The sequence below is a fragment of the Phocoena phocoena genome, chromosome 15, assembly GCF_963924675.1.
Source record: "Phocoena phocoena chromosome 15, mPhoPho1.1, whole genome shotgun sequence".
Taxonomy (NCBI): domain Eukaryota; kingdom Metazoa; phylum Chordata; class Mammalia; order Artiodactyla; family Phocoenidae; genus Phocoena; species Phocoena phocoena.
The window spans coordinates 65,317,949-65,443,419 of NC_089233.1; the positions used below are offsets into that span (position 1 = coordinate 65,317,949).

At 49.3% G+C, this 125,471-nt stretch overlaps 3 protein-coding genes across 4 annotated transcripts in view; all 3 read right to left on the reverse strand.

Moving 5' to 3' along the window:
• The window catches only part of NDRG3 (NDRG family member 3), an 83,335-nt gene extending 64,800 nt beyond the window's left edge, over window positions 1-18,535 (reverse strand). The window contains exon 1 of one of the 2 annotated variants that reach the window (XM_065892814.1): window positions 18,477-18,535. The gene's annotated coding sequence lies outside the window, so the exon portion shown is untranslated. The remainder of the gene's footprint in view (window positions 1-18,476) is intronic. The other variant, XM_065892815.1, reaches the window with a different exon arrangement.
• A 7,165-nt stretch (window positions 18,536-25,700) lies between these two features.
• Window positions 25,701-39,725, reverse strand: DSN1 (DSN1 component of MIS12 kinetochore complex). Its single transcript, XM_065892724.1, has 10 exons — window positions 39,689-39,725; window positions 39,137-39,463; window positions 36,749-36,822; window positions 36,027-36,099; window positions 34,101-34,188; window positions 29,876-29,935; window positions 29,400-29,474; window positions 27,733-27,880; window positions 26,779-26,866; window positions 25,701-26,197 (listed from the first exon to the last, which is right to left on the reverse strand). Exons 1-10 carry the CDS (start codon window positions 39,714-39,716, stop codon window positions 26,094-26,096), a joined length of 1,065 nt encoding a protein of 354 aa, XP_065748796.1. The 5' UTR covers window positions 39,717-39,725; the 3' UTR covers window positions 25,701-26,093.
• Window positions 39,726-52,238: 12,513 nt separating this feature from the next.
• MTCL2 (microtubule crosslinking factor 2) lies at window positions 52,239-117,201 on the reverse strand. Its single transcript, XM_065892871.1, has 15 exons — window positions 116,527-117,201; window positions 95,963-96,187; window positions 88,893-89,051; window positions 78,376-78,438; window positions 76,526-77,716; window positions 74,248-74,388; window positions 71,363-71,488; window positions 69,910-70,140; window positions 64,491-64,595; window positions 63,337-63,504; window positions 61,517-61,768; window positions 59,858-59,929; window positions 58,820-58,890; window positions 55,906-57,256; window positions 52,239-52,391 (listed from the first exon to the last, which is right to left on the reverse strand). Exons 1-15 carry the CDS (start codon window positions 117,199-117,201, stop codon window positions 52,239-52,241), a joined length of 4,983 nt encoding a protein of 1,660 aa, XP_065748943.1.
• Window positions 117,202-125,471: the final 8,270 nt, after the last annotated feature.

The window sequence follows — 125,471 nt, forward strand, 5'->3', positions numbered from 1 at the left end:
ACTAAAGAGTAGAGACGACAGCTATCTATAAAGCTAACTACAAAATGAGAAGTAAGAAGAGCCAGAGGAGTTCAAAGGAGGAGCAATTACTTCTGATTGGTGGGAATCCTTCACAAGATACTACTTTATTATATTAATCCACTTTTCTGTTCTTCCCTCCAGAGGTAGGATGTATGGCTTTGACTTGGTTAGCTATGGAGAGGGTATGTGTTCCAGGCAAACTCTTAACTATTAATGACCAATACACCAAAATAAATCCTGCTCTCAACTATGACCACATTAAGGCTGGCTAACAAAACCTCTTCTACCATTACTCTGAAGAACCCAGAGGGTGCCAACAGGGACCACTGCTCAAACTATGGACCCTACATGCCAACATGAGGACCCCAAACATTTGTGCCAGTTAGACAGCACAAGCCCGATATTAAACCTCCCTATAGGATGTGGTTCTTTTCTCAGATCCCAGGTATTCTATAAACTTGATTGAGCTACTGAATGCCCAGAAACTGAATTTTTATTTTATTTTATTTTCATATCAGTCACACTTCAAAACGGGATGAGATGGCTTGAACTTTTTATCACCAATTTCAGCCAGCATCTAAAATTTCTCTTTTATAGTCCCCACTTCAACCCAGTTAACTCCCAAAATATTGGCCTAACTGGGATCTACTCACTGTGTTTATTAATCACACTATAAATTGTGGCTACTTTTCATTTGGATTTCACTACTTATCAGTAATTTAAAATGGCAATTTCAAACTTCTCCTTCCTATTTAAAAGTAATGTGTGCTCACTTTAGAAAATGCAGAAACCATGGAATAATGAAAAGATGTTTTACTCACAGCCCTTCCTTCTAAAAACCACCACTGTTAACATTTTAGTCTATTTCCATTTTCCCCTCATGTAAAATGGTGATTTCCTGAAACTGTTTTTCCAACCCACCTCTTTATTCCTTACTTTAATTCACTCATTTGAAAGCAGGGCACTGCAAGATGTTAATTTTTCAAATGTGACTCCACGGGGGGAGGCCTGTCAAGGAGCCTCAGGGACAGAGGGAAGCCTGCGGCGCCTCCAAAGTGACGCATTCACCTAGTGTTCCCATGCATTATTTAAAGATGAAGAAATACGCAGTTTGTGCCAGGACAAACACTTAAACAAGGGCACAAATTAAGTGAGAAGGCTGTCCCTGTCATCCAGGCCCAATGCAGTCAAGGCAGGACACTGTGACTTAGGAACTGGCAACAAGACAGTAGATGTTCACCTTCCACATCACAGGGGACCCAACATGTTCTTCCGGAGACTCAGAGGAGACTCAATTTTTGCTCAGTTCTCACTGCCCTTGAACCCTTGCCAATGAGCTGTTTTATAACACCTATAAGAAAACTAAGCTCACATGGTGGAAAACTCCATCTCCAGATCCCTCAGCTCCACAGACTGGCTCCCTCCTGGGGATCTAAGGCCTGCAGTGCCCTCATCTGCACAAATGATATGGCTGCCAGTTCCCATCCTGGAACTAAGAGCTATTAATATTTTTAAGAGGCTAGTAGGGATTTCATAAACTGAAGTAGATAAGAACTCTTTTCCAGTTTTATGAGATAGAGGGGAGAGTGACAAGTAAAAAACAGCCATCCTCAAACTGAGGAAGCAAACCCTGTATCAAAAGGCTAGAAAGGGAAAGAGGAAAAGTATACTCTGTGCCAGAAATTATAATCTAAAGACCTTATGTTTAATTCTCCTCCTCCCAGAAGTTATGTTTAACACTCCTCCCAAGTAGATATATTCATTTCTTACTTTATAAGCAAAAAACTTAGGCTTAGAGAAGTTAAGTGACTTTTCCAATATCCACATCTAGGTAAGTAACAAGGCAAGGATTTAAAAACCTTTGCTTTTCCCACTATACCATAATGTCTATGCCAGACCCCCATCTACTGGTTGTAGGACCCTGGGCAGGTTTCCTCCACTCTCCCCACACAGGCACCTCCTTGAAATAAAGGTGACAGAAACTCAGAGCAATCCTACACCACCCATGACTCAGATGCCTCAGACTGAAGGTTTGAGTCACCACACCAGGACAAGAACTCTCATTATCTCAGTAGTTAGCTGAGGACAAGGAGAACAAGAAATGAGTAGGGAAAAGTGAAGCAAAATCCCAGCTATTACTTGGTACCCAGTTTCTGAAAAGAGGGCTATTTCTTGCTTGTTTCCAGTATTATGAGCCTCAAACTTTAACGTACAATCAATCACCTGGGGATCTTGTTTAGGATCTCAGATATAATCAGTTTTGAGCAATGACAGTCCAATATATGACCTCATCAGCTGAGGAGAAGTGGGTATCATCTGAGGTGAAGGTGAAGAAATGAAAGGCTTGATTATTAGCAACAATCCCTAATAGAGATGATGAGGGCGGGGTAGAGATAGACTCTGTTAATCTAATTTCATCCTGCCTTCAACCAAAAATGATTGCAATAAATTAGATGGGGTTTTAAAAATATTCAACAGGCCAGACCAACTAGAGGGGGAATACATTGGAGAAAGAGAGAAGATTGCTGCAGAAATCGAGCTGAAAGATGACAAGAGTCTGACCATGCTATTGGAATCACAGAGATAAAGAAAAAGGGAGATAGCCTCATTCACCAGAGGGCAGAGAGCAGAAGCGAGAAGAACTAAAATTCTGCACCCAGTGGAAGGAAAACCACATTCACAGAAAGATAGACAAGATGAAAAGGCAGAGGACTTTGTACCAGATGAAGGGATAAGATAAAACCCCAGAAAAACAACCAAATGAAGTGGAGACAGGCAACTTTCCAGAAAAAGAATTCAGAATAATGATAGTGAAGATGATCCAGGACCTCGGAAAAACAATGGAGGCAAAGATCGAGAAGATGCAAGAAATGTTTAACAAAGACCTAGAAGAATTAAAGAACAAAAACCTAGAAGAGTTAAAGAACAAACAAACAGAGATGAACAATACAATAACTGAAATGAAAAATACACTAGAAGGAATCAATAGCAGCATAACTGAGGCAAAAGAACGGATAAGCAACCTGGAAGACAGAATGGTGGAATTCACTGCTGCAGAACAGAATAAAGAAAAAAGAATGAAAAGAAATGAAGACAGACTATGAGACCTCTGGGACAACATTAAATGCAACAACATTTGCATTACAGGGGCCCCAGAGGAGAAGAAAGAGAGAAAGGACCCAAGAAAATATTTGAAGAGATTATAGTCGAAAACGTCCCTAACACGGGAAAGGAAACAGCCACCCAGGTCCAGGAAGCACAGAGAGTCCCATACAGGATAAACCCAAGGAGAAACATGTTGAGACACATAGTAATCAAATTGGCAAAAATTAAAGGCAAAGAAAAATTATTGAAAGCAGCAAGGGAAAAACGACAAATAACATTACAAGGGAACTCCCATAAGGTTAACAGCTGATTTCTCAGCAGAAACTCTACAAGCCAGAAGGGAGTGCCATGATATACTTCAAGTGATGAAAGGGAAGAACCTACAACCAAGATTACTCTACCCGGCAAGGATCTCATTCAGATTCGATGGAGAAATCAGAAGCTTTACAGACAAGCAAAAGCTAAGAGAATTCAGCACCACCAAACTAGCTCTACAACAAATGCTAAAGGAACTTCCCTAAGTGGGAAACACAAGAGAAGAAAAGGACCTACAAAAACAAACCCAAAACAATTAAGAAAATGGTCATAGGAACATACATATCGATAATTACCTTAAACGTGAATGGATTAAATGCTCCAACCAAAAGACACAGGCTAGCTGAATGGATACAAACACAAGACCCATATATATGCTGTCTACAAGAGACCCACTTCAGACCTAGGGACACATACAGACTGAAAGTGAGGGGATGGAAAAAGATATTCCATGCAAATGGAAATCAAAAGAAAGCTGGAGTAGCAATACTCATATGAGATAAAATAGACTTTAAAATAAAGAATGTTACAAGAGACAAGGAAGGACACTACATAATGATCAAGGGATCAATCCAAGAAGAAGATATAACAATTATAAATATATATGCACTCAACATAGGAGCACCTCAATACGTAAGGCAACTGCTAACAGCTATAAAAGAGGAAATCGACAGTAACACAGTAATAGTGGGGGACTTCAACACTTCACTTACACCAATGGACAGGTCATTCAAACAGAAAATTAATAAGGAAACACAAGCTTTAAATGACACAATAGACCAGGTAGATTTAATTGATATTTTTGGGACATTCTACCCAAAAACAGCAGATTACACTTTCTTCTCAAGTGCACAGGGAACATTCTCCAGGATAGATCACATCTTGGATCACAAATCAAGCCTCAGTAAACTTAAGAAAATTGAAATCATATCAAGCATCTTTTCTGACCACAATGCTATGAGATTAGAAATCAATTACAGGGAAAAAAATGTAAAAAACACAAACACATGGAGGCTGAACAATACGTTACTAAATAACCAAGAGATCACTGAAGAAATCAAAGAGGAAATCAAAAAATACCTAGAGACAAATAACAATGAAAACACGACCATCCAAAACCTATGGGATGCAACAAAAGCAGTTCTAAGAGGGAAGTTTATAGCTGTACAAACCTACCTCAAGAAACAAGAAGAATCTCAAATAAACAATCTAACGTTACACGTAAAGGAACTAGAGAAAGAAGAACAAACAAAACCCAAAGTTAGCAGAAGGAAAGAAATCATAAAGATCAGAGCAGAAATAAATGAAATAGAAACAAAGAAAACAATAGCAAAGAACAATAAAACTAAAAGCTGGTTCTTTGAGAAGATAAACAAAATTGATAAACCATTAGCCAGACTCATCAAGAAAAAGAGGGAGAGGACTCAAATCAATAAAATTAGAAATGAAAAAGGAGAAGTTACAACAGACACCGCTGAAATACAAAGCATCCTAAGAGACTACTACAAGCAACTCTATGCCGATAAAATGTACAGCCTGGAAGAAATGGACAAATTCTTAGAAAGGTATAACCTTCTAAGACTGAACCAGGAAGAAACAGAAAATATGAAAAGACCAATCACAAGTAATGAATTGAAACTGTGATGAAAAATCTTCCAACAAACAAAAGTCCAGGACCAGATGGTTTCACAGGTGAATTCTATCATATATTTAGAGAAGAGCTAACACCCACCCTTCTCAAACTCTTCCAAAAACCTGCAGAGGAAAGAAAACTCCCAAACTCACTCTATGAGGCCACCATCCCCCTGATACCAAAACCAGACAAAGATACTACAAAAAAAGAAAATTACAGAACAATATCACTGATGAATATAGATGCAGAAATCCTCAACAAAATAGTAGCAAACAGAATCCAACAACACATTAAAAGGATCATACACCATGGTCAAGTGCAAATTATCCCAGGGATGCAAGGATTTTTCAATATACGTAAATCAATCAATGTGATCAATCATATTAACAAATTGAAGAATAAAAACCATATGATCATCTCAATAGATGCAGAAAAAGCTTTTGACAACATTCAACACCCACTTATGATAAAAACTCTCCAGAAAGTGGGCATAGAGGGAAACTACCTCAATATAATAAAGGCCATATACGACAAACCCACAGCAAACATCATTCTCAATGGTGAAAAACTGAAAGCATTTTCTCTAAGATCAGGAATGAGACAAGGATGTCCACTCTCACCACTAGTATTCAACATAGTTTTGGAAGTCCCAGCCACAGCAATCAGAGAAGAAAAAGAAATAGAAGGAATACAAATTGGAAAAGAAGAAGTAAAACTGTCACTGTTTGCAGATGACATGATATTATGCATAGAGAATCCTAAAGATGCCACCAGAAAACTACGAGAGCTCATCAATGAATTTGGTAAAGTTGCAGGATACAAAATTAATGCACAGAAATCTCTTGCATCCCTATACACTAACAATGAAAGATCAGAAAGAGAAATTAAGGAAACTATCCCATTCACCATTGCAACAAAAAGAATAAAATACCTAGGAATAAACACCTAAGGAGGTAAAAGACTTGAACTCAAAAAACTATAAGACACTGATGAAAGAAATCAAAGATGACACAAACAGATGGAGAGATATACCATGTTCTAGGATTGGAAGAATCAATATTGTGAAAATGACTATACTACCCAAAGCAATCTACAGATTCAGTGTAATCCCTATCAAATTACCAGTGGCGTTTTTTACAGAACTAGAACAAAAAGTCTTAAAATTTGTATGGAGAGACAAAAGACTGCAAGTAGCCAACGCAGTCTTGAGGGGAAAAAATGGAGCTGGAGGAATCAGACTCCCTGACTTCAGACTATACTACAAAGCTACAGTAATCAAGACAATATGGTACTGGCACAAAAACAGAAATATAGATCAATGTAACAGGATAGAAAGCCCAGAGATAAACCCATGTACCTATGGTCAACTAATCTATGACAAAGGAGGCAAGGATATACAATGGAGAAAAGACAGTCTCTTCAATAAGTGGTGCTGGGAAAACTGGACTGCTACATGTAAAAGAATGAAATTAGATCACTCCCTAACACCATACACAAAAATAAACTCAAAATGGATTAAAGACCTAAATGTAAGACTGGACACTATAAAACTCTTAGAGGAAAACATAGGATGAACACTCTTTGACATAAATCACAGCAAGCTCTTTTTTGATCTGCTTCCTAGAGTTATGGAAATAAAAACAAAAATAAACAAATGGGACCTAATGAAACTTAAAAGGTTTTGCAAAGCAAAGGAAACTACAAACAAGACGAAAAGACAACCCTCAGAATGGGAGAAAATATTGGCAAACAAATCAACGGACAAAGGATGAATCTCCAAAATATATAAACAGCTCATGCAGCTCAATATTAAAAAAAAAACAACCCAATCCAAAAATGGGCAGAAGATCTAAATAGACATTTCTCCAAAGAAGACATACAGATGGCCAAGAAGCACATGAAAAGCTGCTCAACATCACTAATTATTAGAGAAATGCAAATCAAAACTACAGTGATGTAGCACCTCACAGCAGTCAGAATGGCCATCATCAAAAAATCTACAAACAATAAATGCTGCAGAGGGTGTGGAGAAGAGGGAACCCTCTTGCACTGTTGGTGGGAATGTAAATTGATACAGCCACTATGGAGAACAGTATGGAGGTTCCTTAAAACTAAAAATAGAACTACCATATGACCCAGCAATCCCACTCCTGGGCATATACCCAGAGAAAACCATAATTCAAAAAGACACATGCACCCCAATATTCACTGCAGCAGTATTTACAACAGCCAGGTCATGGAAGCAGCCTAAATGCCCATCGACAGGCGAATGGATAAAGAAGATGTGGTACATATATACAATGGAATATTACTCAGTCATAAAAAGGAACGAAACTGGGTCATTTGTAGAGACGTGGATAGATCTAGAAACTGTCATACAGAGTGAACTAAGTCAGAAAGAGAAAAACAAATATCGCATATTAACATATATATGTGGAACCTAGAGAAATGGTACAGATGAACCGGTTTGCAGCACAGAAATAGAGACACAGATATAGAGAACAAACGTGTGGACACCAAGGGGGGAAAGCGGTAGGGGTGGTGGTGGTGGTGTGATGAATTTGGAGATTGGGAGATTCTTATTCTAATAAGAACCTGCTGTATAAAAAATAAAGAAAATTCAAAAAAAAAAGAAAGAAAAAGGGAGATCTGGGGTATATGGTTGGTAAAAAATAGCCTGAGATCAGAGAAGAGCCAGATTTTGCCACGGTTTCTAGGGATAAAAAAATGATGGCACTGTTAACTGGAATGGGGGAACTGAGACACAATACCAGAGAAATTGGTGAAAAAACCACTTTTGAACCAGAGCTGAAATTTGGCCTTCCAAGAGATACACAGGTAGGAGTCAGAATTAGTGAGGAAAATCTGTAGGCGCTCACCAAACCAGAGACAAGGAGGAGCTGCAGGCCCTGGGTTCTTCTGAAAGACAGCTCAGTGACGGAAAAGAAACAAAGAAAAAGAAAACTCAGAGGGACTTCCCTGATGGCCTAGTGGATAAGACTACGTGCTCCCAATGCAGGGGTCCTGGGCTCGATCCCTGGTCAGGGAACTAGATCTCACGTGCCTGCCACAACTAAGAGTTTGCATGCCACAACTAAGGAGCCCGCGTGCCGCAACTAAGGCCTGGCACAACCAAAAAAAAAGCTCAGAGATGCAAGAGGAAAAGCAGAAATACAACGTCAAAGAAGCCAAGGAAGAAGACCAAGTTACATGGAAGGGGAGGGAAACTGCCAAATGCTGAAGCAGAAAAGAGGAGGAGGACTAAGAAAGGGCCATTAGCGGGAATTCCCTGGCAGGTCAGTAATTAGGACTCCACGCTCTCACTGCTGGGGGCCTGGGTTCAATCCGTGGTTCAGGAACTAAGATCTCACAAGCTGTGCGGCATGGCCAACGAAAAAAAAAGGGGGTGGCGCAGTGGTTGAGAGTCCGCCTGCCGATGCAGGGGACACCGGTTCGTGCCCTGGTCTGGGAAGATCCCACATGCCGCGGAGCGGCTGGGCCCATGAGCCATGGCCGCTGAGCCTGCGCGTCCGGAGCCTGTGCTCCGCAACGGGAGAGGCCACAGCAGTGGGAGGCCCGCGTACCACCCCCCCCAAGAAAAAAATACAGTGTATGGTTTAGAAAGCCAATACTATGTATAGTTCCTTATTGTCTTTTTAAAGTAGCAAAACAATGTTTTTAAGCACTGGAAATCTCAGTGAGCTTTTCTGACTAAATAAACAGTGTAGAGTAAGATAAAAGCCTGAGACCCTCATGTCCCTGGAATCGGGCCAAGTGCAGCCTCCCACTGACTTGCTGAGTGACCTTCAGCTCATCGCTGAACCTCATTAGACTGATAACTGGGTGACCTCTTAGGATTATAGTAAGAGCCCTATGAAGCAGAGGATAGAGGAGTGCTTACCCTGGGGAATATGTAAAGTACTACATTTACAGGGAGCTTTTGGGTCACAGAGTGTCAGTCCTATCAGGGGCCTAAAATGTCATCCTGCCCAGCCTTTTCTCTTGACAGATGGGGAAACTGAGGTCTAGAAAGAAGAAATGCTTTGCTTAGTGCCACTCAGCTAGGTAGGGGCCCACCTAGGTCTAGAGTCCACATCTGATGCGCTCTTTCCATGACTAGAAGAATCAGGGTTTTGGTGCAATAATTAAAAGTCAGTAATCTTGATGATCTTTAAAGGCCCTCTCAGTGCTGACTCTGAGTATCAAAGAACACTGGTGCCTCTCTTGGTCATTTTTGCTTGCACTTAAATTCAGAAATGTCATTTTCTAGATGTTTAATAAGTCATAGTCATGGGCTTTTTAGCATGGAGTACTGAATCTTATTTTTTCTAGATTTTAATGCCATTGACTTTCCCTGTCAAAAGACAATGGCCTGGACTTCCCTGGTGGCACAGTGGTTAAGAATCCTCCTGCCAATGCAGGGGACGCGGGTTTGATCCCTGGTCCGGGAAGATCCCACATGCTGCGGAGCAACTAAGCCCATGCACCACAACTGCTGAGCCTGCGCTCTAGAGCCTGTGAGCCACAACTACTGAGCCTGCGTGCCACAACTACTGAAACCCGCGTGCGTAGAGCCCGTGTTCCGCAGCAAGAGAAGCCACCACGATGAGAAGCCCGCGCATTGCGAAGAAGAGTAGCCCCCGCTCGCCGCAACTAGAGAAAGCCTGTGTGCATCAGTGAAAACCCAACCCAGCCAAAGATTTAAAAAATAATAATAAAATAAATAAATTTATTTTTTTAAAAAAAGATAATGCCCCCCCCTTACTTTTTTTTTGGCGGTACGCGGGCCTCTCACTGCTGTGGCCTCTCCCGCTGCGGAACACAGGCTCCGGACGCGCAGGCTCAGTGGCCATGGCTCACGGGCCCAGCCGCTCCGTGGCATGTGGGATCCTCCCGGACCGGGGCACAAACCTGTGTCCCCTGCATCGGCAGGCGGACTCTCAACCACTGCGCCACCAGGGAAGCCCTACACTGTCTTATTTTGTCGCTTTTCCCTGTGACCCAGGTAATTTGTTTGGCCTTCATCATGCTTTGCCAGAATGTCCTGACACCCGGCCACTAGCTTGTATTCTAAGGGCAGAATCAGTCACTTTTGGTTTTGGCAAGATTGCAGGCAGATAACCAAACCAAAATGAAGGCAGCAAATGAGGGAGGCACACTAAGGAGACTGACCTGGAAGGGGTCAGCTGGAGCTGGTGCTGAAGCAGTTACGACTGGAAAGCTGCAGGAAGTGGCCAGAGGACTGGCTGGGAAAGTGGACAGTGGTGTTCCTACAGCAAGCTGACTCACGTCCTCTCTTTTTACCTATAAACCCCTGGCTAAATGATTATTACAGCACTTTACAATTTAGGTTAAAGACCTACCATCTCACTGGATTATCACGATGGCACTGAGGTAAAACACTGGGGCACTGCATCATTTCTATTGCAGAGATGAGGAAACTGAGGCTTAAAGAGGTGAAATGGACTGACCAAAAAACACAACTAATAAATGCAATGGCTCGAACCAAAATCCAATTTTCTTCTGATCCCAAATGCTTACTACTCTACGCCCTGGACCACAGCTCCTCCCAGGTTATCACACGTGGAAAGACCTGGAGGTAAAAAGGAGAGAAATTCAGCTGATTGCCTCGCTGTGCCCATCCCACACTAAGGACCTCTTTATCTCTGGTCCTCAGTTACACTGTGCAGTTAGGATCTGGCCACAGGCTCTAGGATTAAACCTTAATATGAAGTTAATAACAAGAAAGCCCAGATTTGGAACTGGAGTCTGCCTTCACGCATTAATTCAATTGAGTGGGGGAGATTAAGTCTATAAACAAATCACTACAGTTCGAGGCAGGATAAACATGAGCCTGTGAATTGGACAAACTCTAAGGCATTTTCTCAACCTCAGCACCACCGATACTTTAGGCCAGATAATTCTTTGTTGTGGGGCTGTCCTGGGTAGCATGTTTAGTAGCATCCCTGGCCTCCACCCACTGAATGCTAGCAGCACCCTCCTCCCACAGTTGTGACAACGAAACATATCTCCAGGTATTGCCAAATGTCCTCTGGGCGGGCAAAGTCACCCCCAGCTGAGAACCACTGCTCTAAGGGTTACAGGGGCTTACAGCAAAGGTCACTCAATGCAGGTTGTGGTGCTGAGAAAAAGTTTCATGGAGGAGGTAATATTTGAACTGGACCTTGAAGAACAGATACCATTCCTATAGGTCAGGATGAGAGAATAAACGAAGGAATACCAGAAAGGGAGGAGAACGAAAATGCAAGATGATGAGAAAGCACCGCTGGAAAACGTTCCAGTTTGGCAAGAGCAGAAGCGTGCTGTTGGTAATAGGTGATAAAGCTAAAAATGTCCACTGGAGTCAGGTCACAGAGAGCCATCCATCAACTGACAGTTACAAGATACACCCCATAATGAAACAGTCAACAATACAAGATACTACACAGATGTTTAACAGTATTAAATACAAACCAGGGGGCACGAACCCGCGTCCCCTGCATCGGCAGGCGGACTCGCAACCACTGAGCCACCAGGGAAGCCCCAGACCCTCATTTTAACAGTAAGTCTCTCTACAGTCCTCAGCCCTGGATAAGGGCTGTCCACACACCTTGTGTTTTTCTAAAAGGAAAAGAGCAGCACCCCTCACAATAGGCCCACCTTCCTGTCGTGTCACTCCTGGATTCTGGCAGCAGGTGGTAAACGGGAGGTCTGCAGAGACTGCCAAGCTGGGGATCTGAGTCTGCTTGTATAACCATTCTATTCATCCCAGGGTACTGGTACAGATAGCTATTAGAACAAAGCAACACACATCTAGGGGAGTTCTTGTTAATCCCAGACACCCATCAACCAGCTGAAGCTCTAACAAGGGGGCCATACTAAAGTCACTTTAGAAGCAGAACCGCTACCCTCTGTCTCCAACTCTTGACACCAGGAAAGCTACTGCTGGCAAGGCTCTCGTACGTGCTCTTGGGATGGGTTCCAAGCTCCCACCAGCTATAAGATAGAATCCCTGAACACAATCTGTTCTTTAAGACAACGTGAGTGGAGGTAAAGGACAAATAAGAGCCCTAAGAGGCAATACTTAATACTCATACTAACTTGATGCTCATAAGATACTGTATGATCACTGACTCTATGCCAGATACCAGAATAAGCAGTTTCATCCATTATTCCATTTTATTTTCCCACACACTTATAAGATAGTACTGTAATCTCCCCATTTTACAGATGAAGAAACTGAGGCTTGGAGAGGTTCTGTAATCTGCCAAAGGTCACACAGCTAGCAAGGGGCAGAATAAGGATTTGCACCTGAGCAGCCTGCAGCTAGAGCTTGGGCAGACCTCTATAAACGACTTTTCCACTTGATGCCAACTGACCATTAATTCTTCTACTTATTTTTTTCAGCTTTGGCTACTGGAGTCTACCAGGATCTTAATGATCAAAGAATTTTGAAAACTGAGAAGCACCAAACAAAGTTTAGGTATTATTATTATCATCATTATTACTTCAATGAATAGGAGAGACCTGCACCAATCTGGAAGTATTTGAAAAGCAATTACCCTGTGGACTGTCTAATCACCCTAAGTTACACTTTAGTCAACATCCTGGTTAAAAACCTGGGTCCCAGAAAGCCTGGTCCCCAGAGCTTTCTCAACTACGGGGATAAAGAGATAATAGCCTGATTCCTCTCTTCTCCTTTCTCTGCCAATTATTAGGTTTCAAATTAAATGGTTTTAGAGCTAAGAAATCTCACAATTTCAAAAAGCATTCATTTTTATCCTCAAGTTGAAAGTTCAGGCTTAAAAGTATAGAAGCACTATAAGGATAAAACTGTCATTTTTAATAAACAACTGTGTCTCTTTTGAAAGCAAATGGTGGTTCTGGAAAGATTATCATATGACAACTACCAATTAAATGAAAAGCTGACATGACTTCTCCTCTTAAGTTATCATTAGAAAAGAGAAGCAAGTATTTATGAGCTAAATTTTCCTTATCCTGATATATGAGTTTTTGGGCCATCACACTCACAAACATAACTGGCTCCAAACCTGAAACAGCATTACCTTTAAAAAGATACTGCAAAATTTATAACAACCAAAAAAACCTTAAAATAATTAGTAATAAAATCAAGTATGAAGAGTGGCTGTATCAGAAATTTATATTTGGTCAATTGAAAACTCAAACTGTAGACTGTGGGCATTTTTAGGTGGTAAAGGGATTACAATCAAATGATATAGCTAAACTCCTCTATTAGGGAAATTAATTTTAATTTCCTATATTGAATCTCTGAAGAATATAAAAAGTAGCACCTCCAAACAAAAAGTGGGGGAGGGTTTCCCTGGTGGCGCAGTGGTTGAGAGTCCGCCTGCCGATGCAGGGGACACAGGTTTGCACCCCAGTCCGGGAAGATCCCACATGCCACAGAGCAGCTGGGCCCGTGAGCCATGGCCGCTGAGCCTGCACATCCAGAGCCTGTGCTCCACAACAGGAGAGGCCACAACAGGGAGAGGCCCGCGTATCACCAAAAAAAAAAAGTGGGAGAGAAGGGACTTCCCTGGTGGTCCAGTGGTTAAAACTCTGTGCTCCCGATGCAGGGGGCCTGGATTCCATCTCTGGTCAGGGAACTAGATCTTGCATGCATGCCGCAACTAAGAGCCCGCATGCCTCAACTAAAAAGATCCCGCATGTCACAACTAAGACCCAGTGCAGCTAAATAGATAGATAGATAAATATTTATAAATACATTAGAATTAGCACTGTGATTAAAGAAAAAATGTTTCATTTACCAAAGAAAGCCCTGGTAAATACTCATACTAAATCTAGTTAAGTTTTTGCGTGCTATTTTCAAGCAGTCTCTTAAAAAAAGAAAAAAGTGGGACTGGGGGGGATGGTTTAAAAAGGTCTTTCAGAATAGATGACTGGACATCCAGTTCTGCAGTAAACCCAAATGTTATCAATCTTTGGACTTGAAAGTCCTTGATACACCCTTTCTTTTCATCATCTCTATTCAGGTTTGTCAATTTTTCTTCCAGAATCTCCCATTTGCCCTTTCCTTTTCTTTCTGACTGTCCTCACTTCTTGCCTGGATTTGCTCATTCATTCATCATTTACCAAGTGCTTATTATCTGCACAGAGCTAGACCCTTGTCCTTGAGCTTAGGAAGCTCACGTGATACTCAGCAGAGCTGCAATCTACCCATCTCGATCACCAGACTACAAGCTTTACCAAAGGCTTTGTATTTCCAGAACCAGCAGCAACTGGCATAGAGCAGACACTCTAAAAATGTTTGTTGTATGACACTAGATTACTTTAGCAAGCTCTTTTTTAAATCCATAAATATTTTAGTGCATATCTTCAAAAAGGACTCTTACTTTTCTTCCCTTTTTAAAATACAAAAGCTATATGTGCACAATGCAAAAATAGTATCGAAAGGTATGGAGTGAAAGTGAATTCTCCAACCTCCTAAATCCCACTCCCAGAAATGACTACTATTACAATCTGGAATGTATCTTTCCAGAACTTTCCTATGCTGGTATATAACACACACACACACACACACTCTTACACTTTTTTGGAACAAGTTGACAGTTTCTAACTCTAGCTTCTCAACTTTTTTTTTCTTTTTTTAAAAATAAATATATTTATTTATTCATTTTTGGCTCTGTTGGGTCTTTGTTGCTACGCACGGGCTTTCTCTAGTTGTGGCAAGCGGGGGCTACTCTTCGTTTTGGTGTGTGGGCTTCTCATTGTCGTGGCTTCTCTTGTTGCAGAGCACGGGCCCTAGGCACGCGGGCTTCAGTAGTTGTGGCACGCGGGCTCAGTAGGTGTGGCTCACGGGCTCTAGAGCGCAGGCTCAGTAGTTGTGGCACACAGGTTCAGTTGCTCCGTGGCATGTGGGATCTTCCTGAACCAGGGCTCGAACCCATGTCTCCTGCATTGGCAGGCGGATTCTTAACCACTGCACCACCAGGGAAGCCCCGCTTCTCAACTTTCTAATCCAGCTCAAGTTCTCAAAGTGCTGTCCCTGGATCAGAAGCATCGGCATCATCTGGGAACTTGTTAGCAATACAAATTCTCAGGCCCCACTCCAGACCTACTGAATCAGAATCTCTGGAGGTGGGGACCCCACAATCTGTGTTTTAATTAACTCTCCAGGTAATTCAGATGCACACTAATGGTTGAGAACCACTCCTCTAACAGTCAAGCCACCTTGGTCAAGCTGGGTTTTTTTTTGGCTGCATTGGGTCTTCGTGTGCGGGCTTTCTCTAGTTGTGGTGAGTGGGGGCTACTCTTCATCGTGGTGCGCAGGCTTCTTATTGCGGTGGCTCCTCTTGTTGCAGAGCGTGGGCTCTGGGCACATGGGCTTCAGTGGCTGTGGCTCGCGGGCTCAGTAGTTGTGGCTCACAGGCTCTAGAGCGCAAGCTCAGTAGCTGTGGCACATGGTCTTAGTTGCTCCCCGGCACGCGGGATCTTCCCGGACCAGGGCTCGAACCCGCGTCCCCTGCATTGGCAGGCGGATTCTTAACCACTGTGCCACCAGGGAAGCCCCAAGCCGGTTTTTTATTTTCATTGTCCCTTAAACATTATATTGTCAGGCATTGTAACCTTGCTTTGGTTTTACCACCCTATTTCAAAATGCATTTCTTGTCCTTTTGATTAATTCTGATCATACCAATCTGTTAAAGCCCAGAAAGTCCTCGATCCTCCCCAAAGTGCTCTCAGTACCACAGCTCTTACTGATCCCTCTTGCTCCTCCCCCTCCTATGACATACCTAGTTCCTCTACCATACAATTTCACAATTAGGTACGACTTTTCCACTTGATGCCAATGATAGAGAACAGTTCTTTACTCTTCCCTTGAAGACATGAATCATATTTTTGTCACCTCTTCCTCACCCCTGTTCTAAGCACAAATTTTAATAAAGTTGCCGGTCTTTAAGGATAAATTCACCGAGAGAAATACTGATAAACTTTTGATGGATAAAAAGTCTATATTCAAGTTGTAGCACCACTTCTGCGACCTTGGACAAGCTCACTTCTCAGGATGAAGGCCGTAAAAGCAAGACAGCTGGACTCAATGACCTAACACTTCCTTTCAGCCTTGAGCGACGTATGACTTTATGAAACGTCTCACATTGGAATATCTTATCCCATTATACTTGAGTATACCATCATATCGCTTTGCTAGTGAGCTCTTTGAACAAGAACTAAGAGACTCTTCCACCATACCCAGCACCATGCCTTATGCATAACAGCTCAATCTATTTGCAGAAGATCATTTGGAAAAATTATTTTAGAAGTTTCCTTTATGTAGAGAACCTATGTACTTTGGCAGGCCTACTGCCTCCCAAAGGGCCCTTTCAAATATTTATTGTTATAAATACTATGAAATGATTTATGGTAAAAATTGCGATTACTCTGATAACACTGGGGCAGTCAGCCACGTAAGGCGAAAGAATGTAAAAATGAATCTTACATGTATTTAGGAATAGACTAAAAAGCTATAAGCCTCAGGCTACCTTAGCGTAACATGCAAATAAAAACAGTCCTGTACACTTAGGTGACATATACCAACTCCACCCTTGGGCATAAACAGGCTTCCTGACATAGGACCTTTTTCTGCAAATTTTCAGACACAACAGGGTGGACTAGAGACCTCTGAGTGGCCAGTGATGACCAGAAGTTGAAACTAAAGAGAAGGACAGCTAATAGAAATTGAAGGGCAAGAAGGAGGAACAGAAGGGCAGGAAAACATCACCTTTAAGTAATGAAAAGGAGCAACGGAAATTCACTGAGTCTTTACCAAGGGCCTACTATGAGCCAGTCACTTGGGGCTGCAAAGATGGCCCCTGACCTCAAGGGGCTAACAGTCCAAAGGGTAAGACTGAAGCTTCTACCCTATCTACCTACCTACCTACCTACACACACACACATATACACATGTATGTGTGTGTAATTCTAATTGGGAAAGTGAAGCAAGGAAGGCTTCACAGAAAAGGTGGTAAGTTAATGGAGTTTTGAAGTGTGTAGGAGGGTTTGCTAAGGAAGAAAAAAAAAAGTTTGAGCTAGTTGTTTTGGGGAAGAAACATTCGCATATTTTTACAGCCATTCCTTTGGGACTTTAAATCGGTGAGGCTTCTCAGATGCAACACTACCTTGTCAATGCTCTCCTTCTCTTTTTACTTCATCTTAAGTGAGATGTTCAAGCCCAGCACTGGAATAGAGCCAGAAAGCCCCAGGATAAGGGGAATGCTCGCCAGATTCGCTCTGTCACCTCCAAATTCAACCAGCCCAGCTATCCCAGTCTTGCACTCCTAGCAGCCAGAAAAGGAAGGCTAATAATATCCTCTGGGGACAGAATCTGGACTCACGCAGACAAGGCTTACCCCTGCTCTGCCAGTAAGCCACCTTGAGAGCGTCCCTGCCTCCTAAGCCTAGTTTATCTGTGACAGGGAGGCCAGCTCTGCAGAAAAAAAGCTGCATGAAAAGGAAGGAGGACGCATCCGATGGCAAAGCGCTGAGATACTGAGATAACCTTAAAATGTTTGGCAGGAGCCCTGGCACACAGCAAGCGTTGGATGAACGTGAGCCCTTAATTAATAACATTACTATTACCATTATTACAGTAACACCTCAATTGTACTCCAACAACAAGAAAATGCTGTTTTTGCAGCCTACTTTTATGACGTCGAAGAAGCAACTCCAGAGATGAAAGTGCATTTCAGATTTTTTTTAAAGGGACAAGATCGAATTCCAACCGCACTAGCCTGACAGCCCCAGACCCTGAATTCAAGAGCCATTCCTGCCTCTCGTCTGGCGCGTGACCTTGGGCAGGGCACTTCAGCGCTCTGTGCCTCAGTTTCCTCATCTGTAACGTGGGGCTAAGAAACCCCTCCCTCGCATGGTCGTCACCGGGTCCAGCCAGAGGGTACTCTTTGCGGCACCGGCACCCCACGGGTGCAAGGCGAGTTCCCGGCCCATTTTCCAGGCCCCCCGCCGGGCGGACGGGGCACACGAATGCCCGACCCCGAGGCCCACCGAGCTCCGCCGCCTGCAGAGCAGGAGCGGGAAAGGGGGTCGCGCCTGCGGTGGGTCCCTGAGGCTGAGCTGTTGGGCACCCAGAGGCTCGGTCGCTGCCGCCTGCACGCTGTCGCTGGCGGGTTCGCCCTGGGCCCCGCCGCCCAGGTGGGGAGCGGCCGAGGGAGGCCGGGCTGCCCCCGGGGCCCCAGGAGAGGAGGGCGGAGGGCGCCCGGACACCTAGACGAGGCTGGCAGCGCTGACCCGGTGCCCGGCCGCACTGGGGTGATGAGGCGGGGAAGGAGAAGGCAAGAGGAGGGACGACCCCGCATGCAGTATGGCGCGCCCCCCCCGCCAGCCGGGCTGAGGCGCTCACACTCACCCGAAGCTCCGGCACTCGCCGTCAGCACAGCAGCCGCGGCGGCGGGAGTAGGGCGGGGGGGGTGGGAGGAGGCTCTGCGCCCGCGCAGGCGCGCTGAGGACGCCAGGCGGCGCATATGCGCTGTGCCCGCCCGCCCGGGGACCTACGGAGAAGATGGTGGCTGAGCTGGCGCCATTTTCCGTGTACAGGAGTTTGCCTGATTTTTCGTGGTTTCAGTTCCGCTTGGCCGACTCTGGCCTGAAACTACTGAATGGAAAATAAGTAAATAATTCGTACGTTTTTAATTGCTGTGCTGTCCGGAGCAGTGTGTCGAAATCTCTTGTCCTGCTCCCTCCCCCGGGGAAGTGAATCATTCCTTTGTCCAGCATATCCACGCTGTATATGCTACCTGCCCCCTTAATCATTTAGTGACGGTCTCTCATCAGATGGATTGTCTGCATATGGCAGTGTTTGTGTTCAAGTAACTCTTACTTTACTTAATAATGGCCCCAAAGTGCAAGAATAGTATGGCTAGTGATGTGGATAAGCGGAAGAGAAGCTGTGAGGGGCTTCCTTTAGGTGAACAGGTGAAAGTTCTCAATAAGGAAAAAAAACAACGGTATGCTGAGGTTGCTAAGATCTACAGCAAGAATGAATTTTCTGTGAAACTGCAGGAAAAAAATCTGTGCCATCTTTGATGTCGCACCTCAAACTGCAAAAGTTAGGGCCGCAGTGCATAAAAAGTGCTTGAGAGTGAAAAGGCGTTAAATTTGTGGAAGACACGAACAAAATACATATTGTGTTGACAACAACGTGTTGCCCCAGAAAGCACTGAGCCTGTTGTCAAAGCCAAGTTCATGTGTCTGACACCCAGTGAAGCCAAACCAACCAAAACGTTGGAGTTCGGAGCAAAGATCCATTGCAGGGCCAAGCGAGGAACAATGGTCTGGTGCTCAAAAGACCCAAACTCTTTCAAGGAAGAAATTTTAAAGGCAACATTTGGGGTGAGGGCTGCAGGGTGCATAACTTTCTTCTGATTGGTTGGTGGTGAGGTAACAGGGTGATGTTTCAGGAATCTTAATCATGGACTTTCTGGTTCCAACCAGTCTGGGATCTAGTGCTTGTGGTCAGCATGCAGTCACCATCCTCCACCTGTGCCTAGGAGACCAAAGCCTCTTTCCACAGACAAGAAACGGGGACATGGAGGGGCTTTTGTACCCAGGAGGGCCCCACTGGGTCCTGCTCAGTTTCGAGCCTATATAAAGACTTCAGCAAGGGCTCCTCTGAAGGGAGTGACACCAAGCCATTTACTGCAAATAAGGGATTGTTACACAGACTCAGGAGTATTTTGGACAGAAAAATAGAAAAATTGCCAGAGAGACTGAGTCTGCCAGTGAAGAAGTGATACTGAGCAGGACCCTGTGGGGGTCCTGGGCACAAGAGCCTTTCTGTGTCCCCTATTTCTTTTCTTTTTTCCTTTTTTTGGCCACACTGCTCGGCTTGCAGGGATCTTAGTTCCCCAACCAGGGATTGAACCCTGGCTCTGGCAGTGAAAGCACGGAGTCCTAACCACGGGACGGCCAGGGAATTCCCCCACCCACTCACGCCATTTCTTGGTTACAGGAAATAGGCTTCTTTCGGCCTCCAGGACCTTCCTGAGTTGCAAAAGCAGATTCAAACAGTTGCTAATTAGGGAAGGGATGGGATGCTGAGACAAGGTAGGGACAGTCAAAACCAACAATAATGCAGCCTTGGGGCAGGGTCCTGTTTCCCACTCAAGGGATATATGTGACAATATCTTGTTATCTGCTATCTTGCAGATACTGAAACCCCCGCCAGGTGGGAGAAATCAACTGTATGCTGCCCACAAGCGCGCAGATCCCAGACTGGTTGGAACCAGAAGGTTGATGATGCTGACTCCCACTTACCTCACCACCAACTACTTAGAAGATTGTCCACGAGCTGATCACGCCCTCCTTGAACCATTACTATAAAACTTCTCACTACCCCCTCCAGGTTGAGATACACAGTTTTGAGGGCATTAGCCCACTGTGGCCCTTTGCCTGGAAAAGCAATAAAGCTATTTTCTACTTCACCCAAAACTCTGTCTCTGAGAATTAATTTGGCGTCAGGGTACGGAGGCTGGATTCAGCTTCAGAAGCTGTTGCCACATTTCCAGCAGAGTTGAAGAATTTGATGGAAGAGAAAGGATACCATCCAAAGCAAGTCTTCATGTGACGAAACTGGGCTTTTCTGGAAGAAGGTGCCCAATAGAACCAAAAACCATCTGGGAGTTCTGTTTTTTTTTTTTTAAGTATGAGCCACCCATTCTCCTTGCTTGGCCCTTGCAATAAAACTTTCTCTGCTCCAAACTTGGACGTTTGGGTTTGTTTGGCCTTATTGTGTGTCAGGCACACAAACTTGCATTCGGCAACAAACCTACCTTCATAGAAGTGCAAAGGAGGCACCAGGTCATAAAACGTGGAAGAACAGATTAACTCTTACTATTGGCAATGCTGCAGGGCAGATGTTAAAGGGAGGAGTTGTGTACAGAATGAAGCATCCACAATCTCTCAGAAACAAAACCAGGAATTATCGGCCCATATTCTGACAACATAATTAGGTGAAAATTATCTTGTTTATGAAATGGTTCCACCAATGCTTCTTTCCAGAAGTGAAAAACATTTGGAAAAGGAAGGGTTGGAATTTAAAATCCTATTACTAATAGACAATGCACCTGGCCATCCTGAATCTGCTATGAAAATGAAAATGTCAAAGTTGTATTTTTACCTCAAATACAACCTCATTGCTTCAGCCACTTGACAAGGCGTCACTTGGTTTGTCAAGGCCACATACACCTGCCTGATATTTGATCACATTTAGTCAGCAATGAATGCAGACTTTCATCTGGACATAAAGCAGTGCTGGAAATCATTCGCTATTGCCAACGCAATACATTCATCAAAGCTGCTGTGAAGGAATTAAAACCAGAAACTGTAAATGCCTGCTGGTAGAACTTATGAAGTCGTGAATGATTTTAAAGTTTACTGAGGCTCGATGGAGAAGTTAGGAAACTCATTCACGTAGCAAGACAAGTTGATGGAGAAGAATTTGCCGACATGCTTGATGAAGAAGTGGAAGAACATACTGAAGGCCACCGAGAAGTGTTAACAAGCGAGTTATTGGAAGAACTTGTGGAGTCATCTACAGAGGAAGAGGAAGGTGAAGAACCTGAAGCAGAATCAGCGATGTGGACATTACTGAAACTTGCCAAAGTGTTTCGAATTTCACAATCAATTTCAAAATTATGGAATATGATCCTCAGATGAAAAGAAACACTGTAGCCATTCATGATCACCAAAGGGTTACAAACTCTGCAGCAACACTGTGATGAGTTAAAGAGACAGCAACTCCAATGACAACGTTCTTCCAAAAGCTTTCAGCAAAAAACCCTTCAACTATCTATCGTGGATCCCCAACCATCAACGTCATCTGCTCCTGACGTCCAACCATTGACATCATCATGGCTTGATGATCCTCCTTCTGATGTATGGTCAGGTCAATAGTAGCCTAATGCTGTCACTTCATCACATAGGGATTGTATCATCTCGTATCATCTGTGAGAAGGGTGAGTACAAGACAATACATTTTGAGAGTGAGACCACATTCACTTAAATTTTATTACAGGGGACTTCCCTGGCAGTCCAGTGGTTAAGAATCCACACTTTCAATGCAGGGGGTACAGGTTCGATCCCTGGTTGGGGAACTAGGAGCCCACATGCCGCATGGTGCAGTCAAAAATTTTTTTGAATTAAAAAAAAATTTTATTATAGTATATTGTTATGATCGTTCTGTTTTGTTATTGTTGCCGTTAATCTCTTAATGTGCCTAATTTATAAATTAACTTTATTGTAGGTGTGTATATATAGGAAAAAACTTAGCACATGTCGGGTTTGGTACTATCTTGCAGTTTCAGGCATCCACTGGGGTCCTGGAACGTATCCCCCTTGGTTAAGGGGGGAGTACTGTAGTCTGTAGTTTTCTTGCTGTGGAGTCTCCCTGGAGAACCTTAAACTAGAACTGCTCAGAGGGAGGGGAGTTGAGTGCTGTGTCTGGCTGGCTTCTCCCATTCTGCCGAGTTGCATCCTTAGGAAGCCCCTAAGAGCTCTTTACAGCAGCAGGCCCCAACCTTTTAGGTACCAGGGACTGGTTTCATTGAAGACAATTTTTTCCGTGGACGGTGCGGGGCTGGGGGGTGAGGATGGTTCAGGCGGTACTGGTCCACAGCCTGTGGGTTAGGGACCCCTGCTTTACAAGGCACAGCATCCTCCTTTGACGTGGGCCCTGAGAGGTACCCAAGGTCACATGGCACCTAGCACAGGGTTTGGCATGAGGAAAGGGCTTAGTAAGTTTTTAGTGAATGAACCAGTAACTTAAGAACTAGATATAGGACAGGGAACTCTATGCAATACTCTGTAATGACCTATATAGGAAAAGAATCTAAAAAAGTGTATATATGTACGTGTGTAACTGATTCACTGTGCTGTACAGCAGAAACTAACACAACATTGTAAATCAACTCTACTCCAATAAAAGTTAAAAAAAACCAAACCAGAATCCAAGACAGGGCTCCTAATTCCTAGTTCTCCACTGTATCACCTCTACTACAGCCACCAGCCACACCATCTCCTTTTCAGAGTGCAACATGAGAAATGGAATTTTTCCCCCAGAATGATTACAATAAGCTTAATTACACCCAAATTTAAAAAACACCAAAATGTACAGGACATACTCCCTTCCTTGAAAGAGCTTATAATTTGATCTATTATTTCTTTAGTGTTAAGTATCACTGACTAAAAGCAAGATATTCTCTTAACTAAAGTAGGGCAAACGGAAGAATATTACCAAACATCTAAAGGGCTGCAACTGTCTATCGTATTCATCAAGTGCAATTCCTGAACCCAATTTGGGGAGAGGGAAAACTAATACTGAGCACAGGCTTTTATTATGATTTGTGTTTATTTGTTAACATTTACTGAGTGCCACATGGGGTCTAGTTGACCCTCCACTCCTATATATATGTTCTTGGTTAGATTATTAAGCCCCTCCATCCCTGAGTTTCTCATCTATAATGACAGAAATACAAGTTATCTCATAAAGTTGTGGTCTGTATGTGTATAGAATACTCAGAGCTTATTAAATATTCTTTTTCTGTGCTCTATCTTGCATAGCTGTTGAAGACACAAAAACATACTTCCTATCCTTGGGCTTAAACAAATTCTTATCAACAAAAGATGTAATACAATGCAGTAGATAAAATGGGGCTGGGGAGGTACAGGGCTCCTAATTCCTAGTTCTCCACTGTATCACCTCTACTACAGCCACCAGCCACACCATCTCCTTTTCAGAGTGCAACATGAGAAATGGAATTTTTTCCCCAGAATGATTACATTAAGCTTAATTACACCCAAATTTAAAAAACACCAAAATGTACAGGACATACTCTCACCATTTGGAGAGAGGTGATCTCTCCCCATTTCACAGAAAGGAAATTGAGGATAAGGATGAAGATTCACTCCAAATTCTACACTCTTTCCACTATACTGTTCTGCTTCTGAGAGTAGGCAATTAACACCACTCCTCTGATTCTTAAAAGCTTTCCTCGGGTCTGTCCAGTTTCCCTTCTTGCTCTACTCTGGAAAATATTATCTACTCTTAAGGCTTTAATAACTGGGTATCAGTAACTTCCAAATTTTATTTCTAGTCCAGGTTTTCCTACCCAGTTTTCCACCTGTATATCCAACAGTTCTAGTTGACACGTTTGGCATCCCAAACTGAACCGCAAGCTTTCCCATCTCATTATCTGCTCTATTACCCACCCCCTCCATCATATTCATACCACTGTTCTAAACTTACATTATTTAATCTAACCCTTATAGCATCCCTGTGATACAGATTCTATCATTCCCCCAATCTTACAAATAAGAGGTTAATTAACTTTTTCTCGGTCAGTTAAGCGTTTGTAACACGTAGGTGACATGCCTGCTATGTTCCGGACACTGTGGACGACTCCCCACACTCATCCATTGCCAACTCTCAGCACAGGTTGTCATTCCCCACCTGATGACTACAATGGCCCAACTGGTCTCTCACACCCACACATACTTGCTTCTGTCTGTTCTCCAAACAGCAACCGGAGTGATTTTTTTTGGCTGCTGCCGTGTGGCATGCAAAATCTTAATTCCCTGACCAGGGACTGAACCCACGCCCCCTGCAGTGGAAGTGCAGAGTCTTAACCACTGGACCACCAGGGAAGTCCCTGATCTCTTAAAAATAAAGCTCTGACCCTTTCTCTCTCTCAAAACCTTCCAATGACTTTCGATTATCTTTGTCTCACGTGGCTCTTACACCTTTCTCTCTCCCCTCAGACCTTTGTAAATGCTGCTTTTACCTCAAATAACTGCCCTATTTAACTTTCTCCTTCCCAACTAAAACATCACTTCTGTGGAAAAGGGCTCTCTTCTTGTTCCGTGTCTTCTTGTTCCCTTGTCCCCACTAGACTGTGAGCATCATGAAAGGAGGTCCCAGGTCTGTTTTTGTTCTTTGCTCTCTTCCCAGTTCCTGCAACTGTGTGTGGCATACAGCAGGGGCTCTGCAAATCTATGAAAGAATAAGGAATGTAGGTCAAAGCAAGGAGATATCACCTCTCACTAACTGGTGCTTAGGCGAAGGCTTAAGACTTAGGATAATGACTGGGTATTTAAGTGAAATGGATTTTGCCCTAATAGGAGGATCAGAGAATAAGAGACACTAACAATAAATTAGTGGGTGTTTTACTGGTAGTTAATGCTGAGGTGTATCTCCACACTACTGTTCACTTCCAGATCCTGGCAAAGAATCCTATTTTCTGCTGAGCCTTCCCTGCCTTTTCATTTTTTTATACACTCAGAATATACACAGAGACAAGGGAAAGCTTTTAGGTATGCGCAATCTTATACTGCATATTAACAAATATGGAGAACAATGAAAAGAGGTACTTAACCCCTTCTTGCCATGAACCCAGGATTTAGGATGTCGACTCAATATTAAAAGCTAAAGCACACTACAGACATCAGGATATAGAGAATGAGTGGAACCTCCTTCGATCTGGACACGTTGTGATGTGATTTATGTATCCACACGATGCTCACAACTCCTCTACCTAAAATCACCTTTGAAGCCACACTAGGCATCAGTCTCATTCCCTTTACAACCAGAACGACCCCTAAAATGTTTGTTGGATTCGGCCCTGAATGACTTCGCGTTGTTTCAAAACCTGAAAAACATCTTCACGAGAGGAAGGTTTCTGATCACAAAGGACGTTTAAAAGAATGGGCCACTAGTTCTGAAGGTCATTCCAAAGCAGAAGTCTCAAGCATTTTGCACATTCGTGGAAAAAGTTTCTATATGACATTCTTTCGGATGCATAAATTCCATCGTTTTAAGAAAAAAATCGAAGTGCTTTATAGTCAGCCAGTTATCTTCAAAGGCAACAGGGCAGGTGTTACAGCTTAGCCCGTTGTGCAGCTGCCGTGCACTGGGGGCACTCTTCCTGTTTCTCTCCTCTGGACCATCCTGTGGCAGAAAAGCTGCATAAGGTCACTGACAAGATTTAGAGCAACGTGTGCTAGGTTGCTTCCGTAGCTGAAGCTTGAGCAGTTTTCGAGCTGGTGAAGGATCTAATTGTTGCGTGCTTCTCTTTCCTGCAGAGAAAAGGAGCCACAAAATAAACTTCAATTGAATTCAAATACCATTTATTGAAAACTTACTGTGTGGACACTGTGCCAGACACACAGAAGGGCATTCCAACAACAAATGAGAGCATGTGCTCTCTACGAGATGGCAGTCTGGTAGGAAAGCCAGCTGCAACTACAACCACAATACCATCCAATGAATAATGAAATGAAGGTGTGTATAGCACATAATTTAGGGCTGGAGGTGGTCAGGAAAAGTGACGGATAAGTAATGTCAGTGTCACTTAGTGGATTCTTGAAGAATGAAAAGGGAAAAAAGGAATGGGTATTTCGTAAGTCTTGAATTTACCCAAACAACACAGTTTGTGGAGATTTAATTCTCAGTCTCCTGTGCTTCTGTGGAATTTACATCTACAAATTTCCCATCAACTTTGAGTACCCACAACGTAATAGTTATTGTGAGGGGAAAAGAAACCCCACCAGATATAGGCCTTACCCTCTGAGACCATATGTTTTGAAGGGCAGTGTGTATCCGAAGGGCTATGAGACATAACACAGTACAAGCTCTGGTCCCCTTAAGACAGGCTTACCGAGCTGTACTGACACCTTCTGGAGGCACTGGGTACTTTCCTCCATAAAGGCGTGCAGCTGCTTCATGGATCCTTGCAGTTCGTCCATCTGCAGACAAAAGACAGCTGTCAGTTGTAAGGGTCCAGGCGTCTCTGAGGCTCCTCAAACATGTCAGGCGAGCTCCTGCTCAGCTTTGCTTTTGCTGTTCTTTCAACCTGGAATGCTTATGCCAGACTTCCCCACTCCACTCTTCTCCACACTGCTCCGTGCCCCAGCAGGCTGACCTGTACAACCTCCAACAAGATCCCATGTCCTCTGGTTTCTGGGTGGGCTTGGCCAAGAGGGAGCCAAGTGCGAGGGAGAGGAATGAGGTCAGGGTATTTTACCCAGGCCTGCTTCCAGAAGGGTCATCTCGAGTTAGCTGTGTGTCCCAACTGAACGTCATGGCTCTCTCAGAGCATCCCACTCACTATATGACTCCCTGCCAGGTGCCACAGTGACTGTTCCTCCCTCCAGCCGACAGGTAATAGCTCAGCTGCCTCTAAGCCCCAGATTACTTTTGGTTTCCTGAAACCCACACTTTTGTACTTAGCCCCTCTGTAAACAGACTCTCCTTGAATTATCCTATATCAAATGCCATGTGCTTCCTGTTAATACTTGGGGTGATACACTACTATTCTCCAAAATGTCATGGATCATTCCTCATTTCTTTCAAGTCTTATTAAAGTAGAACCTTAGCAGGACCTTCAACCCCTCTATATAGCAACCTACAGCCCTCCTTCCACCTGATTTATTAACACTTATCACCATTTATTCGTTTCTTTTCTTCCATTGTCTCTCCATGTTTCCCCAAGGTAGAACTGAATATACTCTTATCTCATCTAACTACGCATATTCCCCACGTCTTTTAATTTCCAAGGATGACAAGGTAGCAAAGCTGGATAACTCAACAAAAGAAACATGACCCAACTTACCACCAACTCCATACAATCAAAGACTTTATTCTGGTTCTGTAATATTTTCTGGTAGTCAGGCTTTGTATTAAGGACTTCACTCTGGGAAGACCCAAGATATGCTGTAGGTTCCACTTCAACTTCAGTATTTTTGGTTTCAGTTGATCCTCTAAACACAAAACAAAAGAGCTTTCAAATAATTTTACGGGGAAAACAGATAAGATTACCTAGGGAAAAAACCTCCTAGAAGGCTTTATTAACCTGAATCAATATTCTTACACCCTGTACTGAAAGTACAGGCTCTCTAACTAACAGGAGACTCTGAGATCATTATCCAATATTAATATTTTTATACCCCTGGACTCCAGGAAATGCTAGAAGGTTAGCTGACTCCACCTAACAATAAGGTCCATTTACAAAAAGGACTACACTTGGGGTAAAGCCAAAGCCTGCTATCCTGAAGTCAACGTCTATAATCTTTTACCAAAGAGATGCTGGCCCACTTCAATTATCTAAAGTAACTGAATATAGGGAATTCCCTCGAGGTCCAGTGGTTAGGACTCCGAGCTTTCATGGCCGAGGGTGTGGGTTTGATCCCTGGCTGGGGAACTAAGATCTTGCACGCTGCACGGTGTGTGGCCAAAAAACCCCAACCACAAACTGAATATAATGGACAGTTCATGGAAACTGATGATGACTCTTTAGTAACAGCTACTACAAGTCACTGAGCGCTTACTGGGTGCCAGACACAGCTAAGCACTTTCCATTTAACCTTATTTGACCCTCATAATAACCCAACGAGGTATGAACTAATATTATCCCCATTTTCAAATGAGGCACTTCAGATTGCCCAAGGTCACAGAAGTGAGGAGTAGTTAGGATTTGAATAGAGACAGTCTGCTTCCAGAAGCATTCCTCTTAACTATTAAGCTATGCCCCATCAAAAGTTTTTATTCTGAAACTGCCATCTTATGCATTATCTATCTTCATAAATAGAACATTTAAAGGGTGAAGAAAGTAGCTAATAACCATCAATGCTTAGATTGGGGGCGTTTCTCAAACTGTGTTCCTCAAAGCACGTCTCTAAGAGGCCACTTCTGCAATTACTATTTTGGCTAATGTTTTATAGTTACATTTCTAGCTAAGATTCTGTTTGGGAAAAAAAGCTTAAAATCACTGGTTTGGATGGTAAAATGAAATCAAAATCTAGCACTTACCCGTTTTCTTATGCCTTCAAGACCCAGACAAAGATCCTCTCTCTCCTACACCTCATCTTCCATTACCCATTTCATGTCTGTATCTCCATGAAGGCCCTGGCCAGGGTTCTCTCCCATACCTGCAGCTCAAAGGCCATGTGCTCACTGAAGTCCCTTGATACTGTTCTTGGCCCAGCCCCAGGTTGCCAGGTACAGGCCAGAAATGTGCCTGTCTCCCCCAGGATGTGGAATGGCAGCCAAGGACACAGAACAGAGGCAATTCTGTTCTTTGACTGAAAATAGTGACAACTCTTCCTTCCCTTCCCCCTCACTCTCCATTTACAAAGTGCTACTATACACGTTACAGAGATCTGATGAGTTGATTGGCCTCTAAGAACGGATTCATTGTTCAATTTGTGCTAAGAGAACTGAAATCAATTCACATCAAATTCCACAAGGTAAAAGCTTCCTATTTCCTGTCACAGATCTAACCTGGATATGATCTCTTCAGCCTCCTCCTGGTAGCGCAGCAAGAGCTGATCCCAACTCTGACGTTCTAAAGAAAACCTATAGGAACAGAAAATAATTCAGTTAATTTTTGATCATCTCACTCTGAATCACTCAGGGCAACAATAAGTGTTATTAGGTGTCTACTCTGGTTCTAAGATATGAATAAAAACGTCATAAAAGGATGAGAAAGCATGACCAATTCAGAGGCTATTAATTTAATCAAATCAAACATGAGTTCTTAATAGCAAATCCACATCTTTAGTCTCTAGACTCCATTCTATGAAACTGGCCATTAGTACAGCCCATAAAATCCCAGTGTGCAGCTGTGTAACTTCCAGTGGGGATACACTAGTACTGACACACTGAACAGGATGTTTACTCTTCCTTTTTCCCAGGTTTAGTTATTTTCCCCGGATGGATTTAGATTTTCCAACAAAGGTTCACTCATTTTCACTTACTTTGTTATATATTCCTTCATCTCAGCCACTGATGTTTCCAGAGACAAATCTGGTGCTCTTCTAGAATACAGACAGGATGATGAGATTAACACAAACCTTCCAAGAGCACTTGCTATGGACACCTTACATAATTTTAATGGCAATAAAACATGTTCAGAATTTATCTTTCTTCAAATAAAAAAAAACTTTTCTGAAGATTTAAATTTATTTATTTATTTAAAAAGTTTTCTTTAATTTATTTGCTTTTGGCTGCATTGGGTCTTCCTTGCTGCATGCAGGCTTTCTCTAGTAGCGCTGAGCAAGGGCTTTGTTGTGGTGTGCGGGCTTCTCATTGCGGTGGCTTCTCTTGCTGCACAGCATGGGCTCTAGGCGCATGGGCTCAGTAGTTGTGGCACACGGGCTCTAGAGCACAGGCTCAGTAGTTGTGGTGCACGGGCTTAGTTGCTCCGCGGCGTGTGGGATCTTCCTGGACCAGGGCTCGAACCCGTGTCCCCTGCATTGGCAGGCGGATTCTTTTTTTTTTTTTCGGTACGGAGGCCTCTCACTGTTGTGGCCTCTCCCGTTGCGGAGCACAGGCTCCAGATGCGCAGGCTCAGCGGCCATGGCTCACAGGCCCAGCCGCTCCGCAGCGTGTGGGATCTTCCTGGACCAGGGCACGAACCCGTGTCCCCTGCATCGGCAGGAGGACTCTCAACCACTGCGCCACCAGGGAAGCCCGGAAGGCGGATTCTTAACCACTGTGCCACTAGGGAAGTCCCAGAATTTATCTTTCAACAAATTTTTATTCTTGGGCTCTATTTCACTTTTGCACCAGGTAACAGCTTTCTCAGTGGGTCTCTTCATCATCTATTTCTCTCACCAATTCTAATTCGCACACAGCCAGATTAACCTTTCTTAAAGTATTCCTTTAATTTTTTTCCTTGCTTAAAAATTCTGTGACCCTCCACTGCATTCAGAAGAAAAGCCAAAACTCCTTAACCTGGCACTTAAGGTTCACTTAAGGTTCTGGCTCTGTCCAGCTCATTAACTTTGATTGCTATTACCCTTTATCTATTCTGTCTCATATAATGCCATTCAGCATCAAACGTCTGAGGGTTTCAGGGCTTCCCTGGTGCGCAGTGGTTGGGAGTCCGCCTGCCGATGCAGGGGGCGCGGGTTCGTGCCCCGGTCCGGGAGGATCCCACGAGCCGCGGAGCGGCTGGGCCCGTGAGCCATGGCCGCTGAGCCTGCGCGTCCGGAGCCTGTGCTCCGCAACGGGAGAGGCCGCGGCGGTGGGAGGCCCGCGTACCACAAAAAATAAAAAAAATAAAAAAATAAAAATCTGAGGGTTTCAATCTCCAAAGTTTTGTTCACGCCGTTGTTTAGCCTCTTCCCTTCCCACTAATCAAAACCTTAATGTCTTTTAAGAACCAACAATACTTTTCCATATAACCATCTTGTCTTCCCACTTAAACTGAAGCTACTGGTTGGATATGTTTTACTTAAACCAATGCCTCGGCTCTGTAGGGCCATTAATCCTAAAGGAAAAGCAGGAGGCATTGAAAATGCCAACATTTTGCAGATGTACTTGGTACTCTACCTGGCAAAAGCAAATCAGTTGTGTCACCGTTCGTGTTTTCCTACCAAGGCCTGTGAGAAACAGCCTCTATCACCTCTGGCTGACATGCAGCAGCCTGTGGCTTAAATATACTGCATTAAGTTATGGGGATATAAACCTTATTGCTGTTTCATTACCACGCAGAGGCCGAATATGAGCTAAAGAATAGCATCCTATATTAATCTTCCAAAGACTGGTTCTGGGCAACCCCAGCGATTGTATTATAGTTTAATTAATGGAATAAGAAGGGAATAAATAGCTTCAGTGCTGCCTGACGGATGTAATTCTCTCGCGGTAAGATACGCACAGTGAAAAACAATGAAGGAGTGCTGATGGAAAAAATATATATATACTGCATTAGAAGAGAAGCTACGCTGAACTAAAATATTTTTCATTTCCTGAATAGTAATGTTAATTCTAAGGATCCACGGAAAGGTAGACCTTTGTGAAGTCAAAAGTGTAAGCCCAAGTTACACGATTTGTTACAGGCAGTGGGGAGAGGGGTGGGTGCTGCCCCTGAAGAGGAACGACCAGTTTGGGGGTACGACTGCAAAATTTCTCCTAATAGTCCTGCTTGCCAACAGCTAAAGAACATAAATTTATCTCCAACTTGCATGGCTAGTGAAGATCTGAAGAGCACTTTTCCTCTCAGCTTTCCATGGCTGGTTCCTTCTCACCATCCAGGTCTTACAGGTCTCAGTGCAAAGGTCAAATCACTAGAGGACCTCTCTGAACACTCTAGCTAAAGATGCCCACCCCTCAAGTCACTCTCATATTTACTGACTTCATAGATTATCACTATCTGAAATCATTATTTTCTATGTATTTGTTTGACTGTCTCTCCTATTACAATGTATATGAAGAGAGATCTTGTTTGATTATTTACCACTATTTATCTCCAGCTTCTAGAAGAGCCTGGTACATAGGAGATGATGGATGAATGTTTGTTGAGTGCATGAACAACTGTCTAATTAAAATAAAAAGTTTTATTTCTCCAGAGAAGACATACAGATGGCCAACAGGCACATGAAAAGATGCTCAACATCGCTAATTATTAGAGAAATGCAAATCAAAACTACAATGAAGTATCACCTCTTATCCATCAGAATGGCCATCATTAAAAAGTCTACAGGGAGTTCCCTGGTCTCCTAGTGGTTAGGATTCCAGATTTTCACTGCCGTGGCCTGGGTTCAATCCCTGGTTGGGGAACTGAGATCTCACAAGCCGCGTGGTGAGAAAAAAAAGTCTACAAATAATAAATGCTGTGGAAAAAGGGGAACCCTCCTAACACTGTTGGTGGGAATGTAAGTTGGTGCAGCTACTATGCAAAACAGTATGGAGGTTCCTTAGAAAACTAAAAATAGAATTACCATATGATCCACCAACCCCACTCCTGGGCATATGTCCAGAAAAGATGAAAACTCTAATTCAAATAGATACATGCATCCCAATGTTCATAGCAGCATTATACAATAGCCAAGTCATGGAACCAACCTAAGTGTCCATCGACAAATGAATAAAGATGTGGCGTATGTGTGTATACACACACACACACACACACACACACACACACACACACACACACACAATGGAGTATTACTCAGCCATAAAAAATAATGAAATAATGCTATTTGCAGCAACATGGATAGACCCAGAGATTATCATACTAAGTAAGTCAGACAAAGAAAGACAAATTCCATATGATATCACTTACATATGGAATCTAAAATACAACACAAATGACTTATTTACAAAACAGAAACAGACTCACAGACATAGAAAACAAACTTATGGGGGACTCCCCTGGTGGTCCATTGGTAAAGAAACCGCCTTACAATGCAGGGGACGCGGGTTTGATCCCTGTCAGGGAACTAAGATTCCACATGCCGCAGGGCAACTAAGCCCACGCACCGCAACTACTGAGCCTGCACGCCCCGGAGCCTGTGCACCACAGCTAGAGAAGAGAAAACCTGCACAACTAGAGAGAAACCCACGTGCTGCAATGAAAGATCCTGCATGCCTCAACAAAGATCCTGCGTGCTGCAACTAAGACCCAACGCAGCCAAAATTAAATAAAAATAAATAAATAATAAATGTAAAAATCTTTAAAAAAGAAAAAACAAACTTATGGTTACCAAAGGGGAAAGGGGGTGGGGAGAGATAAATTAGGAGTTTGGGATTAGCAGATACAAACTAGTGTATATAAAATAGATAAACAACAAGGTCCTACTGTATAGTACAGGGAACTACATTCAATATCCTGTAATAAACCATAATGGAAAAGAATATATGTATATGTAACTGAATCACTTTGCTGTACACCAGAAATTAATACAACATTGTAAATCAACTATACTTTAATTAAAAATTTTTTAGGGACTTCCCTGGTGGTCCAGTGGCTAAGACTCTGCAACCCCAATGAAGGGGGCCCGGGTTCGATCCCTGGTCAGGGAACTAGATCCCGCATGCCGCAACGAAGATCCACACGTGGCAACAAAGATCCCGCGTGCCGCAACTAAGACCCAGTGTGGCCAAATAAATAAATATTTAAAAAAAAATTTTTTTAAATAAATAAATAGAAAGTCCTAATTCAATTATAATTTTGGACAGAAGGGGAATTGCTCTTACCCTTCTGAATCTTCAAAACATTTTTGTAGAGTTCCATCACTTTCCAGTCTGTCTGCAAAATGTTTCAATTCTTCAGAAAGAGAAGATGCTAGAGAGAATAGAATAAAATTTTATGTTATAAAATAAAGAGAATACAAATTTTCACAGTGAGCTGCTGACAAAGATATAACGTACTTAATGTGGTCCCAGCTCTACGGTCCCCTGTTACATTCTCACCCATTTAAAAAAGTGGTATAAATATGCAGGAAGATTTTATCTTTTTTCTTTGGATAGGTATAGATAAAATGAAAGACAACTCCTCTTTATAACATTTATAATAGTGTTTTTTACACTTGACTGGTGAAAAAGCAGTTAAAAAGATGTATCTGGGGCTTCCCTGGTGGCGCAGTGGTTGAGAGTCCGCCTGCCGATGCAGGGGACACGGGTTTGTGCCCCAGTCCAGGAAGATCCCACATGCTGTGGAGCGGCTGGGCCCGTGAGCCATGGCCGCTGGGCCTGCGCGTCCGGAGCCTGTGCTCCGCAACGGGAGAGGCCACAACAGTGAGAGGCCCGTGTACCGCAAAAAAAAAAAAAAAAAAAAAAAAAAAAAGATGTATCTGCATGGACATTTCATTCTTTTCAAGCGATTTGATCTGTTGGCACTGGGTGGAAGAACATTACAGAAGTCAGGCAATGGGCAAGAGTGTAATGAGAAATGCTGGAGACAAAGAATTACGGGCATAAGGTAAAAACAGGTCTCTGCTTAAATTTGGAAGAGTTCACAATTAAATTCAGGTGAGGAATGCAGAGGGGAAAAGATATGTTAAAACAGCTATCAAAATAACCTGGGCATATCTACTCTAATTATGGTGATAGTGCAATTCTGAGATAAACAGCTTTAACTGGCAAGTAAGTCTGAGTTCATGTATTTTCTAGGTCTTTTAAGTGGGTAACACTGAGTATTTCTGACCTGGATGATTGTGTAATGACACTGTAAGGAGAATAGCTACTTTCTGGAAAGCTGAAAACTGATTCCTGGGAAAGAATATTTGTAACTTACATCACAAACAGCTAATTTCCTTAATATATAAAGAGTTCCTACAAAATCAATATAAAAGAACCAATATCCCAATTTTTAAAAGTGAACAAAGGATATGGACAGACAATACACAGAAAATAAAGCACAAATGGCTCTCCTCTAAAAATATGAAAAAATTATTATCCTCTTCAAAAGAAAAAGAAACAGATTAAAAGTACAAAAAAATACCTTTTATCACCAATTAAATAGTAAAAAATCTAAACTTTTAGTTACAGTATAATTACACTAGTTAATTTCCAATCTAGAAATTTATCTTACTTTTACTTGAATATGTGCCAAAAGGCTTGTATAAAAAGGTATTCATTATCCATTCATTGCAACAGTAGAAGACTGAAAACAACTCTAAAAGTCCATCAGTAAAAAACTGGTTAAATCAAATATGGTACATTTATAAAATGGAGTATCATGGAGCTACTAAAATGTCAAGATGGCTCTATAAGTGTGATATAGAATTATCTGCAAGATAAATTAAGTTAAAAAAAAACACAAGGTAAAGAACAGTGTAGAGTGGTTTACTCATTTGATTTCAATGGATAAATGTTTAGAAATGCAATAAATCTTTCTGCAAGGATACACAAGAAGCTGGTGACTGCGGTTGCCTCTGGGAGGAAAGAACTGTGATTGGGGTCACGGTGGAAGAGAGGCTCACTTTCTTCACTTTTGGACCTTCTGAACTTCATAAACATATACTCTTATTTTTTTAATGCAACTCCCCAAAAAAGGAGGGGAGCTGGTTTTGTGAGGCAGCAGTTCCTGTAAATGGGGATCCTGAGAATGGGGCTTCAATTGACCTTCATAGAAGGTACAGACCAAGGTCAAAGCTCACTTGTCTAGTCTTAGTAACTTACCTTTGGCTCTAAAATTTTCAAGACTGAAGCCCTCAGTGCCCCTTAGGAAAGGTTCAAGTTTCTGAACAGAGAACTAAATAAAGAAAAGCATTTTCAGTACAACCAAGATTTCCCAGGCCAGTCCCGAGTACATGTAATTTTATGATGTTTCATAAATGTGAGTAAACATGATTTAATTCTACACCTAAGATTTTTCATATAAACAAAACAAAATGAGAAAATCAAAAGGTAAGGGAAAAACTCTTTGTTGCCTAGACTATATGATTTGATTTTTGATTCAGGAAAAACAATGGTCATTTAATTCACACAAATGACTTGCTTATCTAAACTGATGTGATCACCAGTCAGCCATGTAACACCAACTTAGAATGTAGTCAGACCTCAAATGACTGCTTAAACTTAGATTTGACCTCCACTCACTGCAAATTCCCATCATTTGCTGCCAGTGAGCAAAATATACTACATCGGGGAAATCTGACTGTTAAGTGCTCAGCGACAGCAGCACTGATGGGACTGGTAGAGCCTAGTCCAGAGACAGATCAGCTCGTGGGATTAAAGCTGGCTTTTAAATTAATTCCACTAGAGAGAAATATCTTTTACCCTTTACCGATAAATCACACAGTATTTGACCTCTCTTTGGGGATGTCACAGTTAACAGTTTAAAAAAAAAAAAAAAGAAAAGAAAAGAAAAAGAAAGCATTTCCCAATCGTGAGACTCTCACCTGGAAACTGGAAAGCAGGAGACAGCCCAGCCGTTTGCTTTCTGCTATGTTGACACTGATGGATCTGCAGAGCTCTAACATAAAGTATCACCGCATTGAAGGAGATGGATACTTAGACAGTTAGCAAAGTAAAAAAAACTGAAAACTTCCCTCCCCCTTGATGCAGTCCAACTTAAGAAAACCCAAGCAGCCTTCTCTAATTAAAGGGAGAATTCATATATAGTCACATCTAATTTGTTCAAGATCACCAAAGAATGACATTTACCCATCTGTGCGACCTAACTTTGAAAAGTTATAAGAACCTTTTATGTACTACATTAAAATCTTGTCTTGATAAACAACGTAGATTAAAAAAAAATTTAACTCCTTTTATGTTTTATATTCACCATTTGAAGAAAGGAGGTGGGATTATTGCAGTATTTCTATGACAGGCACTGCAGTGTGCTTTAAATACTGTCTTGGGACTTCCCTGGCAGTCCAGTGGCGAAAGACTCCGTGCTCCCAGTGAAGGGGGCGCGGGTTTGATCCCTGGTCGGGGAAGTAAGATCCCACGTGCTGTGTGGAGCAGCCATGAATGAATGAATGAATGAATGAATACATACATACATACACTGTCTTAAGAATCTTCTTATAAACTATGAGCTCCATTTTACGGATGCGGAAATTGAAGCTCAGAGGGGATATAACTTGTCTGAAGCCAGAGACTGGTGGAGCCAGAATTCAACCCCAAGTCCATCACCAAAACCTGTTTTCCCACTAATACCATGCTGCCTCTCCTTAATGACCTAATGATACATTAATAGTAATTTGTTGAACACCTGCTATCTAAAAGGCATTTTATTAAACGCTATACACACCTCATTAAAACTTGAGGCAAGTATCTTATCTGGGTGAATCTTTTTTTATTTTTTTCCCCACACTGCCTGGCATGTGGGATCTTCCAAGACCAGGGATCAAACCACTGCCCCCTGCAGTGGAAGCACGAAGTCTTAACCACTGGACCACCAGGGAAGTCCCAAGTATCTTATCAACTCCATTTGACAAAGGTTAGGTAATAGGTAACTTGCCCAAGGTCGCACAGTGAGTCAGCCAGAACTGAACGGGCATTTTACATAATTATGCCACTGAATCCTCAAACAACTAGAAGAGATAGATACTGTTTTTTCGATTATGTTCATTTAAAAACATCAACTATTATACAGCAAAGGAAATTTGCTTTGAGAATTGGGAGAGATACATGTCTTTTTGCCCTCCAGCTTCAGCTGGCTGTGTTTTTAAAGTTCTTTTGTGCCCTCTCTTGATTACTTCTCCTTGCTTTTAGTCATGAAAAACTGGATACCTTCTGCCTATAACAAAAGAAACTTGGCAAGTGGCTGGTAGTGACCAGGAGATAACAAATCTTATTATGCATCAGTAATTTTCTATTACACAGAACATTAGGCCCACATGCTCTGGAACAGAGATGCAGGTTAGGGCAATCTTAGGAAACTGAAGTTTCTTGGCACGTCCACGGAGTAAAGTGCATGAGCCTAATTGTGGTGGCAATTTTCTGATATGCTACATGGCTGTTTTTACCCAGAATTCCTTCTAAACATGAGACCATCTGGAAGTGAGGTGATGTCTTTAAAATAATCACCACAGCTTAACACTTGAACTATTTCTTTACCATGTGCCAAGTACTGTACTATATATCAACTCATTTAATTCTCACACAACCCCATAAAATAGGTATTATTTCATCCCTTTTACTGATGAGGACCGTAAGGCAAAGGAGGTTACGGGACCTGCTCAAGGTCACACAGCTAGTAAGGTCTTCCTGAAATGTGTTACTTTCCATATTAAATCTTGTACTTCCATGCTTACTGAGATGCTATTATTATAAATTCATACAAAATCACATTCAAATACAGCATGTCTAAAAAACTAGGTTTTTACACTAGATATTTTTATGTGTCCTTCCCTCTGAGATATTTTCAGTTATAAAGCCTAAAAATCAGGTAGCGACCCATCCACCTTCTGTTCTGCTTAAGGATATGAGGCCGAAAGCCACAGGAAGAAATCTTTACTTCTAGCAAAGGCGAATGTTGAACATTCACTTAGCAGAGGTGAGAGTTGAACAACCATAAATCAGATTTTCTGTTCATGGTACAGATTACGGTGGGTAGCTAATAACATGATATAAATAGCAATGATACTGAATACTTACTAGGTGTTTGACATCAGTACTTATAATCTTAGGATACTCCTACAGATGAGGAAACTGAAGCTCAGAGAGATTTGCTCAGTCACATAGCTAGTAAGCAGCAAAGTCAAGTCTATCTGTCTCCCATACCTCACTGCCTCTTATCTGAGCTGGAACTCCATTGTCTTATGTACATCGCACCCCACCTGTGATGCCCTGATGAAAGGGAGGCAGTGACTTCCGCCGGTTCGTTTCTTTCATACTTGCTCGCCGCCAGGATTGCCTCCTGTCTTGATGACGGGCACACTGTTCTTTGGGGGACAAATAAAGGGACCTGGATTGAAGTCCTTCCTGGTGGCTGAGATCACAACTTTCCCCCTTTTTAGGGCTAGAGCCAAGGTGAATCTGTTTCTTTGAAACGCCTTCAGTCATCTCCAGGGAGGTGGACGAATTACCACACGCTTCCGCAGGGTTGGGATCTGATTCCGATGGATGACCATGAGTCTTAGATGCCACTGGTTCCTCCTCCAGCACTTGTTATAAAAAAGTCAAAATACAGAATCAAACCCATCACAACTAAGTATCTGTGCAAAAAAGTGGAAAAAGGAAACGTATGCCCCAGATCATGGAAACACTGAGGAAGCATCTTTGCAAATACGTGAGTAAGTGCTTTCAAGTCCACCAGGAGCCAGGAAAGTATTTAGGTAAAGCTCAGGAACCTGAACCCAAGAGGTACTGAATGTCACTACAGTACTCACCTTCTACAATCTCTGATCTAGAAGTCATCCTGGGTGGAGAACCCTGAAAACAGGAAAAGGAGGTGATCTGTTCTCCACATTTCAGTCCCAGTCTTGCTGGGGATTTACTACCCCAGAATCGGCCTTGTGCTTTCTAATCTCTTTGAACTGCCCCTCTTTGCCCCATGAAATTCCACCTGCCTGAGAAGGCCCAGTCCAACCCCGCCTCACCCACCTCCTCCAGAGAACATCTGCACAGCTCATCACCCCCTGTTCTCAATTTCTACAGAATTCATCTCTAGAAATACTCACCTTAACATGTAGCCCATCTTATTTCCCAATTATTTTGTGTTTAACAAGTCCCTAAGTGCATAATTCAGTTGATGGCATTATGATCTACCTGGTCTTCAAAACATGAAAAAAATCACATTATCCTTGATTAATTCTAAGATCCAAAGGCCTGTTCATCCTACTTCCAACAGTCTCTACAACTCTTCCCCGTCTCCGGTTATCGATTTAGTTCAGATCTCATAATTTCTACCACTCTCCCCCACCTCCCCCAAGAATCTAACAGTCTCTCCACTAGTTTTTCCTACATGCAGCATTGCTCCTCTCCAATCCATTCTTATTTATTTTACTTTTGGCCACGCCGTTTGTGGGATCTTAGTTCCCCCGCCAGGGACTGAACTCCGTGACAGCACGGAGTCCTAACCATCGGACCGCTGGGGAATTCTCTCCGATCCATTCTTTAGACGGCAGCAGAGATTCCTCCAGTGTACTCAACACCTTCCAGAAGCTAGTCCTAACTAGTACCCATTCCTGCTTTCTCCTGCCACTCCCATTCCATGCACCACTTTTGACTCTTTGCACACATTGCCTGTAAAGCTTATTCATCCTTCCCAATCGAGCTCAAGTGCGAAGCTTTCACACCACTTCCCTTTGACAGAGTTGGCTGCTCCGCTCCACCCCTAGGTCTCCCTAGCACTGGCTGTAAAGTCCGTTTACATGTCTGCCTCCCCGGCCAGACTGTATTTCTAGAGCCTGTTACAGACAACTAACGGTTTGGAAAAGGGCAGGGACATGACTGAGGCATCTCTACATCGTCCATGCTTCCCCCACCCCCATCCCCAACAGAAATCGGTGCGTTGCGGGGTGCTTAGTAAAGAGAAATGAATATATGCGACGGGACGACATGGCAAAGATAACAGAACAACGAGGGGTAGGTCGAGGATCTGCATCGCCCCAGTAACGACTGTACCACTCAGATGAAAGCCTGGACAATAGCAGCAATCACTGTCGCCCGCTAAGCGCTTATTACATGCCAGGACCTGTGTGTGTATGCAAACAATTTACTTGCATCACGATCCCGTTTAATCCTTTCCACAGCTCTGCAAGTACCATCATCAATTCCACGTTGCAGATAGAACTGAGGTTCAGGGGGGCAAAAGCCTGGCCCAAACTTGTTGTGCGGCCAGCCTGGAGCAGAGGCGAAATTCCAACCCCGGCCTGAGACCCACCCCCAGCCTTCAACCACTGTTCTGGAGTTTAGACCGCTGGCTCGGCAAACAGGCCCCGACCGAGAGGCGCAGCCCGGCCTCGGGTCTCCTCTTACCCGGAGGTGGCTGCAGCGCCCCGCTAGTCCCCGCTGTCGGGGGTGACGACGGGTTGGGTCTGGGCTGGGCCGAGGTGTCCGGCCCGGAAGAGGATGGTGCGCGGGTAAGCGGGGCCGCGAACAGGGAAAGGTCTGCGACTTCCTAACCTCAGAGCGACGCCCGTCCAGCCCAAAGCCTCCGCCCCCGAAAAACAAGGCCGCAGGCCACTCTCCGCGGCCCCGGAGACCTCCGCACGCCCTGCGCCAAAGCGTCTGCTCCTTCCTGGTCTGGGCCCGCTTGGCGATCCGCCGCCCGCGCCAGCCCCGCCTCCGGTGAAACTCCCGCCAGCCGAGGGCGCATGCGCCGCCGGCGGCCTCCACGGCTCGCGCAAGCGCACGCGCAGAACGCCGGCTTCACTCAAGGTGCATGCGCAAACTGGTGTTCAAGACTTGTTGCCCCGCCCGCTTTGTCCAAGTTCTTCCCAGCCCAGACTTTGCCATGTTACACCTCCTCAGCTACGCCACGCCCAGGGAGTCACTAACTGGGTCCCGTCACACCAGCGTATCCTTTGCGCCCAGTATGCCTAGAGCCTTTCTAAGATGGGGAACAGAGGTCCAGGGAGGTACTTGCCAAAGGAATACAGGGCATTAGCGGGTGGGCAGTGATGCCTGCTCCGTCGCTAGGCCATGGTCACCCCTCCTTTTATCTTCTTAACGCTGAAAATGTGGACCATGACTCTCACACTTTTTCCAGTCCTGCTCTAGCACATATTCTCCCTTTGTGGTCCCTTCTATACTTGGCAAAGTTCAAGAACTCTCCTTTGTAAACTCACTGCAGGCCAGCCCCTCCCCAAACTGCTTGCCTCTCCTCTTGTCATCCCCCATTGCTTCTACTCCTTTGCTCAAGCCATTCCCACTGCCTGGGAAGCCCTTCAAGCCTTTTGTTCTTGGCAAAATTCTCCGCTTTTAAGCCTCAGCTGAGGATTCATCTCGCTCAGAGCCTTCTCTGAGGCCCCAGTCTGTAAAGCAGATCCCCTTTCTGTACTCCCAGGAGCCCAGCCTGTGCCTGGTCCACTATCCCTTGCTGGCTTGGGGGCTCCCAGATAGCAGACTGCTGCTTCAGCACCCAGCATCAGAATGTCCCCTTGCATGTGCAGTCCTTTGGGATCTGAAACCTCCAAGTGTTGAATTATACAAGCAGTCCACAGAAACTGAAAGAAGGGTTGGTGAGCAGCAGCTGGAACGTGACTGTGGTCCTCCTTCTATAGCAGCTGTGCTCCTTGGAAAAGTTTTCTGGTGGTAGGCAGAAATCTGCCTTCCTGAAATTTCCACCATGTGGTTCCAGCATGTTGGCTACCAACAGACATCTGAAAGCAGAGATTTGCTCTTTATGCCTTGAATATCACTTTCTAGAGCCCCGTTCCTTCTCTGCTCACCCTGCTCCTTCAACTACTACTCGCTTGTCAATATCCCAAGAACAGAACACAGCCAGAACTGGCCCTCCTGGGGCACAGTGGGTTCTACTGCTTCATGGAATCCAGACCCAGTACATCCTCTATGTCCCTTCTCTGCTTTCAGTCCTTATGTGGCTCCCTACTGTCCACAGGACGTGGACACTCCTTCCCTCCTAAGGCCCTCTGTGATCACGCCAGCCTCTTTCATCACGCCAGTGACTTCTTTCCGTTCCCCAGTTCTGCTCTTCTTTCTACTAGGCTTTCACACATGCCGTTCCCTCCACCTGGGACATGTCCTTTCCGTCTCCTGCCTACAACGCACCACCATCTCCTTCATCTGGTCCTCTCAAGCTTAGGTATCAGTTCAGATGTCCCTCTGCAGCCTTTGCTGATTCCTCCCAGCTCCCTGAGCACCCTGGGCTCCCCCTGGCCATTGACATTTGCTTTCCTGTTTTTCAGGCCCATATATTGCTATCCTCAATGCCTAGCACAGGCCTGGCTATTGTTAGGCCCTCAAAAAAGAAGAGATCTGTGTAATTTTCATGTGGTTGCTGGCTTCCAAGATGGCCCCTAATGTTCCCCACTTCCTGGTCTTCATACCCTTGTATAATCCTCTCCCACAAGGAATAGGGCTGATCTGTATAAGCAATAAGATACTGCAGAAATGACAGTGTATGATTTTCAAGGCTTAGTCATAAAAGACATTGTAGCTTCTACCCTCTTTTTCCATATATCACTTGCTCTGGGGGAAGCCAGCTGCCATGTTGTGAGGATGCTCAAGCAGCCATATGGAGAGGGCCACCTGGGGAGGAACTGAGGTCTCTTGCCAACACTGACTTGCCAGGCATATGAGTGAGCCACCTTGTGGATCTTCCAGCCCCAATCACACCTTCACATGATTGCAGCCTGATTGACACTTGACTGCACCCTCAGGAGACCCTGAGTCAGAACTACTCAGCTCCCGAATTCCTGACCCACAGCATCTGTGATACAATAAACGCTTGGGGATAATTAATTCTACTGTAATAGATAATTAATCCATGTCCTTTTTTATGATAAATTTTTGAAAGTCTTTTGTAGAAAGTTTCAATTCCTTTTTTTTTTTTGGCCACACTGTGAGGTTTGCAGGATCCTAGTTCCCTGACCAGGGATTCAAACCCATGCCCCCTGCAGTGGATGTGCAGAGTCCTAGCCAATGGAGCTCCAGGGAATTCCCTCAATTCCATCTTTGATGACTCTGCATTTATTTCTCAGTGGTCATACCACCCTTCATGGGAGACTCTGAGGTGTCAGCAGTCCGTAGCCAGGAACCCCTGGTGGCTCCTCCCAAGTGACCCCCAAACCAGCCAGCTGGCTGTGGCATTTCCCAGGGCTCCTTCCTTCCCAGGCAACTGGGTGTGGGGTAGAGTCAAGTTTCAAATCTGCTGAGCACCCCACCCACCCAAAATGAGAAATCAGAGAAGAGGCCAAGTCCATGGAAACTGTTCATATGACATACTTTATTTCCAATCTACAACCATTAAAAACGCTTTGTAAGTTTACACTGTACAGTTATTCTCATGTCTGAAATAAGACACGGGGGCAAGGAGAGCTGGCGGATTGGACCATGGTTGTCCTAGCACCCAATCCATCCTGGGAAAGAGCCTTCTGAAGACAGGAGTGGGGAGGAGAAACAGCGGACAGGAGAGGTGGACAGTTTGGCCCAAGGATGCCCTTAGTCCCTTCCCTCCCAAAGGCCTTTCCCTGGGGAACCCTTAGGGCCCACAGCTGCAGGGTCCACACCAGGAAACCAGGATGGTCAGGAAGGGGGCTTCACAGTATTGGTGGGGTTTGGGGAGGGGGGCCAGGAGGCGGACGAGGGACAGCTTCTGGCTCTCTTCCCCAGCCGCTGGGGGTTGGAGCTGTTTTTTGGCCTTGTCTACAAGGTATCCCTAGAGGTGAGAGGTGAGAAGAGAAGGAGCTGGCTGGGGATTTAGGAGTCTTCCTTTGAGGAGTTGTTTCTTTCCATTTGAAGAGAGGCCATAAGCCTATGGTGAGGTTTCCAAGGGATAAACGGTCTCAGGGTCTTTTGTCTCCCGCCCCACCCCCCACCCCAGGACGCCCACCTGCTGCCCAGCTGGCACAACCCTACACAATCTCTTGTAAAACCCAGACAAGTAGAAGTGGGTAGGACTGGAACCAAGCCAGGGGCAGGGAAAGGAAAAACATATGCCTTCTGCCAGCCCTCCAGTTTCCAGGAAGAGGAGAACATAGTTTTGTTTTGCTTTGGGTAGGGGCAGGGAGGGTTCGCAATCTCTCAGGAGTCCAGATGAGGTTGGTGTTTCCTGTTCCTGGTCAGGGCCAGCCTCAGTCCCTCACCAGGCCACACTATTTGCTGGTCTAGGTCAGCAGGTGGCAAACTCCTGTGTATATCAGAATCACCTGGAGGGCTTGTTCAACCCCCAGCTTGCTGGCCACCCCCCGCCCCCACTCAAGGTTCTGTTCCATAGGTCTTGAGTGGGCCCAATACTTTGCATGTCTATAAAGTGCCCAGGTGTTGCTCCCGCTTCTTTGAGAACCTCCAGGCAACATCCTCAGCAACCTGGTGCCCCAAGACAGTGCCCAGGAGCTGGGCCACAGCTGGCAAGGCCCTGCCTTAGAGGCACCAAGATATCTGGGAAGCTGCTGGGCACAGACTTGTGGTGAGCCCCCTGTGCGGAGAAGTAAACTAAGGCACAGAGATCAGCGGCGGAGCTGAGAGAGGAGCCAGGATACCAGGGCCCAGTGGAGAGAGGATGGTGCCTGGGGTGCTCTGGGGCCCTCAGGACCATCCTCGTGCTTATCATAAAATCATACAACCAGCCAAACACAGAGGAGTTAAGACATCTCCTGGGCCAGGTCTCCAGACTCCTGGCTGAGGTTCCTTTTCATGGGAGCAGTTTGAGTGGTATCAGAATGGAGAGTGACAAGGTGGCCAGGCCCTGACGACTTCGGCCCTTCAAGGATGCTTAGGGGAAACCAAAGCTCCTTTCCTTAGACCCTGGGGTCCAGGGGGCTGGTGAAGGGCAGGAAGGGAGTGGAGTAGGGCTGATGGGATACACAAGGTAGGGTCCAAGAAAGAGTGCAGGAGGGGCGGGGAAGAGCCCTGGGCAGGCGACTCAGGCCCAGCATCATGTCACCAGTCCCCTTCCGTTCTTGGGTCTGTGGACTTTGCAAACCGCAAACGCTGTTGGGAGGGGTAAGGGGTAGTGCCAGGGTGGGCTACAGGTTCTGCCAGGGTGGGCTACAGGTTCTGCCAAGGGCAAGCTGTTCCAGAGGCCGTGAGGCCCAGGGGAGAGTGGAGAGTATGGGCGATGTCAAATGGACAGACAGATGGACGGATGGCCAGGGAGAGAAGAACCCAAGCTAGGCTGTACCTACTTTCCAAACAAGGCCATGTGGGACTGGGCAGGACAGAGGAGGCCAAACTGGGGGATCCAAGTTCCCCCCCAATTCCCAGTGGAGAGTGTTGGGGTCTTGCCGGGAGGCTGTGTACAGAAGAAAATGGGGCTCAAGGGTGGGATGGGGGATGTCTTTCTGGGCTTGGGGGTGGTGGTCACTGAGGCCAAGCCCAGCCTGAGGCATTGGGGAAAGGTTCCCCCTTTGGTGTGAGGAAACACAAAATAAAACAGAACCCAGGGAATACAACCAGATCTGAAAGCAAACCTCCAGAGTTGGGAGACCACAGACATGGGAGGATGGGAATGTGAGGCTGAGGGCACAGGGAGGGGGTTGCTGAGGTTACAGGGAAATCCACGGGAGACGAGTGGAGCCAGGGAGGCCGTTCTGGGAGGCCTGAGGCATGGGTGCTACAAGGAAGCCTGAGGCTCAGAAGAGGAAAACCTGGCCATGGGTCAGGGCCACTCAGTCTGCTGGTGGGAATCAGCTGGAGAAGAGGAGGCAGGATGAGGGGAAGATTCGGAGGAAGATATTAAAAGAGAGGATGGGTGGGCAGTGGGGAGCGAACGTAGAGCCCAGAGAGAGGAAGGGGTTCGACCAAGACCACGGAATGGTAGGTGGGGGGTGTCTCACCACTGGGGATGCAGAACCTGATGGGAGACAGGAAGCCTGGGTTCTGGTCCTGATTCTGCCTTTAACCTGCTGTCTGACCTTGGGTGAGCCACTCTGTCCCTTCTCTGGGCCTGATTCCTCATCCAAAAAAGTGAGGGGGTTCCACACAAAAGGACAAACACTATGTATGATTCCACTTATATGAGTTGCTTAGACGAGGCAAATTCATAGAGACAGAAAGTAGAACAGAGGTTACAGGGGCTGGGGGAGAGGGATGGGGCGTTATTGTTTAGTGGGTATAGAGTTTCAGTTTGGGATGATAAAAAGCTCTGGAAGTGGAGAGTGGTAATGGTTGTATCAACACAACACTGTGAACGTATTTAAAGCCACTTAAAAATGGCTATGTCTTATGTACGTTTTGCCACAATTTTAAAAAAAGCGAGGGGGTAGGTCCCGTTTATTTTTCTTTCTATTCACTAAGACTAGTGAGGGGTGTATCACCCCTGGGGCCAGGGCACCAGGAGGCTGGCGTGGGGACAATGAGTGTGGTCGGACCACTCCCCATGGGTGTAGAACCTTATGCTTTCCCAGGCAGGTTCACAGGTACAGTACTGTATTTGGTCCTCAGCACAGCCATGCAAGGACAGTCTCCCACTTTGCAGCTGGAAGAACTGAGGTACAGACTAGCCACATGCTCCGGGGCCAAGGCTATTCAAGTTGGTGGCCGTTTATCATTATTTTAAAAATAGTGACCTGGAAACCATCCTTGCATCTTAGGTTCACACTGCAACCGGCTTAGTGGACTTTGAAGGAAGGACACATGCTCGAAATTAGCAGCAGAAGAGTTTGTCTCCTGGGGCAACTATGGTTACATCCCCTGACTGGATGATGACACGCTTCCCTTTTCACCATGATGTGCTTCCCTTTTTACTGTGGCTGCCAGGAAACTCAAGAGTAAAATTTAATTGCAGGATTATGGGAATCATGTCAGATAGATTTGGGGAATGATAATTCCTCTTGCTTTTTGACTTTCTTTGTACTTTTTTTTTTTGGCTGCGCCATGAGGCATTCAGGATCTTAGTTCCCCTACCAGGGATCGAACCCGTAACCTCTTCCGTGGAAGCACAGAGTCTTAACCACTGAACCGCCAAGGAAGTTCCTGACTTTCTTTTTTTCTGTTGTCTTACTGATCCTTATGACTAAGACTGTAAATTGCCTCCAGTGCTTTTTGGAAATTCTCAGCATAATTAACCCAAATCAGAGCTGGCTTGAGGACCAGGCCCCCTAATTACCAGCTCAGTGCTCTTTTTAAGATATAACATCATGGTTATCTGGTTAAAAAAAGATGGCCTAACGGTCAGGGCTGTGAACATCAATGGTGTGGCCACTGGTACTCAGGATCTCCCTGGGAATTTGTTAGATACGCAGATTCCTAGCCCAGAGGCTGAGGCGGGTCCCAGGAAGCTGCATTTCGGACATGCCTAAGAGGATTCTGATGCAGGGGGTCCCCACACCACCCTCTGGGACACAGGGGTCCAGTGATTCAGAGTAGACTGGTTTTATGTCTGGGTTGGGCAGTGGCATATTCTCGGTGTCCTATACCCACACAAAGCCTCCAGTGGGGCAGCGGGTTGACACAGCAAGCAGGACAGTGTTGGGCTGGGGGATCCAGTGGACCCAGGTTCTAGTCTAAACTTGATGACTTCCCAGTTAGGTGACTCAGGGAGGAGACCTGCACTTCAGTTTCGTCATCTGTAAAATGGGAGCACTAACCCCTATCCTGCCAAGGTTGCCTCCCAGAGTTGGCCCTTAGAAGTCTGAAGGAGATGTGGCATGGGGAAGCAATTTCTAAATAGCAGTGTGCTCTAGGGGGGGTGTACGGGGTGGGGGGGGAGGTGATGCTGGTGGGGCTGGAAGGCTGGCAAAACTGGGGTGGGGAGGACATTCTAGATGGGAGAGGAGAGGGAGGAAGGGCCTGGCAGTTGGATGGGCAAGAGGAGAACAGGCCGGGTGACGAAACCATGAAAGGTGCATGGGGGCAGGTACGAGGGAGCCATGTGGCAATTAGGGTGTAAGAGGGTCCAGTCTTGGGTCCTCAACTTTGTCACCTGGGAGAGCAGCTGGTAGAGGAGCGTCCCTGGGGGGACCAAGGGGAGGGGCCATTTTGAGTAAGACCTCTTGGAGGAGTTTTTACAATTGGTCAGCCTTTGGTGGGGAAAGAATTAGCGGGGGGCGGGGGAGGGGGAGGGGGGCAGGGCTGCCAGGCTGACGGGGACTTGGATACTGATGCTTTGTGCATGCAGGATCTAGGGACCACTGATGTGCCAAAGTGGTTTGACTTTCATTTCAAATACAGACATCATTGCCCCCAGGAGGGTTTAATTTGGCTCTGGGAAGAGGTCAGACATAAGAAACACAAGACCGTCCAGTCTGGGGTCAACCATGCCAACTGGTCTCCCATTTCCCCTCAACCAACTGGTGCCAACACAATGGATCCAAACCCAGGGGTCTGTAGGGAATTAGGACCCCAGGGTTCCTTGGGACTTTGGCTGCAGAGAATAGAGATGGGGAAAGGAAAAAGAAGGCTAGAGGAGGAGGAGGAAGAGAAGGAAGAAGAAGCTGCTAGGAGTGAAAAGGTAAGGGGCAGCAGGAAGGGGAAGAAAGGGGGAAAGGGCAGTGTTCCTTCCTGGGACCCAATGCTCCAGGGGAATCCCCACAGAGGGCCAGGCAGTTTTCTGCTTTGGGAATGTTACCAAGACTTAAAAAGGCATTTGAAGAAACAAACTTAGAAATTACATTCCAAAAGAGTAGAGAGTTTTTACAAACCAACCCCCCACCCCAAAAAAGAAAACACAACCGTTACTAATTAAAATGCTAAAAATCAAACCAAATCAATATTTACACGTAACATTTTCAACCCCATCAAGCCCCTCGTCCAGAGGCTTCTGTAGGAACAGTGATGAGTGACCTTGCACAGTGGCATGCAGGAAGCAGAAACTGGGACTTTATTGAAAACCAAGCTCTGGGGTCTCGGACACTGGCTGAGGTCTGGGTGGCCATGCTCTAAGACAATGAGAATGCAAGGACAATCTTGGATGAGAACGACGGTAAGGCTGAGCGGTCCGCAGGGTTCAGGTCTCACGAGGATATCTCCCCAAGGCTAGAAGCACAGCCTCCCTGGCCCTCTGCAGCTCTGGGAAGTGCCAGAGGCCTCTGGTGGCTTGTGGCCTTGTGTGAATCCCCTCACTTGGAGATAACCTCGGAGGGGCCCCCTGACCTCTTGGGTGGGAGCAGTGGCTTCCTAGAGGGGATTGGCCCATGGCTCCATCAGCCTGCCTGCTCTGCCCACACAGGTCACTATGGCATGAGGAAGTGGCTGCTTGCACCAACGTAACCCCAAGTTCTACCGATAGGGAATGGCGATGAAGGAATTTGGGTAACTGGTCCAGGTGCCCCAGAAAGGGCGAGACCGGCAGCTGGTAGGTGGGAGCGCAGAGGCATCTCCTGAGTCCTGGGGGCAAATTAGCCACGCTGCTGGCTTTTTGTCTTCCTAATGGCAAATTCACAGATAAGCCACTCTATCCTGGTGTTTCCACTCTGAGCCCCCAGCCCGTTACAGGCAGATGTGTGTAAACAAAACGGGTTCACTGGCACCAAGGGGGGAGGCCATCTGAATATCCCTCCCCCATCACCACACTGCAATGAGCCACGGTGCAATCCATCCGATGGCTCAGGCAGCTCACATGGGACATGGGGAAGGGTGCGCAGTGGAGTTGGGGCTGGGAGGCGAGCCGGGAGAGCCCATAAGGCTAAGGAGAGAGGCTGGTGAAAAAGCTGGCAAGCTGCTGAGAACTGAGGCAGGCTGGCAGACACTCTCAGATCGATGTACAAAGCTGCAATAAACAACATTCTTGAAGTTCAGTCCTGTTTTCCTGTGAGTTCTCACTTGGGGAACTTGGAGAGATCTCCATGCTCTTGATAAAGCCTTAGTAATCCGTGTTTGACTCATCGAAACAAAAAAGGTTTCAGAGGGAGGGAGGAAAATGAGAAAAAATGGAAAATGTTTGGGAAGCGGTCCAGCCCTCCACCCTGTCTGTGAGCATTTACAGACTCACGTCTGGGGGTTGGGCAAGTACCGGGTGTTGAGTGTAAAGTGGTGCTCTGAGGCCAAAGGGTCAGCAGTTTGGGGGGAGCAGGCTGCAGGGCTCCAGCTTTGCTAGGGGGCCCTCCAAAGCTGACCTGGAGACCAGAGCTCGGCCGCTGAGTTGCCTCATCCACACAGGGGACCCTGCGCCTGTCCATCGTGTTAAAGCCTTGCGTTGTCCCAGTGGCGAGAGTACATGTATCAACCTCCAATAAATTACCTTAGGGGCTTTGGGGTAAGTTAAATTATTAAAATAAAGTAAAACCACCTTAAATATTTATAGTAAGAAAAATCCAAATAAACAACCGAGGCAAGAAATATGTTTCCAGGCCCCAGTCTATTGCCATGTCCTGGGGCACTGGCCTCTCGGAATGCTCCTTGGCCTGACCTGGCCATCTGGGAGTCTCTTACTGGGAACGTCTTTGTCCTCCACCAGCTCCAGGATGTAATCACAGTGGAGATGCGGTGCCCCTCCAGGGTGCCAGGGAAAGAGACCCCAGCGATCAAGGCAGTGGGCAATTAGGCATTTATTTATCTGTGCACCAGGTCTTGAGATGGACTTTACCTATTTCTGTCCTCAAGGAGTCTCCTGGGAAGGTTGGGGCCCCCCAAGTCACCTTGGCAAGAAAGGCAGTTCCAGTGGCTCTCCAGCCCTGAGCCCCTCGTCTTCTAGTCCTTGCTGCATCCAAGCTACGGGCAGGGAGATCCAGGGCTCCAGGATTCCAAGCAGATACTTGACCCTGGTTACCGCCCTATCATATCCCCTAGAGCCATAGCAATCCAGAGCAGCAGGGCTGGGAGGAGGAGGCGGTGGAGGGAAGAAATGGACGGGGTGATGCCCATTTCAGCTCCACCAAAAACCCCAAGTTGAGCCCTAGAGCAAAGCCTGTTCTTCTCATTGGTGTTTCCTCCCCATGAAGAGGGATGTGGTTGGCAGGGAATGTCTCTGTGAGCCCTTTTCCCTGAGGGGCATGGCCGGAAGTGTATCCTTTCCTTGGCTCTTCTGAGAAGTGGGTGTGGCTAGAACCAGGCAAGGCTCTCCGTTATGACCCAGGGATCAGCTCCCAACGGATCAGCTCCTAAGGGATCTTTCTGGAGCTGCTTCTGAAGCCCAGCTTTGGTCTTTCTCCCACTCGCTGCCTTCCCCTGGGAAGTCAGAGATCGCCACCCAGCAGTCAGCAGGAGGCCCGCTTTACCTGGATGGGAAAGCTCTTCTGCGGCGGTGGTGCAACTGCTGTCCCTCCTGGGCGAGAGATGCAGGGGGCGCGGGCCCCTCACCTCGTCTCCTCTCCGCGGGTTCCCTTTGGCTGTCCAGGGACTGGGCTGGTTGAGGTGGGGAGCTCGGCTGCTCTGTCACTCACTGGGGGGGGCTGCCCTCTCCTCCCCACCCCAGGCGCACTCCGAAGGGTGCAGCCTGCACTTGGAAGGAGAGTGGCGGACGGCAGAGCGGGATGGCCGGGCGAAGCAGGAGGCGAGAGACTGGGTGCTACAGTCACACACGGCATCCTGGGAGGAGGGAGGAAGAAGTCGGGAGGAGCCAGGAGGCACTGCCCACCCAGGGACTGGGTGGCCAGGCAAGGAATCTGGACTCAGCTGTGCCCAGGGACCAGTTCCCAGGGGCTGTAGCCCCTCTCCGGACCAATTTTTAAAAATTATTTTCTCCCATTAGAGCAGTAATGAATGCTCATAAAGAACTTTCCAGAAGGTAATAAATTCTGGAATATACAGAGAAGAAAGTAGACATTGTCCATGAAAGATAAATTCTCTAAACATTGCACACACATGCATTTACCCAAATGATTTCAACCCCTACAGCTTATTTTGTAATTGCAAAACATGAACACTTTTTTGTCATGTATGTCCAGATCTCCTTCTTTTTAATGGCCACATACTATTCCACTGCATGGAAGTAGCTTGATTTATTTATCCAATGCATTTTTTATGTGGATATTAGGTAGTTTCTAATTTTTTTTTACTATTACCAACACACAGGGATAATGGTTAAAAGTGCTGCTGTACATTATTTACAATTGCCAAAACCTAAGTGTCCATCAACAGATGAATGGATAAAGAAGATGTGGCACATATCTACAGTAGAATACTACTCAGCTATAAAAAAAGAATGAGATTCTGCCATTTGCAGTAACATGGATAGACTTGGAGGGCATTATGCTGGGTGAAATAAGTTAGATAGAGAAAGACAAATACTGTAGGACATCATTTGTATGTGGAATCTAAAAATTACAACCAACTCGTGAATATAACAAAAAAGAAGCAGACCCACGTATGTAGAGAACAAACTAGTGGTTACCAGTGGGGAGAGGGAAGGGGGGAGGGGCAATATAGAGGTAGGGGATTAAGAGGTACAAGCTATCAGGTATAAAATAAGCTATTGTACAAGGATATGTTTAAAGCCAATACTTTATAGTAACCATAAATGGACTATATCCTTTAAAAATTATGAAACACTATATTACACACTTGTAACTTATATAATATTGTACAGCAACTATACTTCGAAAAAAAAAGTGCCACTGTAAAGCTCAATTGCTTGGTTCAAATCCCAGCCCAACTGTCTACCAGCTGTGTGAACTTGGATAAGTTATTTAACCTCTCTGAGCCTTGATTTTTCCTGCTCTAAGATGAGGGATGTGATACCTTTGTCAAAGTTGTTGTGAGGGTCACATAAGGTATATGTGAAGCATTTGATGGCGCCTATTAAGTATTCAATAAATCTTAGCAATTTTTATTAATAATGCAATACACTTCTTTACACACGTATCCACCTCTGTGAATATTTCCATAGGCTACGTTCCTAGGAGAACTATTGGGCCAACAGGTAATAAGCACATTTTACATACTGAAAAACATCTGGATCAACTGTGAAACCAACATTCAAAATACAGCCGGCTTTGTACCTCTGTTTCTTTATGTAGGTGTGGTTATGTGGGTGTGATGACTAATTTCATGTGTCAGCTTGACTGGGCCACAGGTCCAGATATTTGGTCAAATATTATCCTGGGTGCCTCTGCAAGGATGCTTTTGGAAGACAGTAACATTTAAACCAGTAGATTGAGTAAAGCAGATGGCTCTCTCTAATGCGGGTGGGCCTCATCCAATCAGTCAATGTACTGAATAGACCACAAAGGCTGACTCACCCTGAGTAAGAAAGAATTCTTCCTTCCTGATGACCTTTAGATCGGAACTACATCAGCTACATATGCTGTACTGGAGCTATACCATTGGCTCTTCTGCTTCTCAGACTTTTGGACTCAGGAACTAAACCATTGGCTTTCCTGGGTCTTCAGCTTGCAATATAATAAATCTCTCTCTCTCTCTCTCTCTCTCTCTCTCTCTCTCTCTCTCTCTCTCCTCTCTCTCTCTCTTCTCTCTCTCTCTCTTCTCTCTCTCTCTCTCTCTTCTCTCTCTCTCTCTCTCCTCTCTCTCTCTCTCTCTCTCCACACACACACACACACACACACACACACACACACACCCACAAAGCCTATTGGTTTTGTTTCTCTGGAGAACTCTAATACAATGGGTGTGTTCAGTTTGTGAGAATTCAATAAGCCATATTCTTACAATATGCTCAGTATGTATATTAACCTCAAAAAGGGTTTTCTTAGTTAAAAAAAGAGGAATGAATATTTAAAAGTTTTTTTTTTTTTTTTTTTAAATGCAGCCAGAGAGTATAGGGAGGTAAGGCACTCACCATACACTCCTGGGGGTTCTAGAAATTAAACAAAGTCTTTGGAAAGACAATTTAGCAACACTTATCAAATACCTTTAACAATTTAGTCTTTTATTCTGGAATCCCATTTCTGCAACTCAAATGTAAGGAAATAATCTGCAATACGGAAAAATGCTTTTGTGTCAAGATGTTCACCACAGCATTACGTATAATAGGGAAAAACTAGAAACCAGCTAAACATACAATACGTACAAATCACGTGGGTCAATCCCAGCCCATGCCACCTCTCTGTGCCCCCACCTACAACCCTCCTTCACTCCGTGCACTGCAGACCATGATACCACCCCTGACCACAGCTGACTGGACCAAGGGGTTACACTGGACTCAAGTTACACTAGTCAGTTTCTTCCTGAAATGTGGAATGGGGACAGAGGGATTTGAGTCAGTCTCCCTTAGGTGCTGGAACTGGAAGATGTTATAAAAGCAGAGTAGGCAGAGCCCACCTGGACCATATTCAAATATAACAGAGACAGAGGGAGGAAGAGGACATCAGAGAAAATGAAGCTCAAGAGAGAGGAGAGGGAGACAGAGCAGCCACTGGGGCCTTTGGGTCCCTGCCCTTGGGTTCCATGAGATCCTCTGCAATTTCCCTTTCTGCAAAGCTAACTTACATGCGTTGTTTTACTAACATGCACATGATCCCTAACTAAATCTGAAACTGGTATCAGGAGTGGGGTGAGCAGCAAAACAGTCCCAGAGAAAATGGAAGCACTTAGGGATAGAGTCTTGGTGAGGGCAGTGGTGTGCTGGTACATGTTTAATGACTAGTTTCCCAGGAGTAAGAGGAAAAGCCCTGATTTGCAGCATTTCCAATTTTCACAGAGTAAATCCTCCCATGCAGCATTTCTAATTTTCAAGGAGTAAATCCTCCCCTGGTGGCCGATCTCAAGGTACTAAGGTGACATCACTAAACACAGAGATGTACACGATTGGCTCTCATGAACCAAAGCAGCTGGCTCCCGCACACCACTGGGTAGCAGGAGGGCAGTGAGCGGCAATGCCTCTTCCCTGGAGGGGATGCTGGCAACCTCTGGGGTGTGGTGGCAAAGCAGGTGGGTATGCCACCATGCTCACCAGTCTGTTGTATTCAGACTGTGTGTCCATCAGGTCTGCTGTTCCAGGTCTGGGGCCTTCCAACCCCCATCCCAGAGCAGCACAAGGACCTTTTGAAATACGCAAACCACATGCCTGAGTTTGAAAACCAAGAGTGGGACCTTATAAGCCAATCTCACCTCCCAAGAAAAAGGGCAGACCCCACCCACCTACCTCATTGGGAAGGACCGTGGCTCCATCTCCATCCCGAGGGACCCCATCCTTCCCCATCTGGGGGAGCATGGAAAGCCTGGCCTCCTCGCTGCCGCCTGACTTGGCTGCCTTCTTGTTCAGGATCCTGGCCATGCCCTCCGGCTGGTGGGAGCTGGCGGGGGAGATGGGCTCCAGCTTCTTGACGCCCTCCTCCCCGGGTACGGATGTGGGGCTTGGCGCCCGGCCACACACGTTGCGGAAGAACTCCTGCACGATGCCATATTTGGGAGGTTCGGGCTTGGCCCGGGCCTCGGACACGCCCAGTTTCCAGACGGACTCGGTGCTCCCCGAGTGTTCCACCACGCTGAATAGGCTGGACAGCCCATCGTTGATGTTCCTCAGCACGGGGCTGTCCCGCGTGGTGGTGGAGCGGGCCCAGGCCGAGCCGTTCTGCTTGCCCTGGTGCAGGTTCCACAGGCTGCGGTCCTTGGCCCCGTCCAGCTTGGACACGGACCGCCTCTGGAGCTTGGGCGAGCCATACTTAGGTGAGCAGCACGGCCGCTCGATGCGCGAGTGCACCTTGTCCAGGGAGGATGAGATCTGCTTGCTGCGCACGGACACCAGCGAGGAGCTGCGGGGCGACCAGCTCTTGCCGTGCAGGCTGCTGCGGGGCGGGTCGGTCTGCAGGCCCACGCTGACCGTGCGGATGGTCTGCGTGCCCACACTGGCCAGGCCCACCGTCTGGCTGGACGTGCTCTTCACCTTCCGCTCCAGCGAGCCCGAGCGCATGGCCTGGCGCACGCAGTTGGTGATCTCCTTCATGTCGTCGCTCATGTTGCCCGACATCTCAAAGTCGTGCAGGGCCGCTGGGAAGCCGGGCCCGGCCGCCGAGGGGCCGCCCCCGGAGCCTCCATCCAGGCGCTGCCGGGAGAAGTTGCAGAGCCAGCGGCTGTAGGAGCTTTCCGCCAGCCCGTCCTCCTCGGCGGACTCTTTGGGCTTGGCTGTGGTGAAGAGGAAGCCCGGCTCGATGATGATCTTGCCCTCCCTGTCATGGACCACGGGGACGCCCAGGCGCCGGGCCACTGGGGGGCTGTAGTAGACGCGGATGCCCGTCTTGTCGGGAGCCGTGTAGCTGCGCTGCATCTGCCTCCCTGCCGGCTCCTGGCAGCCCAGGGCACCCAGGCGGTTGCAGTCACGTGGAGAGAGCCCTGGCTGTTCCGGCGCAGCCTTCTCCGGGTCCACTGGCTGGGGGCCCACAAAAGCAAAGGCAGGGCTGTTGGGCAGCTTCTTGCCCAGGGCGGCTTCCCCTGCGAGGTAGGGGGAACAGTCCAGCAGACTTTCAAACTCTGACATGGAGGAAACAGATTTGGTCCTGGGAAGCACAGAGGAGAAAGGGCAGAGTTAGTGGAAGATGCCTCATGTGGAGCACGTACTCTGGTCTTCCTCCCTGGTCCGTGCACTTCGCGGGCAGGGGGCGGTGGGGCAGTGGGGAGACAGACCATGACGGTCCTGCTCACCTCTTGTGGAAGACGCTGTAGGTGCCCTGCCCCTCATCCCCTCCACACTCACACCTACACACGCAGCACTGCATCTCTGAGCACCTGCCATTCTCCACTGGAGGGCTTTTTTCTGTCTGCAGGAGCACACTTGGCCTCTACCCACAGGAAGCTAGACATTCACATAGTTTATGGCCCTAGACACAGCCCTCAACAAACAATGAGTGGGGTTTGGTGGCTTGGTACCAGCCTCCCTGTCCCCCAGGTGGGAGAACTAATGTTCAGCTCTGGCTCCCAGAGATGCTGTGAAGCTGATCCAGTTGCCCACGTGTATCCTGGTTGATAACACCTCCTTTATGGTGCCTTCCCTACCCTGTCTCACTTCCAGGCTTTTCCTGGAATCCCCTCCCAAATATACCATTTGCACTTAAATCCTTGCCTCAACGTTTACTTTTGAGGGAACCCAAGCTAGGACACATTTAATCTCCAGCCCAGACCTGGCACGTGCACTGCCTGATGATTGTAAGTGCCAGGCCTACGTGACAACAGTGCACACGTCAGACCATTCAGTCCTCCGACAACTCCAGGGGGCAGTTCCTGTTATCCCAGTAGGTAGAAATGGGAAGTACAGCCCAAGGGCACAGAGCTAGAAATGACAGTGCTGGAATTCAAATCCCACACTACGACTCCAGAGCCACCCTCCTATCCTGGGGCCCACCTGGCTTCACGCTACTCGCACGGCCCCTGGGAGGTTCTGTTACCCTGAATCTTTTCATAATGGTTTCCTAATGGTGGAGACACGGTCCTGATAGCCCTAGGGGTTTTCCTGGCTATAGCACAGGGCTGGGCCCAGAGGATGCTGCTCACTAGTCCCAGGAATAGATGTCCAGCTGGACTCTCCCAACTCCAGAGACAGGAAGAACCCCAAGAGGAGCTAAACAGTTTCTTCCCCAGCTAGGATATTCTGGGGCCCCAGTTTTCCACGCCCAGAATCAAAAAAAGCACAGGCTACAATTGCCATCACCCAAACTTTCCCGGCTCCTAAGTGGCTTGGGTTCCATAAAAGCCATATCCCAGGGGACTTCCCTGGCGGTCCAGTGGTTAAGACTTCACCTTCCAATGCAGGGGGTGCGGGTTCAATCCCTGGTGGAGGAGCTAAGATCCCACATGCCTCCGGGCCAAAAAACCAAAACATAAAACAGAAGCAGTATTGTAACAAATTCAATAAAGACTAAAAAAATGGTCCACATCAAAAAAAAAAAAAAATCTTTAGAAACCATATCCCAGTGTTCTCCCAATTCAGCTGAGGTGCAGTGGTGGGTGCGCAGGGCAGAGGAAGAGAAGAGAGGCAAAGGGGCAGGGCAGCCTGCAGGGTGGGGCTGGGGGGCAGAGCAGGGGGAGGGGCTGCAGAGTGGAGCATGGGGAGGGGCTGCTAGCACCTCTTTAAGCCGGTTCCCCCAAGCTCAGCTTCAGAAACAGCCTCCTTGTTGTGGATCTTCTCACTGTGTGTCTGCCATAGAAGAGAGACAGGAAAGGGTCAGTCTGGCCACTAGCACACAGAGGGAAGGTAACAGGGGGTCTGGGTGGGAGCTGGCCCCGAGCCCCACGCATGAGTCGCCTCTTGTAGAGCAGGAGTGATGTCAGCACTGATCTAGAATGCCCATTGGTCAGCTTCTGGCTACAGTGCACCTGCCCCCTCTCCACACACACACAGGTGTGTGATGCAGGCATGGCCAATCAGCGGTCCAAGAGGGAACCCAAGGAAAGAGACTCTATTTAGAACGTATTCTGAATGTAGCGGCAGCAACAAAGCACCCAGTAGTCGCTGCTCAGCTGAAGGTGAAAGCAGACCTGAGGTCCTGCTTGGGGTTTGCCCCACCCTGGTTCAGAGACCTGCACCAGTTTTCTGACCCTGCATCACCAGCCCTTTTGAGCCCCTAATGAAATCCTCTCCTGCTTCAGTTCCCCAGAATTGGCTTTTATTGCTTCCTCAGGCTATCATGAGCAAGGGCCCATATGTTCACCCTTTGGTTACTCAGTGTGTGGCTATATGGACAGTGCACCTGAGGCTTAGAAGCAAACTTCGCTGATTGATCTCCACAACCAGGGCTGGGCTAAGGCAGAGAACGTGATTCTCATTTTACCAGTGAGGCAACTGGGGCCCAGAGAGGGAGAGTGACTTGCCCAGGATCACACAGCTCTTTGGAGGCTCTGCTTTTGAGAAAGCCACAACTGAAACACAGAGAAACACCTAGCCTTTGTCCCAGGCATGGAAGGATGGAGCTAACAGGGGGCTCTTTACAGGTCTCAAGGCTGGAACCATGAAGTAGAGACCTCAGGATTGAGGAGCCCAAGGGGGTGAGGGTGTGTGACCTGTGGGACAGGATTAGCATCGTCCTTGTCACGTTCCCCAAAAGTGAGAGACTTTCCAGTGTAGCCAGGAGCACAGCACATGGGCCGCCTGCCACCCCACTCACCTCTTTCCAGCTGTTGTCCTGCTTCTCCAGATCCGAGTGCTTCAGGACCCAAGGGTCAGCAGCCTTCTGCAGCTGGGCAAGAGTAAAGAAGACAGTCATGTGCAGGCAAAGATGGTGAGCAGGGCCCTATTCTGTGCAGGGCCATTCCCCAGGCTCCACTCTGCAGCCCAGATGACCCAGATCATGGACTCAGAGCCACCTTCCCAGTGGGCAGCAGTTCTGAACCAATGGAGTGGGTTTGACAAATGATCACGAAACCAACCACTTACAGGCATCTTTATAAGTGTCATTATATCAAGCACGGTAATAGTTGTTATTACCATGTTAATTCACGCTACAACGCCTGCAACCACGACATCAGCAGCTGAGTGACGTCAAAGTGGTCTCTCCACCTAGGTATGCTAAGCAGGAATTAGACTGAACGAGCGTGGCCTCTGCATTCTGTCATGGACAGCTCTCTGTGAGAGAGGCAAAGTGTAAATAATATGTATCTTAGGATTCAATTAATGATTTTAAAAAATCTCTGAATGTAAATTTTTTTTTTTTTTTTTTTTTGCGGTACATGGGCCTCTCGCTGTTGTGGCCTCTCCCGTTGTGGAGCACAGTCTCCGGACCCGCGGGCTCAGTGGCCATGGCTCATGGGCCTAGCCGCTCGCGGCATGTGGGATCTTCCCAGACCGGGGCACGAACCCGTGTCCCCTGCATCGGCAGGCAGACTCTCAACCACTTCTCCACCAGGGAAGCCCCCCCCCCCCTTTTTTTTTTTAAAGGGCTTCAAATGCTTGGCTTTTATTTATTTTATTTATTTATTTTTGGCTGTGTTGGGTCTTCATTTCTGTGTGAGGGCTTTCTCTAGTTGTGGCAAGCAGGGGCCACTCTTCATCGCGGTGCGCAGGCCTCTCACTATCACGGTTTCTCTTGTTGCGGAGCACAGGCTCCAGACGCGCAGGCTCAGCAGTTGTGGCTGATGGGCCTAGTTGCTCCGCGGCATGTGGGATCTTCCCAGACCAGGGCTCGAACCCGTGTCCCCTGCATTAGCAGGCAGATTCTCAACCACTGTGCCACCAGGGAAGCCCTGAATATAAATTTAAACAGCAGGAAAGGGAGGGAGTGGGTTGGAGTGTGCTTTTGTAATATTTGAGTCTATAAAGATGAAGTCCTAACTTATACAATTGCAATAAAAAATAAACAAAGGAAAAAGTCACAGTGGAGCATAGCAGCTTGATAAGATAGGTGCATGTTAACTGTAGTGGGGTTGTAATGGTCAATGATTGTTTTTCCTATTTCCCCCTTTTGGTCAGAGGACTCTAATTTTCATGGGAAACCTCTTGGTTCCGAGGTTTTGGCAGGTTCTAGGTGTGGACACATGACTAATACCTGGCACATCAGAGCCTTGTGGAAAAGGAAAACTCTCTTTCCATTGAAACTGCTAAGCTGTGAGGATATGACTAACAGAGGCCATATTTGAGAATGGCTTGCTTCAGAATAAAACACAGAGGAAAGCAAGCCTGTGAGACTGGCAGAGAGGAAGACCTGGTCCCTACTGCAGTTTCTGAGTATACAGATCCATCTCTGCCTGAAGGAGTCTTCCCCCTGGTCTGTGCCTATAGCAACTTCCCCCTTGTGGCTTAAGCCATCTTGGGCTGGGACAGACCTCACCTGGCTCAGGCGATTCTGCAGCTCCTTTACCTGCTGCTCCACCTGCTGCTTCTCACCCTGAAGCCGCTCCACCAGCTGCAGCTTCTCCTGGCCCCAGTTGTGCTCACTGATCTGCAGCTGCCGTGTCAGCTCCATGACTGCACTGTAGGACTCAGCCAGGAGGTGCTGCTGTTCCTCCCGTTCCCTCTGCAGGGCTGCCTTCCAGTCGGGCCCTATCCGATCTCCAGCCCCCTTCCCAGCCTTCAGCTCCATCTGCGGAAAGAAGAGCAACCTGGGTGGCTGGCAGTAGGAGGACCCTCCTCTCTGCCCTCCCTCGTCCCTCCCCAGGCACCAGCAGGGGGCAGGGGGAGGGTGCTCTTCTCAGAGGACCCCTCACCCAGGAACCTCCATTGACCTCCTCAGTTAGAACTAAACTTTTCTCACAGTCAAGGCTTGTGTAGCACAGCTTCTACACACCAAGCTCCGTGCTAAGGGCTTTTCAGGCATTATCTGTGCCCTCGAGAAAACTCAGCAAGATAACCACCACCATTGTCGATACTTTACAGAGGAGGCAGAGGTTCACAGAGGTTTGTCCCTGGTCACATAGCTACAGAATGGCAGAGGCTCCTAGTTATTGCTTCTCACGATATTTCATCAACACTTCGTGTTTACCAGGGTTTACGGTTAGTGGGGGACATGCACAGTCACATAAAGAATGTGGGCAGGAATCACCTGAGCGTGATGGCTGTCTTGGCCCAAATCTTGGGGTGCAGGAGGGAAACGTGCAATCTATAGAATCAATGTACCCCACCCCCGCAAGCTGTGGTCAGATTCCCATGGCGGGAGGGACACCTGGAACGCCTGGGGTTGGGGGGCCAGTGGGAGCAGGGGACACTGTGGAAGGTGCAGGTGGAGCGGGAGCTGTGAGATCAGCAGGGAGGGTTGGGAGGAGAGAACGGTGGCACCAGGAAGCCAGAAGTCTGAGAACTGGGAAGAAGGTGGGATCACGGTCATGAGGAGCCAGGAGGGCAGAGGTTTGGGGAGGGAGGGTCAGGTCTGCCACTGACTAGCGGGGTGACCTTGGGAAAGAAGCTTGACTCCTCTGTGCCTGTTTTGTCACTTGCCCAACAAAGATAATCAGGGTACCCACCTCTGAGGGGCCCGTGATGCCTGGGAGGGCAGACTGCAGCAGGGGCAGCGGGGAGGAAGCTGGGCCCCGCAGAGTTCTGGCGTGGGGTAGGGGTTGGGGTGGTGAGAACATTCTTTCTGAGCGGGAGGAAGCCCATCCCCTCACTTCTCAGGCCAGAGTAGGGGGCAGCACCTTGCCTCCAGGCACACAGCAAAGACCAAATATCCAGGACTCCTGGTTAAGGCTCCTTTGCTCATCTGAGTTGTAGGGAGGGGAGCCCCCCAGTTTGGGTGGAGGGAGCAAAACAGAGTCAGGTAGCAGGGGCTTAAGGGGATCCTTATGAGGACAGCAGGCAGCAGAAGTCTGGGTGTGAGGATGAAGGATGTCACCAGGTGCAGACAGGCATTTAAGAGTTCCAGCCTCACCTGTGAGCTCATGGTGCGGCGGAGGCGCCTGTGATGTCCCCATGGCTCCTCTGCCAGTCCCTCACCTGCCTTCCCTAGCCCAGGGACCTTCAGTTCCCACTGTTTCTGGTACCCTAGCTGTGTGACTCTAGGCAAGTGTCTTGCCCTCTCTGGGCCACAAGGTAAGTGAAGGGGTTCCTATGCTTCTAGGAGCATGGCTTGGGCATCCTCCTCCCCAGTCTGATAGCTGAGGCCTTCGCAGAGAGGGGAACAAGAAGGGGGATGTCTCTGACAGGTGGGAGACTCACCAGGGCAGTATGGCTCTTGAGCTCTGCCCGCTCTGTCTCCCAGGTGGCCTTGGCCTTGGCAAACTGTTGCTGAAGCTCAGTCAGACCACGGCGTTCATCCCGAAGCAGCCAGCATAGCTCCTTCAGTGTCACCTTCATGTCGGCCAGTGTCTTGATGTACTCATTGGGCTGCAGATGGGGGCAAGGCCTGGGTCAGGAGCTTTCGGAGCGGCAAGGAGGAGAGGCTGGGCTGGGAACTCATCCAGAGTCCAGCCTGGGACTCTACCAGGCCTCAGCCAAGTCCCACGACCTCTTCAGGTCATCTTCCCGTAAAACAGGCATAAAAGCCCAGCCCAGGCCACCTCTTAGACTGACACATGACCCAGTCTCACAAAAACACAAAATTCTGTAGTTACAGCAATTATTCAACCTAAATCTGAGCTGGGCCCTGGCTTCTCTGAGGCTCTGCAGCATCTAGGCCTCCGTCTTTCTCCTTGCCCAAGATCTGCCTTCTCTGACCCACTGTAGGCCAGATGGGGAGTCTGAACCACGGAAGCTCCCTGACTGCATGACTTGGACCCAGTCTTCTCTCCTGGGCCCATGACCTGTTTGCCACCTGTAACCCAGCTTACTGTGGGTGCCCCTGGGAGCCTGACCCTACTGCTCTATACTACCCCATGGCTTGATTTGATGGTTCCTGATCCTAGGCCACAAGGCCCTTCTTCATACGACTCACTCAAGCCTGATGTCCTTACCCCCACTATGCACATCCCAAGCTGCAGCCAGACTCAGAATACCTTGCCACATCTCTGTATATACCGTTCTCTTGGTACCGAATGGCCTTTTCCCTATTCTCTATTAGGCAAGCTCCTATTCATCCTTCAAAACCCACCACCTATGACCCCTTCTCTGTAATACCATCCTCTATACTCCAAACAGAATTAACTGCTCTCTCACCTGAGACTCCACAGTCCATCATCTGACCCACTGTCACTGCCCTGGGGTGACTTACATACCCCATAGCACTGAGCATCTGGGGCCAGTGACCAAGCAATAACCCTCTGCCGCTCCGGTGCCTGGTGTAGGACTGGGGTCAGAAAGCAGCAAGATGTGATCACTAAACAGACAAAGGAACAAACGGACAGGACAGGACTGGAAATGGGCTGAGAACGCACCGTGTTTTGGGTCCAGCTGTCCCCCGTGCAGGTCTTGTTATCAGAATGCTGGGCGTTTAATTCTTCTTCCTCCATTAGCAGGTACAGCTCCTTCATGCTATTTACCTGTTTTTTAAAAACCACACTCAATAGCGGGTAGGAGGGCATCATGCCTGGGGGTCTGACCCTCAGGGGGAGGGGATACAGGCTAGTGGCCCAGATAGAAAGTGGGTTGCACAGCCAGGCAGGAATAAAGAAAAGGGGTTTATGGACCAAAAGTACCCCAGCTGGGCACTGATTTCCCAGATTTTAACTTTGAGCCCTGGGCACCATCCAGGTCAAAGAGCACAGCTGGAGAGTTAGACCCTTCTACCCCCCACACCATCTCTTCTGCCCCAAGGACCATGAGGCATCCCTGAGAGCTACTTCGAAATAGCTATGCTGTCAAGGTAGGCACTATGGTTGGAATAAAGGGCCACAAGGCACCCTCATAATTATAGATAAGGGCAACCAGAGGCTTGGGTGGGCAGAAGGGACCCTTCCTGGGAGCGGAGGGGTTTGCGGCTGATGGATTCTGGGCAGGAGTCGAGAGCCAGCCCAGGAGACCAGGGTCTAGTTTATGACGGGAGTGAAGCAGAAGAAGTGGGGTGCTCACTCACTATTCATTTCATTCATTCATTCATTCATTTGACAAATATTTATTGAACACCTACCACGCACGAGGCCCTGTGTTCAGAGCTGGGAATACATCAGTGAGCAAGACAGACAGAAGCTCTGGTCCCCTTGAGCTTCCATTCCAGTAGCAGGAAAACAAACAAATATGTGAAATATTGATACATGAAACATCATTAAATATATGGAATGTTCCATAATAATAAGTGCTATGGAGAAAAAGAGAGCTGGGAAAGGAGCTAGGATGTACTGCACTGGGTGGTCAAGGAAGGTCTCAGAGAGAAGGTGATATTTGGGCAAAAGGAGGTAAAAAAAATAAGCCACATGAATACGTGCAGGTTGAGAATTCCAGGTTAAGGTCACAGCAAATGCAAAGGCCCTGAGATGGGAACACATCTATTTGAGGAAGAGCAAGAGAGCCAGGGAGGAAGTGAGAGGTACGGGGACCAAGGCTGGTTGAACAGGCTTTGTAGGGACTTCGGCTTCTACTCTGGGTGACATGGGAGCCAGGGGAGGATTGTGCTGAGGAGAGACACTGGCCTGACTTTCAGTTTTACGAGATCACTCGAGCTGCTGTGTTGAGATACTTTATAGGGTAGCAACAGAGCTCCATACTGTACAACACCAGGGGGCACCATCCACGTGGAGTACACGCGGCTTGGTACCTCCCTGCTTTGAATAGAAGATGCTCGGTGGAAGGGTGCAAGGGCAGAGGCAGGGAGACCAGTTAGGAGGCTACAGTGATAATCCAGGCAAGAAGTGGTGATGGCTCAGATGGGGGTGGTGAGGGGGTAGGCAGTGCAGCTGGGTCAGATTCTGTAGATTCTAGATAGACTCGCAATGTGCAAGAAAGGCCATGTAAGCCAAGTGCCTGGACAAGCTCCCCAAGGAGGCAGGTGAAGGTCAAGGAGAGACGTGGCCTGAGGGCTGAGCCCTCGGGAACTGTTGACGTTAAGGGGTCAGTTCAGGGAGAAAAGGAGGGTCCAGCCAAGGAGACCGAGAAGGAGCAACCAGTGAGGTGGAAGGAAAACCAAGAGAGTGTGGTGAAATCAAATGAAGAGGGTTTCTGGGGTTCAGGTCAGGCACTGAGCCTGGAAATATGTGGGGTGGAGCAGGGCCTGTATGAATAAATACCCAGTTCCCTCCCTGGTCACCAGTATCTAAACATACTGACTTTTTTTTTTTTTTTTTTTTTGCGGTACGCGGGCCTCTCACCACTGTGGCCTCTCCCATTGCAGAGCACAGGCTCCAGACGCGCAGGCTCAGCAGCCATGGCTCACGGGCCCAGCTGCTCCGCGGCATGTGGGATCTTCCCGGACCGGGGCACGAACCGGTGTCCCCTGCATCGGCAGGCGGACTCTCAACCACTGCGCCACCAGGGAAGCCCCATACTGACTTTTGATTATCTGTATACACAGGTGCACAATTCTTTCTCTGAAATTCTTTGGGCCGGGTGTGCTTGGAATTCAGAAGTAATCGGGATTTAGAAAGATAATATGTTACCTACACTGTATATTGTAAAACAGCCCCATCTGGTGAGATACCCTATGCTCGTGGACACCAATATTTCCCCTTCAAACATGTGAGTACTAACAGGAAATGGGGTAAATAAAGGTTTTGCTGCCAAATGAATGTCAGGTCAATTTTTTCCAACTGAGTTAGACCCAACAAAACACAGTTCTCAGAGCTTCTGGATTTCAGAATTGAGGACAAGGAATCAAAGACCTTTATCTGCAGTAGAATGGGGATAATAATTGTTTCCACATCATGGGGTATGTGTAAAAGTGAAATGCAATTATCCAAATAGAGCATTTAACACAGTGCCCAGGACACTATAAATACTCAATATATGAGGGTTATCATTCATATATATAGTTTTTTTTTGTTTGCTTGTTTGTTTTTGCAGTACACAGGCCTCTCACTCTTGTGGCCTCTCTCGTTGTGGAGCATAGGCTCCGGACGGGCAGGCTCAGCGGCCATGGCTCACGGGCCCAGCCGCTCCATAGCCTGTGGGATCTTCCCGAACCGGGGCGCGAACCCATGTCCCCTGCATCGGCAGGCGGACTCTCAACCACTGTGCCACCAGGGAAGCCCTCATATATATAGTTTTAATTCCACATGTGTGGACACACATATTCTTTAAAAGTATGAATGTACATCAAGTTTGTTATTTATATGGTTATCTGTATTTTATTATGTACTTGTTTATATGTATTTTATACACATGGGCTTTATATCATTATATCTATGTATATATGTATTTTTTACAATGTGGGTGGTTATGTTTCTTATCATGTCTATCTCAGTAAGTATGTATATTTCTATTTATTATAGGCATGTATATTATTTTATTTTCTATGGTTACACCTTATTTTTTTCCTAAAGTAAGTTTCTGTTTCTCTCTGTTATCCCAGTACATTGAAATGGCTGGAAAGATTTTCACCAAATATGGAGAGTTTGCCTGAGACAACCTGATTTAAAATCAGGCTATGTGGCCTGAAGCCAATTCATTTTTTTTGGTGGAGGGGAAACATCTTTCCTAGCAGCCAAAAGTGGGCTTCAGCTATGGAAGACAGTATAGAATTTTCCCCCCAAATTAAAAATAGATCTCCCATACGATCTAGCAATCCCACTTGCGGGTATACATCCAAAGAAAATGAAATCTGGATCTCTCTATGTTCACTGTGGCATTATTCACAGCAGCCAAGATATGGAAACGACCTAAGTGTGTGTCTATGAATGAACGGGTAAAGAAAAAGTGACAGATACATACAAGGAAATATTATTCAGTCTTAAAAAAGAAGGAAATCCTGCCATTTGCGACAACATGGACATGGATGAACCTGGAAGACATTATGCTAAGCAAAATAAGCCAGAGACAGAAAGAGAAATACTACAAGATCCCACTTATATGTGGAATCTAATGAAGTCAAACTCATACAAGCAGAGAGCAGAATAGTGGTTGCCAGGGCAGGCGGAGGGGGGAATAAGGAGTGAATGGGTAAGAGTTTCAGTTCTACAAGATGAAGAGTTCTGGAGATGGACAGTGGTGATGGTTACACAGCAATGTGAATGTACTTAATGCCAGTGAACTCTAAACTTAAAAATGTTTAAAATGGTAAAATTTATGTTATGTACAATATATTTTACTATAATATAAAAAAAATAAATTAAAAAAAATTTATTAAAAGAAAACAAACTGGGCTTCATCCAGAGGCTTGTGTGGGACTTCCAAACAGGAGGGACAGTCCTAAAGCAGACAGTGGTTTCAAACAGGAGTCCCCAGGTGTCACTAAGAGTGATGCTCGAGGGGCAGCCATGCTGGGCTTTCCAGGTGCTTCTCATAGGGGTGCCTCCATGTCAGACATTCCTGGGAGAGGGCAGCAGGGAGTGTGTTCATCTAAAGATGGTCAGCAACTCTCTCTAGAGGCCCTTGGGGAGGAGGCGGGTGGCCTATGAGCCCCACTGGGGGTGGGGGAGGAAACTCCTGCTACAGATTCAGGTCTAACCACCATCCCCCAGGCTACTCTGGGGGACCCCTGACAGGGGTACATGGGGACTGCCACTGGTCCCCATTGGCTCTGGAATGAGTAGCTTGAACCGGAGAAGGGCCAAGCCTGGGCTAGGGCAGAGGTACCTGTACCTAAAAGGCCAAGGCCAAGGTGAGCAGTGCCAACTCAGGTGGGTGTGACTGAGGTATGACGTCCTTACATGCCCCCTTCTCCTAGCAATGTCAGCGTGCTGATCGTGACAGGAGGAAGGGGATTTGAGGACAAAGGGTCCTGCACAGGCTGAGGGACAAATGGGCCGCGTGAGTCCTTCCCAAGCTTCACACATTCCCAAAGCTCCACTCGTCATGTTTCCTGCCACACCCAATACTACCTGTACTATCAGTAATGCTTTTAAGTCAACGTACTCTTTCTAGTTAAAATAAACATATCTAAAAAAGGAAGTTGATATTACTAAAAATGGGAAGCCAGTGTCCATTATCATGGTCAAAGGTAACATTAAAAATAAAATATATTCGTAAGTGAAAAATAAACAGCAATAAAGAATCAACTACTTTTATAGGTAAAATGTGGATGAATCTCAAAGAATTATATTAAGCAAAAGCCAGACACAAAAGACTACACGCACTTGTATGAAGTTCTAGAATAGGCAAGATTAATGCATGGTGTAAGAAGTCAGAAGAGTGCTGACTGCTGGGGTGGGCGTATCCCCTGTGGCACCCGGGAGCCTTCTGGAGCACTGGAAATGTGCCCACTGTGATCTGGGTGATGCTATACTACGTATCTGCAGGGTGTATACTACAAAACTGCATCAGCTGTACACTTAAGATGTGTGCACCTTACTGTATATAAATTGTACCTTAAAAGAGTAAAGAACATTAATATGTACCATATTTGCGTATAATGCAAAAACAACACAACCAGATCATTAAACGCATCTATATCCTATTGCCAGCTCAAGACTCAGGTTTGTTAAAAAGGGAAACCAACAAATACCAGAGAAGTGTGAAAGACCTACTGCCCCCTGGCAAGGCCGGGACAGAGTCTGTCATCTTCACCACGGTCTCCCCGGCATCTGCCACAGCACTCAGTAAAGAGCTGGTTCTCAGCAAACCGATGCTGAATGAATGAATGAATGAATGAATGCAAGGATGGAAGCTGCAAGCTGATGCTTCGTGTCTGAGCCCCAGGGCTATGTCCCTCCTGTCCTCTCTCCTCTACCCCACCCCACCCCAGTCCCAGTCCCAGGGGAACCATACCTCAAGGAAGTCATCTCCCTCGCTGGGCAAAACCTTGCCCTGCCGCCAGCGCTTGAGGAACCACCTGAGCTTCATGAAGAGCAGGAGGAAGTTGTGCTTGAACTGCTGGGACTCCTGAACCAACATGTTCTTCTCCTGGCTCCAGAATTTCTGCTCCAGCCTCCGCTGCAGGCTCAGACTCTGCAGCTCAAACTCCCGCCGCAGGAGTGCCCTCTGCTGGTCCTCCTTCAGCTGCAAGGGGGACAAGAGGGTGAGCTACCCCAGCTGTCTAGGGGACCCTAACTCACCCCACTCCAGGCCTCACACGAGGGCCGAGAGGAAATTTCAGGTGGTGCCTGGTGGTGACCCCCGACAGGGATTCCACCACTAGCAGTTCACTGTGTTGAAATAAACAGTTCCCTCAGCTACTCCAGGGGAGAGAGACTCATAAAAACAGCAGCAATCACAGTAGCAATCAGCGAAAGAGCTGGGATCCGGCTCTATCTGATTATAAAAACCATGACATCATCTAATGAGCCCATACCAGGAACCAACATGAACTCTCACATTCATCGAGGCACCTGGGAGGGTGAGCAGTGATGGCAGGGAGGGGTGACCCACATGCAGAGCAAAGGGCATTCTCGGGGTGAGGAAGGCTGACAGCATTAATACCCTAGTAAGCAACACGGGGTAATGGCTCAGAGGGAGCCAATAACCTGGATTAGAATCCCAGCCCCAAGGACTTCCCTGGTGGTCCAGTGGGTAAGACTCCACGCTCCCAATGCAGGGGGCCCCAGGTTCGATCCCTGGTCAGGGAACTAGACCCCGCACGCATGCCACAACTAAGAGTTTGCGTGCCACAACTAAAGATCCTGCATGCCGCAATGAAGATCTTGCGTGTTGCAACTAAGACCTGGCGCAGCCAAAGAAATAAAATAAATAATAAAAAAATATTAAAAACAAACAAAAAAAGAATCCCAGCCCCACCTTGCCCTGCAAGTGCAACCCTGGGAAAAGCACTTCAGCACTCTGGGCATCAGTTTCCCCACCTGTAAAATGGGGACACACTTCACAGGGGAAAACATGAGGATTAAAGGACATGATGTGTGGCAAGTGCCCTGACATAGAGTAAGGGCTTAATAAGTGCTTTCTACTAGCAGAACTACCATCTTGATTACCAGCCAGGCCTACGGCCTTTCTAATACAGATTTTCAACTCTGACGGGGCAATATTTCATAGATGGGAAACTGAAGCACAGAGAGGAGACAGAATGGGCCTGAGGTCACACAGACAGTCAACGACAAGCCCAGGATTCCAGCCCAGCACAGCTAATGCATAAGCACCAGTGCAGCACGGGGCGAGAAGACACAGGTTTCCCCTGACATTCCTGCCTCTGAAGACCCATGGACCGCTAAGGTTTGGTTCAGGGAAGACAGGCTGTAGTAGGTGCAGGAGAGCACTGGGCACCACCCACCTGCACCATTTTCTGGTTGAAGTTTTCGGCCTCCTCCTTCCGCAGCTGCCGCTCCTGGGAGAGCTGCTCTTGCAGGCCCCGGAGGCTGTCATGTGCTTCGGCCAACACGAGCTGCAGCTCCTTGATCTGGGGTCGAGATGAGGGACACAGATAAGGAGGAGGGAGAGAGCAGGAGGAGGAGAGAAGCTGCAGTCAAAGGACGAGAGCCCTCTGCAGTAAGTCAGGCCCAAGCTGTCCTTCCAGCATAAACCAGGCACGGCAGCTGTCCCTGCCTCCATGGGTTGTCATGACGATGAAATGAAACAGTGCACATCAAACCTAGCTATTGTTATAATTTTAGCTTGATAATTTCTTGCAGAAATTTGTAGAAAATAAATACTATGAAAACTCAGTTTAATTCACAAAGATGTTCGTCTCATTTATAATTGCAGTAATTTACAAACAACTAAGATAAGTTGGGGATCAACCATATGTGTTTAATGGGTCTATACTTATGTTAAAATCCATATAACTGCACACTTAAGGATAGTGCCCTTGGGAATTCTCTGGTGGTCCAGTGGTTAGGACTCCACACTTTCACTGCCAAGGGTGAGGGTTCTATCCCTGGTCGGGGGAACTAAGATTCTGCAAGCCACGTGGCATGACCAAAAATTAAATTAAATTAAAAAAAAAAAGGATAGTGCCCTTTACTGTATGTATATTTTTATGTTATACTTCAGTAAAAAGTTAAAAATATATATACTCAATAGAAAAATATGAAGGACATGGCCACACACAAACTAAATGTTCACAGTGGTTAATTATGTGATAATCTTGTGATCTTGACTTTCTTCTTCATATCCTTATGCAATGCTGCTTAGGGACTTTATTATAGTTATTTGTTGTTTATAATGACTATATAATAAAACCTTACAAAAAGGACAATAAAACTCTACCTTTGGTGCGGGGAGGGGCGGGGGGATTGGGTTTATAAGGCTTTGTAGCTAAACAAGCAAAAAACCTCTATTTTGTTAGAAGTCAGGATGGTGACTAGATGGGGAGTAGAAGGGAAGCTTCCGGGGCCAGGTCATGCTCTGTTCATTGATTTGCTTACACAGCAGCGTTCAGTTTATGAAAATTATTTGAGCTGTACACTTACAATATGAGTGCTTTACTGCATGTATGTTATACTTCACTTAAGATTTCTAAAAGTATTTCTACTAAGAAAGGGAAATTTTTATGCTGTCATGTTAAACAGGAAAACAGAAAAGGGAAATGTCAGCTCCAACACCTACGTAAAAGGTTTCCAGGTATGACAAGACGTCCCTCTGTGAAAAAACCAAACACTCGTTACCTGGCCAATAATGTAAAAGTTTGGCAATGGAAGGCACTCTGGCTTGAGGTATATCCTGTATGCCTGTTTTTGTTTTTTTGTTTTTAATATTTATTTGGCTGCATCGGGTCTTAGTTGCGGCACACAGAATCTTTTGTTGCGGTGCACGGGCTTCTCTCTAGTTGTGGCGCGTGAGCTCCAGAGCGCGTGGGCTCAGTACTTGCGGCACGTGGGCTCTCTAGCTGTGGCGTGAGGGCTCAGTAGTTGCAGCATGCAGGCTTAGCTGTCCCGAGGCATGTGGGATCTTAGTTCCCCGACCAGGGATCGAACCCGCGTCCCCTGCATTGGCAGGCAGATTCTCAACCACTGGACCACCAGGGAAGTCCTGTGTATGCCTGTTTCTTATTAAAAATCCTTAAAGGCCTCAATACTACCTATCTCTGGTGTTTTCCTTAAACTCAGTGCCCAACGCGGTGCCTGGCAAATTGTGACTTCTCAGTAAAGAGTGGCTGAAGGAAACAATAATTGAGGGCAGGTAGGAAATTATTTTCTCTGCAGGTGAGCTGGCCTATCTCTTTTTCTCAAAAAATAAGAACTAAGTATCTCATGATTCCTGCCCCCTCCCCTCCTCTTTTGCCATGGCTGCTAGGACACTCAGACCACTTCAAGAGTTTGATCCATCAGCTTCAAGGGAGCTTCTCCCCCTTCACAGTTGCAGACTGGCCTCCCTGGGACCAAAAGTTGCCTTCCTAGGGATGCTGAGAAGAAAAGGACGCTCAGGTTGGGGCACACATGAGACTCTCCATGGTTCAGGAGTCTCAGGGAAGCCCCATCCAGTCCATAGGAGCCTTTTCCTGTCTCAGGTTCATTATGAAGTGCTGGGGAGAGGCTCAGTAGGCTTGGGAGGGGCTCAGAACCATCCAGAATTCCTCAAGGACCAGGGAATCCTGGAAATTCTACAGCCACCACCCACTCTAATCCTCCCATATTACAGGTGAGGATCTGCAGCCAGAGAGTGGGAACATGCCTGAGGCCACACAGCCTGCAGGTCTCCTGAGGCCCAGTGATGTGTCCTCGTCCTCTTCACCCAACACGGACCAGGCCTTAAGCTAAGGCTTTTCATGTATGTAATCCTTTCAACAACCCTATGACATATTACCTTTATTTTAAAGGTGAGAAAACTGAGGATCAGAGAAGTAAAGTGACACTTTTACAATTTTACAACTAGTATACATAGATCCACAATTTGTACCCAGTCAGCCTGACTGTAGAGATTGTTGCCTTCCTGCTGAACACACTACTGTTTCCATTAAATGACGTAAATTATTAACTTCCCTGTGGAATTCAGTAGTATAGGAGAACAAGATCAATTTCCTCGGATAAGTTTATAAACTTCCTTTCATCAGGCCCTGAGAATGGCCCACACTTCCTTGTTTCCCTCTCAGCCCTTGCTGTCAGGAAGCTTGGAACCAAGGGAAATACTCAAAACCCGTATCATCACCAGCTAAGATCCTGAGCGGCCTCAGCCATTCTCCTCCCACCCTCCCCACCGCCTGCTCAGGCCTATGCCCACCTCAGAGGCATAGGAATCACCGTCTTCCGCTCGGTAAGGCCTGAAGCTCCGGCTGGGGTCGGGCTTGGAGTCCAAGTCGCCGCTGCGGAAGGCCTCTCGTATCCTGGGCTCCCATTCCGGCAGGTCCCTGAGGTCAGGTGGCTGCACCTAGAGGCACAGGCAGAAGAGACTAAAGGTGAGCATGGGGAGGGGACACGGGGGTGCTAGAAACTGCACCCACCCAGGCCTCTGGCTCTGAAAGAGGCCTCTGACCGCACACCTGAGGGCAGGGGCCCAGGTGGATTTACCTCCAAGTCGCAGCCCCAGCCCTGGTTGGCACACTGTGACTGCCCCATGAATGTCTGTTGAAAGGCTGAATGGCTAGTGGTGAGTGAAAACACTGATTCTGTGAATGCCTGTCTTGTGCACAAACCTTCTGAGCCAGCTTCAACTGTCCTCCCACACATGCGGCCCCAGCTCATTCCTACCCCAAGGAGAACCAAGAGGGAGACCCAACATAGGGCAGTCTGCTTGCTTAAGAAAAGCAAGATCGAGGGCTTCCCTGGTGGCGCAGTGGTTGAGAGTCCGCCTGCCGATGCAGGGCACACGGGTTTGTGCCCCGGTCCGGGAGGATCCCACATGCCGTGGAGCAGCTGGGCCCATAAGCCAAGGCCGCTGGGCCTGCGCGTCCGGAGCCTGTGCTCCACAACGGGAGAGGCCACAATAGTGAGAGGCCCATGTACCACAAAAAAAAAAAACCAAAAACCTCCCTGTACAGACATGGGAAGACGCCCCTCCCCTATTGCTCTCAGGATGAAGATCAAACCTCCCGACACTGAGGTCCAGCCGCACTCTTTCCCTTAGTCCTTGGACACATCCTGCTCCTTCTGGCCATGATGCCTTTGCACAGGCTGTTCCCTCTGCTTAGAACACTCTTCCCCTGGTGATCCATCCTTCTGATCTCAGCTCAGATCAGAGGTCCTCCCTGACCCAGGGTCTAGGTCAAGCTTCTCGTTCACAGAAGCCAGCACCTTTCCTAGCGAGCCCTCATCTCAGTTTGTGATTTCCCATTCAATGGCATGATATTTTGATGAACATCTCTTTCCCCACTAGATGATACAGGCTGGGGGGCAGGAATCATAACTGTTTATTTGCTTACCATGGCACCTCCAGCACTAAGAACAAAAAGCATATGAACCATAAATACAGCATCGTAAATAAATGAACAAATAGATACATTACACAAGAAAAACAAGTTGTGTGGTAGCAGGAGGTATAACATAAAACAATTTGAGGCAAAAACAAATATATGAGAGTACATGGAGAGAAAGAGTTAGAAGGGCATGCTGTGATGATGAAATGTTCTAGATCTGCACCACTTGACACACGCAGCTACCGAGCCCTTGAAATGTGGCTGAACTGAAGAAGTGAACTGTCAATTATATGTATCGTACCTTTTATTAATTTAATTTTAAGCAGCCCACATGTGCCTATGACAGCAGTGCTCCAAAACCAGTGTTAACAGCAAAACCTTGAAGGAGTAAGAAGCAGGGAGGAGGAGGCTTCATCTTTTTACCAGAGGCACTTCTGAAACTCTTCGCATGTTTATGGATTACTCTTGCAGTGATGCTTTTTGGGGGGACAAGTGCTTTTGCTATTTTAATTTTTCTAAGTAGTAGTTTATAGATATCAAGGCTGGAAGTTCATTACCTTTAGAAAGCCAAGTTTCTGGCCTTTGTACAGGATCTGACCAAAGCTTTTTTTTTTTTTAAATAATACTCGTTTTAAAATACAGCGTTGCAAAAGAAACATGAGGAGAAGAAAGGGCGACCTGGCAAAAAGATAGGGCTTTGGAATGAATCCCTTTATCAACAGTAAATGACTAAGAGAACTGTGGTATATTCACCCCATGAGATCATATTCAGTCACGAGAACACACGAATTATTGCCACCTGAGACAACAAACATAATGATGAGTGAAAAGTCAGGCACAGGTGACTGTGTTCTGTGTGATTCAATTTATGCAAAGTTCAAAGACAGGCAAAACTGAATCGAGAGGGGTTACCCTTGGGAGTGGGGATAGTGGCTAAAAGGGGACCTGAGGAGGGCCTTCTGGGGTGCTGGTCACATTCTAGTTCTTGTCCTGGGTGACGCTTACACAGGTGTGCTCACTTTGGGAGAATTCATTAAGCTGTGTACTTGTGCTTTGCGTGCCTCTCTGTATGTATGGTTCAGTAAAAAAAAAGCCATACATACATATATAAAAAAAGTAATAGGGCCTGTGACTGGGACATCTTACCTGGAAGTCTGAGCCAAGGTCTTTGGCCAGAAGAATCTCCTTGGAGGGTCCCTGGGAGCCCAAGGCGGGCAGCGTCGAGAAGGGCTCTGGCTGCTCCTTGTTGGGGCCCCCGAGGACAGAGTCCGCCTTCCGCGTGAAGGCGTGGAGCTCCTGCTGGAGCAAGCTCAGCCGCACCAGGAGGGCGTGGATCAGCTTGGTGTCCCTGGGGCCCTCGCTGTTGTTGCCGGGGGCCTCGTGCAGCCGAAAGTCGGCACACTCGTTGTCCAGATACGGGCGGAGGCCGGCCGTAAAGCCGTTGGCATCGGCCACCAGGACGTCGATGGCCTTGCTGACCAGGACGGCCTGCTCCCTCAGCCCCGGCAGCGCCTCGGCCTCCCGGGCCCTGCAGAGCCGGGCGGTGTGGGGTCCGTGGGCCTCGCCGAGGGCCGCGGGCACACACTGGGCCGAGTCCCCGGCCTCGGCGTCCGTCTCCAGCATCGGCCGCGTGCTCTGGCAGGAGGCGAGGTCACAGCGCTGGAGGTTGGAGAGGAGCACCCGGTTCTCGTACTGCAGCTTCTTGACCTTGCCGCTGAGCTCGCCGATCTGCAGCTTGGCGGCTGCCAGCTCCTCCTGCGAGGGCTCGCTGAGCACGGAGCAGCTGTCCTCCGACAGCGTCACGTCCAGCTCGTGCTCCGAGCGGTACTTGGCCAGCTCGCTCAGCAGCATTTTGTTCTGGTCCTCCAGCTCGGCTGAGGAGCGCCGGAGCAGCTCAGCCTCCTCCTCCACGAACTGCAGGTGTCGCCGCAGCTCCGCCAAGCTCTCCCCACACTCGCCGCCACTGCCGCCCAGAGCGGAGAAAGCCAGGCGGGCCTCGGGGCCCCCGCAGCCGCCGCCGTGATCCTTCATGTCGTCCATCTCGGCCCGCAGGCCGCGGTTTTCCACCTCCAGCTCCACGATGCGGCGGCTCAGCAGGTTGGCTTCCTCCTCCACCAGCTTCAGATGAACCTTGAGCTCGGTCTCCCGCGAGTGGGGTGCGTCCGCCAGCTCCTCGGCCGACAGGGCGCCGTCCAGGTCCCCGTAGAGCGAGCGGTACTTGAGCAGCTCCTCCTTCATGCTGTCATTCTCCTTGGCCAGCTTGGTGAGCTTCTTGCACATGAGGGCCGACTCCTCCTTTGCAAAGTGCAGCTGGCACTTCAGGTCGGCGCTGTCCTCCTGTGGCCCGAGGGGGAACAGGGACAGGCACAACCCAGCAAGGTTAGTGTTGGGAGGCTCAGCCACAGCATTTCAGGGAGCACTAACTACGTGCTGGGGACACAGCCCTGACCTTCAAGGAGCTGTGGGTCCAGAGGGGAAGCAGAGAGGGGGACATACATATTGCAGCACAGATGGGGCACCGCATGTAGCCTGGGGAGTCCAGGAGGGCTTCCTGGAGTAGGCAACATTCTGCAGGGTCAGTGTTGCTGCTACTACTATTACCATTACTACTGCAGTTTTCTCATCTGTAAATGGGGCAATAACATTCCCTCCCTCACAGACCATGAAGAAAATTAAATGAGACAATATATAAAAAGTGCCTGACACCCTGACCATCCAGGACCACTAGAAACTAACTATATTCTATGCCTGACCTGTGCTACATATAGCACTTTCTCTAGCAGAGCATGTGAGAACCATGGGCTCAGAGTGTAGTTTGGGGAAGTAAAGTACACAGCGAAGCTAAGAAAGTGAACAAGGGGAGGATGGAGTAGAAACTGGGACAGGGTGGGCACCTCTGGGGACTCCCCGAGCCACATGGAGTTAGGCCTGGGGCCTTCAGACTGAAAGCTACTGCTGGGGGCTGCACAGAGGCTGTGGAGGCTGACGGGAGGTACCTGCATGGAAGGTTTCTTGTCCGTCTTCCCAAGGGAGCGGGTTCCTCTTTTCTTCAAGGAATGCTGGAGCGAGATTAAAAAAAACTGAACTGAAAGCTCACAGGGTGATGCACATCCAAAGAGCAGTCACAGTGCCTAGGGTTCCGCTGAGGGCCCCTGCCCTCCCTGGCCAGCGCAGCCCAGCCATGTCCAGCCTTGACCAACATCAACTGCTGAGCCAGAGAAGTCTCAAGACCACCCAATGGGTTGCAAATGGGGAACAGGACAGAAGCACTTGAGACGATTCTGAACCCACCCGCCCAGGGTTCCTCCCCTCTCTCCCACCCCGAAATTGTGATCCAGTTGGGTTGAGCCCAAGACCCAGAAATCTGGGTTTCTGTTCTTGTTTGTCTTTCATTCATTCACCAAAGACTCCCTGAGCACCTATCACGTGCCAGGCATAGTTAGGCATGAAGAATACAGCAGGGACCATGACAGACAGGGTACTTGAGGGGGATGCTGGAGTGTTATGCCTTTAGGACTGGGGCACGCATTCCCCCGGCTAAGACCTCAAAGTTGAGTCCTCCCCCAGCGATGGCCATTGGCTGAGGGCAACCACCTCATCCAAGGTCATGTGCCCTCCCTGGGTGGGGGTGCTGGGGGGGGGTCGGGGAACCCACATCCAGTGACTGGTCCATGCCCCCTTCCCACTTCAGCTCCAGAGCTCCCCATGGGATCAGCTGAGGCCATTGGTGTGAATGCTCTGCAACTCAGCTTCTCCCTCTGCCTCGATCCCTGATGGTGTTATTCCAAGGGGACGTTTCCAGAAGCCTCTTGTATGCAAATCTCCATCTGGGGCGGGGGGGGGGGGGGGGGGGGGGGGGGGAATCCTGAGCTCGTGGAACTGACATTCTAGTGAGGACTTTAATTCAGCATGGATACTAATAAACAAAAGGAATGTGGTAAAACAGATCGTAACTATACAAGACGCTTAGAAATGATGAGGAACTGATCGTCTTTTACAATTTAAATGGTAGGTTTTCATGCAGATTAAAGCAAAATAAGCCTATAATAATCATCATGCTTCAAAACTACAGAAGCAATAGGGGAAGAAATCGATACATTTGACTAGATAAGCAAAGTCTACATGGGGAAAAGAATACCCGAAGAAAAGTAAAAATAGAACTAATTAACTGGGAAAAAATATTTGCAATGTATTACACTGACAAAGGGTTAATATCTTCAATATGTAAAGAGATTCACAAAATAGAGGAAAAAATCCAACAAACCTATAGAAAAACGGGCTAGAGATATGAAAACCGGTTCACATGCAAAAAAAGATAGATGGCTCCAACCGTAGGAAGATGCTCAACCCTAATCATGATAGAGAAATGTGAATTAAAACTATACTGAGGTACAGTTTCTCACCTATCAGATTGGCAAAAATCCAAACACCTGACAACACATTCTATTGATGAAACTATGGAGAAACAGGATCACTCATATTTCGCTGGCAAGAATGCAAAATGGCACAAGCCCAGTGGAGGGGAATTTGAGGAATTGTTATAAAAATCATTTCTGAACTTTCTCAACGTTTAAAAAAGTCAGTCGGTTAGATGCATGAGTCCACTAAACACTTCTTCCCAAGAGAGGGGTGATTCATGTTAGTGGCATATAAAATCACCCTTGGGTTACATCTGACTTTTCAAGTCAGGCAGGTAATTTTCAAGCATGCTCCCAGGTAGTCCAAATACATGGGCTCCTGGTCCCCCACGTCTCACACCCAGTCGCTGAAGGTGAGAACCACTGATCTAATTAATCCAAGCCCCCAGTTTACTGAAGGCTAGAGAGAGGTCCCACAGCAAAACCAGAGCTGACCTGGAACCAGTTCTTTTTTTTTTTTTATGTCTTTATTGAATTTGTTACAATATTGCTTCTGTTTTATGTTTTGTTTTTTGGCCATGAGGCATGTGGGATCTCAGCTCCCGGACCAGGGATCGAACCTGCACCTCCTGCATTGGAAGGTGAAGTCTTAACCACTGGACCGCCAGGGAAGTCCCTGGGACCAGTTCTTGACAGAGCTCTTGTTCTAGCTCCAAAGACCTGGAAGGAGCAAATGTGCCTTCTTGGACAAGGGACAGAGTGGAGCCAGTACAGTGGTTCTCAACCTGGGTGCACGTCAGAATTACCTAGGGAAACTTAAAAAGAAAAAAAAAGATGCCCAAGGTCCCAACCCCAGAGAGTCTCACATCATTGGTCTGGGTAGGTCCCAGGCATCAGTATTTTTAAATAGCTTCCAAGGTGATTCCACTGTACAGCTAAGCTTGGAGCCACAGAGCCGGGAGATGAACCCCAGACAGGCTCTTAAGTTCATCTCAGAGCCGAACCAAGTCCTAAAGAGACCTTTTGAAATGCAAATGAGGCAAGAAGGCAGAGGCTGATATTTCAGACGCTTGGTGCCAAGAGCAGGGAGCCAGTATTTGAGAAGGACTGATGGAGGATCTTTCCAGGCAAGGAGGAAAGAGTAGGGAAGGCGGGGGTGAGGGCCACAAAACAAGTCCTTCCCCAAAGACCCCCTCCTACAAAAGGGGCCTGGGAAGGGGATGCTCAGAGACCCCTCCTGGAGTGGTGAGGTGGGGGCTCAGGAGTCAGGTGGTCAGGCTTGCAGATCTGGGCCCGCCCATCACAAGCTGATGGGAGGGGCTGTGAACTCAGCTGGGACCCCGTCAACACTGAGTTTATGATCCTGGGTGAACCCCTTCCTCTCTCTGAAACTCCATTTCATCATCTATCAGTACAAAACTGAGCCATGGATTAGGTGACCACTGTAGACTTTCTGGAGGAGGGAAGTGGGGTGACAGTAAGGGGAACCAGGGGTCTCCAGGGGCACTGAGAGGTCCCAGCCATCACATATAAAGGAGTGAGATAACGCAAAGCCTAAAGCCATGAAAAAGGACAGAGGGAGAGTGAGATTCACTGACATGGTAAAATCTCTGAGACAGCTTGGTAAGCGAAAGGAAACTGCAAAACAAAACCTGCAACCCTAATGTCCACCAACTGATGAATGGATGAACAAAACGTGGCATAGCCACACAAGGCAATATTAGCCACGGAAAAGAATGAAGCCTTGCTCGATGCTACAACATGCTTGAGAACATCATGCAGAGTGAAAGAAGCCTGTCACAAAAAGCCACATAGCATATGAATCCATTTACATGAAGTGTTGAGAAGAGGCAAATCCACAAAGGCAGAAAGTAGATTAGTGGCTGCCAGGGAGGAAGAGGAAGAGGGAATGGGGAGTGACTTGGGGTTTCTTTCTAGGGCGATGAAAATGTCCTGGAATTAGAGAGTGGTGATGGCTGTACAACTCTGAGTATTCTAAAAACCACTGAACTGTATCCTTTAAAAAGCAAACTATATGGTATGTGAATTATATCTCAGTAAAGCTGTTATTTAAAAAAAAGCTAGAACATGTTACCATTTTTATAAAGATAAGACGTGTGTGTGTGTGTATACACGTGTGCACATGTGCACGGTGGGGGAATATGGTCTAAAGAATATGCACCAGGCTGATAACGATGAGAGAACAGGGAACTTGCACTTTGCCCTTTTCTTCCCCCACATTTTTTCAGGAGGGAAGACATAGTCCTCCAGCGTTTTCTCTTTAAAGTTTTTAAAAATTATACAATATTTAAAAAAATAAATTAATATATAAAGACACATTCTCACTGTAAATCTGTACTGTTCTGACGAAGCAGAAGCCCTCCTGTTTACCCCCCCATCCCTTCTCCTCCTGAGGGTGACCACAGCTGAGGGTCAGCTGGAGCTCCTTCTAGATCTCTGGCTCTGTGTTTAAAATACTGAAATAGATGGTGTTCTTTTAGACTTTCCTTCCTATGTTTACTCGACTCTGTGATCTTTGACTTTTATAATAAGCACCTTAAAGCAGAAGAAAACCCCAAAACATCCAGCCTTTAAAAAGACAGTCTGTGTTCATGCTATATTATTCTGTATGTTACAGAAACTGTGCATGTAACATAATCCCATCTTTATGAAAAAAAAAATACATAGAGGAATATACATCATATAAGCACAGAGAAAGGCCTGAAAAGACACAAACCAAACCAAATCACAGGTTAGGCTGAGTCAGGCGTCGAATTGAGTGAAGTGGTTAGGGGAGCCTATCTTCTTTTATTTTATGTATCATTATTATTTCTTACATTTTGGAGGACACACTCACATAGTTCAAACTTCAAAAAACCCAAAAAGGGGGCTTCCCTGGTGGCACAGTGGTTGAGGGTCCGCCTGCCGATGCAGGGGACACGGGTTCGTGCCCCTGTCTGGGAAGATCCCACATGCCGCAGAGCGGCTGGGCCCGTGGGCCATGGCCGCTGAGCCTGCGCGTCCGGAGCCTGTGCGCCACAACGGGAGAGGCCACGGCAGTGAGAGGCCTGCGTACCGCAAAAAACAAAAACAAAAAAAACAAACCAAAAAGGAATACAGTGAACCCTGTGACCAGCTCTCTTGCCCGAGGCAACCAGTGCAACCAGAGTCTGATGTGTCCACCCTTAGAGGTATGCTAGGCATGCATTTATATGTTTTTGTAATGAAATTTTTGCTTCACTGAGCTTATATTACTTTTTTAGTAAAAAAAAATGCATATATACATTTCAATATGTGTGTGCGCATACATAGAAAAACGTATGGGGAGTACAACATATTGGGAAGTACTCCCACCCAAATAGTAATTTGGTAATTACTCGGAGGAATTCCCTCTGAATACTGGGAGAAACTTTTTCTCCTTATGGCTTACTTGTATTTCCTAGTCTTTCTCTACTACGCATATATTACCTGTTGGGTGGGAGGGGAAAGTTATAGTAAAATGTTTTTAAAATGTACTTCCCCAAGAAAAGTCATGAACACCATTCCAACACATTTTCAGAGGGTGAGTTCTGAGTGCCCACCAGAAAGGGAGGGCAGTGCGCAGAGAAGAGGGGCTGAAGCAGCAAACCTTTTCAGGACCAAAGTGGTTCCAGCCTTTTCTGGATGGAACTGCCCCTGTCCCTGCCCCCCACCTCATCTAAGCCATTTGGGCTCCCACACTGCTCTGCGGCTCTGGAGGGAAAACAAGGCAGGCTCACAGAGCACAAAGACCTTCCTCCTCTCTGCAGGGCAGCAGCTGGCCAGGTGGCCTGGGGGACCGCGTTGCCTCTCCAGGGAGCCAAGGCCCGTCACAGCCCCTCTGTCAAGCCCCCAGGGGCAGATGTTCTGGCCCTGGGCCTCAGGTGGGCGGGCTGGGGCAGGGCAGGACAGCACCCGGGCACCAACAAGAATGCCAGTCACAAGTGCCGGACCCCGAGGGCACAGTCCTTGGCCTGGCACGCAGCAGGGGCTTCCCCACCCACCAGCAACTCACAAGGCCGCTTTTGAGCAGCCAGGGTGGTGCCTCTAAGCATCCTTGGTCTAACGGCTCCGAGTAGGAGCAGAAGCTCTGCCCTCCTTGCCCTTCTCCAGGAGATTAGAAGAGGGTACTTCCGCCCCTCCAGCCCACACGGAGAGGCTGCCTGAGCACAGCTCTGGAGAGGCCCCCTGTCTTCTAACACCTTCCATGCTTCCATGCTGCCAGGAAACAAAGACAAACCTTCAAGGAATAAAACAAGCCTTCTGCCAAAACAGTTGGGTAGATTTTCATCCAATTTAGAGGGGATGTTTGAAAAGGTCTCACTGAAAACACAGACTGTGCTGTGTGTACCAACTTTACTCCACGGGGGAGCCTGGGGTAGGGGTGCATCTCAAAGACTGAGGAATTCTTCCTCCAAAGTGGCTGAAGCAGCTAGAGAGGCGGTGTGGCTCCGGGCTGAGGGAGACCATTTGAGTGGAGGAAACAGAGTGGTTTGACATGGACCCCAAATCAAAGTACACGGGCAGATGCTACCAAGCGCAGGCGTTGATTTGCTGCCTAACTGCTCCTTCCATGGGCACCTGGCAGTTAGGTATGGAGAGCTCCTTGCTAGAAGCAGCAGAAGGATATCTATTGAACTAAGGCCCACAGGTGATGACACTGATAACCAGCATTTACCGAGCTCTTATTCTCCACTAAGCATTTTACCTGCTTGTCTTGATTAATTCTCATAAACACCTCTGAGATATAGGGATTCACGTTCCCTTTTTTTTTTTTTTGCAGTACGCATGCCTCCCACTGCTGTGGCCTCTCCCGTTGCGGAGCACAGGCTCCGGACGCGCAGGCTCAGCGGCCATGGCTCACGGGCCCAGCCGCTCCGCGGCATGTGGGATCTTCCCGGACCGGGGCACGAACCCGTGTCCCCTGCATTGGCAGGCGGACTCTCAACCACTGCGCCACCAGGGAAGCCCCCCACTTTTAAAAAATTTATCATTTATTTATTTTGGCTGTGCTGGGTCTTAGTTGTGGCACGTGGGATCTTTAGTTGCAGCATGTGGCCTCTGAGTTGCAGTATGCATGCGGGATCCAGTTTCCCGACCAGGGATCGAACCTGGGTCCCTTGCATTGGGAGCCTGGAGTCTTACCCACAGACCACTAGGGAAGTCCCCATATTCCCATTTTATAAAGAAACAAACTGAGCACTGGAGCAGTTACATGATTTGCCCAACACTACAGTTATTTGCAAATAAGTGGCAAAGCCAGGATTCAAACTCAGGCCCGTGTAACTCCAAGTTCGAGTTTGCCCTGCAGCACACAGGCCACGGCTAGGCTGCATCAGATGACGACGCCAGCAGAACTGAGATTTGAACCCAGGTGAACTGATATTATGGTGAGTGCCCTTCCTACCCCATGAGAGTGGGAATCAGGCCAAGAAGCCTGTGCCAGAGAAGGAAGTACTCGTTGGAGTGAGTGGCCTCTTCAGAGGTTCCGAAACACAGCTGGGTTCTAGGAAGGCCCCTGGATGGGGCAAGGAGGGCACAGGCATCGCCGTAAGAGTTAGTGTGGCTTTGGGAGATGGAGGGTCCTGGGTTAGGGTTCCATCTTTGTCTTTCCCCTGTCCCATCTATAGACAGCAAGTCCACGCTTTCACTGCTGAGGGCCTGGGTTCAATCCCTGGTCCCGCAAGCTGTGTGGCGCAGCCAAAAAAATAAATAAACAAAATAAAATAAAGTGGGGACAAAATCACGATGTACCTTGGGAGGCTGCTGGCTACACAACGTGAAGACACACATAAAATGCTCAGTGTAGTGCCTGGTACAGAGCAAGCACTCAGACACAGCAGCTATGTTATAATAAATCCCATCAACACTGATATTGGCTTTCTGCCTAAAATAGAAAGACGGGGAATGATACTGGATTGGGGGTGGCGGTGGATCGTGTTACGATTTTTGAGCTGCAGCCCAGCTGGCAACGGTGCCACTGCAGAACACAGCTGGGGCAGGCCACCCTCCCTTCTCTCTAGCGAAGAGCCATCTCCATAGCAACCACATCAGCTCAGGCCAGGGGCTCCTGTTCCCAGCCGGGTGACAGCATCGCCACAGCAACCTGTCAGGATGGCAAAGGCAGATCTCGATGATGGGACTGGAACAGCTCTGGCAGAAGAATTGCTGAGGGACCCTCGTCTCCATAGAAACCATATCAGGAAGGAGAGGGAGGAGAGAGGGCAATCAGCAAATAAACACAGGGCCACGCCTCCTTCCGCAGATCCTAAGACATCGAGGGGCACATCAGGGAGGGCTAGGCCAGCCTCACTGACATCGCCTTCAAGAGGAAGTGAACCAGTGTTTCCTGAGCACCAACTGTGTGCCAGGCACCACAAAGGGCTCTTTACATGCTTGACATTATTTAAAAGTTCACTAATAATAACCACGCCCCCCCAAAAAAAACCCCTAAATACAGCAATCATAGAATAAAAAGCAAAAGCCATTGCCTACCATACTCCTACCATTTCTAATGCCTCAGTTCAGTGGGTTTTCCTCCAGACTTTCCTCCAGGCTATGCATTTGCACATATAGACACGTGCTTCAAAATCAGTTCGTTCTGTATGGCTTTCCAAAGTAATTAGTGGGATTGCACAATACGTGTGGTTCTATAGCTTTCTCTTCCCGCTTAACAATGTACCTTAGAGATCTTTCCACATCAGTGCGTACATATCTGCCTTTTTTCTTAAATCGTGGGAAAGTACACCTAATACAAAAAGTACACCATTTAAACCATTTTTTTCTTTTTTATGGCAGTAAAATATACATAACATAAGATCTGCTATTTTTAGCCATTTTCAAGGGTACGATCCAGTGGCATCATCACCATTCACCTCCAGAACTTCGTCATCATCCCAAACTGAAATGCTGTCCCTATGAAACAGCATCTCCCAGTACCCTCCTCCCTCCAGGCTCTGGTAACCTCTAACCTACTTTCTGTCTCTATGAATTCGACTACTCTCAGTAACTCATCTGAGTGGAATCATATAATACTTGTCCTGTTGTGTCTGGCTTATTTTACTGAGCAGTGTCCTCGAGGTTCACCCACGTTGTAGCCTGTTGCAGAATCACGTTCCCGCTTCAATTATACATACATTGTAGGTATATACTGCATTTTTGTTTGTTCATTGATGGACATTTGGGTTGCCTACACCTTCTGGCTACCGTGAATAATGCTGCTATGAACATGAGGGTACAAATATCTGTTCGCGTCCCTGCTTTCAATTTTGCTATATACCCAGAAGTGGAATTGGCTTATTTGGAAATTCTGTTTAACCTTCTCAGGAACTGCTATACTACCTTATTCTTTTTAACTTCTTCACAGTGTTCTATGGTTACCCAATCTTATGAATGATCACGAACAACCTCATAAACTGGGTACTGTTATTATCCTGATGTCACAGATGAAGAAACTGAAACTTAGGGGAGGTGGCTTCAGGGTCTCAGCCCCATCTCAGCCAAGGAAAGGCTGGGTGGACTCAGGCAGGCTCTCCCTCTCTGGACCTCTGTTCCCTCTCCTTTACAATGGGAACAGGCTGACATCCGAGGCACCTTCTGAAACTGTCTCTCCTTTTCACTATCAAGGGTGGCAGCAATGAGATGTGTGAAGATGGTCCCCTGTTATTGGCCAGGCCATGGAGGGCAGGAGCCCTGGGCAGCCCTGAGTAGCAAACACCTCCCATCTCTACACCGAGAAGCCTTTGGCACGTCACACCAACACACCCAGTGGGGAGGGCAGCAGAAGGATTGTTATGGCCTCAGGGCTGTGGTGTCTGTCCTGGAATGCTGGCACGCCTGCCCTTGGGAAGGTGAGAACTGTGACCCGGAACAACGTTTGATCCTAGCATGCCTCATGAGCAGCCAGACGGCTGAGGCCCAGCTGTGCCTCTGGGGGCAGAAGGCACCGGGGCCGCCTGGGACACAGACCCCTGGATTCTGGAGGATTCCAGCCCTTAGGCATCACCTGGGCTGATGGTTTCCAATCTGCACAGCCCACTGGGCCCTACGTGACCTGGAGGACATCGCTCCCTCCCTCAGGGCTGTGTTTTCATCCGTAAAACTGGTACAATCACAACCTCATCAGGCCTTTCTGAAAATCACGGCAAGTGTCTAGCACGGTGTTTAACATACTGTACACCTAACGCACAGCAGAAGGAAGAACGGGATGCCGGGTGGAAGGACTCTCATGACCAAAGACAGAGAAGCTGGTGCCTGGGGTCACACTCAAGAAGCATCTGGGGCTTCCCTGGTGGCGCAGTGGTTAAGAATCCGCCTGCCAATGCAGGGGACACGGGTTCGAGCCCTGGTCCGGGAAGATCCCACATGCCGCGGAGCGACTAAGCCCGTGTGCCACAACTGCCGAGCCTGCGCTCTAGAGCCCGCGAGCCACAACTGCTGAGCCCATATGCCTAGAGCCCGTGCTCTTCAACAAGAGAAGCCACCGCAATGAAAAGCCCACGCACTGCCGTGAAGAGTAGCCCCCATTCGCCGCAACTAGAGAAAGTCCGAGTGCAGCAACGAAGACCCAACATAGCCAAAATCAATAAATTAAATAAATTAAAAAAAAAAAAAAAAGCATCTGTGTCCTGGAAATGTGTTGAGACACCAGCCAGAGGCTGCCCAGACCTGGCAGTGACTTTATACCGAGTGGCAATGCCAGGCAGTCCCTAAAGCATGTCCCCAAAATCTATACCACTTAGTCCTTCCAATGATTTGAAGTATTACTATCCCATTTTATACATGAGGAAACTGAGGCACAGTGGGCTGGGTCCCCTGCTCAGCACTGTTGCATGTTTTCTCAGGCAATCCTCTCCCAGCTGTGGTCCTTTGATGGCGACTGTCTCCTTCGTTAGCCTGTGGGCTCCTCGAGGACAGGAACCAGGTGTCTCTCACGCACCCCTGTGTCCTTAGTATCCAGCACACAGTGAACACAGTAGGTGCTCAGGGAGCACGTGCTGGAGCAGTGAATGAATAGACAGCTCTGCCAGGGAGGCGTAACTGTGCAGAGACAGAGGTTCAGAGACACTGGCTGGATGGGGTTGGCACATGCCTGCCCAGCCCAGGCCTGGCCCTGCCGGGATAGATGGGGGCCTCACCTCTCTCGGCCGCTCCAGCTCTGTCTGCAGCACCTGCTTGGCCAGCTCGGTCTCAATGAGCCGCTGCCGAAGCTCCTCATTCTCCTCCTCCAGCCTCGCCCGTTTCTTCTCCACCGCCTCGAGCTCTTTATGCAGCCGCACAGAGATGTCCTTAGAGACCTGAGCAAAGGTGGGTGATGAGCAGGGCATGAGCAGGCCATCCTACCTCTACCACAGAGCAACCCCAGGGTAGGCAGGTACTCTCATCACCCCCACTTCGAGAAGAGGAAACTGAGGCACAGAGAGGTCAAGTAACTCACCAAGGGTCACACAGCCAGGAAGTGGTAGAACCAAAACCCAAACCCAGGCACCCTGTGTTTCCTATGTCCACATCATAGTTCAGCTCCCAGAAAGCTATAGAGGCAGTGCCTGTTCTTAGCAATGCCTTTACCTTTATCTGAGCCTTCTGATGCTTCCAAAAGCCTCTCCTGTCCACCCTCTTGCCCAGTTCTCACCAGAGCTTAAGACAGGGCCAGAAGATCGTTTTATTTATTTTTTTAATTTTAATTTTATTTATTTATTTTTATACAGCAGGTTCTTATTAGTTATCTACTTTATACAAATTAGTGTATATATGTCAGTTCCCTCCAAGAAGATCATTTTAAAGAGAGGGGAAACCCAGAGCAAGATGGGCATCCCCAGAGACATTTGAACCCCATCTCTGCCAGTGACCAGCATACGTTCCTGGGCAAATTATTTCCCTACTCTGGGTCTTTCCTTTAACTACAAAATGGGTGCAGTAATAACAGCACCAGCCTCACGGGCCGACAGGAGGACTGAATCAGCTATTGCACAAAGGCTTGGCTGAGTGCCTGCACAGTGAGCATTGGGTAAGTGCTGGCTGCTGCTGGGAGGCGCTGAGCCCAGAGGGGGCATGACTTGCTGGGGGTCACAGTGTGACACAGACCATGAGGCCTATTTCCAGTTGTCTGGGATACAGAACATGCCCCCAGTGACAAAGGCTGGGCAGATGTCCAAGTCATCCCTACAGAAGGAGCTAATGGAGCTGCAAACTCCAATCCCGGTTCCAGGACTCTGCTGCAAGAGCACCCCGTTTCCTTGCGGACCCTTCTGTCCTGTCCCCTGCTGGCTGGGGTGAAAGGTAGGAAAGGGGGTCTCTTCTCTGGGGATGAGGAAGGCCCTTCTGAGCTGGTAAATCACAACTAGCCTCCATCCCCAAGTGGCCTAAGTACTAGCATTTGTTGAATACCTGCTATGTGCCAGATTCATTCCTCTTCACCCCAACTATGCCCCCATTTTACTGGCAAGGAAACTGAGGCTCAGCGGGCAAATGAGTTGCTCAGAGTCAAACAGAGCTAGTGTGGGCCAAGCTGGAGGGAGCTCAGGGGCTTTGGCTGAAGGGCCAGCGTGGCCCAGGCTCCACAAGGGTGTGAGGGCTTTGCCAGCAAGAGGTATGTATGGGGCAGACAGCCCAGCGCCTCGTGCCTGCCAGTCTCGGAAATGGCCATGGCACCTCCTCCCTGCCGGAAGGGAAGAGGGCCCTCCCTGGCTCTGCCTTCTGCGGGCCCAGGCCCAACTCGGCACGGACCCCTTGGCAGTGTGCAAGGCAGGCCAGGAAGAACAACGGCCAGAAAGGAAATCGAGCCCTGCCTCCCCCTCCTCCCTCCGTTGCCCACTGCCTCTCTCAGCCCCCTGAAGATCTCCTAGGACAGCTGGATGCTGGCCCACGAGGCTCCTCCCACAGTCTCTCTAGGCCACCAAACCCTCCTCATCCACGAAGTGGGGGGAGCAATCCCTCACTAGCAGAACGAGGACTTCGCAGGTGGGAAAACTAGATTCAAGCCTGATTCCGGCCCTCACTGGGTGTGAGACCCAGGACAGGTTATTTAACCATTTGAAGTCTCGGTTTCGTCATCAGTAAAAGGGTGTTGATACAGCCTAGTCACGAGGCCTGCTGTGAGGAATAAAAGACATAGCACTTGGAATACCACTACTGGGCATATACCCAGAGAAAACCATAATTCAAAAAGACACATGCAGGGCTTCCCTGGTGGCGCAGTGGTTGGGAGTCCGCCTGCCGATGCAGGGGACACGGGTTTGTGCCCCGGTCCAGGAAGATCCCACATGCCGCGGAGCAGCTGGGCCCGTGAGCCAAGGCCGCTGAGCCTGCGCGTCCGGAGCCTGTGCTCCACAACGGGAGAGGCCACAACAGTGAGAGGCCCGCGTACCGAAAAAAAAAAAAAAAAAAAAAGAGACACATGCATCCCAATGTTCATTGCAGCACTACTTACAATAGCCAGGTCATGGAAGCAACCTAAACGCCCATTGACAGGCGAATGGATAAAGGAGATGTGGTACATATATTACAATGGAATATTACTCAGCCATAAAAAGGAATGAAATTGGGTCATTTGTAGAGATGTGGATGGATCTAGAGACTGTCATACAGAGTGAAGTAAGTCAGAAAGAGAAAAACAAATATCGTATATTAACGCGTATATGTGGAACCTAGAAAAATGGCACAGATGAACCGGTTTGCAGGGCAGAAATAGAGACACAGATGTAGAGAACAAATGTATGGACACCAGGGGGGAAAGCGGTGGGGGGTCGTGGTGGTGGTGGGATGAACTGGGAGATTGGGATTGACATGTATACACTGATGTGTATAAAATAGATAACTAATAAGAACATGCTGTATAAAAAATAAATAAAATAAAATTCAGAAATTAAAGAAAAAAAGACACAGTGCTTGGGCTGGTGGCTGGAACATAGCAGGTGCCCAAAAGTATGATTTTTAATGCACTGTCAAGACTACTGCTTCACCTCTGTGCACTGATTTTAATCCAGGTTGGCCCAACACCCCACAACCTCACTCTTGAGTTTAGTGTCCGGGTGTTCAGCCCCAGGTCCCAAGTTTTAGGCTGTTAGGTCACCCAGTGAGTCCCTGTCCTGACCAATACTCCATTCATTCATTCATTCATTTGCTTAGACCCTGGGGGCAGGAGTGGTGGAGCACAGAGGTCCAGGCCCCAGGCCATGCCGGGGCTCCTTCATATCTCTGTGTCCCGGTAGCAGCGCAGGGTCTGGCACACACTAAGTGCCTAATAAATGCTTGTTGGATGAACAAACAAATCCAAGACCCCAGCAAGCAGAGAGGGAGGGAAATGAAGGAGCGAATGACTGAAACATGGGGAGCTGCACATGCCCTAGCTTGGCTGGGGATGCTCCCCCCAACTGCCCACACCCCCAAATGTCCAGAGAGGGCTGTGTCCCTGACTGGGATGAGGGATCAGCTGCTGGGAGGAGCGGGGGCTCCTCTCCTAACTATGCTCCCACCTGGGCCAGCTCCTCTCCACCTGGGGTTCACTCCATCCCCACCATGACCTTGACCTGGGCAGGTGACCCACTCCCCACCAAGAAGTCATGATCCATGTGGATTCCTGGATCCTCTTGGGTTCATGGGTGACTCTATGGATTTCATCCCTTCCGTGAGTCCCCAGTTGCCTTCTGCCCCATCCTCCGTGGAACCCCCTTCTCCAACAGCTTTCTACCCCCAGGGGTGCTCTGTTAAGAAGGCCTAGCCCCAGGCAGCTTACAGAATTCCAGTGTGGACAAAAGAGCCCTTAATTTCAGATCCCCACAGAGCCCTGTGCCCCTGATGGAGGCCCACAGGAGCAAAGAGCATGCCTGCCTGGAGGGCAGCAGCCTGGTTGCCTGCGCCTCTCCCTTTCTCTCTCTGAGCCTCAGTGGTCCTGGGCCCCCTGGCTCTCCCAGGTAATCAGGCAGAATCAGCTGTCGTTCCCCAAGCACCCACCACATGCCTTTCATCCCCTGGGAACGTGCTTCGAATATCATCCCCACTCTGAGGCTCAGAAAGAAAAGGTCATTTGCCCAAGGCCACACGGCTAGGAAGCTACAGCCCCAAGATCTGAAAGCAGGTGGGTCAACTCTGGAGTCTTGCTCTCAATCTGAGCCGCTGTTGGCCTGAAGCTTGAAGACACATTATATTAATATCAATAATAAGAGTATTAAAAATAAGGGCAACAGTGGGCTCACTGTGTCAGGGGCTCACGGGGCCCCACCTGCGTGTCTTATTTGATCCTCTCATGATCCTTCCAACCATCCCCAAGGTTGGGGGGCTGAGATACTACAGGAGGTGAAGCAGCTGCAGCTTCTGGAAACCAGGGCAAATCCCCAAAGCACAAACAAATGCTCTCAGCCATGAGGTCACTGTTACAGCGCTGGGGTCTGGCTCCTGCCAAATGCAACCAGCAGCCTCCAGGCCACAGCCACCTCGCTCATCGGCCCCTCGGCTCCTGGGCCTAAGGCATTAAGGGGTCTCTGTCACTCTGAATCCCCAGGGTGTGGGATAGGAACCGTCACTAAGGAGCACCCCCTGTCCAGGCAGCATCTGGGTCCTGTGTGGCGAAATCCTCCCAGGAACCCCGGGAGGGTGGGAATGTCACCCCCATTGTACAGATGAGAAAACTGAGGATCCAAGAGAGAAAGTAACCTGCTCAGGTCACCCAGGGATTAAACCCAAAGCCAGAACTTTTTCTCCAGCAACATCTATTTCTAAGAATTGTTTTATCGGGGTGTTCTCGGGCCTCCCACAAGAGTCCCTTCAGGTGGGAATTTTCATCCCTGATTCCCGGGACCTGAAGCCCTCCTACAGGATCCCAAGCCCTGAGGGTGGGGCCTGGGAATCTCCATGGTAAACAAACCTCCAGGCTATACTTATCTACCCAGGGAGGTAGAGATCCGGGCCCCCTTCTCCACCGTGGTCCAGCCATTTGTCCCACTAGTGCCTTTTAAGTTCTTCTCCTGAACAGTAACACGCCGAGCAACGTCTGCTCGTTTGCTGAGGGCGCATCCCGAGCCAGACCTCGTGCTCAGCTCGCTCTTGACTTGAGCGACTTCATTTTATCCTCACGAAAATCTCTATAGGTAGAGACCTGTTGCATCTCCATTTTCCACATGGGGAAACTGAGGCTCAGGGCTGTCAAGGAGCTTTCCCAAAGCCACACAGCAAGCAAGCGGTAGAGCAGGTCTCTGCCCCCCCACACCCCTGCCCTCCTCATGCTGAACAATGTTCCCGCTGAGCTTCTGTGGGTCCTGCCAGCTGTGAGAACCAGCAGACAGTGAGAGAGCCTGGGGGTGGGGGTGAGGGAGACGGAGGGCCAAGGCCTGAGGTTTCTTTCATGGCACCCTCACCAGTAATCTACCTGCTTGCTTAAACCACTGGGGCTGCAAAAGCCCTGAAGATTCAGCCGCTCTAAGCCCTCCTTTTAACAGAAGGGGAAACTGAGACTCCAAGAGGCGGCCTCACGCCTGTCTACTCTTGCTGGCACAGCAAGTCGGAGGGCCCCCGGGGATACCCTCCCAGGCAGCATCCAGCTCCCTCCACACTTCGGTCTCTCAAGCCCTCCCAGGCGATGCCAGGGAAGTCAGCGTTCTGAAAGCCTCCAGAAAATGCCCCAGAACATCCCCAGCACCTGGGACACAGAGAGGCGGCCAAAGCTGTCCAGCCCAGGCCAGTGTGGACGAGCTCAGCGCTCCAGCTGCAGGCGCAGGGAGAGGAGGGAGGGAAGGGGCCAAGCCAGTTGCTGATTGGCTAGTTCAAATCCCAACAGAAGGGGCCGCTCCCTTCCGCCCAGACTCCAGAGGGCCTCCCCCCCTCCCCATTCTACACACACACACACACACACACCAGCTGCTCTCAGCTCCTCCCACAGAGGCAAGCCAGCTAGTCTGCTCCCAGCTCCAGCCTTCCTCCACCCCTTCCTCATCTAAGGCTGACTTTTCGGCGTCTTCGCCCCAAAGCCCCAACTACCTGGACCCAAACTCAGATTCCTCTAAGCTTCCAGGGCTCTCCCTCACCCCACACCCTCTCGATCTGGTACCTGGAATTTGAATATTTGTATAACAATTTATCCCAAGAGCTGCCTTCTTAGGTACAGGTACACTTTGGCCTTGGAGATACAACCTTTCTGAGCTGTTTCCTCACTTGTACAGCAGACCTACAATTCCAATGTGACCACAGCACATGCGAGACAATGGGAGACGCAAAGGCCGGTGTGGATCTGGTGCTTACTCTTCACCTCCCCTTACAGGGGCCCTCTTCCTTCAACATTCCTTCTTCCACCCCAGGCCTCACCTCAGAGGTCACCCCTGCAGGAAGACTCCACAGTCCCCCAGGCTGTGCCAGATGCCTCTACCCCCAGCTCCTACATCCCTGGATAACACTGGGCTGAGTTCTGAGAGCAGGGTGCTGGGCCAGGTCCCCTGGAGTTCTCAGCCCCCAGACCAGGGCTCATACAGACAGGCAGGGCAGACTTCTCTTCTGGAAGCCCCATCTGCCAGCCTCCAGGCCGTCCCTTTCCTGCTCTCTGAGGCCAAGGTCAACAAGGTCAGGCGGCAAGCATGGGAGGCTGATACGTCTGCGCTCTGCCAGCTACATGGAGGGTCACATGAACTTGGACAGGTACTTCCTTTCTCTGAGACTCACTTTCCTTATCTGGAAAATGAGAAGAAGAAGAAGAATTATTAGCTAACCTTTTCCAGTGCCTACAGTGACCTCTTACCTACCTGATCTCATTTGATCCTCATAGAACCCTGTGGGGCAGGGGCTGCCGTTACACGTGTTTTACAGATGAGGAAACTGAAACAGGTGACTTGCTCAAAATCATAAAATTAGGGCCTACTGGAGCCCAGATTTAAACCAGCCTTATTCAACTCCAGACCTTCACTACTCTCCATCAGCACAAGAAAGAAACCTCCATGGAACTATGCACGGATAACTTGGAGCCCAGCACCAGGTGTGTGGCTCGTACTCACACAGCAGCTGCTGTTAGTAGGTATCATCTTATGATACCACTTTGGGACGACCGTGGTAGATGGCCTGTCAGTTCCTAGGGATCCCCATTTTACAGATGAGGACGCTGAGGCCCAAAGAGATGATGGAACTTGCCCAAGGACACATGAGGAGGGAGCTGACCTGGGCACTCGGGCTCATGGTCCGACCCCCCCAGAAAGGGCACCTGTGAGGGTTGGGAGGGCCCTGGGCTTACCTTGACGTCCTGCTCCAGGCCACGGATGAGCTCGCCGTCCACCTGGCCAGTCTGGGCAGCGCGGAGGCTGCGGCGCTCAGCCTTGCGCAGCCGGTACTGCAGGATGCGACAGGTCTTGCTGGCCTGGTCCAGCTGCTGCCGCAGCTCCTGCAACTGGTACACATCCTCCTCCATATAGACGTCCCGCATCTCCAGCATCTCTGCCCGCAGCTCCTCAATCTCGTCCTGCAGAGGGAAGGAGAGGTCAGGTCGCTGGGCCCTATGGCAGTGGCCAGGGTACTTGAGTGCAGGGCACACTCGATGCTGTCCTAGGCACACCTCAGGGGGTCTGGGTGTGGTAGACTGCGTAATGGATCCCCAAGATGCCCATGTCCTAATTCCCAGCATCTGTGACTATGTTACCTTACATGGCAAAGGGATTTTGCAAATGTGATTAAGTAAAGGATCTTGAGATTGGGAGATTTTGCTGGATTATCTGGGTGGGCCCAGTGTCATTACAAGCATCCGTATAAGAGGGAGGCAAGGGGCTCAGAGCGGGAGAAGGCGATGTGGCAGAGGTTGGGGTGATGTATGTTGAAGATGGAGAAAGGGCCATGAACCAGGGAATGCAGGCAGCCTCTAGAAGCAGGAAAGGGAACGGATTCTCCCCAGAGCCTTTACAGGGATGGAGCCCTGACAACACCTTGGCTTTCAGACTTCTGACCTCCAGAATTATAAGATAATCATCTGGGGTTTTTTTTTTTTTTTTTTTTTGCTGTACGCGGGCCTCTCACTGTTGTGGCCTCTCCCGGTGCGGAGCACAGGCTCCGGACGCGCAGGCTCAGCGGCCACGGCTCACGGGCCTAGCCGCTCTGCGGCATGTGGGATCTTCCCGGACTGGGGCACGAACCCGTATCCCCTGTATCGGCGGGCGGACTCTCAACCACTGCGCCACCAGGGAAGCCCTGGGATTGTTTTAAGTCAAATTCGCAGTAACTTATTATAGCAGCAATAGGGAAGTAATACACTGGGGAAGCAGAAGAGGCTCATTCAACAAGCATTTATGAACACCAACTGTGTACCAGGCTCTGTGCAGGCACAGGGGGTGGGGAAGGAGAGTGGTGACCAAGACAAACGTGGCCCTTTCTGTATTGTCTGCATGGAGCCCCAAGTCTCATTGGCAAGACACACAGTAAACTGAAAGATAAAAAAACCCCTCAGATACTGTTAAGAGCTGGAAAGACAAAAAACCAAAAAACCAGAACCAAAACACCTGGGTAATATGAAAGAGTAATGGGGGAAGGTGCTATGTTAGAGGACAAGATCGGGGAGGCCGCCTCTCAAGGGACATTTGAGCTGAAGCAAGAAGGAACAGCCATGCAGAGAGAGAGGCAGGGAGCAGTGTGTGCAAAGGCCCAGAGGCAGGAAAGAGCTCAGTGTGTCAAGATACAGCAAGGCAGCCAGGGTAGCTACAGGGGTCAGTTGAGGCTGGGGAAACTGACAGGGGACAGCCATCCAGGGCCTTGAAGGGTTGAGTAAAGAATCTGAGACTGGGTTTTAAGTGGAGGGCATTGAGGGGGATGACCTCACTTCCTCAGGGCAGCTCCTGACCACCTCTGTCATCAACTCCCAGATGTCCTTCACTTCCCCTTTGTTATCATGGGTATATCAGCAATTCTTCATTTAAGAGTTTGTCTCCCAGAGAGACCGTGAGTGCCTGGGGGGCTTCCCCACGTCTACCTCACTCCCCACTGTATGCCCTACACCCAGCACAGGGCCTAGCATCCTGCAGGCTCCCAACAAATACTGAGTGCATGGAGGCATGTCTTGTTATGTAAACAATCACAAAAAGACATACCAATGTGAAACAATCATTAGACACAAAGTGTAGGGGGATGAGTGGGGAGACCCAGGAGAAGAAATGGATGATTACTATGTCTAACAGCAGGTATGAAAGCTGAGTCACAAATGGAAATAATAATATCTGCCCTTAGTGTGATTGAACGGATTAAATAAAATTGTACACTAAAAAGAGAAACCGATGGGCTTCCCTGGTGGCACAGTGGTTGAGAGTCTGCAGGCCGATGCAGGGGACACGGGTTCGTGCCCCGGTCCAGGAAGATCCCACATGCCGCGGAGCGGCTGGGCCCGTGAGCCACGGCCGCTGAGCCTGCGCGTCCAGAGACTGTGCTCCGCAACGGGAGAGGCCACAACAGTGAGAGGCCCACGTACCGCAAAAGAAAAAAAAAAAAAAAAAGAGAAACCAAGTCACAGGAGATGAATGACCTGCCAAAGGCATCCCAAAGGAGTCACAGAAAGCACCTAGAAACAGTGCTGATGGGAAAGCGGGGTAGGTCCAAGAAGCAAACAAACCAACCACTGTGCAGGCTCTGGAGAGGGACCACATCTGGAGAGCTGGGTTCACCAGCCCTCTGAGCCTCCCTTTCCCCAAAGAAAATGGGTGGCTCCTGGCCTGCGGTTCCCAGCGCCCCTGAGACTGGATGGGTTGGCTTAATTCAGGGTTAGGAAGTGGCACCTTCAGGCTGGTTTTTAGTATGAAAGTTCATGGAGGTTTTTATATCCATCTGCACCCAGTTACTCCTGGGACTATTTCTCAAATGGTTCTGAACACGGAAAAGGAAGACAGAGGGGATGACAGGGTATCTGCTTCTCTCAACCACAACAGATACTGACTGTCCCATTCCCACCAGCAACTGAAGGGTTTGATTCCCACCTGGCACCACAGCCTCGCTCCTAGTTGGGGGGGTAGGGGTGGTTCAGTAGCACCCCACAAAGTGAATGATTCTGCCTACCTCAAGCTGCAGAGGAATGGTCCCCTCATCAGGAACCCCACCTCTACCCCAATATATACACAGACGCAGCCTCCCCCCCATGCCAAGCAGACAGAACTAAAAGTGGAGAAGGAGGAAGTGGGACAGTCAATGATCACACCAGTTAAAGGAATGAGGAAGTGAGGGGTCCACACGCATTTCAGCTGGCGAGATTAAGGGAGCATAAAGGAAACGGCACTAAGGAAGTGTCGGCCAGTTGGCTAAATCCAAGCTAAACCAGCCTCCAGATGGGCCTATGTCCAAATCCTCACCATACTATTTACAGAACATGTTGACAGGGAGGATTTGGGGGTCGGAGTGGACCCAAAGTGCAGGGTGAGCCAAAGGGAAGTGCAGGGGATGCACAAGCTAATGATGCTGGGCTACATTAAAAGATGTATGAGGGCTTCCCTGGTGGCGCAGTGGTTGAGAGTCCGCCTGCCGATGCAGGGGACACGGGTTCATGCCCCGGTCCGGGAAGATCCCACATGCCGCGGAACGGCTGGGCCCGTGAGCCATGGCCATTGAGCCTGCGCGTCCGGAGCCTGTGCTCCTCAATGGGGGAGGCCACAACAGTGAGAGGCCCGCGTACCGCAAAAAAAAAAAAAAAAAAAAAAAGAGATGTATGACATTTAGATCATGGGAGGTGACAGCCCACAACACAGGACCACACCCAGGGCACTGGAGTCATTTTTGGCGACCGCTTATTTTTCTAACTTTTAAATAACTGATTTTTTCGGGACTTCCCTGGTAGTCCCGTGGTTAAGAAGTCGCCTTCCAATGCAGGGGATGTGGGTTCGATCCCTGGTTCGGGAACTAAGATTCCACATGCCGCGGGGCAATTAAGCCCGTGTGCCACAATTAGAGAGTCCGCGCACCACAACTACTGAGGCCGCGCACTCTAGAGCCCGAGTGCCACAACTAGAGAGAAGCCCATGTGCCGCAACGAAGAGCCCGCGTGTGCAAAAAAAGAAAAGATTCTGCATGCAGCAACGAGGATCCCGCGTGCCGTAACTAAGACCCGATGCAGCCAAATAAATATTTTTTTAAAAAACTGATTTTTCTGTTTATAAAAGTAAATGACGGGGCTTCCCTGGTGGCGCAGTGGTTACGAATCCACCTGCCAACGCAGGGGGCACAGGTTAGAGCCCTGGTCCGGGAAGATCCCACATGCTGCAGAGCAACTAAGCCCGTGCGCCACAGCTACTGAGCCTGCGCTCTAGAGCCCATGCGCCACAACTACTGAGCCCACGTGCCACTACTACTGAAGCCCGCGCACCTGGAGCCCATGCTCCGCAACAAGAGAAGCCACCGCAATGTGAAGCCCGTGTACCGCAACGAAGGGTAGCCCCTGCTCACTGCAACTAGAGAAAGCCTGCATGCAGCAACGAAGACCCAACGCAGCCAAAAATAAATAAATAAATAAATTTTAAAAAATGTTAATCATAAAAAAAATTATTAAAAAAAGTAAATGACGATCATAAAGACAGTTTTGAAAACATAAACCACTCATCATTCCTCCACTTGGTCTTGAATCACAGCGGTTCTCAAAGTGTGGTCCCTGGAACAGCAGCATTAACAACACTGGTGGGGGACTTGCCAGAAATCCTCACGCCCTGACTGAGAACTCCTGAATCCGAAACCCTGGAAAGGGGGGCCCCCGAGTGACTCTAATGCAGGGTGTTTCCTTCCAGTCTTTTTTTTTTTTTTTAATTTATTTTTTGGCTGCATTGGGTCTTATTTGCTGCATGCAGGCTTTCTCTAGTTGCAGCGAGAGGGGGCTACTCTTCGTTGCGGTGCACGGGCTTCACATTGCGGTGGCTTCTCTTGTTTCGGAGCACGGGCTCTAGGCACACAGGCTTCGGTAGTTGTGGCTCACAGGCTCTAGAGCTCAGGCTCAGTAGTTGTGGCGCACGGGCTTAGCTGTTCCACGGCGTGTGGGATCTTCCCGGACCAGGGCTCGAACCCGCGTCCCCTGCATTGGCAGGCAGGTTCTTAACCATTGCGCCACCAGGGAAGTCCCTTCCTTCCAGTCTCTTTCCTTAAATGGGCAAGAGTCACATGTCTCAGCACACAAGTCCTCAGCCCAGAGCCTGGCACAGAGCGGGGTCTCAATAAGCATCTATTGAAGAAGTGAATGAATGAATGACCTTTCTCACATGAGCAGCTGTCTCTCCAGGCCTGCCCTTCACCACAGTCCATTTCTGCAAATGCAGGATGTTGCATTCATGCCAGCTCCATCTCTCTGTGGAGGCCAAGGGGGGCCCAGGCCTCTCGGGGGCTTGTCCCAGCTGCAGGCAGAATGTGGTCAGCCCCTCCTGGCACCGTCCACGTGAGAGGGTGAGTCCACAAAGGCTGAATTGTGGCCCGCACGCCTGGGTCTGCTGGGATGTGTGCAACAGAAGCTGAGCTTTCGGGGTCTGAGGTGGGGGCTGGGAAAGGGGCTGCTGGGACATGGGGAGGGGGCTGAGGGTAGGACTCTGCTTCCCTCCAGAGGTTCTTGGACCTCACTGAGCCTCCCAGTCTCCCAGGACTTCATCCAGGGACTGTCTGATCCAACCAAGGGAGCTGGTAGGGAATCGCCGGCGGGTAGTGGGTGGGGAGCTCATGCTTCCCTTCAAAGACAGCACAGTAGGGCTTCCCTGGTGGCGCAATGGCTAAGAATCCGCCTGCCAGTGCAGGGGACGTGGGTTTGAGCCCTGGTCCGGGAAGATCCCACGTGACACGGAGCAACTAAGCCCTCGTGCCATAACTACTGAGTCTGTGCTCTAGAGCCCTCAAGCCACAACTACTGAAGCCTGCGTGCCACAACTACTGAAGGCCGTACGCCTAGAGCCCGTGCTCCGCAACAAGAGAAGCCACCACAATGAGAAGCCCGTGCACGGCAACGAAGAGTAGCCCCCACTCGCCGCAACTAGAGAAGAGCCCGTGCGCAGCAACAAAGACCAAACGCAGCCAAAAATTTGTTTAAAATTAATTAATTAAAAAAAAAGTTTCCTCCTTAAAAAAAAAAAAAAAAAAAAAGACAGCTCAGTGTCCGCTGAGCCTCTCACCCCAGCCGCGGGGAAATGCGGAGCGAGGGGGCCAACACCACTGAACTACGCCAGCCCAGTGGCTGTACAAGGTTGTCAGAGACCCCCCAACGTCGGTGGGGAAACCCAGACTTCATCCCCCACTGCAGACAGGAAGAGGCCACACTGCCCAGCAGTGCCCACCTCAGAGCCCAGGGGCCCCCGATTCTCAAACCGCACCCCACCCCCGCCACAGTCAGAAAGTCTGGACTGAAGAAGCTGAGCAAAGGTGCTCATATCAGGCACAGCCTGCCAGGCCTCCAAACCCCATCCCCTCCGGCCGCTCCTTCAAGGAAACCTCTCCTCCCCTTGAAGCTTAACCCGATTATTTAACCTGGACTGAGAACGGGGAGTGGAGCGGGGAGGACGGGCGACAGGATCGGGCACCCACGCTGCTGCCAGGGTAGTCAGCCTTTCCCTTTACAGAGAATGTTTATTTTGCTCTGATTATAGAGGTAATACCTGTTTATTGGAAAAAAAAAAAAAGCAGATAGCTTTCTATCTCCTCCACTTTCCCACTGGTCTCTGCATTAGGTACAAGCTTCTTACCCTGGAATCTGAGCACACCCCTCTCCCACTGCCCCCCCACCCACCCCGGGTCTCCTCCCCACTTCTGTCTTGCCTCTGCCCTCCATGTCCAGGTACACCACGACGAAGAACTAGCCACCACCTATCGGGAAGCTCACTAATTACCAGGCCCAGTCCAAGCACAGTACGTGCACAACAGTTTGACCCCTTACCAGCTCTGTGAGGTAGGTAGGGAAAATGTTCCCACTTTGCAGATGAGCAAACTGAGGCTCAGAAGTTTCCCAGAGCTGCTCAAGCAAAGGAGCGGTGGAGTTGGAATCCAAACAAGCCCTGTAACCCTGGGCCAGTGCATCTTAACTGTGTGTTCTACTCCCAGGGTTGCTTGAGCTATTCCCTCTGCTAGAGAGCCTTTGCCAGGCTAACTGCTAACTTTCTCATCCTTCCAGAGTATTCCCTCCTCCCCCAATCTGATTCAAACCCCACGCTCTGAACTCCATTCTTCTTGTGCTAACAACTTTAGGTCGCATTTGCTCGTCTTCAAGTCTATCTTCCCCAGGAGCTGGCGGGGAGGGCAGGCGCTGGGTCTGACTCGTGTCTGGTCCCCAGCACAGCCCTGGACAGGACATGGGACGGGGCAGGCACCCATCACTGTCTATGGGTGGGTAGATGAATGAATGAAAGGAGTATGGCTTCTGCCCTGCCCAGCCTCTCTCACAGCCCAGAGAGGGCAGGCCCTCCTGATCCCAGCCCCAGGTCAGCTGCAAAGAGTCAGGGAGAGCCTAGGCTGCTCCAGGGCTGGCCTCAGACCCCCATGCCACCTCAGGAGGATGGGCAGGGTCTCTCGAACCTCAGCTCACCCACCCACTCCCTGCCCACAAGTACACCTCTGTCCATCCTCCCTCACATCCTCTAATGACCCATGAGGTCAGCCTGCAGGAATCAGCCTCTCAGGGGCAGACCCGCTCCCCGAAATGGATTGGTTCCCAGGAATCCTGAGGGAATTGGCCAGGAAGAGTCTTTTGGTCCACGCTGGGCCGGAGGGCCAGACATGAGCTCACACTACCGCTAATAATAGCGTGGCATTGCGTGGCAGCACGGGGCTTCACAGTTTACAAAGACATTCCATGTGAGTCATCTCACGGGTCCTCACAGAAGCCCCATGGACAGGCAGGACAGGAATCACCATCTCTGTTCTAGAGGCAAAGAACCGCAGAGGAGCACAGGGGAGGTGGGCTGTGTCCAGGGTCACACAGAGACACCTCCAAGCGGGACTCGGGTTTCAGACTTCACGCTCTTTCACCTGCACCAGAATGCAGGGAGTCCATGAACTTGGATGGGAAGGGAGAAAAAAAAATCACGTCTTTACTTTCACTAATGCTAACTAAAAATTAACGTTTTCTTCTATTCTGGACAAGCCACGGTTGTATCAGCAGTACTTATAGTTTCGGCACCAAAAGAAACCACAGATATTTTCATATCCCATAACAGCTGTTGCAGAAATGTCAAAATATCGTATACACTCATCAGTACTTTGAAATTACAGTAGTTAACAGACCTGTTTCCAGACCTTATGAGTTAATAAACACACATATTACTATATCATAATTTAAAAATATACGTTGATAACTATATTTCAATATGCTTGCTTTCCTTTATATTTTGTTTTAAACATTTAAAAACATTATTCTGAGAATTACTCTCAGTACATGGCGCAAAATAAGATGGAGTCTGTGTTCCCTCTGGAGCCACCTCATCTGTGGGGTCTGGGTCGCCACCCCAGACCCTCGCTCTCCACCATCAGGGCATAAAGCTGGCGAAGCAGAGCTCCGCTTTCGCGCCACATTTAAAATGTTCCAGGAGGGACGTCCCTGGTGTCGCAGTGGTTAAGAATCCGCCTGCCAATGCAGGGGACACGGGTTCGAGCCCTGGTCCGGGAAGATCCCACATGCCGCGGAGCAACTAAGCCCGTGCGCCACAACCACTAAGCCTGCGCTCTAGAGCCCGCGAGCCACAACTACTGAGCCCCAGAGCCACAACTACTGAAGCCCGCACACCTGGAGCCCGTGCTCCTCAACAAGAGAAGCCCCCGCGATGAGAAGCCCGCACACTGCAATGAAGAGTAGCCCCCGCTCGCCACAGCTAGAGGAAAGCCCGCGCACGGCAATAAAGACCTAACGCAGCCAAAATAAATAAATAAAAATAAAATTTAAATAAATAAATAAAATGTTCCAGGGAATTCCCTGGCAGTCCAGTGGTTAGGACTCAGTGCTTCCACTACCGTGGACCCCGGTTCAACCCCGGGTGGGGGAACTAAGCTCCTGGAAGCCTTTCGGTGCAGCCAAAACAAAATAAAATGTTCCAGGAAAGAATGCTTTCTTCAGGAAAGCTACAGGAATGTAAGATGATTAATCTGTGCACAATGAGGACAGAAGGGGGCGGGGGTGAGATGTGGGGCTACTGGAACACTCGCAGTGACTCCAGATGCCTGGGTCTGATGGAACTGGTCTGGAAAAGTAGATGGTGAGAAGGTCTCCCGACCCGTGGAGCTGGAGGGGAAAGCGACCAAACACGAAGCCCCTCTGCAGAAACACAGCAAGCAGCAATGGGTGGGTGAGCCTCAGCAACAGCTCCCAGCTGGCCCACAGGGGACAGGGAAGGAACCAGGGGGACAGGAGGCTCCTGAAGGCATGAGGAGGCAGCCTCTTACCAGCCACCAAGGAAGAGACTGTTCCAGCGCAGAGGTCCCCTGGCCAACTCCCTCCCAAGAGAATCAGCCCCCACAGGGCTAGGGTGGACCCTGGGAGGGGCCTGTTCACCCAGCGTCCCCAGGGAACTCTGATCTGGGCCCTGCACACCACATTCTAGAAATCCTGGGATACTAAGGCTGGGTCAGGAGCAGGGAGCCGGGGTCTCAGCCCACCCAGCTCCAACGGGGACTCTGCACTGCCTGGGCCTCCTTCCATTCTGCATCTGTCTCCCACCTCCTCACTGCTCCACCTCAAATGTCACCTCCACCAAGAAGCCTCCCTGGCTACCTCGGAGCACAGCCGTTTTGTATGAACAATTAGTGAATATCTATGGTGGGCCAGATTCATCACCAAATCACTGGATTTAGTCCCCATGATGGTCAGTCTGCTCCCCACTAATCTGTTCTTCACTTAGTACATGGAGTGATTTTTTGTAAACTGTTACTCTCCTGTTTAAAACCCTCCAACAATCGCCAAAATCTGGAAACAACCTAAATGTTCCTCAACTGGTGAATGGCTAAATGGTGGTACATCCATATAATGGAATACAACTCGGCAAGAAAAAGGAAGGAAATGCCAATACCCACAACCATGTGGTCGGAGCCCAAACACATTATACTAAGTGAAGGAAGTCAGACTCCGTTGGCTACCGACTGTATTAAGCCATTTCCATGACACTCTGGAACAGGCAAGACTATAGGGACAGAAAACAGATCAGTGGTTGCCAGGGGCTGGGGGAGGAGGGAGGAACTGACTACAAAGGGGCACGGGGGAATTTTGGAGGTCGATGGTTCTCTGTCTTGATTGTGGTGGTGGTTAACAGAGCTGTGTGCATTTGTCAAAACTCATTTCACGGTATGTAAATCACCGGACTTGAAAGCAAAACAGAAGGCTGATCCTGCCTACCTGTCCATCTTCATCTCCCCCCATTCCTCCTCTTGTTGGCTACACTCTAGCCACTCGGGTTTTCTCCCCGCAGCCAGAAGACACCTTGCCTGTCCTACCTCTAAGCCTCTGCCTGGATTCCCCTCCCCTGCATCTCCCACTACCGGCTCCCCGTCCTGCTTGAAGCCTCCACTTAAATGCCACCTCCTCAGAGAAGCCTTCCAGACCCTTCTAAGCCCATTGTGTTCATCTCAACCCCGTGTTTCTTTCAAGGAGCGCATCACAGGTCCCAGCCCAACTGCGTCCCTGCCCAATTTCAAACCTCACCCAAATTTATCACCTCCTGCCCAGGTTCTAGGGACCCAGCCCACCAATGGGCAACAGACCCAGGAAGAATGACAGCTGAGCTAAGGGACCCAGAACCTTCACTCTGCGGGAGCCTCTGCCTGGCCTGCCTTCTCCCACAGCACCCTGCCCCCCATGGTCCCTCCCTCAGGCCAAAGCCCAGGCTGCCTGCCCATCTGCCACCCTGGCTCTGGCCCGGGCCACTCACCCTAGCCCGGAAGGGCTGACCTGCAGTTTGGGCCAGCAGTGGCCACAAGGGCGTTATGCCAGACCCCCGAGAGGCCAGGGCAGCCATCTGCTGTCCCTTCTGCCTGTCCTCCAGGGTCTGTCAAGGCTCCAGATGAGACCTTCACACTTGGACCCCAAGGAGGGCAGAAGGCTCTGCAGAGCTCCACTTTCCTCCCAGCTCAAAAGCCAAGACTGTGGGAGTAGCAGCAGGCAGAGGGGAACCCAGAGACACCATCCCTTCACAAGCAGGGACACTGAGGCCTAGAGCGGGACTGGGGACAACCCCATAGTCCCCCAGACTGAACAGAGTCAAGCAGGGAGGGACTCGGGGTTCCCACCTCCCAGCTTAGCCTCATTGCCTGGAGGCTGGGCTCTAGTTTTAGGGGAGTCAGGGTCAAGGGTCCTGGAAGAGGAGGGCCAGGACCCCAGCCAGGCACGGCCACGCTACACAATGCCCCCTCCCACCGGCACGGAGGCTGCCTGGTCCCAGTGACACACAGGGTCATGAGGGAAGACAGGGTCCTGAACTTACCTCTCCAACAGCAATAAACAGTAACAGGCACGGAGCTCGCTGAGCACTCCCCCTGTGCCACGCACGTGCCAGGTAGCACACACTACCTCACTGTATCCCCAGCCACCCCACTGACTGGTGAGGAACTGAGGTCAGAAAGGTCTACTCAAGGTCACAGTTCAATGGCACAGCCAGGATTTGAGTCCAACTTGAGCTCTAGTAAACTAGACTAGACAGTCTCTATAATGGGACAACAGTGAGAATCATAATAGCTAACGTTTACAAGGGTTTACCATGTGCCAGACACCTGGCTGAGATCTGAGTGAATGTCCGTTATCTCAATGACAGTCCCTTTGAGGAAAGTGCTATTACTTTATGCCCATTTTACAGATAAGTAAACAGAGGCTCAGGAAGATGAAGGCTCCAAAGGCAATCAGGAGTGAGCCTCCCAGATGTGGCACAGCTCTGTACATGAGACCACAGACACTCTCTCTGGTGGGGAGCTGTGTGTGTGTGTGCGTGTGTGGAAGGGGTGGGCAGGGAGGAGATGCCCGGAGAACACTGCCCACCAAGGCCAGGCCTGGCTTGTCACTGCCCCATTCCAGGCCTCACCCGCCAGAGCAGGGAGACCTCTGCAGTCCCTGATGCCTCTGGGGAGGCACTCACAGCGGGGACACCCGACAGCATCCCTCCTGTCCTTTCTCTGTTGACAGGAAGGAAGGCAGCTTTTGGATCTGGATGTGTTTAAAACATCCCCCAAAGGGCCTCTGGGCCACAGCCAAATCTCTGAGCAAAGAGCATCACGAGATCCCAGTCCTTCTGCCTCTTGCCACTTGCAGGCTGTGTGACCTCTGGCAAGCCCTTTAACCTCCCTGAGCCTCAGTTTACTTACACTTGTGTGAAAGGAAGGGGTTAAGTCCCACCCTGGTAAGATCCCTGCCCTCATGCAGAGCACACAGGGGGAGGGGCTGGAGTGAAACCTGTAATTATCCAATTAATAATCTAATTACTGTAGAGGTAAATGTCCCAAAGGAGCCTATAGGAAGCCCCTTCCTGTCTAACACAGGAGCCTGGCCTGGAGCTGAACACATGAAGGTGGAGGAGGAAACCAAGGGAGGCGGGAGGGAACTACAGTAAAAAGGCCCCCGCAGTGGGAAAGAATGCAGGGATAGAGGCTTGGGATGCATGGAGCGCTCAGAACTGGGGTGGAGCAGGGGTGAGGTGAGGCTGAGAAAGGCAGGACCACACAGGCCACACAGGCAATTGGGCAGGGCCCAGGAGGGGTGTGGAGGGGAGAGGCTGATGCAACTGACCCAGAGGATCCCATGTGGATCTGGGGCAAAACCACGGGAAAGATGTTTAACTGGTCCAGCCTAGCCACAGGACCCAAAACAGTTTTTCTATTGGAACCCGAGCTTCTCTTTGCGGTGCAGGCAATGGGAGATTATTCATCCCAGTCTTAGAATGTGGGACCCCAAAGGCAGCCCTCCATCAGCAAAGGAGTATCAGCATCCCCATTTTACAGATGAGGAGACTGAGGCTTATAAAGGCAAAGCTCATAGAGGAAAAGGCGGAACCAGGATTCAAGCCCAGGTGGGCTCGGCTCTAGGCCACAGTGCTCTTCACCACCTTGGACCCCAGAGAAGGGAAAGACTGGCCTGCTGCTCTCACCTTCTCTGACTCCCTGCCATTCTTCAGGGAGGCCAGTGCCATCCGCTGACCTGTGGGCCTCCAGTGAATGCCAGGGCCAGCCTGGCCCGGAACACCCCAGAGTCTCTAGCTCTTTCCCCACCCCAGCTCCAAGCTCCTTCTGGCACCAGAAGGAAGAGAATGTGACTGCAGATGAGGTCACGCCTATGGGGCATCCGGGGCAATGACCTTAGTAATAACCTTGACTGCTGGTCAGGTCTCTGCTTAGAACTTAGCCGAGCCCCTTCCCTGGGGAACTCTCTCTGCCCCAGAGGCTACACAGGACATGGGGATCCCTCCCTTCTGCTGTGCCCAGGACAGTGCTGGATGTGCCATATACCTGAATACTAATCCTCCCAAGTGCTCTGCAAAAAAAGGGATTAAGTTCCCATTTTACAGATAGGAAAACTGAGGCTTGATGAGGGGGCCTCGCACATGGGGTTCATGTACAGGGAGGAGGTGACAAAGCAAGGTTTGGCCCTAGACCTGACCCCAAAGGTGGAAATTTGTCCACCTTCCGCCCGAGAGGCCCTGGGGCCTTGTGTCCGGTGCTACAGACACATGGAAAGGAGGCAGCTCCTAGCTCTGCTATAGGTCAACACGGCCCCCTCCCAGCAAGGTGTTCACAATGCCTCGGCTCAGTTCGGCATCCAGTGCCCTTCCCCAGCAGGCCCAACTCCCCTTCCCAGCTTCTCCCTCACCACTGCCACCCCCAACTCCCTCCAGCTCTTCTGTTTTAAGCCTGCAGCCGGCCTGCAGCCCACCTGCAGACCCTGATCACTGCCTTTCCTTCAACCATGCAACAAATATTTATTGAGTCCCTATGATGTGCCAGGCACGGTCCCAGCAGCTGGCCACAGAGGCAGTCATTCAAGGCTAACTCCTCAACTCTAATGCCTCCTCCTCCAGGAAGTCTTCCAGGTCCCTCCTCTGAGTGCCCACATGTCCTCCAACCTTCTCTATCCTGGCCTCCTTTTCCCAGGCAGAATCAGGCACCCTTTAGGGATGGCAGTGGCATGGCCCTCCACAGTCCCTAGCAAAGGGGGAGGGGGAGGAGGCGGGAGATGAGGGCAAGCAGGAAATTCCGAGGAAATTAGAAGGGAGTTGCCCCTGGGTGCTGGCAGGCCTGACAATTGCTCCATTTCACTCAGCTCATTGGGCCCAGGCCCAAGTGCTGCGTGTCCGGGGCCTGAGGGCCTTTGGTGCATCTTCCCCACCTTGGTGACCTGCCAGCCCCTTATCTGCCTACATACCACTCAGCCCCAGCCAGGCTCCTAGGACCCCCAGATCCAGAAGATTGCAAAGTCAAGCCCCTGCCACACTCCTCACTGTTCCCAGCAGCCTAGTGGAAGGAAGCCTCGTGGAGGAGCTAAAAACAGTAGTTTGTACACATGAGCTCCAGGGAGACACGGGCCAGGATTTCCTGTGTTTCTGTGTAGCTGAAGTGTCACAGCCAGTTTGTGTGTGTGTGTGCGTCTGGGTAACCTGGTCTGTGGGTCTTTGGCTCCTGTTAGCAAATGCTACAGGCCTGACATCTGAGTGCCCTGTGCTCGTGTCCTGCTTCTATGTACGTGGCTACCTGTCTTGCTCATGTTTGTCTCTTGGGTGTGTGTCTGTGAGCCCCGGGTGTGCAAGGACCTCTGCTGCTTGCTCTCTTTGTGGAAGAGGCAGCGGGGGTGGCTGCGTGATGAGCTGTGTCTGTGCCCGCTTGGCAGGGGCGTATCTGTGGATTTCCGTGGATGCGAGCACCTGTGTGTAATGACTCTGTGTGGGTTTGTGTGTGCGCCCGCATATGCACGTGTGCTTCCGATATGTCTGAGGGTGTCTCCAGGGTGTGTCCATCTCTGGACATGGCCAAGTGTGTCTGGGGGTGTGTAAGGGTGTGTTTCTGAGCCAGCAGTCTCCTAGATGGTGTGAGTCTCTGTTGTGTCTGTTTGATAACTGCGGGTGTGATGAGACAGGAGGTGGTGTATCTTGCATGGGTTTGTGTACTTCTCTGAGCAGGCATCCTCCCTAATAAGTCTGGAGGTGTGCTTCTGCAAACAGACAGCACAAGCATGTCCCTGGATGTGTATGTGAGACACGTGTGAGTAGTCGTGGATCTCTGAGCACACACTGTGAATATGTGTACCTGTGTTTGTGTGTGCAAGAAAGAGTGTGCCCAGGGACACAGGCCAAACCCCTCTGTAATGAATGCTGGGAGCCCTGGTAGCTTCGTGGTCCCCCTAAGGCCTCAGCAGCAGCCATCTCACCTTCTGCATCTCATTCTCCATCTCGCTGGAGCTGCCCCCCGCCCCCCATGACAGGCGACCAGCTAAGGATCCTTAAAGACCCAGTTCTCAGAGCAGCTTCTTTCAGGCCACCTCTCAGCTGCCACAGGGAGGGCTGGGACTAGCCAGGAGCTTTGCTGACCATGGTGACCACTCCTCTCCCCGCCGCAGTGACAGATATACTGGAGTCCTCCCCCTACAGCTCCCAGGAACTGAGAGCTTCACAACTTGTGGGTTACTGCCCCAGACACCTGGCACAGGGCCTAGAAGCAGGTATGGGAATGGTGACAACCAAGACAGGCACTAACATTTACTGCGCACTCGATCTATATCATCACTCAGAAAAGAGCCCATAACCCTGGGGCAGACATGCTTACCTCCCATTTTTCAGAAGGAAAAACAGACTCTGAAAGACTGAGAATCTCACCCAGAGTCACAAAGCTTATAACTGGCAACACCAGGTGAGAACCCTGCTCTGTGAAACTTGGAGGCACAAGCCGCCTCCCGCATGGGAGAGGGTGGAAGAGAGCCCGGGGAAGGGAGCTGCTTGGGGTTGTCTAGTGAGGTTCCCAAGTATACCAGCTGTGCAATCTCGGGCACATTACATAACCTCTCGGTTTCCTCATCTGTCAAATGGGTCTGATATCAGAGCCCTACACACAGGATTGCTGTGAGGACTAAAGGACTTACTTAACCCAGAGCCTGGCACACTGGAAATGATCTAATAGTTGATAGCATTTGTGATCAAGTACCACAGAAGGAGGGGGATCAGTGGTCTGGGGGTCTCCAGGCCAGCTCTAACATTCCAGCACTCTGGATCCCAACCTAACCCTTATCTAACCCTTAAGTCTCGATCCAAACCCCCATCACTTCCTCCAAGACCTCAGATCCCTGGTCCCAATCACACTTTCTACTGGTGCAGGGTACATATTCATGTACACACAAGCAGGCACATGTCCCCCGCATACCGCCTGCAGGCTCCAGGTTCTCGGCCCCAGCAGATGTCATTCTCTACTTGCTCCCAACAAGTCTTAGCCTGGAGCCCTGCACGCAACAGAATTCCTCTCAGCAACTTATGTCCCAGACTAGACACGCTGTTAGCAACCACAAGCTCATGTTCCAGTCAGACTGTAGAAAGAACAGGACCCAGGGTTAGACAAACCAGGTTTGAATCCTGGCTGTATGACCAGGAGCCTCCATTTACCCAAGTGTACAATGGGAACTGGAGGGGAATTAGATGCTTCCTCTGGGCCCTTCTGGCTGACATCTAGATTGGCTACACTTCAAACACTCACACATAGAACCTCCAAGGAGGTGGGGAGGCCTCGCTTCATGAAGCCCACTCAGCATGGAATGTGATCACTCCTTCCTGTCCTCCTCGGAGCAGCTCCTGATTTATCAACATCCTAAAGCTAGGGGGATCCACCCTCCTGGCTTCTCCCAGCTCCCTCAAGAATGAAGGCTTTGACATCCTAACTGCTCACTGGCTAACAATAATAACAATTCCCTAAAAGATGCGGGATTTCGGGCTTCCCTGGTGGCGCAGTGGTTGAGAGCTCGCCTGCCGATGCAGGGGACACGGGTTTGTGCCCCGGTCCCGGAAGATCCCACATGCCCTGGAGCGGTTGGGCCCGTGAGCCATGGCCGTGAGCTGAGCCTGCGCGTCCGGAGCCTGTGCTCTGCAACGGGAGAGGCCACAACAGTGAGAGGCCTGCGTACCGCAAAAAAAAAAAAAAAAAGATGCGGGATTTCACTGCTTGCAAAATGTCTTCTTATCTATTCACACCTCCCTGATTCCTGAAAACAATCCTATGAAGTTGCCCAGGCAGGTTCCATCATCTTCATTTTATAGATGAAAAAAAAAAAAAAAAAGAGCTCAGAGAGGCCAAGTGACTTGCTCATGGCCTCACAGTAAACAGCAGAGTCAGGTCTCTAGACCAGGTCTTTGGGCTCCAATGCTCAGATTCTTCCATCCACACCAGGTGGGTTTCCAGCATGTCCTCAAAAGGTGCATGGGCAACAGTTAGTGGTGATGGGGAGATGGAAGACTTCAGACCACCAGGGTTTTGAAGGTCAAACAGTCCATGTGTCTGCCCTGCAGCCAAAGCTGTCTCTTAGAATCCTGGAACCTTAAAAGTTAATAACCTTCAGACTTCCTTGGCTGAGGTCAGGCAACTCAACTACAGCCTCACATAAATATCCTCCTCAAGTAATCACAACCACCACATTTTGTGCCATCTACCAGCTGCTTTCCACAAACCCCATGTCTTTATCCAACATGCAAGGTTGAATAACTCTGAATAAGTCAACGGACAGCAAGCTCACTCCCTTCTCTGTAGCAGCTCCTTCTATCGTCTCACTGAGAGAGAGCTGCCCCATTTCCACTTTTTCCACTCGGGCCCCAGAGTAAGCCTCATGCCACAGGAGATCTGCCATCATCCGCAAGGTCTTCCCCAGTTGATGGTTCCCAGGGCCGCCCGCCAGCTGGGAGGTGAGCTCGAGCAGGGCCCCACTGGACTCAGTGGGACTCAACCCAAGGCAGCACGAGGCCTGCTGGGAACACACTGGGGATCTGAAGTCCTTCTCCTGGTAACTCAGATCCTGCATCTTAGAAGCAAAGTGGCCCAGAGGGGCAGGAAACACATCAAGAGTACAAGGTACTCTTACTCCAAGCCTGGCTGCCTGGAGAACTGGCTCTGGGATCTGGAAAAAGTCCCCTCCCCACTGTGGCCACAGTTTACCCATCTGTAGAATGAACAAAACAACACCTCCCGTAATAGCATCTGCACCTATGGCCCACATCCATGGCTCTAGATTTTCATCTTGCCTCTGTGAGGCTGGCAGCTGGAGAGAAGTTCAGGGACTGACCCATGTATACACAGTGTAACCACACAATCTGGTCCTGCTCTCCTCTCCATCCAATCTCCTTCCTCTCTCCAGCCTCGGCACTGATCCTCGAAATCCATGAGCTTTTTCCTACTTCCCTGGGCCTGGAATGGTCTTACTCCAGCTCCTTATTCAGCTGGCTCCATCTCATCCTTCAGCCCCTGGCTTCCCTTAGCACCCCCAGCCCCAGCTTCATGTGCTCTCGGCACACTGTGTCCTTCCCCACCCTTATCACGATCCGTACTGTGACGCAGTGTATGACTATTGTTTAATCCCAGTCTCCCCCACTAGACGAACAGCTCCATGAAAACAGACACTTCGTCCTCGCCCATGGCCGTATCCTCAGATCTGCTCTAGTGTCTGGTACACCGTAGGCCTTAAATAAGTAGTTGGTGAATGAATGAACGAGGGGCCGGGACTGCTTCAGGTGGGGAGGAGGATCTATTCTGCCCCCATGGAGTCCACAAGAGAACATAATAAGCGCCCACGGAAATGTGTCACATACCACTTGAGAACAGCAGTGATCGAAATTACCCTCATCTGAGGCTCGCTACATGCCAGGCGCTCTAGTGGTGTTTGCACACATAACTCATTTAACCCTTAAGGCTGGAAGATGTGTGATGTCCCTTTATACAACGAGGAAACTGAGGTCCAGAGACATTAAGTAACTGGCCCAAGATCACACAGCCAGGAAGGCAAAGACCCCAGATCTAACAGTGGCCTAAGGCCTGCACGTGAAGCCAGAAACACTGCATGAAAGGGGGAAATTGAGGTTGCACCCTGACCCAGGCAGTGGGAGGTCCCCAGCCTGGCCCTGGCCCCTGTGAGACCTTAGGCTCCATCCCCAGGCTTCTGGAACTATTTTCCATCTTAACAGTCATGGGTGGCTCATAGGGACTCCAGAGCTCCGCCTGCTGACTTCCTGGAATGAACAGGAGCCCACAGGGGTGGGTGCGTGAGACCCTAAAGCAAAGCTCTATGGCCCATCTTCCCTTGCCAAGGGGAGCAGTTGGGGCCAGGAGGCAGGAGTGAGGAGCTCAGGGTCCAAGTTTAGAGCAGCTCAGGCAAGGAGTACTGGAAGCAGCTCAGAGCACCAACTGGGCAGGGCCAGGCCTCCTTCTGGCTTGTCTCCCTCCTCTTACCCCCCCCCCCACTTGCCTTCTCCTCACCACTGGCTTTTGAGTACTATAGGAGCTGACTGAACCCCTGATTGTCAACAGCAAATGGGGTCTTTAGGAAGGGTTACCCTCTCAATTAACAGATGAGAAAACTAAGCCCTGGCCTGAGGAAAGGTTAGAGGCTAAAGGGGTGGATTATTCTGATTCAGACAGACCCTGTCCTTCTATTCTACAACACAGTCACTAAACGTACGCTAGATAGCAGATGCTGGGGAAAATAGGGAAAGGGAAACACAGTTAAGTAAGATCTTACAGACTCTAATGAGAGAGAAATCCTTTTGGCCAGAAGAGCTACAATGCAAAGCTAAGTGTTGCTGGGCAGACGTAAATTAGCACAGCGCCGTGAACTCGGCGGCTCCTGGCCAGGGGTGCTCTGGGTACTGTGCCAGGACATCAACTAATAAGAGCAGGTACATTTCAGCCTGTTCCAAACCACGCCCAGCCAGTGGTGGCAGAACCCATGAAGCTTCCCAGGCCAATATCGACACACAGGGCTGGGCTGTCCCTAAAGCTGCCTCGGTGCCAGGCAGTGGGCAGACAGAGCCTGGCCTGCACCCAGCAGGTGCCAATGTCCACTGAAAGCGTGAAGGCCAAGCCTGCTCTCCCGGGGAAACTCTCAGGTCCCCACTGCGCCCCCCCCCCCAGAGGAAAGGCCCCTTTCAGATGTCAGTTTCCCTCCTCTCACTGACAACATGGGAAGGAGATGGGCACTGCCGCGGGGCACCAATGCAGCTGCTGTGTGTACAGGGCCTGTCCCAAACTGGGCAGAAGAAAATACCCTGGGATTTAGGAAGCTGCCTCTGAACCGGTTCTCCCACGACATCATCCTCCCAGGCTGTGGGACCGTTAGGGCGGAAGTTGGACTCTAGCCAAGGGGATGTTCCCAGATGTCAATGCTTTCAAACCGGACCCGCCCTGAAAGGCAGGCAGGGACAGGCCTGAGCCAGGAAAGCCCTGGGTAAAGACTCAGGATGGTGTTCTGGCCTCTCCTTGGCAGGGGATGGCCACAGGTCTCCCTGGCAGCACCGCACAGCAGTGCCTGTCCCAGAAAGGAGAGCCGCCAGAGGCCTAGCCTCTGGCTTGGGGGTGGAGGCTCTGTGCAGCTGCATCAGAGGTCCAGCCCCTCGCTGAGTACCCACCCCCATCCCAAGTACCGCATCTAGGCATCCTCCAAAGTACTTTTCTCAAGCTCCCCTTCCCAAATCAGGGTCCTTTGGGCAGTCTCCTCTTCCAGGTTCCTTCCTCAGGAGAAGGTGTCCCAGATACAACAGGAAGCGGGATGTGAGGGAGCCCCTGAGGGTTTAGGCCCCTTTCCCAGCTCGTGCGGTGGGACAGCGGGCCGGCTGGTGCCTCAGGCCGGTGGGGCTGACACCCGCGCCTCCCCGCGGCCTCCCTTTCCCGCACCAGCGCCCTCACCTTGAGATAGTCGTTTTCTGAGCGCAGCTCCTCCAGCTCTCGCACGAAGCCGCCGGGCCCGCAGTCCAGCATCTCCTCGGTGAGGTCGGAGAAGGCGAGCGAGGCACTGAGTGGCAGGCGGCTGCTCCCCACCGACGACGCGGCCACCGACGGCTCCTCGGGGGAGGCGGGGGGCCGCGGAGGCTGTTGTGCGGACGGCGCAGTTTGGGACGGCTGCCCGGTGCGGGCCCCCCCCGGGCCCCCGGCCGCCGACTCAGCGTCGCTGCTCAGCGCCAGCTCCAGGCCCAGCAGGCGCGCCTCCTCCGACGCGCAGTCCGACACCTCCGAGCTGCTGTCGGTGAGGCTGGGCGGCGGTGGCGGCGGTCGCGGCCCGGTACCCGGGCGCGGACGGCCCTTGGCGCGGACCCCAGTGCGGACACCGGCCACCCGGGTCCCTGAGCCCCGCGCCCCGGACGCCACCGCACGCCCCTTCTTGTCGGGCCGCGCCGAGGACGCGGCGCTGCAGGCGGCTGCTGAGCCCGGGCCTGGGCCGCGGCGGCCCTTGGCCAGCGACCAGCCGGCCACGTCCTTGGGCCGGGCCGGCGACGGCGCGCGGTGGCTCTTCTTCCTCTCCGGAGCGGGAGCAGGCGGGGGGCCGCAGCCCCGAGCCGGGGACTCCCCCGCCGGCACCTCCATCGCGGCCTCCCTCGGCCTTAGCGAGCGGCGCGCATGGCCCGGGCCCGCCCGGCCTCCGCGCCCCGTGGGAGGCTCCTGGCACCCCTCCGGCCGCCGGGGCCGCGGCTCCTCTCGGCCCACCTCAGCCCCCCGGCTGCGCTCCGGCCCCGACCCCCGCCGCACGGTCTCTGCGCTGCCCTGGGCTCGGAGAGAGCGGCCCGATCGCCTCCAGGCGCCCCGGCTCCGGCTCCGGCTCCGCCCGGCGCCCGCCCCTTCGGCCTCGCCGCGCCCCCGGAGCGCGCCCGGGCCCCGGCTGCCTGCACGCCGATCGCTCTCTCGGGCTCCGAGTCCGGCTGCGGCCCGGGCCCCGGCTCCGCCCGGCGCGGCCCGCCCCCCGCGCAGCCCCGCCAGCTCCCCGCCCAGCCGCCTCGGCTCGGGGGCGCGCGGCTCCGCGAACAAAAGGCGGACGCGGCGGGAGCGGCAGGGAGGGACACAGGCAGCGAGCGAGGGAGGGATCTGCGAAGCAACAGCGACCCCCTCGAGGGTCAGGCGGGCCGGGGCCGCTGTGGCCCGGACTCCCTTCCCCTCCGCTCCGCCGCCGCCCCCTCCCCTGCTGGCCTGGGGAACGCACCCGGCGGAGGCGCCCCTGCTCCCCTCGTCCGCGCAGGGGTCGCGCGAGCGGCGAGAGGAGGGACTCCTAGGTAGAGGCCGGGTGGACCTCAGATCGCCGGAGCCAGCATCCATATACACGCCGAGCACCTCGCCCCTCGAGGCTGTGCAGAGCGTGCGCGAACTCCGCCCCCCTGAACCTCGCAGAGCAAGACCGATTATCCCAATGTACAGATGGGTAAACTGAAGCCAAGGGAAGACAGGCGATCAGCCCACGGTTAGCGGCAGAACCGGGATGGAAGCCAGACCTCGCGCCTCCAGGGCGTGCTCCGCATCTTCTGGCTTGGCTTCCCTCTCACAGTCGTGGGGAGCGTCGGGCCCTGGGTGCATGCCCGGCTCTGCACGCCGTGAGCGACTTGTGATCCCAGGCATACTCCCTCCTCCCCTGACCCCGGTCTCAGGTTCTGCGGGGCTAAAATGGAGGCGACCCGTTCTCAGGAGTCAGACCAGCGCATGCTTTGGGAATAGGTTTTGGCTCCCGTGGGGGCTGGTCCGAGCTGGACACGGTTGCCCTGATCCCCACACGTCCCCCACAGGAACAACTCCGGATAACCCCGGAGCCCCGGCTCTTGTGGGTGTCGTTTGTTTCCTTCCAGAACTGTGCTCCTGTGTTGTTGATTTTCCCTTGTGTCTGTCACGCCTTCCCCGCCCCCGCTCCTCGCTGCTACTTCCCATCGCCACCGAGCAGCAGCTGGGCAGAGCCACTTGAAGTCCTTTGGCTGCCCGGCAGGCAGGCGCTCACTCTCCGGGTAGCACCCCCTGGCGGGCTTAGCGGGCAAGGCTGGTGTTTACCGGTCTGCAGCCTCTTCTTCCTCCCTCTATTCCCCTTCCTTTCCTTTTCCTCCTCCTTCTCCCCCTTTCCTCCTTCCGTTTCTATTTCTCTCTTTCCCTCCTCTTCCTCTTCCCCCAAACCTGTTGCTTCACCTCCTCCTGCCCTTGACACACAGCTGGCCCAGGTCCACTGTTTCTGTGCCACCTGCCCCGCAGCGGTGAATACACTCTTGGGGTATGCCCTCTCCCAGTGAGGCACGGCTTCATCCCCATCTAGGTGTGTCTAGGTGTGTAAGTGCCCCCTCTATCCTCGGATCCTTCCTCTGGGTGCCCCCCACGGAGCCAGGTAAGGAACAGGGCCACTCAGCAGATTCTTTGCAAACACTTCTTCAGGGGCATTTCCACCCCCATCCTGGCAAGGCACCTGCTCCCCTGCCCCCACTAACTGTCCACTCACCCAGTCCTCAGGCACCAGGCGGGACCCTGAGGGACACAGTGGTGGACTTGTCAATGGTGAGTTCCTGACCTCATGGAGCACACAGTAAAGGGAGGAGATGAGCCACAATAGACTCACCACAAACAGGGTGGCATGGCATTTCACAGGGGCAAGGGCCAGGGTAAGCCCTCCTGCTTCCCGGGCCTCAGAAGACGCCACTTAGTTTAGTCTGATGTAACAGATGACAGGGTCCTTCTAGCTCTGATGTCCCCGTTTCTTGTAGACTGGTTCTGGCCTGGCACAGAGAGATGCTGTGTGGCTCTCGGAAATTGTTTACCCTCTCTGAACTTCAGTTTCTCCATCTATGCAGAACGTGGGCTTGGAGATGTTGGATGGTGGGAATCCCAGCAGGGGATGTGCTACATAGAGCAGGCTGCTCAGCCACTCCTGACACACCCATAGCCACACCAGCGGTGGCCTGGATCTCCCCATGTGGGCCTGGGCCCGAGTCCTGGCTCTACCACAAACCCTGACTGGGTCCCAACACTCATGGCTGAGCAGGGGGCTGATGACCCTTCCTGCTTTGAAGGTCTTCGGATTTGGGGAGCCATGAGTCTACATTGCAGCCCCAGAAGAGCCCGGGGAGCAGCAAGGCCCTGGTGGGGAGGGGCCCAGGGGTTGGGTCAAGGTGAGGCTCTGGACTCAGGTCAGTCCAGGGCAACAGCGAAAGGAGTAAGACTAGCCAGGGGCCCAGAATTGGCTCCACGCAGGCGGGGAGGCCACCTGGGTTTTCCTGAGCCCTGGGCACTCATGCCAGGCTGTGTGCTCAACGCTCCAGCAGAGGATCTCAGAAAGGGTAGGAACTTCTTGTGGCTGATTATATTTTCCAAAGATAGGCTTAGCAATATATAGCTCATCCCAATTATTCTTTTTTACAGTGTGGCATTGACACTCTTCCAGTTGAGTGACGTGGTCCATGTTCCCTCTCCTTGAACCTGAGCAGACGTTTGTGACTGCCTCAACCAATAGAGAATGGCAGAAGCGACAGTGTGAAGCTAGGCCATAAAAGGCAATATGGCTCTTACAGCTCAGTTTCTCTCTGCCCTCTGTTTCTCTGTGTCTCTCAGTCTCTGTCTCTCTGTCTCTCTCTCAATCCACTCTCCCTTGGGACGCAGCCACCATGTTGGGAGTAAACCCAGGCCTCATGCAGAGGCCACGTGAAGGTGCTGCAGCCAACAACTCCAGCTCCGGTCCCCGCTAAGCCCCGGACATGTGAGAGAAGGAACTTTCATATGATTCAGCCCCTAGCCTTGGAGCTGCCCCAGCTGATGCCAAGTGGAGCAGAAATGAGCTGTCCCAAACTGCAAAATATTGTTGTTCTAAGCCACTAATTTAGGGGGTAGTTTGTTACGCAGCAATGGATAACTGGAATGCTTGTTCAAGGTCATACAGCTTGGAAGTGGCAGGGCTGGGGTTGATTGGAACCCGGGGCCATCCAGCTTCAGAGCCTGTTGTACTGCACTGTTGGGTGGTGTCCAGCTCAGGCACACAGCGTGTGCCATGTGAAGCTCTACTCCAGAAGGCATGAAGCGTTAAATGATTGTAAGAATTATATATCAGATTGTACAAAATGAAGATGCTGATCACCCAGCGGAAAAACAGTTTATGTTCTCCCATGCAAGGGGCTAAACTGACCAACATGATGGAAACTGAATGGAGAGTAAATCCTAGAAGGCTCCAAAGAGGAGGTGATTTAAAAAAAAAATAAAGGTTATATTCCTTATACAAACCACTGGCTGAAGGAGAATTAGAAGAATTAGTAGGGAAACCTGCCTTTGTTGTTGTTGTTGTTTTTGGCCGTACCACGTGGCATGCGGGAAGGATCTTAGTTCCCTGACCAGGGTTTGAACCCATGCCCTCTGCAGTGGAAGCATGGATTCTTAACCACTGGGCCACCAGGGAAGTCCCAGAACCTGCTTTAAATAGGGTAGTCAGGGAGGCCTCTCTTAGGAGGTGACCTTTAAACTGAGTTATTCAAAGAGCCAGAATAAGAGAATTCCAGGCAGAGAGAACAGCAAGGGCGAAGCCTGAAGGAGGAACAAGCTTGATAGATGTTCAAGGAAGTAAGAAGGTCAGAATGACTGGCACTTGATGGGTGATAGAGGAAGGACAAAACAGAGCAGGACTGGACAGCGGGAGCCTCAGCAGCCCTGGGCAGGGCTTTATTGTTTGTTTGTTTTTAAAATATCTTTTATATATTTAAATTTTTGTTTATTTTTGGCTCCATTGAGGTTTCGTTGCTGTGCAGCTTTCTCTAGTTGCAGTAAACGGGGGCTACTCTTCGTTGCAGCGTGCGGGCTTCTCATTGTGGTGGCTTCTCCTCGTGCGGAGCACGGGACCTAGGTGTGCAGGCTTCAGTAGTTGTGGCACACGGGCTCAGTAGTTGTGGCTCGTGGGCTCTAGAGCACAGGCTCAGTAGTTGTGGCACACGGGCTTAGTTGCTCTGTGGCATGTGGGATCTTCCTGGACCAGGGCTCGAACCCATGTCCCCTGCATTGGCAGGCAGATTCTTAACCACTGTACCACCAGGGAAGCCCGGGGACAAGTGACGAGTGACAAGCCACCGGGGACTTTGGAGTAAGCAGGGGTGAGATGTAATCTAATTTGTGTTTTAAATAGATCACTCTAGCTGATGGCAAGAAGATGCTAGAAGATGGGTAAAGGGCCTATTGAACCAGCCTCTGACAGGTAACAGTGGCTTGGATGAGGGTGGAGGCAGTGGAGAGGGAAGAAGAGGGGTAGTTTTGAGATCTGTTCTGGAGCTTTGAAGAGTTAGACACCCTTGGTTGGAGGTGAGGAATCAGAGAAATGAAGTCAAGTTCAACTCCCAGGTTACTGGCTTTCGTTACAGGATGAGTGACAGTGTCATTTAACAAGACAGGGAAAACAGCTTAAACGTGGTCGGGGGTAGAGAGACCAGGTTTAGAGGGGGAAATGGAGAGTTCTTTCTGGACCCTATCAGTTTGAGATGTCTGTGGAGACATCCAAGTCATATAGGCAAGAGACCTATGAGTGTGGAGCCCAGGGTAGCAGTTAGTCCGGAGTCATGAAGAGTCATCCGCATTTAGACAATATTTAAATCCATGAGACCAGATAGGGTCACATAGAGAAAGGGTCTACAGAGAGAAGAAAAACCAGGAAGTTAAGAATTCCTGGTTCTACAAAATTGGGTCATTTGTAGAGACATGGATGGACCTAGAGCCTGTCATACAGAGTGAAGTAAGTCAGAAAGAGAAAAACAAATATTGTATCTTAACACATATATGTGGGATCTAGAAAAATGGTACAGATGAACCGGTTTGCAAGGCAGAAATAGAGACACAGATGTAGAGAACAAATGTATGGACACCAAGCGGGGAAAGCAGGCAGGGGGGTGGTGGTGGGATGAATTGGGAGATTGGGATTGACATATATACACTAATATGTATAAAATAGGTAACTAATAAGAACCTGCTGTATAATAAAATAAAATAAAATATTGAAAATAAATAAAATAAAATAAAGAATTTCTGGTTCTACCACAGATACAGAGAACAAACTAGTGGTTACCAGTGGGGAGAGTGAAGGAGGGAAGGGCAACATAGGGGTAGGGGAGTATGGGGTACAAACTATTCTGTATAAAATAAGCTACAAGGACATATTGTACAATACAGGAAATATAGCCAATTGTTTTTTTTTTTTTTTGCGGTACGTGGGCCTCTCACTGCTGTGGCCTCTCCCGTTGTGGAGCACAGGCTCTGGACGCGCAGGCTCAGCGGCCATGGCTCACGGGCCCAGCCGCTCCGCTATAGCCAATATTTTACAATAGCTATAAATGGAGTATAAGCTTTAAAAATTGTGAATCATTATTCTGTACACCTGTAACTTATATAATGTTGTAATCAAGTATACTTCAATTTAAAAAATAAAATAAAATTTAAAAATTAAAAAAAAAAAAGATTGATAGTTGTTACCTCTAGAAGTGGATGAGATTGGGAGAGGACAGATGAAGAGGGCCTTTAATAATTGCTCCCAAAACATCTATCATGAATTGTTTGAATCTTATTAAATAAAACTGTATCCATGTATTATTTCTTCCATAAAGTAGAAAATTGAAAAAAAAAAAGGTGGGGGGGAATTCCTGGTTCTAGAAAGTGGTTAAGAGAGGAGAAGCCAGCCACAAAAGACAGAGAGGGAGTGGCCGATGAGGGCGGAGGGAAATGAAGACAGTGTGTTGTCTGGGAGAATCGCTCTGTCAAGCGGCATAGGAGCTGAAGGAAGATGAGAGCAGTGTCCCCTTCCTAGGGCGACACGGAAGCTGCTGGGGACCTTGCAAGAGCAGGCGTGGTAGGGACAGATGCCAAAGGCAGGGGGTTGAAGAGCGAAGAAGAGGTAGAGGTGGAGTGTAGGGAGAAGAGGATAGAGCAGTCGTGGCGGGGACAGTTGTGTCGAGAGGGGCAGGCGAGAGATGGGTGAGGCTGAGAGAAGCCGGGCAGGAGAAGCGGAGCGCGACAGAGCCAGGGAGGCCCAGGGGACTGGCTTTTGAAAGCAGCAGGTGCCCTTCCTCCGTTGTCCTGGAGGGAAGGCGGAAGAGATGGGTGAGATGCAGGTGGGTGTCGGGAAGGTGAGGGAGTGACTGATGGCTTCTGTTTTCTCGGTGAAGAATAAAGTTGCCGGCTGAGCGAGCAGCCGAAGGAGTGGAGCTTGTGTGAGGAGGGCAAAGACCGTCTGTCACAGCGATCAGAGAAGAAATCAGACCTCTCAGGATGTGTGAAGGGGTGTGTCATGCACCCATCCGAGGGTCAGAGTGAAGCCAGTCGACTCAGCAAAGCACAGAGCTGAAACTGTGCCGCCTATCCAGTTTTATATCCAGCTTTTTTCACTTTACAGAGTAGCAGAAGCATTTCCCCATGCATTTATGAACTCTTGGCAAACATCACTTTTAATACTTAGAAATAATCCACAGAGGGGATATTCCATGGGTCGCTTAAACTTTTCCCCTTTTACTGGACATGGAAATTGTTTCCTGGCTCTGACTGTTGCAATTCTCAGAGAGGCGGCCTGTGGTCTGGTGGAGAAAGGACAAGACAGGCTGCAAGGCAGAGCTGGGACATTCAACACGCTGGTGTCTAGAATCTCATCGTGGAAGCTTTTTAGGGGCAACTGGCTTTCCTGCCAGGTCACATTCCTAGACTTGAGGATGAAGAATGGGACAGCAAGGCACATCTCACTGGCCTCCCAAAGTGCCCAAAGGTTCGGGAATTGAGTGTGGAGGAAATAGATTTGAGAGAGGGGCCCTGAGAAAAGGGAAGGCCAGACGTGTGACCCCCGAGCTGTTGACAGCTCAAACACATATAGCAACAGCCATGTTTGAGGTAGTAACAGGGCTCCTCACTTGCATGTTTTCCCCATAACACAAGTCCTTTTGGTATCCCACCTTCCCGGAGCGGGCATTGCCCCAGGAGACCTGGTCATGGGGAGAGGATCTGGGGACCCGAGTCTTTTCCACCAAGGCCAGCAGGAGGGTGTCTCTTTCAGACCTGTGAAGCTGGAGTGAGCCACCCGAGAGAGTGGGCTTACCCACCCAACACGCTGGGGGACCCTTGGTGGGCATATTTTTTCAGGAGTTCCTGCCCTGGCTGGAGGCCGCTTGTTCTGGGACTGGCTGAAGCCCCTTCCAAATTTGAGGTTCTGTGTTTCAACAACAGCATTCACTGAAGCCCCACCATGAGCCAGGGATAGAGAAGTACCCCACTGACAGTGTGCCTACTGTATGCCAGACGCTGGGGCTTCCTGGACATGACCTCACCCCATGGCACGACAGGCCAATGAGGAAAGAATCAGCACCCCGTGTGAGAGTGGGAAACCAGCAAGGCTGCCTCTTCTCACCTCCCCGTCCCGGGCCTCCCCTGCAGCACACGGTGATTGGCGGGGACCCCACGGAAGGACCCTTTCCTGGACACTTGCACCCCTTAAGGAAGCGCCTTATGTGATGGGCTTCAGGCACCACGTGGCACCTAGTAGCTGTGGGTGAGAGGCTCCAGGTTAGAGACAAGGAGCTGAGTAAACTCCACCTCTTTGGGCTGGTGGTGGCAGAACTGGGGGCCTGAGGTGACAAGGTCTTGTTTGTGGGATTTGAGTTTCTGATGAACGACAATGACTGCCAGGCCTTTCCAGCTGGAACCGGAGCAGGCTCGGGGCCAAGGCCTGCCACCCTCTGGGCAGGTATAAGAGCTGGGAAGAGGGCTGGAGCCCGGCTGGGGCAGAGGTGCCAGCTGCCCGCTGGGGGACCAGGGTGCAGAGCTAAAACTGCTTTGTACAGACCGCCAGGTGGACAGGGTCAGTTCTGGAAGTGGCCCCTTCTCTGTGGGATCCA

Excerpts from the sequence above, each read along its gene's own strand:
- DSN1 (XM_065892724.1), bottom strand. The coding sequence starts at position 39,716 with ATGACTTCTAGATCAGAGATTGTAGAAG. Across the intron at positions 29,936-34,100 it reads TGTTTTGAAGATTCAGAAGG|AAGAGCACCAGATTTGTCTC; the intron begins GTAAGAGCAATT and ends TCTGTATTCTAG. Across the intron at positions 29,475-29,875 it reads ATGAAGGAATATATAACAAA|GTTTTCTTTAGAACGTCAGA; the intron begins GTAAGTGAAAAT and ends CTGTTCCTATAG.
- MTCL2 (XM_065892871.1), bottom strand. The coding sequence starts at position 117,201 with ATGGAGGTGCCGGCGGGGGAGTCCCCGGCTCGGGGCTGCGGCCCCCCG. Across the intron at positions 63,505-64,490 it reads ACAGCTGGACCCAAAACACG|CCCAATGAGTACATCAAGAC; the intron begins GTGCGTTCTCAG and ends CCCCATCTGCAG. Across the intron at positions 59,930-61,516 it reads TGCAGAATCGCCTGAGCCAG|CTGCAGAAGGCTGCTGACCC; the intron begins GTGAGGTCTGTC and ends ACTCTTGCCCAG.